This window comes from Mesocricetus auratus, unplaced genomic scaffold (assembly GCF_017639785.1).
Source record: "Mesocricetus auratus isolate SY011 unplaced genomic scaffold, BCM_Maur_2.0 Super-Scaffold_6730, whole genome shotgun sequence".
NCBI lineage: Eukaryota > Metazoa > Chordata > Mammalia > Rodentia > Cricetidae > Mesocricetus > Mesocricetus auratus.
In genome coordinates this window covers 5,281,487-5,425,665 of record NW_024429184.1, presented here as the reverse complement: position 1 = coordinate 5,425,665, position 144,179 = coordinate 5,281,487, and the positions used below count along the sequence as shown (strand labels likewise).

The 144,179-nt window shown below is 44.0% G+C and overlaps 2 long non-coding RNA genes across 2 annotated transcripts; one reads left to right on the top strand and one right to left on the bottom strand.

The window, feature by feature from the left end:
• Positions 1 to 31,323: 31,323 nt before the first annotated feature.
• Positions 31,324 to 130,152, bottom strand: LOC110342109. The gene is made up of 4 exons (XR_002384108.2): positions 129,946 to 130,152; positions 128,051 to 128,131; positions 97,180 to 97,368; positions 31,324 to 32,230 (listed from the first exon to the last, which is right to left on the bottom strand). It is a non-coding gene; the product is annotated as an uncharacterized LOC110342109 (long non-coding RNA).
• A 708-nt stretch (positions 130,153 to 130,860) lies between these two features.
• Positions 130,861 to 141,023, top strand: LOC110342081. The gene is made up of 3 exons (XR_002384073.2): positions 130,861 to 130,901; positions 139,187 to 139,290; positions 140,183 to 141,023. It is a non-coding gene; the product is annotated as an uncharacterized LOC110342081 (long non-coding RNA).
• Positions 141,024 to 144,179: the final 3,156 nt, after the last annotated feature.

Sequence of the window (144,179 nt, the reverse complement as noted above, 5' to 3'; positions counted from 1 at the left end):
AAGGGGAGCCTGGGCCATTATTACTCCACAGTAGCTGGGAGTTAAAAATCAAAGAAAGAAACTGTCTACAGTTGCTTCAACACAGCTTAGACACAGAGCAGCTTTCCGGAAACAGCGCTCCCAGGATGCACGCTTCCCCTGTTCTCGTGGTGGCAGGTAAACAATCGGATAAACGAAAACCGGTAGAACACATAGGAACAAATGAAGTTGAAACCACTGCTCTCCTCTCTTATTATACAAGTGTACTGAGCACACTGCCAAGAAAATGCCTGCAGATGTGAATGCAGGGCACTGCTTTCAGCCTAATTCACTTGTCGCTGGTATGTGTGGGGATTATATGTCAATAGACAGGAAAATGAAACTGATATGGTGTTCACAATGGGCCTTACGGCTTGGCCCTAGGACACCCAAAAATAAAAAAATAAAAATAAAAGATCACATTCCATCAAGTCTGATTTCTGTATTATCTGTGGCCCTCTTTCTTTCCCTTATGAGGTTTTATATGAATATTATGTCACTTCAGTGTATAATCCTTTTGCAGTTATCAGACCGTGATGCTCCATAGACCTTCCGAGGAAAACGGTGAAGACATAGTTATCTAGCAACTAAACGAACACTGATAGGGCATACAGCCACCGCAGAGAGAGGAAATAACCGCCAAAAATAAGCACTGGAAACCGAGAAAGGGATCGAGGTGTGCGGCGGGACACGGCCATGACCCTAGGGGCTGGAGCGGAGGCAGGAGGGCTGGTCCGAGGCTAGTCTTGCCGCTGCACCCTGCACGGCATACTGAGTTCCAGCCAGCCTGAGCTACCGGGAAAGGAGGGAGGGCAAGGAAGAGGAAGGAGGAAAGGGGAGGAGAGGTAAGGGAAAGAGGTAAGGGAGGGGGAAGGAGAGGGCAGGAACTAAGAGAGGATGGAAACAGGGAGCCTGTGTGCAAACAAAATCAATGAAAAGTTTCCTGGCTTGCTGTCCTGTGCCGACCACACTAAGCTCTGCGCCGAGGAGTGCGCATCTTGGGGCTTTCAGTGGAGCTCAGGTGCTCCGCCGACCACCCAGCTCTGGTCAGTGAGATGTCTCAGCTGGGATGCTTCCTGTGTAAGCCTGATGACCTAGGGTTTCAAGCCCTGAATCCCAGACTAGAAGAATAGAACCAGCCCCGGAAATTGTCCTCCGACCTTGACAACCAGGCATGTGTGGCATGTTTGAGCAACACGCATGTACACCTACACCTATGCGCTTAATAAATAAACATGCTTAAAATGAAACCCCAACTTGTCACGTGTAAACTTGACCAAGGTATCTAAACTCTCTGTGCCTCAGCTCCCACTCTGAAAAATGGGGTGCTTCCTTCCGTATATAAGGCGTAAAGCACACAGGACCATAACTGGTACGAACAAGCCTTTGGTGAATGTTGGCGAGAAGGAAGATTGCCAGCTGTGTGGGCCATGAAAACTCACACTTCCTCCGTCTATAAAACTGGTATCACCATCACTTTAGAGTATGGCAGGGAAGATCAAGCTGGATGGCGGACCTAAGCGAAAGCCTAAAGCATAAACATTAGGAGGTCATTTTCTTTGTGTCCCTCCGTGGAAGGCATTTCCTGTTTCATCTCAGGACCCTGCATTCACTTTCAAGAAACCGTGCATTCCCATGTACGAAGGAGGAAGTGCGAGTCCTAAGTCCTGAGGGGAGCAAGCTTCTGTTCTCCTGGTGAATGGTTCCGTGTGCCATCCAGTGATGAAAGCAAGAACCAAGGCGCTGGCGACTACCCTGTCTCACTGCCTTTGGTCTACCCGCAACATGGATACCTAACACCCCCCCCCTCCGTCTTCACAGCTATCCTACTAACTCAAAACCGTATCATTTCCTGCCGGAAATAGCCTCTCACGCACCCCCATCCACCCTTGTCCAGCGCAGTGCAGCTCCTCCAGAACACAGATCCAGAAACCGCTTGACATGTAATAACGCTTGTGTCCCTTCCCACTCTGAATCCTCCAACACGGTCTCTCAGGGCAGCCCCAGGTCGCTCCCCGGGAGGTGCATTTCTGTGTGTCTCAGAGCTCTGGTCTATTCCCGGTTAGGAACGTCATCCCGGTCACTCAGGGCTCTCAGTCTCTCCTCTCCCCCACTCACCCCTTCGGCCCCACATCCCCTTGTTTGTATCCAACACGTCCCTGCCTGTGCAGAGGAAAGCGAAGGATCCCACTAAACTCGCTTCTTTATTCTCCTTCCAGAAAAATGGGCCAATTCACAGCTGCAATCACTGGGAGGATTTCCTGTCTGGGAGCCTGGAAACTGCCAAGAGCAGAAAGCAGCAGCCAGCCTTCAGCTTCTGTTGTCATTGGCCCAAACAACAATAAAAACAACCAGTCACACAACAAAACACTCCACGTGCGCACAGGCACCCACGAACACGCCCACAGAACCCAAACAAGCTTCAAGGAGACCACTGGGCCGCTTCTGGCCCTGCCAGGCATAACCCTTGGCGTCTGGCCAAGGCAGCTCCCTTCCCACCCCCACCGCTGCCACCATCTGTCACCACGCTCTGGCTCCTGTAAGTGTGGTGACACGGTCCACGGAGGCTAACAAGTAGTAAATGGAGGGGAAGGAAGGGAAAAAAACAAAGCCACAGCAGTCAGTAGGAGGAGACAGCTATGGCTTTGATACCAACTGACAGAGAGCCGGGGAATTCGAACTGAAGGCTTGCCCTAAAGACCCTCAGCTGTGAGGTTTGAGCTGCCTGCCGGGCAGGGTGTGTGGCGAGTCAGGATGGCAGGGCAGACCTAGAAAGACCTGATGAGGTAGAGCTCAGCGGGCTGGCTTTTTACAAACTCCATCTAAGTGAGGTCCTAACGTCCGTCCAGGCTGACCTTCATGGTTGCCTGACAGGTTTTCCAACTTGGGAAATGGGGAAGGAAAAGAAGAACTTTCTCCACCAAATTTTCTGAAGGAGGCATTTAATCAGAACATTGCATGTAATGTAAGACAAGTAGCTGAATTCTCTGTCAAACTGTTGTCCCCAAAGAGGACAGGGTGGGCTCTGCTGCCCTAAAAAAGAGTTGTTAGGCTAGTTAATGCTGTCCCTTAAGTCTTTGGAGACCCAGACTGAGGTATTTATCATTTTTCACCTAGTATTTTTGCTAATTTATTTGTCTACCAAAAAGTACTTCAAGAAAAGAAGGGTGGTGGTCCATGCCTTTAATCCTAGCACTCACGAGGCAGAGGCAGGCGGATCTCTATGAGTTTGAAGCCAGCCTGGTCTAAAAAGCAAGTTGCAGGACAGCCAGGGCTACACAGAGATTCCCTGTCTTGGAAAAAAAAAAGAAAAAGGAAGAAAGAAAAGAAGGTAATGGACAGGACCGATGCCAGCTGCTGAGTCTGGAACTCTTGCTTTGGTCATGGGCACTGTGGATCGATGATCATCTTGGGGTTTTTACAGCCACTAAATGTAGGATTGCTTCCTTTAAAACCTTAAAAACATGGGCCTGAAATGGACAGCACTAGAAGAAACCATCCTGAGTGAGGCAACCCAGTCACAGCAAGAGAAACATGGTAGGTACTCATTTATGGATTTTACTCATGAATCAGGGGAGTGTCAGCCTACAATCCCACTGCCAGAGAGTCTGGGAAACAGAACCTTCATCCAGTGACTGATGGAAGCAGAGGCAGACACCCACAGCTAAAGACTGAACTGGAATCCAGAGAAGGAGGAGTGATGGACAAAGGGGTCAAGACCCGGCAGGTGAAACCCACAGAAACAGTTGAACAAGGGGGAGCTCTTGGACCCCAGACTGATGGCTGGGAGGCCAGCATGTGACTGATCCAGACCCCCTGAATGTGGGTGTCAGTGAGGAGGCCTAGGCAATCTATGGGACCTTGGGTAGTAGATCAGCATTTATCCCTGGCATACAAATGGACTTTGGGTACCCATCCTACAATGAGGGATGCTCTTTCAGCCTGGACTCTACGGGGAGAGCCTAGGCCCTGCCTTGGATGAAATGACAGACACTAGGGATCCCCCATGGAGGACCTCACCCTCCCTGGGGAATCAGAGTGGGGATTGGGTGGGGCACTAAGGGCCTGGCAGGGTGGGGCGAGGAAGGAAGGGAGGGAGAGGGAGCTGGGATTGACATGTGAAGCAAACTTGTTTCTAACTTAAATTTTTAAAAAATGAAAAAAAATATGGGCCTGTGTTTCCAAACACTTGATAACCACCACACATGCTCTGCCTTACCCTCTCCATGTGATAGATAAACTGAGCTTAGAGACCCAAAGTGATGACATACACCTGCCAGGCAGCCCCATGTGCAATGAGGGCCCTAATGCACGCCTCAGGAATGCCCCCCAGCACACAGAATCACACACCGGCTTGAACGTCACGACTGGTGTGTGCGCGCATGCATATTCACTTTTCACTCAGCTGCACGGCGGCTTTCCTGCATGAATTTTGTAGATGTCAACATCATGTCACGAATGTCAACTGTTGACCTCACCTGCTCAGGTGTAATCGAAGCATTTAAGAGACTGAAACAGGAGGATTACAGGGTCAGAGCTGTCTGGACTCTACAAAGGTAAGGTGCTCACTGTGTTAGCATTAGGTCCTGAACCTACAGAAAGCCAAAGCAATTCTGCCGAGCTCCTGCGGTAAAATGAGAATTGAAGACCTTGCCTCAAACAATATAGAAGGCAAGACCATCACCCAAAGTTGTCGTCGGACTGCCACACTCCAGTGCAATGGCGCGGGCACACACACACACACACACACACACACACACCACTGGAAAGTGGATGCATATACACAGAGGCATCAGACACACAACATTTTGGGGGTTTTTTATTAATTCTTTTTTGATAATTTCATGCAATGCATTTTGAGGACATTAACCCCCACACTCCTCCTATAGCCTTCCAGTTATGCCCCCTACCTCACATCCCCCTAACTTCCATGTGCCGCCTCTATACTCCGGGATGTGGGATCGTCCGCTGGAACACAGCTGACTTGTCAGGGTACACATCGTCGTAGAGACTGAGTCACCCTGTTCCAGAAGGTGTCAACCGTCAACAGCTGCTCAGCTAGAGGGGAAGGACATGAACCCCTTCCCACTCCACCTTAGAGTGGGCTGGCTTGTTCTTGGCACACATATTTTTAACAAGAGAGCGGGAGAGAGGGGTAATAGGAAGTGGAGGCAGGCGCATGCAAAACGAGAGGATGCTGAGTTAGGGGAGTGGAAAATGGCCAGTCCTTGAGGTCCTGCGGCTGGGACCAAGAAGCTGCTGTTGCCTCGTATTGCCTTTTACCTCTTACCACAGAACCACAATCCTCCCAAAGTTATTAATGAAGCAGGAAAAATCACAGGACATTTTAATCAAGATAGGCCAGTAACAAAGCAGCTTTCATTCCGTTCGTTTGCCAATTAAGCATTGTTACTGGATCATTCTTTTTAATAACAGTTTGATTGCCAAAAAAACTAAAATAAAATAAACTCTGGAAAAGAAGTTACAATCCCCAAGCAACTCTGACTGACAGCCTAATAGCTGAGCTCATTATCCCTAATCGCTAGAGTAAACACGTATTTACAAATAAAAACACACACCAGATGTATTTCCATCCACAAGGTGATGCTGTCAACTAAAATAGAGTGTTTACTGATGTACAGCACCCATTATTTTAAAGACAAATCCACCATCGTCCCCCATTGGTGATTCACAGATGAAAGCCTGTGTGTTCAGAGGGTCATGCTACTGCCACATGTTCGAGCAAGGTGTGAGGTGCTTGGGACAACATGGGCTCCGGTGTCACAAAAATTAGCTCGGACTGCAGGCTCTGCCTGACAGCCCGGCACCTCAGTGTCCTCATCTGCAGACTCAGGGCAATAGCAGCCTCTGTAGAAGTGTTCGATATTAAATGAAATAGTGACCATGAAAGTGTTTTCTACGTAGTAAGAGAGGAATGTGGCTTTTTTTTCCATGCCCAGCCCTTTGTTCAAAGCCCAGTCCATTTCTCCCAGAATGATCAATGTATCAATGTTTAAAGAGACACGGAATTCCTCTCTTCCCATCCCTTTAGGAGGTAAAAGTCAGTCTGATGGAATTCATAATATTTTGGAGACAAGTCTGGCCCTTTGCGTGAAAGTCTCCCTTGGGATTTCTCCTGTAATGAGAAGAATGCACACAGACAGCTTGGATTACCCGTTCCTGTGGAATCAGACAGCATCTTCAAAAACCCCTCCCCACCCGGCTCTGCTATGAGTGGGCTTCAAAACCATGACCTGGCCCTCATCTGTGTCTAAGAGCAAGCAATGTAAACTAATGCCTCATAGCCATGCCTGTAACATTCATTGATCTGCCAAATTCAGCCAGTGTCCTGACTTCACCAACACATGGGTGACAGCAGGGAGCAGACAGATTTGGCCCAGGCAAGAGGGAAGGGTGTGGCAGCAGATTTGCCTACAAAGTAAAGAAATGCTTGGTTTTGAAAATTGCTTTTCAGTTTTTAGGATGTTTCTGAAGCTTTAGAACTGACTCTCATGAAGGAAAAACGAGATAAAAGGTCCGGGGATTGCCTTCTCTTCCGGTCTCCACTCAGACAGTCTCAGCAGATCTCATTCAAGGCCTGCAACCAAACGGTCTCTGCATGAAGCAGTTGGCATTTTAGCCTGGCCTATACGTACTGGAAGCAGTCTGGATGGGTCCCGCTCTGAGAGCGGCCCACATCGTCAGATGCTATCAGGAAGTTCAGTGAGGCCCAGAAAATAGACAGGCCCAGTTCTAAGGGCCTCTCGAAAGCTTGCCTACTCGCTGGTGTGTGAGGACGCCATTCATCTCTGTCCGCAGCTTGAGCTCTCCCGCTTTCTCTGAATTATTCATACTTCGCGCTCTGCTTTGCTGTGGACCCTTCCCGTTCCCAACCTCAGTACTTACTCTTTGTTCCCCTGCTTGACGATGGAGACTGTGGTCGCAGCAGGACCTCTTTCCATGAGATTCCCTTCGCACAGATGTTACTGCCGCAGGCCCTGACGGCGGAAAACAGCCTTGGCCCCTACCCACCCGAGCCCTGCCAGGAGGGGTGGCACACTTAGCAGTTCCATCTGACGTCTTTGAACAGTTCCGGAGTGTGATCATCAGTTCATGAAACAAGAGCGCCTAGAATCAGAGGCCTGAGATCTTAGCAGGACTTCTCATAGATACAGATGAGTCGTATGGATAGACACAGGCGCAGATGAGGAGCAGTAAGGTCCCATCTGCTTGACACGAGCTGACAACTTGAAATCTGGCTCCTGGTGGGGCGGGGGAGTTGAACGGTCTCAATGCCATAATGTCTCCAGGCATCCTGCGGACATGAGAGTAAGAGCTGTTAGAAGCCATTCAGGTGTCTGCATCTTTACCTCCAGGACCCTTAGCACAGGCCTTCCGGTTAATGAGTCCAATACACTACCTCAGTGGCCAGCCTTACTCTAAGCCTGGCCAGCACTGATCCCATTTAACCAGACCACCTGCAGAGTTTAAGAACTTTGGGGCCAGGGTTTGTACATGCAGCCGGGATCTCGCACTAGAAGGGCTGTCCATGCAGGAGCAAGCAGGTGAGTTGGTGAGGACAGGGTAAGGGGACAAGAGAAGAAGGAAGGAGTCACAGATAAATTAAGAGAAGGCTACAAGTGCAGTTTTGTTGGTAGAGCCTGGCACACATGAGGCTTTAGGCTCCATCCCCTGGACTGCATAATCTGTGTGGAGAGGGCACACCTGTAGTCCCAGCGCTTCGAGGTGACGCGGAAGGATCAACGGAGCAAGTCATCCTGCGCTGCAAATCAGGTCAGAGACCAGCCTGGGATACATGAGATCCTTTGTTAGATGGATGGATGGATGGATGGATGGATGGATGGATGGATGGATGATAGGAGATAGATAATAGATAATAGATGGATGGATGGATAGATGGATAATGCAAGTATGTGAATGCAAGTATGTAAATGAGTCTAGCACTTCCTAGAGACACATTAAGAACCAGAGAACAAATGCGTCAATAAACGCCTTCTGACTTGTCTCAGACTTAAGATGAAGGATGCGAGGTGGAAGCCACAGACCAGCTTTTCAAACTGAACCACTGGATTGCAGCCAAGCAGCAGCAATGGCTGAATCCCGGACGCTACGACAAGGACCTCAGCTGCCGCGTGCCTTAAACATCGAGTCGGGTTGGTCCCCAGAGTGAGGCGCTATAAGGAGGCAGAGTGGCCTGGATGCTGCTTTTTGAGGGCAGTGCTTCCAAGAGTCAGCCCATTTGGGACTGAAGTACCTGTCTCTAGGCAAGTGTCTGTCTCTAGGCAAGTGTCGGTTCCCACAGCCCTATCTTCTGAAACGGTCATACTTGCTTTGTCATCTTCCAGGTTCAAAGCTGGGATGGGGCTGTTTTTGTTGGTTGGTTGGTTGGTTTTGTTTTGTTTTGTTTTGTTTTTTGGCTTCAACTTTGTTAGATCCTCTGTGGGGTTCTCCTCATGCATCCTGATCCCACTCATCTCCCTGTCCCCTAGCATCCGTCCTCTGTCCTTGCAACCCCCCACCCCAAAACAAAACTAAAATTAAAAGGAACAAAACCAAGAGAGAGAGAGAGAGAGAGAGAGAGAGAGAGAGAGAGAGAGAGAGAGAGAGAGAGAGAGAGAGAGAGAGGAATCTCATCCTGGGAGCTGTAGTGTTGAGACATAGTTTGCACTTAAATCCATTCATTTTTCCTTACAAGCGGTCACTGTCCTTGCAAGCGTTCATTGCTATGAGTCATTGGTTTGGTTCCAGGCCTCTGACTTCTGCTACACTGTTGATAATGGGCTCTCGCAGGGGCTCCTCTAAGATATTCCATTGCTGTCCTGTGTCATGGGGATCCTGCTGTTTTGGATCTATGGGCTCATTCCCCTCACCTGCTCCAGCAGTTCATAGATTCGGTGGATGTTGGGTTGGGCAACTCATAGCCCTGGATCTGAGCCTGGGTGGTAGCTGAGTTGGTCAGCCAGCCAGCATTCCCCCATTGCCACTACCTGGGTGAGCTCTCCAGCACCGGCTGGGCTAGCTCACCCAACACTCCTATAGCATGAGTGGGTCCAGCTCGCCTGCTCTCAGTTCCCCAGATCCAATCCACTCACACTCACACCACCAGGGCCAGTTTCATTGTTTTGCCCAGGTGAGGTGCAAGGCCCCCTCTCCTGGCTACTACAGGGAGGTATGGGGGTGGCATCAGTTCTTATGCTCTCATGCCCTTGGGGCTGGCTCCCCTGTGCCCCCCACAACAGGGTCAGCTCTATTGTGCCGTCCAGGTATGGTGCAGGGCCGGCTCTGCTGTGTGGAGCAGCTAGTGAGAGACAAGGCTAGCCCTCTCCCCCCCCCCCCCCGCCCCGACCTGTGGCCAACTCTCTAGCCTGGCCTTCTGCAGATAGCAAGGGGCGGTGGGGGGGCGTCTTTCCCTCATTCACACTGCCACGCAGCAGACTGGGAGGGCCCTGATGCCTCCAATGCCACTTCAGCTGTGTCACTGACAACAGGGTCAGCTGTGGTGTGCTTCCCAGACAGGGTGAGACTGTGTGCAGCAGCCAGTGAGGGGAAGAGCTAGTTAGCTGCCCCACCTTTGTGACCCTGTGGGGTGGAGTTCTTAAAGGAACGGAGGTATTTGGGGGTAGTGAAGCTCTCATTTGAAAATGCCCACCTGAGTACCATTTTCTTCCTTCCTCCCTAATTTCTGTTGCTTGAAGGGGCTTGGAAATATGAAGCCCTTATCTACAGATGAGAGAACAAAGATCATAGGAAAAGAAGTATTTATCGATGGCTGTATGGATGAACTAAAAACAGAAAAGCCAGGATCAGAGTCTAAGACCTTAGAATTTGGGGGAAATGATTGTTCAATCCAAGAACAATCCAAGAAATGTTCAATCCAAGAAATGATTATCCCAACCCAAGAAGATGCTGTTTACAGTCCCAAGAAGCAGCCATCAGAGGAAACTGACATCATGAAGAGTCATGGTCTTTTGAGGGGTGTGACACACTGTGTACTCCACAGATATATTCAATTATTGTACATTAATTTAAAACACTATTAAATTTTTAAAAAGCAGTTGGGAACATTTATCTTCGGGTGATATTATATTTTGGCTTTGAGACAAGGTCTCACAAAGGCCAAGCTGGCTTCAAACTTGCTATATAGCCAAGGAGAAACTTGAATTTGTGACCCTCCTTCCTCCACTTCTGTGAGGACTGATTTAAGCAGCACATGGGGGTCAAATCCAGGCTTACATCACAATGGGAAGCATTCTACCAACGGACCCACGTCCCCAACCCTGGCGCTGTCATTTATATCAATTATCGTAATTGTCATAGCAAGCTGGTCCACTTATGTCTTCATTCGACAAGTACTCGTGAATGTCTACTATGGGCTAGCACCAATTTAGGGACTTAGGGGTGACTAGTGGTGGTGTACGAGGTTTCTCTTTCCTTGTGCTCTCAGCTCAGCGAAGGATTTGGACAATGGTTTTTAAAGGTCAGTTCACCTTATGTTTCCCAAAGCCCTACGCCTCTAACAACTCTTCCCAGCTCCCTGCCATGACACTATATTTGAAAAGAGAGGACACACACGTTTGATCCAAATTTCATCCTTACCCAAATCTTTCCTGGTAAAATGGCCCTGCTATGTCAGAAAACAAAGCCAGAGGAAGTTAGCAAGCCCTAACTGTCAGGAACATGCGGAAACTGTTCCAAGCAGGAAAGAGATGTGGCCAAGGCCTATTTGGTTTTTACCAGGTGGGGGAAATATTTCCACTCCCCTATAATATAACTTAGGGAAATTGAGGCTCAGTCTCACAGACCCACTCTCCCCGACACCCTTCCCAACTCTGTTGCATAGAAGGAGTTGGGGGAGGTAGTTGGAAAGGCTAGCAGCCTGTCTGAGCTAGCCTTGGTGTTTAAACGCTCATTTCCCATGACTCCGAGGTAGGAAGGAGGGCAGGCTCCACCATCCATGTTGTTTTTCAGGTTCACTTGAGTTAGACTTTGAAAATCAGAGTCTGTGAGGTCAAAAGTGGAGATAAGGGACATGGACCCCGAAAATGAAGTAAGCCCCCATCTGCATTTTCCCTTCCATAGATTCAGCACAGCCCCGGCAGCCTCGTGGTCAGCCAGAGGCCCTAAGCCCCACTGACTGCAAAGAGGCCACATCCCAAGGAAACAACAGTTGCTCTGCTAACATGTGAACGGGCTCATGACTGGTGAAACCATAGTGCTTGGTCAGACAGCCTTGCCAGACTACGCCTTCACTCTCTCTGGGCTTTGGTTTCTCCTTCCAGTCCCTCAGCAGTATAGAGCCATAATGCAATTTTGCAGAAACTGAGCAAAAAAGGAATACATTAGTGTAGTCACTCAGAACTGCTGCCAAAGGGATAGCGTCTTCCACTGATTGCCAGCCAAGTCCCTCATGAGACTGCACAGACTCTGACAATATTGCTCAGGGAAGAAAACAAAGAGGAAGAGAAAGAAGAGGGTCGTGCCTGTAATTTACAGTACATGGTTATGGGAAACTCTTTGTGTTACCAGAAAGCTGCTGTCTGGGGTTTTCCTCTGCCCCAGAGGGGACGAGCATGGGGTGGGAAAGCGGGGAGTTCACTTACCAATGTTTTGCAGCCGAAATTATCAAGGCTAAATTCTTTCCTAGAAATGTCAGTGGTAAAATTCAGACAATGACCGACTACCAGGCCAGCAACTCCCAGCCCTAGGTCATCAGCACCCTCTCTGCCACTCAACAATAATGCCGTCCCACCCGTCTCCAGGGATCACTTAAATCTCAGGACCTGTTGCCTTAAAGGCACCATAAGGAGAAGGTTCTAGAAAGGAATCCTAGGGCTCTACATTTGCCTGTAGGAGCTGAGCCCATGACCGGCTTCTGGCCGGTTTCACTCTCCTTCTTCTTCATCTTACATCCAGGTATTGCACTTGGATTTCTCTAACCCAACTGGCTTCTATGAAGAAGAAAGCATGTCATGGTCTGGTGATGTGTGGTATGACATGAGATAGTACAGGGTAGTATGGTTTATTATGGTGTGGTCTGCATAGTGCAGCTTGGTGTGCTCTGATATGGTATGGTGTATTATGGTAAAGTGTGGTATGGTATGGTATGGTGTAGTGTATGGTGTATTATGGTATAGTGTGGTATAGGTTGGGATGGTGTAGTGTATGGTATGGTGTATTATGGTACAGTGTGGTGTAGCATGGTATGGTGTGGTATAGTATGGCATATTATGGTATGCTGTACTGTGGTTTGGCATGCTATAGTATATAGTGCAATATGGTTTGGTGTATATGATATGGCTTCATATGGTGTTGTATGGTAATCAATTTTCTCCAGTTCTGACAACTTCGGCCATTCTTCCTTAATCATACTCTCCCCTTAGATCTGACCCCATAGTTAAACAAAATGTGACATCAGGTGTCACCCTTTCTGATCATGGCCATTTCTCTCCTTTTTCTGCATCAGGGTTCCATGACACGGAAGCCTGGAATAGGCAAATGGTTGTGTCTGAATGGGTTAAGGCCAGGAACCCTTTCTTGTTCTTCTTGGAGCTCAAGTTCCACAACCTAGCCCAGGATAACAAAGACAGTGTTGAGTCCCTGACACCATGAAACACAGCGAAAAGGAAGCAAACCACTTCTCTTTGGTTATTAGCTTGGAACTCACAAACTAGATAACTACATGTTTGATGGGGGAGTCCTGTGTATGTGTCAATAAAGCACTGTTGGCCAATAGGGAAGCAAGATAGGTGAGACTAGGAATCCAGGAGGACTCTGGGTAGGAGAAACACAGGAAGTCAAGATGTAACTGCCATGGGGTAGGAAGCCCGGAAATTTCTCCGGTAAGAGAAATGCTTAGATTAGCAATTATGGGATAAATACTTAAGTCAGAGCTAGCCAGTAAGAAACAAGCAAGGCCAACAGCTTTATAATTAATATAGACTCCTGTGTGTTCATTTGGGACCAATGCGGCTCTGGAACCAGGCTGGCGGGAAGGCTTCCCTTTACACATGTTGGCTAGACCACACCCTGGCATGTAAACATAGAGGTTGCTTATAGCAATCTCTTTTTTTAAAAATGATACTTGTGTTGCAAGTTGGTTTAGAAAAAAGAAGGGAAAAGTGCCCTCTTGTTCTGGTTTAAATGCCCCCTCCAAAACTCATGTTGAAATGTGGCTGCTATGGTGATGGTGTTGCGGGGCAGGTTCTTTTAGAAGTGAATAGGTCATGGGGCCACTGACCTCATAAATAACTTAAGGGCTCTCTCTCCATGTGACGTCCTCTTCTGTGCTGTGAGGAGCAGCTGGAGGGAAGTTCCTCGATTTCGGAGCTCTAACACCCCAGGTGTGCTGCTCGCCAGATCTGCTTCTCTGGTTTACAAGTCACTCAGTCTGTGATATTCCGCCACAGTGGCAGATAATGGACTCAGATCACGGCAGTACGAGCCATAAATGTGCTAGGGTGAAGACGCACTGTGGATGAGTCTATGCTGTGGGCCTCCAACTAGCCTGGCCAGCTCACCTACACTCTACAAGGTCAGTCCTCACTGAGTGGTTCTCTTGACACTCAGAATTGACCTCCTCCCCGAGAACAAGTCATGGTTCCCACCCACCAGCCTTCCCAGGAGAAAGCATGTGGCCTAGCAGTGACAGAGCAATGTTGCTATCAAGACACCCTTGAAGCCATCCTACTGTGCTCGTTTGTGAATTCCTAGGTGTTCTTTCTCGTTAGCAGCTAGGTGTGCGTACATATTCTCATTCCCTCACTCACATCCTCCTCAACTCCTTTCGGCACACGTCTGCTGAGACGTGGGGCCTCCATCAGGGACGTGTCTGGCTTCCGAACGCACTGCTTTCCACCTTCCTTCTACCCAGCTTCAGAGCCCTGGGCCCACTTTCTAGTTCTGGCGCAGTCCCTGCTCCGTAGAATACTTAATAGACTATTGTCCTTTCCCTCACTCAAACCATCAGCATGTCACAGGAATCTCAGCTTAGACTCACTCTCTGTTGAGTCTCCTTCCTTCCTATTTTTTTAAAAATTGCAATCTTCCTTCCCCACCGACATGACCTCACCCCCAGATCAATACCCTTGTGCTAGCCAGTGGCAGGGGAGGGGGGCTTAGGGGGTGCCTAAAGAAACTTGGGTGACCTAGAGGAAGTAGGACCTGGAGACCACAGCTGTCATTCTATGGCAGTGCCTGTTTTCATCACAGGCGTAAAGGAACTGGAAAGGTCGCCCACGTTTGGAGCTCTGATTGCATCAAAATATTAGCCATTAAGGAAGGATTAGCATTCCACCGCATCCTTGGGATCCCTGGAGTCGATCTCACAGTCTCCTCTCCTAATGCATTCCAGCAGCTCATCGCCCTCGGAGACTTTCTTCATGCCGAACCTAAATCCTGCTGGAAGCAATTTAAGCCGTTCCCCCTTTGGCCTGACTTTGTGTGGAAAAGAGGAAAGCTCTTTGTCACTGACCCTGCAAGGTCCTTTGACAGATTCCTTGGCCCCAACAGGCACTTCATTTACTGATTAAAGTGAGAGCCAAAGAGGGGTTGGGGGAGCAGGAGATGGGAGAGAGAGAGAGAGAGAGAGAGAGAGAGAGAGAGAGAGAGAGAGAGAGAGAGAGAGAGATCTGCCTCCAGGTTTAACCTGGCTCTCAGTAGTCCCCTACACAGCCCTGTGACAGCTTTCATGTCAAGTGACTTCTTCCCCTTGAAGCACACATCTGGAGTGAAGCTGGACCCAGGGTGATATAGCTGAGGGACACAGTTCTTCCAACCTTTCTCTCATCTCCGGGTGATATGAAGGAAGGGACAAGGGCAGTCAGGTTTACTGCTGGTCAGAACTGCTTTTCCTTCCTGGCAAAAGAACACTTAAGAGGCGAAATATATTCTTCTACCAAAGACAGTAAGTAAAAGAATGTTGTGGGTGTGTGGGACATTTGGAACATTTCTTTTTTACAACCATGCCTTCTGAGCTAAAAGCCACCAAAAAGACCAGTTTGGGGAAGTTGGAAGGGTTTGTGGTATTATTTGGGGTCTTCTTAGCCCAGCCCAGTTTTCTGTCTCCGGTTTTTCCATTCTTTTTCAAGTTCTAGATGAAGGCCCCAAGATCCTGGAACACCTGACCACAGGCAGCTGCCAACCCTTTCCCACAATGAGCAATAGGATGTATACTCGTCAGGCACATCAATTTTTAAGGTGTTTTTAAGGCTTCTTTATCTGTTTTCCCACTTTCTCTGCTTCCTGGACCAAGTGACCGATGGACTTCCATGGGTTACAGGAAGCAAGGGTGTGCAATAAATACCATGCCCTCTTCCCTGGGAGACTTTATATCTCATCATTTTATTTTCAAAATTCTTTTTCTCCTCATTTTTCCCTTTCTCTCTCTCTTTTCCCCTCCTCTGATGTCTCTGTTTACACAGTTTCAGGACTGGGAACATTTTGGTCGTTTTCCAGCTGCTTATGCACAAGTGTAATTGAGTCATTTATTTTTAGTGATGTCAAGACTTTGAGAACAGAAATAAAAGGAACATTGCACACTGACTAACTAAAATGTAAGAGAGTCCTCATTTGGAAGATGAAGATACAGTGGATGTGATTATTTTCAAATTGGAGGCTCTTCACTCCTCATTTCAAAACCAGATTTGCAACTGAATTTGTTTTCTTTTCAGCTGCTAGGGTCTCTGGTCTCAAGGAAAAGAATCCTGAGCCCTTCCAAGGTTGATTGCTGCCTGGCAGTTTCTCTTTTTTTAAAGAAAAGTGGGAACCTTGCTTGGATTATTTCCTGAATGGAAAGGATAAAGCTTAAATCAAAGACCTGCGGGATGTCCCAAGAGCCATGTAGGAAAAGTTCAGGGAGTATCACCTGTCACATGAAACAAAACAATTAAAGAGGCACAACAGCCTATGTTTTTCTGGACCCAAACATCACAGCACATCGAGTTATTTCTTTGCCTATGCACCCACATTTACCTTGAGGGCAAAGCATTCTCAGAAAAGGGTGGCATCCTTCATCCTTACCAAGATGTTGCGGTGTGCCAATGGGATTGTCACGGGGAACTGCTATGACATTTTTAAGATTTGAGGGCTTGTGTGTGCACAGGGACATGTGCCATGGTGTGTGTGCATACTGAGGTCACTTCTCCTCTTGTGTCTTGTTTGTGCGGTGGGGTCTCTCTTGATCCTGCCGCTGTTCTATGCAAGCAAGGCTTCTCTGTCTCAGACCTTGCCATAGGAGTTCTCAGGCTACAGATGATGCATTAGGCTTTTTACAGAGGTTCTCGGGGTGGAACTAAGGTCATCAGACTTGGACAGCAAATGCTGTCATCTGCTGAACCCTCTCTCAGGGTTTGTTTGCTTGTTTTTTTATTCTCCCGTCATAAGACTTCCCAAAAAGACATGACAACTGTTAAATCTTGTTATCATAAAAATTTAAAAATACAATTCTAACTAATAAGCCAGTGAATAGCAATTGAGTCATATGGTACTCTACCTACAATGTCAAACATATCAAGCAATTAGCCTATCATGGCATATTAGAGAAAAGATACATACCCATGATGCTTCATTCAAAGGGGCTCTAGTATCCTTGTTTATAATTCCCATCTTGGAACTAGAAAGATGGGTCAGAGATTAAGAGTGATGGTTGTTCTTGCAGAAGACCTGGGTTTAATTCCCAATAACCACATGGCAGTTCGTACTCATCCATAAGTCCAGCTACAGGGAGTCTGTATAATACAGACCTCCATGGTACACAGACATGCATGCAAGCAAAACATAAAACATAAAATAATCTCAGCAGGGCAGAGGTTGTACATGCCTTTATCCCAGCATCAGGAGGCAGAGACAGATGGGTCTGTAAGTTTGATACCAGTCTGGTCTACAGAGTAAGTACCAGGATAGCCAGGGATACACAGAGAAACCCTGTCTCAAAAAAAACTAAATAATAATAATTTACTAATCTAAAATAAAATAGTGAATAGTGTGTGGGGGAAGGAACAGAGTAATGAGGCCTGAATATGATCAAAACATATTACATAAGTGTACTTAAATGTCACAATAAAACCCATCACATTGTATAATTAATATACACTGGTTTTTGAAAGATGGAACTAATTGAGGTCTACAACAGAGAAAACAATTAACAGATTAGTGAATTATGCTGTGCTTATATTTTAATTCCCAAATGCATAATCAATTCTATTAAAATTTCTTTTTTATCAAATAAAAGTAAGCAAAAAAGTAAAAAAAATCTCTCTTGTAGAAAATTAATAGCATAAAAATGTTCACAACTTACCATTAAATGAAATATTTGCTTGTTTGATACATGTACAGTTTTAGTTCAGCATTTGTAAAAGTGCATCTGTGTATTTAAAGAATACTAGAAAATTGGAAAAAAAGGAAAGATGACTCAGGGTGATGAGACTTAGCAATTCTTACTTTCTTCTTCAATGGAAATGTATTAGTTTATAATAGATAATTGATAAAAGCTAATATTGGAATAAATACGGTGAAATACAGTTAGGTCCCAATCATTATAACTCATAAAACTCTTTGAAATTACGTTTGAGCTCTGACTTTCACAATGAGGGTTCTGATGGAGAATGCAAACAGCAAATACATTGAATCATTTTTAATAGGAAGAGAATGTAAGTTAATCTCTCTCACTTTTTAAGACAGGGTCTCACTGATGTAGCTCTGGCTGTCCTGGAACTCCATTATTAGCACAGGTTAGCCTTGAACTCACAGAGATCCTCCTGCTGCTGCCTCCCAAGTGCTGCGATTAAAGGTGTGTCTCACTATTCCTGGATTTTTGTTTTGTTTTGTTTTTAAAAAGAGGGTCCCATGAAGCCCACATTGGCTTTAAATTCATTTTGTGGCTAAGGCCATCTTTGAACTCCTAATTCTCCTGCCTCTATTTCCCAAGGGCTGGGATTGTAAGTGTGACATCACACCTAGCACAAGTTAATCTTTTAGAAACTTGTTTCTGAAACTGAACTATAAGTTGGCATTTTGACTGTGTAGGAGGGATATTAATGCTGAATGATATACTGGACATACATTCTCTTGGCTTCTTCAGAAAACACAGGCATGTTCAAATGTACAAGCTTGTAGCAGACACATAAGCAGTGACTCCTGGGCCAAAAGCAATCCAGAAAAGGCATTTTTCAGGAAAGCACAATGTAAGGGCAGTGAGCAACTTTTCCCCTGAAATACACATCCCCTTAAAAGTCCACAAATGGGGTGCACGGAGCCAAGAGAAACACTGTCAATACTGAAGATGCAGTGAACAACCTGTTAGGTACACAAACATTCTAAGATGAAGGGCACAAAAAATGATAAGACTTTGTATTTTTCGTAAGTCTTGAATTAAAAAGTCTTCCTCCATAACATAGAGTTGGCCCCAGAGTCAAGAAACACAGTTGTAACTTAAAAGGATTTGAGTCAATTATTTTCCCCATGACCACATTTGCTTCCCAAGTCTCACTTCAAAGCTAGAAGGACCCATGAGTGACAACATCTTCAGGTTTAGAAGGCCTTTAGGTTTCTGTTGACTGGAGGTGACAAAGCCATGGAGCCTATCCCCAGAAATATACAAACGCAAGTCAAACTTTGTGTAAGATTGAAGGCATTCAAGACTGCCTTCACATATGTCCTGAACTCATGAGGTCACCTGAATTAGTCTAACCATGTTTTCCCGAAAGCAGTTGAGAGCAGGCATGCCATTCTGCCTACCTGAGCAATATGTCTTACTTTTGAAAAATAGGTCCTTCACAGGTAGAGCAATTTACGTAAGATTATCAGGCAAATTAAATGGCAACTCTGAGGTAGAAATCAGATCTGCTGTCACCCAGAACATCCCTCTTTCTCCTAAAGTTTTTATACTGTAAAGTCTTCCACAGCCTTCCATCCATCTAAAGTCCCTGGAGGAATCAGGTTCTCTTGGGAACATGGCATTGAGGAAGCATTGTGGTAGACTTAGGCCCAGAGATAGACCAGGTTGCCCGAGCTTTTAGTTGCCCAGAGTTCATCTGAGCATTGTGTCTAGTTTGGGCATTGCTCCTTTAGTGAACCCCAGGCTATCTTCTGAACATAGTGAAAACATCTGATGATCAAGGGCATGGTCATGCTTGTTTGGGAAAGCAGCTGTGAATCTAAGCTGTGGAGATACATTAGAAATAAGAATGATAACGTGCCTGAAAAAAGGAACGTGAGGCAGAAACATTAACAATAAGGAAGCCTGGAGACTTATCTTCATGACACTAGGCAATCATTATTTGCTTTATTTGCCAGGAGGAATCTGTGACTCGTGAGCAAAGAGAACTGCAGGATGCGTTGGTGTCTACGAACAGAGATTTCAGCTCTGTTATTTAGCCACCGACGGAAGAGAAGACACCGACCCATCAACTGCTCGGTATGTCTCCACACAGACTGACTAGAGAGTTCCTTTTCAGTATGTTGTGGGCTAGCATCCAGCTCATCCTCCAAGGTCCACTCACATCTTATCCTCCCACTGAGAACTCACTCGTTGTCCCAGCCTGACTCAGTCTGTTCCTTAGAGTCCCCAGAGAACTCTACATAAAATTCAGCAGCACTTCCACGGTGCTCCATAGACCTTACTAACTGCACAGTGAGTCTTGTTTCTTAATGGCTTGCTCACTGACAGGCAGCAATGAAAAATGACCATCACTGCGGTTGAATCCAGTGGAATTCTCAGAGACAGTACTGCTTTCCTTTCTGAAAAACTTGTTCATACTTCAAGATATGACTCAAAATGTCACCTACTTTGCCACAGGCACAGTGACTGAAGGGTTCTCAGAACTCCTGGGACAAACCAAATGAGGTAACATGAGAAGAGATTTGTAAAACCCTGGAAATATTGGTCACATTGTCCTCTGACCTTAAGAGGACTTTTTTAAAATCAAGATGTGCATTTTGGACGGCATTGAACATTGTCCTTGCCATCTAGTCTTGAGACAATGAAATCAGTTGAAATTCCCAGCACAATAAGTTGAGAAGAATCTTCATCATCATTTTAATCAAATAATGGTCTACCTTTATAATAGAATACTATGTGGCTATTCAAAACATATGGAATGATGTCTAAAATACATTTCTACATGGGAAAGAAAGTTTCCCATAAGTAATACTGATGCGTAACTCATTTGTATAACTGCATGAATTTGGATAAACATATAATCATATGTGTTTTGTATGCACACAGAAAAGATGGGGAAACATTCAAACCAAAAGAGAACCACCCATGGTGTCCTCTCTGGGAGAATGATTTGGAGCCTGGGAGGAGAGTTATAGTTTGGATAGTTGACTTCAAGCTTTGTAGATCTTGCAGTAAGCATCATCCTCATTACTTATGTCCCTTTAAAACTCACAATTTTGCATGTTCTAGAAAGTCACCAGCCCAAGTCTTTGCTTCTCCCTCACTGCCCCGCCATGCCTCTAGCGTCTCCCCCTTGTACTTTGGCCAGTGCTCTCTTCTCAGCCGGGAATGTCCATCCCTCTCGTTTATTAACGAAATTGGACTTTCCTTCCAGCAACCGTTTAAAGTCATCCCTGCTCTCTGGTGCTGCTAGAATGGGTTAGTTTCTTACAATGTTGATCTCCTCTAAGCGGTGTCCATGTATATCTACTACAGACACGTGTATGTTCATAAGACTACAGACAAAGAAGCCACCCCCATCTGCCTATTAGAAAGGTGCTTCTTCAAGGCAGACTCCATCTGTATTCTGCTCCCCACTGCCTTCAGCACCTGGCATAATGCCTGCGATACAATTCGTACTTACATAAGAGTGTACCAAATGCAAAAAGCAAAGTTCTGCCTCTGAGATGCCTTCCCTGCAGCCCACGCACTCCTAATACTGGGACAGCTCAAGGAACAATCTTGTGGCTGGCAATAAACAGCTATCTTTGCTTCTTGCTCAAAAGGCAGATGCCCACCTGCATCTTGTATAAACGGTCCAGATGATTGATGTCATGACTTCTTCCAGGCCAACCAGTGGCAACCCTTTTGATTGAATTAAGGAATTAAAGGCAAAATAGAAGTTTTGTGCGAAAGAAAGAGCTTACACAGAGGATCCCAGGCAGCTGTTCAGGGTTCTTGGATCAAGTTGACAGAAAATTAAGGTGTGGTTTCTGTTAAGTCTGTATGTAGAAATTGTCTTCCCAGGCCAGTATTCAGTAACTGGCCCAACACGAAGGACTTCTCTGTTCAGTTATACTTCAACTCTGAGAGACTCATGTCCAGCGGTTTTCAGAAAATACCTCCCAGGATTGTTCCCCACCCTGCAGCATAAGCTAGGCTGAAAGAAAACAAATTACCATGCAATAGAAAGTCTGTTTAATTCTCTGAGCTCTCTGAGAGAGAGAGAATTATTAAGCCTGACCTATGAAGGAGAGTACTGAACACTAGAGAAGTTCTGTGACTAATTTGCTTGAAGGAACACAGCTACTAAGTGGCAGAACCCATGTTAGAAACCGTCAGCCATATGGTCTCAACCTCAAACACTCACACATGTCCAATTTCAAATCAATAACCTTTCACAGTCATGGGGCATTTAATTTTGGTGCAGCAGCCACAGATCTTTCTCCATCTTCTATCAACTATTGAACCAAATGTTTATTCATTAAACATTTGATAAACACCCAAAAATTTATCAGACATCAGAGTAAGCACTTGGACTGAATTTCAAGAGATTAAATAGCATGTCTTCTGAGATACAAAGCCAAGCCCGTGATACCTCTTGACAAGAATCCATCGAAAAATAAGGCTATTTTATGTCAGAGCAAGTTTCTCTGAAGAGAATAACTGCTGTGTGTGGTGATATTTTGTTTGTGCTCTAACAAATAAAACTTACCTGAAGATCAAAGTGCAAAGCTAAGCCACTAGTTAGCCATAGAGGCCAGGCAGTGGCACACACCTTTAATCTCAGCGCTCAGGACACAGAAGCTGACAGATCTCTATGTATTCAGGCCACTATGGGCTACACAAGATTGATCCAGTCTAAGGGAGAAACAGAGCAGGGTGGTGATGACTCACACCTTTAATCCCAGCACTGAGAAGATGGAGACAGGAAGGGATATGACTGGGCAGAGAGGGGAATATAAGGTTGGGAGGAGACAGGCACTCAGTGCATTCAGGGTGAGGATTCCTGGAACAGGATTTCCCACTCAGTAGAAGTAAGAACTAGTGGTTGGTTGCTCTATTTCTCTGACCTTCAAGGAAGGCTTTATTTATTAGATCACAAACAAAATATCAACACAACTATGGCTACATGAGCATTAGTAGCAACCCACACTAACAGTGACTGCTTCTAGACCCCATTAGAAGGATTTCTCATATACTAATCCACTTAACTCACCACTGATACTACTTCACAAGTGAAGAAACTGGGGTGCAGAGAAATGTGTACCCAAGGCCAGACAGCTAAGAAATGGCGCAAATCAAGATCACAACCCAGGCAGCATGAATGGAGCTTCCCTGAGCATCCTTAGGCAAGGTTTTCTCTCAATAAACAATTTTCCTTTAGGGCAGAACTGCTCCACAAGGCAATGAGTGCACCAGCTCCCAATACCTCCTGCACAAGTGGCCATGCAAACCTGCTCTCCTTTCTCTCCTTTTATAACTTGGGGAAACATTCCTGCCATATCATTCAGTCATCTCTTTTTTATTTAAATTAGAAACAAGCTTGCTTCACATGTCAATCTCAGCTCCCTCCCCTCCCCTCCACGCCCATCAGGCCCACCATTGTCTCCGGTAAGAGAAATACTTAGATTAACAATTATGGAGTAAATACTTAATTCAGAGCTATCCAGTAAGAAACAAGCAAGGCCAACAGCTTCATAATTAATATAGCGTCTTGTGTGTTATTTGGGGACTACAACGCGGCAGAGTTGGTGGGGATAAACCAAAGCGGCTGGCAAGGAAAAGGCTTCATTCAACAGCTACACAAGTTGGCACTCCCACCAGCAATGGACAAGTGTTCTCCTTTCTCCACATCCTCTACAGCATAAACTGTCATTGGTGTTCTTGATTTTAGCCATTCTGACAGGGATAAGACGGTATATCAGAATTGCTTTGATTTCCATTTCCCGAATGGCTAGGGATTTTGAGCACTTTCTTAAGTGTCTCTCAGCCATTTTAGACTCCTCTATTGAGAATTCTCTATTTAGTTCTGTACCCCACTTTATAATTGGATCCTTTGATGTTTTGGAGACTTTCTTCTTGAGTTCTTTGTAAATTTTGGAGATCAGACCCCTGCCAGATATGGGATTAGTGAATATCTTTTCCCAATCTGCGGGTTGCCTTTTTGTCTTGTTGACAGTGTATTTTGTCTTACAGAAGCTTCTCAGTTTCAGGAGGTCCAATTTATTAATTGTCCATCTCACTGTCTGTGCTACTGGTGTTATGTTCAGGAAACAGTCTCCTGTACCAATTCGTTCAATGGTACCTCCCACTTTCTCTTCTAAGAGGTTCAGTGTGGCTGGATTTATGTTGAGGTCTTTGATCCATTTGGATTTAAGTTTTGTGTATGGCGATAGACATGGATCTATCTTCAGTCTTCTTTGTCAGCCTCAAGTTATGCCAGCACCATTTGTTGAAGATGCTGTCTTTTTTTACATTGTATAATTTTAGCTTCTTTGTCAAAGATCAGGAGTTCATACATGTATGGGTTAGTATTGGGGTGTTCAATTCGATTCCATCGGTGTGCCTGTCTATTTCTGTGGGAATACCAAGCTTTTTTCAGGACTATAGCTCTATTATAGAGCTTGAAATCAGGGATTGTGATACCTCCGGATGTTGCCTTGTTGAACAGGGTTGTTTGGGCTATTCTGGATCTTTTGTTTTTCCATACAAAATTGATTATTGTTCTTTCAGGGTCTGTGAAGAATTATGCTGGGATTTTAATGGGGATTGCATTGAATCTGTAGATTGCTTTTGATAAAATTGCCATTTTTACTATGTTAATCCTACTTATTCAAGGGCATGGGAGATCTTTCCATTTTCTGGTGACTTCTTTAATTTCTTTCTTTAATGACTCAAAGTTCTTGTGATACAGGTCTTTCACTTGTTTGGTAAGCATTACCCCAAGGTATTTTATGTTGTTTGTGGCAATTGTAAAGGGTGATGTTTTTCTGATTTCTTTCTCAGCCCTTTTATCGTCTCTACATAGTAGGGCTACTGATTTTCTTGAGTTGATCTTGTATCCTGCCACTTTGCTGAAGGTATTCATCAGCTGTAGGAGTTCGCTGGTAGAGTTCTTTGGGTCACTTATGTAAACTATCATATCATTTGCAAATAGTGAAAATCTGACCTCTTCTTTCCAATTTGTATTCCCTTGATATCCTTTTGTTGTCCGATTGCTCAAGCTAGAACTTCAAGTACAATATTGAAGAGGTATGGGGATTGGACAGCCATATCTTCTTCCTGATTTTAGAGGAATTGCATTGAGTTTCTGTCGATTTAGTTTGATGTTGGCTGTTGGTTTGCTGTATATGGCTTTTAGTATGTTTTCAGCATCTAGTGAGATGATCATGTGATTTTTCTATCTTGTTTATATAGTTGATTGCATTGATGAATTTCCATATGTTGAATCATCCCTGCATCCCTGGGATGAAATCTACTTGATGAGTTTTCTGATGTGTTCTTGGATTTGATTTGCCAGTATTTTATTGAGTATTTTTGCATCAATGTTCATGAGGAATACTGGTCTGAAGATCTCTTTCTTAATTGTGTCTTTGTGTGGCTTGGGTAGGAAGTTTATTGAAGCCTCATAAAAAGGGTTTGGCAAAGACCCTTCTGTTTCTATTGCATGAAAACCTTTAAGGAGAATTCATAAAAGCTGTTCTTTGAATTTCTGGTATAATTCTGCACTGAAGCCATTAGAACCTGAGCATTTTTGGTTGGGAGAATTTTGATGGCTGCTTCTATTTCCTTAGGGTTATAGGTCTATTTAAATTGCTTATGTGTTCTTGCTTTAATTTGGTAAGTAGTATCTACACAGAAAATTGTCCATTTCCTTTCAATTTTCAAATTTTATGGAGTACAGATTTTCAAAGTATGACCTGGTGATTCTCTGGATTACTTCAGTGTCTATTGTTATGTCCCCCTTTTCATTTCTGATTTTTTAATTGGCATATTCTCTCTCTGCCATTTGGTAAGTTTGGATAAAGGTTTGTCTATCTTGTTGATTTTCTCAAAGAACCAACTCTTTGTTACATTGATTCTTTGTATTGTTTTCCTAGTTTCTACTTTATTGATTTCAGCCCTAAGTTTGATTATTTCCTGACATCTACTCCTCCAGAGTGAGTTTGCTTCATTGTGTTCTAGACCTTTCAGCTGTGCTGTTAATTCTCTAGTGTGGGTATTTTCCAGTGTCTTCATGTGGGCACTTAGTGCCATGAACTTTCCTCTTAGCACTGCTTTCAAAGTTTCCCATAAGTTTGGGTATATTGTGTCTTCATTTTCATTAAATTACAGGAAGTCTTTAATTTCTTTTTTATTTCTTCATCGACTCAGGAGTGGTGCAATTGTGCATTATTCAATTTCCATGAGTTTGTAGGGTTTCTGCAACTTGTGTTGTTGTTGACTTCTTAATTTAAAGCATGGTGCTCCTCTTAATATTCTTTCTCTATTCTATATGTTTGGGGTCTTGAATATTATGTTGTGAGGGGATTTTTGTGTGTGGTCCATTCTATTTGGTGTTTTGTAAGCTTCTTTCACCTTCATTGGCATGTCTTTCTTTAGGTTGGGAAAGTTTTCTTCTATGATTTTGTTGAATATGTTTTCTGCCCCTTTGAGGCAGTTTTCTTTACCTTCTTCTATACCTATTACTCTTAGGTTTGGTCTTGTCACAGTGTCCCATATTTCCTGGATATTTTGTGTTAGGGATTTGTTGGATGTAAGATTTTCTTTGGTTGAGGAATTTATTTTTCCTTGTGTATCTTCAACACCTGAGATTCTCTCTTCCGCCTCTTGTATTCTGTTGATTATACTTGCATCTGTAGTACCTGATTGCATACCCATCTTTTCTATTTCCAGCTTTCTTTCAGACGTTGTACTGTTTGAATTGTTTCTTGAAATTTTCGATTTGTCTTTTCCTCCATTTCTTGCATTTTTTGTAATTTTTGGTTTGTTTTTTCTTCCATTTCTTTAAGGGATTTTCTCATATCCTCTTTGAGGGCCTCTATCATTTTCCTGAATTGTTTTTAAGGTCATGGTCTTCTGCTTCATCTGCCTTGGGGCATTCAGGTCTTGCTGGTGTAGAGTCTCTAGACTCTGGCAGTATCATATTAGTTTTTCTGTTGCTGGGTGTGTTTTTATTTTGTGTCCTTCCCATCACTTCTTCCAGTGGGTGCAGAAGGAGACTCTCCCTCTCCTGGTGGGTGTAAGCAGTTCCAATACTCTGGAGGCTCTCCTCTTTCATGGATAGAGGTGGTTCTAGTACCAGAGCCTTGACAGACTTTGGGTAGGCTTGACCTACCTGCTAGAATGGGATCTGCAGTGCCCAGTTCCCAGGTCTCTGGTGGTTCTGCTCAGAGCACCAGAAGGCAGGCCGGAAACAGGCCCATGCTTTCCTCACCTGTGGTGGAAAATGGGACTTGGACTCTGGCAGTCTCTGGGCAGGCTGACTCCAGTGTGGAGTCGCAATGTCACAGCTGGTTGCCCTCAGGGCACTGGAAGGCAGGCCTGAGACAAGCTGAGGCCTACCTAGTCCCTTGGATGGAGAAAGGGAATATGGTGCTGGCAGTCTCTGGGCAGACTGAATCCCATCTGGATGGGATGCTCAGAGTGCACTCAGTCATCTCTTAAAGCAGCGTATAAACTATCTATAGCACTCCCACTATTATGAACCCTTATATGTAATGCATTATATGTAACAGCTAGATCCTGGAAGCAACCTAGATGCCCCAAAACTGAAGAGTGGATAGAGAAAATGTGGTACATTTACACAATGCAGTACTACTCAGTGGAAAAATAAATAATGGAATCTTGAAATTTGCAGGCAAATGGATGGCACTAGAAGAAACCATCCTAAGTGAGGTAACCCAGTCACAAAAAGACAAACATGATATGTACTCACTCATATATGGATTTTAGATATGGATCAGGGGAGTGTCAGCCTACAATCCCATGGCCAGTGAGTCGGGGGAAATAGGGAGGTTCCCAAGAGAGACGCATGATACCCCAGAGAAGTGTAATGAGCCAAGATCTCCTGAGCAGATTGGGAGCATAGGGGGAGGGGAGAGGGAACAAGGAAAATAGTGGGGGGGGAAGTGGAGGGGAGAAGAAGGCATGGGGGAGCAGGAAGGTTGAGTTGGGGTAAGAATAGAGGAGAGCAGGATGAGAGATACCATAATAGAGGGAGACTATAGGTCTGAGGAGAGAGCTGACACTAGTGAGATCTCCAGAGATCCACAAGGATAACACCAACTGGCAAACTAAGCAATAGTGGAGAGACTACATTAATAGCCCCTCCTTGATGATAGGGTTAATGACTACCTTATATGCCATCCTAGAACCTTCATCCAGTGACTGATGGAAGCAGAGACAGATACCCACAGCTAAACACTGAACTGAACTCCTGAAACCCAGTGACAGAGATGGAGGAGTAATGATCAAAGGGGTCAAGACCATTCTGGTAAAACCCACAGAGACAGCTGACTGGACAAGTGGGAGCTCTTGAATCCCAGACTGATGGCTGAGAGGCCAATATGGGACTGATCCAGATGCCACAAATATAGCGTCAGTGAGGAGGCCTCAGAAATCTCTGGGGCCTGGGGTAGTACATTAGTATTTACCATGGTTTATGAATGCACTTTGGGAGCCCATTCCACATGGAGAGATGCTCTCTCAGCCTGGACACATGGGGGAGAACCTAGGGCCTGCCCTGGATGAAATGAGACTCTTGAGATCCCCCCAAGGAGGGCCTCACCCTCACTGGGGAATGATGTGGGGATTGGGTGGGAGGCTGGGGGGGTTCCGGTAGAGGGACAAGGGAGGAGGGGTGGGAGAGAGAGCTGGGATTGACATGTGAAGCATTCATGTTTCTAATTTAAATAACAACATATATTGAGGGGGAAAAATAGATAACTATATTTCAAAGAACTTTCAAAAATAAGCCCATATGGGCAGTTTTCCTCTACAATGCATCATATCAGCGAATAGTGGGGGGAAATTCAGAGCAGTGCTTTCCAGTGTTAATGGACTATGGATGTAGCTCAGTAGGAGGGCAGTTATCCAGTGTGCACCAGGACCTTAGTTTGATGCCCATCATAAATATATGTCCAGCCATGGTGTGCACAGCTTTAATCCCAGAATCCCGAAGGCAGAGGCAAGCAGATCTCTGTGAGCTCAAGACTAAGCTGGTCTACACAGGGGAGTTCCAAGCCAGCCACGGGTACATATTAAGACCCTATCTCCAAAAATAATTATGTATGCTTATACAAAAACACATTTATACGCCCTCTCTCCCTTAGCCTTCTCTGCCCCCTCTCTCCCCCTTCTTTGCTTCTTTCTCTCTCCCCCTTCCCCCTCTTCTTCTTCCCTTTCCTCTCAATAAACTCCACAAGGGTTTGTTGAGTCTCGAGGTTCCTGTTTCCATCTACCCGTGACTGAAGCACGGTTTCCTGTTCCATCTACTCTACTCATAACTGAAACAAAAGAACAACATTTTGGTGAATGTGACTCGGCAGGTTTACCTGACATTTGCTCCTGCCCATGGCAGTCTGAGACATGCCAGGACCCTGTAACCTTCAACTCGGTCACATTTCCAACTAAGGATCCCTGGTTTCCTCCATCTACCACCCACAAGTCTGCTTTTTATAACAGAGAAACAGGCCAACTGCTGGCCCCACCCCCATTTCCTCCAAGAAGACTGCTGGACACTGAAGAAACTCCACCCACAGAAGCTAGGCACTGAACCATCCTGCCTTTCACCTCAACCGCTGCAAAGGACTCTTCTAACCATGGACAAGAGGACAGTGGAATCGACTTTCTCCATGTTACTTGGGCCAATGGTAGACAAGTCTTCCTAGGGCTCCTAATCTATGACCTCACTGTATCAGCAGAAGGTAGGTGTCCCTAAAGTTTCTGCCCTCATCAACTATAAAGGACCTTTGAGGTGGATGTCCATGTGGCCAGATAGCAAGTCTCTGTTACTCTCTAGTCATTAATTCAGGTAAAATTTTGTCCTCAAGAACTCTAGTGCAGTTTGACAGCTGGTAGGTTTCAGTAGAACTTCTTACCATTCCTTTGTTTAAAAAGATGTTTTAAGGTTTAAAGTTTATGTAAGAACATAAAAGCTTAAGATGTATAAATCTAAAAAATGTTTTAAGGTATAACAAAGTAACTTAAGTGTACAAATGCAAATTATCAAATTTCTCTCTCATTATGCTATTGTTCATAGTCTTAACATTAATCAATAAATTTGTGATAAGCTACTAATCCAACTCTGACAGGATACCAAACAACATACTATACCACCATAGTATAACTACAAGGCCAAAATTAAGGAGCTTTCCATTGTCCTAAATATATCTGTCAGTTTTAAAAAATGTTAATTCTTTCAACCAAATAATTTCTGACATGAGTATCCTGCTAATGTGTCTAATATTTACGTTTTCACAAACTCAAAGGATTCTTGTAAGTTCCAGGAAGTCAAATTGAATCTGCTCAAACAGGTCAGATTCACTCCAAATTTCATTCAGTCTTTCCCTGGTCCTGGGACTCCCTTCCCTCATCTTGGGACCCCTCAGGAAAACCTCCCTCATCCTATGATCCTCCTCCCCTCAAGTACCAGGACCCAAGAAAAAGTTTTTTCCTAAACTTAACTTTGTGCTCTACTCTTTCAGAATCTTCCCAGTTCTAAGAGGTACCAGAGAGTTCCACTAGCCTGGACTTTGATAAAACAACCAGCTACCCAAGGAAGAGGCAGCATACCAGCTTTCTTGGGTCCCCCAAAGATGGTCAACGCCCCCCAGGTCAGCAGGAAGCATTCTTGAGAATTCGATGCCCTTATTCCCTAACCTGCCACGCCTAACTCCCCAGCCTTAAAATAATAATAAGAGGCGGAATTGTTGGAACCAGGCATTATGCTGACCCCACCCCCTGACAGTGGGTGGGACACCCATATCGGCATTCAGGCAGATACTTAGGCAGCTCAAAGGGCCCTGTGTTGCGAGGCCACGTCATGGCTACATCACATGTTATGGTGCTGCATAAGGACTCAGTACCCATGGGCAAGCTTCCCGTTTTAAGCAAACACCCCCACGTTCACTCTCTCTCACCCTCTTTGCCCCTTCTCCGCCCCTCATCCCACATCTCCACTTCTTTCTCTCTCTCCCTTCCCCCCTTTCCTCATCCCCTTCCCTTCAATAAAGTCCACATGGGTTTCTTGAAAAAAATGCACATATGCATCTATAACTTTTGTAAGTGCGTATATTTATAATGACCTAGTAGGCTGCAAATTATTTTCACCTTTCCCCTTTATTTTCATTCTAATTCACAGTATCATGTACGACTTTAAGTCTATATATATTTTTTTTCTAAAGGAAAAGATCAGCAGGTTACCTAATCAAAATATTGCCTTCTAGCCTAAAAGGTTGTGCGATGGAAATAATTAGTCGTGAACCCAGCAGCCCAGAGGAGAAAGTAAAATATCTTAGTCTGAAGAAGCAAACAGTTGTAGGTAAAAGTCAGCCTACATAGACCTGTTCCTTTCCTCACACCTTTTCTTCAGTGTTTGCACATGGGGTTAGCTCGAAAGTTGCCCTAACCTTTTTATTCTCCATGTTTCTGTTGGGATTTAGGGCTCATAGCCTAGATGACAAGCCCTGTCTTATTTCTCTGAGGCAAGAGCTCAGTAGATTCTCAGTGTGGAAAAAGCAGTAGACACCTCATGAAAAATGCATGGCCATAGCAAAAGCATGAGCCAGCGTTAATACCAATAAAGGGAAGTTCAAGACTGAATGGATTTTTTGCACAACATTAGCCTAGTTACACACTGCATTGGAATGCAGCACCCCACTGAAGGTACAAGGAGTCTCTTCACCTTGAAGAAATATCTGGAAGCAGTACTCAGTAAGATTCCTCCTTATCTTCCAGCTGAAATGCAAGCTATGAGAAGTAATGTAATTTTTCCTCAGCTAGTTGTATCAGAAGAAGGAGACGGAGAAGCAGAAGGAGAAGGAGAAGGAGGAGGAGGAGGAGGAGGAGGAGGAGGAGGAGGAGGAGGAGAAGAAGAAGAAGAAGAAGAAGAAGAAGAAGAAGAAGAAGAAGAAGAAGAAGAAGACCACATCATATTTGTCAAATGAAAATGAAAAAAGAAGGAAAGTCCCACTTCCAGAAAGTGTCAGAGGTCTACAGGAGATATATAATATCTCTGTGCACCTTTCTGGCTGTCTGTGGCACTAGGATGGAACCTAGGGCTTTGTTCATGACAGGTAAACATTTCATCAGTAATTAGACCCCTAATATCTCTTTTATTCTTCACCAAAACTCTCCAAAGGAGGTATCAGGAATCTCTACCCAGAAAGAGAGCTGTAGTACAGTCGCTTGTCCCAGTTCACTTGCCTTAGAGGAAACAAAACTGGGCTGTGGAGTGGGGTCTAGGAAGCTCAATTTCACATGCTAGATGCAGGCAAGCTGAGTTTTAATCTGGGATGATCCTAGAATCAAAGCAATGGAAAGCTTATGTTTCGGGCTACACAGCAATATCCTTTAGGGATGACTCAAATGAAACAACATCTAATTAGTAGGTCATGAAGATGTTCAACTTGGTTGCCTGTCTTCATGAAAGTGTGAATTGTGAGCGATGAAGCCTTTTGTCTCTCACAGCCCAATTAGGCAGGTGTGTGTGTGTGCGTGTGTGTGTGTGCGTGTGTGTTTCAAGGATTTAGTTTATTAATTTGTTATGTGTATGTGTATATATGTGTGTGTACATTAATGAGCATCAGTGTGCAGATGCCCACATAGGCTGGAAGAGTACTTCAGACACCCTGGAACTGGAGTTACAGGCAATTGTGAGCTATTCAACGTGGGTGCTTGGAACGGAACTCAGGTCCTCTACAAGAACTACAAGCATTCTTCATCAGTGAGTGAGCCATCTCTCCATCCCCCATGGTAGATGCTTTCTGAGACTGCTGTAGAATATGACTTACAGGACCATGTGCAGAATTCCTACAGACAAACAAAAAGAAAAAGTGAATTCAGACATAAAACCAGGTACACCTGGTGCTTCCAGTAGACATGCCAACATGGTTACAGGAGGAGGCAGGAGGCCTACACAAAGAACTACAGGTGACCAAGGAATGCTGAGAATGGGGGAGATGGTTTTCCCCTGGGAAGAGCACACCAATTGGTTATCCAATACCAAATAGTAAATTTCTTTTAATAAGATATTATTCCTTTAGTACATGGGATTCACTGGTTCAGAACAGGAATTCATTTGGTATTATTAAGAAAAATCTGTTTAATGAATGAATGAGTGAATGGAAAATGTCCATTATAGCTTTAATCCATTATGCTACTTCAAAAGGATAACAAGTATTTAAAACAGCTAAAAGAAGTTAATGCAAATGAAGAGTATTAATGTAGGAAGGTTCCTGGGCTACCTTCTTAAAAACATGAGCTAAGTTAAGTATTTGCTTGTGAACACATCTCCGGAGAGTGTCTTTTATTAACTAGGGTAAGGAATCCATCACACCATGCTATTTAAGAATAATCCCCACACAAAGCAATCTCACTGACTAAAAATGCCCCCCAAATATTTTCAAGTTAACTGGTGTCAAGTTCACTCTTAGCTAGGATAACTCCAAACCATATGGACTCAGGGAAGAAAGGCGTACACTTTGGCTTCTGCTGATGCTAGCTGTGGAAAAGCTCAGGTGGAGCTAGATGCGTCTCCCTAAGCATCAACTTTGAGTCACTGGTGTGTGGAGCTCTATGGAGTGTGTAGCTGTATGGAGTGAGTCGCTCTGTTCTTCCAGACAAGAGTTTCAGTCTCTCCCTACCGCCTCTCCCATGACAAAACTCTCAACATATGTGTCTATTTTTATGATTTTGGGTGTGCATGTGTGTATATGTGTGTATTGTTCCTGTGTGAGGGTGCATGTGTATGTGGGAATCAAAGGGCAACTTCATCTTTGTGTATCAAACTCATCATGCACTGCTCATTCTTCCTTCCTTCCTTCCTTCCTTCCTTCCTTGCAGTTCTGGAACCAGGCTGGTGGGAAGACTTCACGCATGCCGGTAGGATTTGCTCCACAGGCAGAGGCAGGCAGATTTCCAGAGAAACCCTATCTCAGAGAAATAAAAAAATAAATAAAAGTAAAAGAAATAGAGTAATATAAGCCATGTAAGATGAAAATACACAGAGAGTCTGGATACTGTATGCTATTGTGTTTTTCAGTTTTTTGATTGCTAAAGGAACAACTTGATGGGGAAGTCCTGTGTATACGTCAATAAAGCACTGTTGGCCAATAAGGAAGCAAGATAGGTGGGACTAGGAGTCGAGGAGGATTCTGGGAAAGAGTGACACAGTCAGTCATGATGTAGCCGCCATAGGAGTAAGATGTCTGGACCCTTTTCTCCGGTAAGAGAAATACTTAGATTAACAATTATGAGTTAAATACTTAAGTCAGAGCTAGCCAGTAAGAAACCAAACAAATGGCGAGCAGCTTCATAATTAATACAGTGTCCTGGGTGTTCATTTGGGACTGATGCGGCTCTGCAACCAGGCTGGCAGGAAGGCTGCACTCTATACTTCCTTTCTTCATTTCTTCCTAGAAAGGCTTAAACTCACTAAGTAGGCTAAGTTGACTTGGTGACTGGCCAGCCAATCCACCTGTCTCCTCTTCATCATCACTTGGTTTGTAAAAGATCGCCACCATAGCAGCCTGTTGGGTCCTGAGGATTGCATCCAGGTCCCGTGCTTGTAAGGCAAAGGTCATCCCTTTCTTAACTGAACTATCTCCCCTGGTGTCCTTTTGGTAATTTTTCAGTGCATGTCTTTTGATGCATCTGCTCCATGGTGCTTCTCTTCTGGCCTTTCTTCTGCTTGGTCCTTATGCCTTCTGTTGAGATAACCCAAAACGAGCATGCTACTTGGGGCATGATAAGAGTAATTCTATAGATTATCACTGTTGTCATCAACTTTCCATCACTGAGACAAAACACCCAAGGAAAACAACAAAGAGAAATGGTTTATCTTGCTCCGGTGTTTCAGGTTTCAGTCCACATTCACTTGGCTGAGCGCTGGACCAAACCAATGGTGAGGTGGAAAATCCATCACACCTGGTCACATATATGGCAGAGGAAAGAGAGCCATACCATGGTGGATAGAGGACAGATGTGGAGTGGGGGGAGAGTCCAGAGGACAGATGTGGAGTGGGGGGGGGAGAGTCCAGAGGACAGATGTGGAGGGGGAGAGAGTCCAGGTGAGATATATCCTTCAAAGGCATGTTGCTGGTGACCTACTTCCTTCAAGAGGGTCTCATCTACTAAAATCCAGTTCAGCTATGAATTTAACAATGAACTAATGGACTCATGATACAGTTTCGTCTTAATGGTGCCACCAGCTGGGCAGGAATCCTTCAATCTATCAGTCTCTTGGGATCATTTCCTATCAAGTCATAAGAACTCTCTTGCTTGCTTGGGATACAAGATTATTTTTAATATTTTGGTACTCTAATGACTTATACCAAGTTTTAAAAGTCCCTCCCAAAATCCTCCACTTCTTTTTTGAGGAGAAATGGATGTCTGGTTGTTGTTGTTTTTTTTATTTAGCATTCTGCAAAGAAATAGAAGCAATGGTTGTATGTGCATCTGTGTATGTCTTTGTGTGTATGCCTGTGTCTGTGATTGTGTGAATACAGAGTCAGTGACATACACTGGCTGAAAGAATAGGTTTCCATGAGTGTGGAGGCTGGAAAACTCAGACCAAAAAAAGGCAAATACGTACAGACATCTGAGGCTGAAGTCCTGAATGAAGAGTCATTGATGTAAATCTGAATCACAGTACCGGGGGAGCCGTCAGTGAAAGTCCATATGAGTCTAAGACTGAGCATAATGACCTCCCACCTCAAAGGGCAAAAAAACAACCTTTCTTACTTGGCCTTTCATTCATCCAGCAGTGGATAGGATAGGCTCAGTCACACTGGGAAGGGAAACGTACATTACTCGGTCTACTGAATCAGATGTTAACCTCACTTAGAAACCTTCAGCACTGGTGTTTAATCAGTCATCTGTGCACCCCTGGCCCAGTCACCTTGACCTCTGGATTAATTATTGGGAACTACTGTGTGCTACTGTAGACATATGAGTCCCACCTCCCACCTTGGATATCCCCCTGCTCACCATTATTCCATGTGTATGCACTTTAAGTATTTCCCTGTTACATTTATTTCCAATATTGCTTACAGTTTCAGACTTGAGAGGTCTCAGATACTGATTCCCCTAGTTCTGTATTAAGCAACCTTCCCAAATCGCCATGCACAGCATTGCTCTAATGCATTTTCTAGCACAAAATACTAACCCACCATGAGGAGCAGCATGGGCAATGCTTGGTTCCATCCAGCCCTTAACCCATCCTCTCTAATTGTGGCTCTTCATTAACTCTTGTCCATTTGACAGTATCATCAGTAACCACTGTCTCCACAGCCTGCTCTGGAATTAGATCCTGCCAAAATGCCTTGCATGACTCCTTCATCTTCTCATTAGAAAAAAAATGGAGCTCAAACACAGTGGGCATGTCTATCAACCTTGTTGAAAAGAAGTTAATCCAGCTTGATCAGTTTACTCTGTAGAACCATCATTGCCTCTGAAGCCTTAAAATCCATCTCTTTAATGATCTTCTTGAGATCTTTGCCCAAGGACAAACTTTCAAGCTATTGATTAATCAAATCTACTTTCTTTTTTATAAATATGTGTGCTGCCAAATCGAATCCAAAGTGGATGAATTGATTATTATTTCTCCTTCCAGAGTAAAATCAGACAGTAGATTTGGAACACCGATTCTTGGCCAAGGGTTAGTGCTGCTCTATGGGTTTTGGAAAGCTGGTTTTTCTGATCATTGTCTAGAATGATACTTCTTAGCTGTTAACTCAATCATCTGTAAATATTTTTATCTCTCCCTCACTGAAGTCAGCACTCTCCTCTTTTAGTCAATCAGCAAAGGACTGAGCTAAGTAATCTTGGTATCACCCTTTGCAGGCCTGTTGTTGGGGAGTCTTCCATTAGGGTAGATGCAAAGCACGTTTCTGAGAAATCTTTTAAGATGAGTCTTCCTGCCCAGCAACCTATGATAAGCTTCACCCTCACTAACATTCCCCAGCATAAATCTGAGTTGTCCAGACAATAAGATTTGAAAGACAGACCGAACCAATAGATTTAAAAATAGAGTTCTGGAAACACAATTTTTTCCACCAAGAGGGTTCTGAAGCTATTGAAAACAAAATGCAGAAAAAGAAGGGGCTTCAAGATATTACTGTAACTCAAACAAAATTTGCTTTTTGATGTCCTTTGACTTGAGTTCTTGGTTGCAATTCTCTTCCTGCTTCAGAACTGATCTTAGTACACCCCTTGTTTGAAAGGTTGTCGGTATCCTGGCCCAATTCTTTTATCAACTTGTTGATTTTCCAACCCATAACGTGTGCTTCCTTTAGTTGGATTCTGGTTATTTTGACTGCTCTCAAAATTCTGACAGATACCTTCTACTGTGGAGGCAAAGCGTTTTCTCCTGACTCGGGAGACTCAGTACCTCCGGCTCCCAGCCAATAGCCAGTGAGCTTCAGCACCTGACCTACTGCCCTCTGCTGATGGTGTCCATATTTAGAAATCCATCTTCTGCCTACGCCTCTACAAATGAGTTGACAAAAGTCAAGTCAATTCAAGTAATAATGAAAATCACAGTAAATTCAACTGCAATCTAAGCTCATCCATCTGATCCATCTAGCTTCACAACAGTAGGACTGACTGGGTGATGATTCAGTATGACCATGTTGACTAAATGCCAGGTCCCTGGAATGAATCCTGGTTTTATTCCCATATCCTTCGCAAATTGTTTCTTCTCTCTGAAACTCGGTTTTATCATTTATATGAAGAGATAGCTTGATCAGAAAGCTTCCAAGTTTCCCATCATCTCTCAAATTCTCTCAATCTGTGAATCTATTATAAAGTTATCCATGATTATTTCATAACCTGCCCAGCTATTAGCAATAGGAAGCTGAAATCACAAGTTGAGAGGCAATCAAACAATGGTAGCTGGTGTAGTCGATGAAGGAATCAAACCAGTTTTCTTTGGTTCTCTCTATTTTTCTTGAATGGTCTTTTAGTTCCCCAAATCTTAATGTGTTATGGCACACTACCCTGACCTGAATGGAATAAGGAGTACTGGAAATAATCATGACAAAGTCAGTCCTCAGTTGATCCAACTCAAACGTTCTAATGCAAGAGCCTCAGCTAGTCATCTTGACTTCTGGTGTTTGTCCAAACCAACCCTCCGAGTTATTTTCCTTAGCTCCTTCTTTTGAACACAAAAGAGACTTCCTTTTTCTTTCTGCCTCTAAAGATCTTGAAACTTTGGGGTAAAACCAACCCATGAATGCAAATACGATCTCACATCTAATGCACATATGTATGTAATGCTTATCCATGTGCTAGTGACTATTGAAACCTCAACACGAGAGTGCGTTCCATCTAAAACACCAGGAGGAGGTCGGTGTCTATAATGTAAGACATCTATTAGAAGGAATCTATAATGACAAGGTTTCTGGGAGCTCTGATCTAATGAAGGCTTTGACTACAGTGGCCCATTACATCATGGTTTTTGCCCTGATTTGATCAGAGTTGTCTTTATTTTCGTGTTGTGTTTGAATAGTGGAGAGAGTTTGGCAGAGCAAAGGATATGGAGTTTAATTGCCACATATATTTAAATGCTAAGGGCTTTGGCTCTTTTTTTCCAAGCTACACAGGATTATTTATGAGACTGTGAAGAAGTAGAGGTCTGCGGTATGAAAACCAGAAGTTGAAGCAAGAGAACTAAAGCCTTGTTGAGACAAAAAAAAAAAGATTTTAGAATTCTCAATTGCATTATGCTCTGAAAACACCAGTTAGAGTTCCAGAACATGACGTCACTGAAACGTTTAAACAATATGCCGATTCCGTTCCTATTTGTAGACTCTTTCTGAAGTATATTATGTGCAAGGCTGATGTGTAATAGAAAGTGTAAAGATATATAAGGCATAACTTTATCCTTTACAATCTAATTGTCTAATGAGGATGTTTAATAACTATGTGTATAGCTACCATCCATCACTTTGCATTGATTATTAAAATGATGTATTAAGAGAGAGGCATCCAAAGTGCGTATTAGGATGTAAGGGGATAGAATCCTAGGAAGACAGAAGAGCAAAAATGTGCAAGGAAGAAATACGAGGGTTTGCTGGGAAGAAGGTGGGAGTTCAGTGAGAGAGGCACGAGGGGAAATGGGGACAGATTACTAAACACTAAATGCATTATATGTGTGTATGGAATTGTCAAAGAATAATAATTTTATAATATTCAAGTAAGAACATACCAAACTATTTTAGGGAATGACTTAATCATTGTGGTTAAGCAGCAGAGAGTGAGTGTTTCATGGCCAAGCCAACTTACGAATGACTTTAAATCTCATGCTGACAATTCTAGACTTTATGTGATAGAAACAGGAAGTCCACGGTGACTTTGAGTAGAATAACGACATGAACAGAATGTAGCTTTCTAAAGACTGAACTCAAGGCAAAATAAAGAACTGACTGGAGGGAGAGAGCCTAGCACAAAGGCCACCAAAGACAGGCTCTGTCTCTCTGGTGAGTCAGTGCGTGGAGACCGTGGTCTCAGCCTGCTGGAAGGAGATGGAAAGGAAACAAAATTAACAGCTATTAGAACTGGTGAAGAGGAATGAGACACTATGCGTGTGAAATGAGAAAACAGAAGTAGAAGATTCTGCAATTTGGCAGAATAAACACGGAGCCTCCTGAGGGACAGAGAGCATGTGTGGGATGATAACAAATTCACTTCTAAACATCCTTGGTGCTAGAAAAACTCTTCTGCCTCCCTAGGAGATATCTCCATTCTCAAACTTAGGTTTGAATCATGAAGTAATGAAATCCAGTACTACTTGCTAGAGCTTCTCTATAAACCCGCTAGAGCTTCTCTATAAACCCATCCTGAATTCCAAGCAAGAAGGCGCTTGGTGTCTGCCTTGTCTAATCACCAGTGGAAGTAATTACTCAGCATCCTCCTATCCACTTCTATTACCTTATCCACATTGCTGGCAATCATAAAAACAGACCACAAAATGAGTTCAGGAAGCCTATACCACCGGTGCTTCTACAAGGCTACAAGTGACAGCTTGTGAATAACCAACGATTGGAGAAAATGCACTGAGTCTGCACGGAGAAGCCATTAACATCATGCCCAGAAAGGGACTTTCTATTATCAGCAATGATGGGAATAAATGGCTCCCCAAGGACATGGTGTGTTCCCTTAATAGCTCACGAATTATCCAGGTTAGTTTGATCAGGTGGAGCAGAGTAGAGACACAAATTACCGAAATGGTGACAAAGTAAAGTTTTTGTGGAAAAGTTGTGGTGAAAGGGAATTAAACATTAGCTTTTTTAACAGCAAGGAGTGGACTTTCAGCTTGAGATATATTTATCTATGCTTTTTATCTTTTGTAATATCAATTTCCTGAAGAGTAGACATGGGAGGAGAAATTGGTTTCTATAAAAGCAAGCCCAGGAGTTGGGGAGATGGAATAGTACGTAAAGGGTTGCTGGAAAGCATGGGGACCTGAGTTTGAAGCCAAAGCACCCATGTAAAAAGTTTAGTGTGGCCTCGCGCTGGGAAGGCAGCTCCATGAGAAAACTGGCCATTAGTCTTGCCCAGTCATTGACCACCAGGTTCTGTGAAAGATTCTGTTTCAAAAAAGCAAAGTATAAGTATTGCAAGAAAACATGTGACAGCAACATCTAGCCTCCACACACATACCTATAGTACCACTGAGTCACATTGCAACCCCCTACACACACACACACACACACACACAGCTACCTAGTTTGCCCCCAATGCCCACCTTCAGGGCAGAGTTCTTAATGCATACAAATGTAAAACAAGAATGTTAGGACAAACCCAGTCAGCAACCTGTAGGTTCATTGAAAGATGCTGTCTCAAAAGCAAGGTGTGAGTAATGGAGGAAAAATAAGGACAATGAGAGCTCCTCCTACCGCTTCTGGCCGTCTTTTGCAGACATGGTCCCGGAAGGGTCTTAAGCACACATTCCCTCTGTTGTTTGGAGTTGGTGACAGAGACCAATCTGCATACATAATCCAACTGCACCTCAAGCACACACTTCTTGTTTGGTCCCCAAGAACGCAACTCTCCAGTCCTCTCTGAAGAAAGCACGTGATGGGGGTGGGGGTGGGGGTGGGGGTGGGGGTGGGGGTGGGGGTGGGGCACTCCACTCCCACACGCTGTTCCCAGGAGTGAATCCACAGAATAACCACACGGTCCTGGAAAATGAATGGAATCCATCCTTCCTCGGACCTTCCAGTGACATCTGAGGAGGGTTTTCCTCTAGCTTCAATAGCAGGCAGGGCTGAGCAATACCTGGGGCCACTTCAAATCAATGAAAGTTTTAAGTACGAGCATCACCACGAAAAACATGGCAGTCCTTTACATCCATTCAGCATAAACAAGGACACGTGTGACTACTCACACATTGTGATCCCAAGTTAGGATGGACAGAGCTTTCCCACAGACATTGCCAGCCATGCCCTCCAACGCCTGAGTTCTCTATTGACATCGTCTTCATTTACACAGGTAGAAACTGAGGCCCAGAGAAATTTAATGTTTAACCCGAAGCCTCATTGCTCCTATGAGGTAGAACTGGACCTTTAATCCAAATCTTCTGAGTTTGAATATACTTGGGAATTTTTTTTTCTCACTACCTCACCTCATCATGAATCACTTAATGCCGCTTGGTATATGCGTCAAGCTTAAAATCCCATTATCACTCACATGCAACAAATACACACGCACCTCCAGGCCAGGGGACAAACCCAGACGCACACCCTTCAAGACCTCCGGCGATCTATTACCATCTACAGAGGTGTCCCCTCGTTTTTCAGCTGTGTGCATCTTGATGACCCCCACTGACTCAGGTTCCTTAGGACCCACTTGTCTGAGTGACTTAGAAAAGCAGAACTCAGATCCCACGGGCCAGCCTATGAGTTGCACCCACAGGCAACTGATTTACGGATAGCAAACTCCTGGAAGATGTTTGAGGACAGTGGCCCGCCATAGGAAATGGAAATGGGTTAATCAAAAAAACAAAACAAAACACTCTAGTGCTTGTGTCCAGGCTGGCTGACTTTGAAGGTGTACAAGTGATGGGGGAAGTCCTGTGTATATGTCGATAAAGCACTGTTGGCCAATAGGGAAGCAATATAGGTGGGACTAGGAGTCCAGGAGGACTCTGGGTAGGAGAAACACAGGGAGTCAAGATGTAACTGCCATAGTGTTAAGAGAAGCTTTTTCCTTGAGAGAATGCCTTCCCGCCAGCCTCGTTCTAGAGCCGCATCAGTCCCAAATAAACACACAGGAGGCTATATTCATTATGAAGCTGTTGGCCTTGCTTGTCTCTTACTGGCTAGCTCTGCTTTAAGTAATTACCCCATAATTGTTAATCTAAGTATGTCTCTTACCGGAGAATAGTTCCGGGGTCCTACCTCATGGCGTTACATCTCGACTCTCTTGTGTTTCTCCTACCCAGAATCCTCCTGGATTCCTAGCCCCTCCTATCTAGGTTTTCTATTGGCCAGACAGTACTTTATTGACAAATGCACAGGCAAATAACAGGACTTCCCCAACACCATAGGAATAAGAAGCCCAGAAACTTCTCCGGTAAGAGAAATACTTAGATTAACAATTATGGGATAAATACTTAAGTCAGAGCTAGCCAGTAAGAAACAAGCAAAGCCAACAGCTTCATAATTAATACAGCATCTTGTGTGTTATTTGGGGACTACAATGCAGCAGAGCCCAGGTGACTGGTGGTGAGAAACCAAAGCGGCTAGCAAGGAAAAGGCTTCTCTCTACATACAGGGACCTCCTTTCCACTTACCTACAATGCGGTCCTGCTGCAAGCAGGGAGTCCATGGGAGGAAGGGCAAATGTTGTCTCTTGATATGGCACTGGGACCAAAGGCACAGCTAGGACACTCAGATGTCCCTGGGGGGATCTCCTTAACTGAGAACAAGTGGGAATTTAGACTGTCCTCTGACTGTGGAGAACCACGCAGCTTGGAATGGGGAGATCTGGGTTTAGTTGTAGCTCTGTCATTGAAAAAAAAACTTAGATAAGACACAGAAGCTACCAAGGCCTTACACTGCCCCTGTAAAATGGTAATATTGACAGTACTCCAACAATACAGTGTTGATGTACAATAGTCGAAGGTATTCTTAGAGAACTTCCTCCATGGTACATCAGAATTGACCCCCACTCTCCCAGTCTCATGTGGTCTGAGAGCATGGTAAGGGCCAGCTAAGCAGCACAAAATTATGTCTCAGTCTCTTGTGTAGACAATGGGAGTCCAAAGGTGGCAGAATGATGTTCCTGAAGCAATCCTACACAGCATCCCATACCCTATTTTCCTTGCATTTCCTTTCACCTCCTCCAAAGTATGCCCGGGGAGCATGGTAGATTTACTGGGGAATGTCAGGCAGAGTGCCCTTGGAAGGGATCAACATGTACCCCTGTTTACAACTTGGCTGGTCAGAGAAATGTTTTGAGCCCATTGGATGCAAGAACACAATGTACCAAATATGGATACAATCAGGCATCTAGCTCCCATTCCCTTTGGCTTAAAGGTGGTCCTTGAAGTTTGTTAAAGAAGGGGAAATTTCACCCAATAAGACAGCAAAATGTTGGTCCCAACTGAGAATCAGCAAAGAAAGAACAGAATGAGTCATTGCGAGTCTCTATCAATAGCCCCTGTGTAAGAAGGCTTAAAGGGCCTGACTTCAAGCTTGAGCTGCCGGTGAAACAGTTTCTAATTCTAGAAATATTACATAACTGATAATGACAAGACCTTGTTAAAGAATCATGTTGGGGGGGTGGCAAGACACTGCTAAAAATAGCACACACTCTTCCAGCTGAAGATACGAGGTAACATATGGATTCACAGCCATAATATGGACTCTCAGTGATGACACCACATTGCTACCACATGTGGCAAGGCCAAGGCTCCATATGTTCTGGAAGACATCCAGCAAGGGGGTTCGCAGCACCCTTAAGACATCGTAGAATATGGAGTACTAAGAAATCAAAGGGAAGTAGGAGATAACCCTTGTTCCCAGAAGACTGAAATGCAAGTAATCTTCCTGACGAGATTCCTGGGCATCCCAGGTTTTGAGCCATGAGACCCATGTGTGGAGAAGCAGCTCACACATTGCCGGGGAATGTCTGAAATCCTTGCATCTTGTTTCCTATGAAGCAAGAACCTGAAACGAGAAGCTAGATGAAGTCTGCAAGATGCACTCTGAAGAGAAGAATGGAAGATACAACCCTCCCTCCAGAAGGTGGACAGAGCCCCAACCAGCTCCCTCATCCCTCCCAGTACCTCGGATGAGCACCTCTAAGGCTTGGCTTCCTCAAGGATCATTAAATGCATTTAGCAAAGCTGTCTCAGAGGAGCAACCGGCTTTGAAAGCCAAATTGAAAAAGGTCCATCTGATCGTGTAATTGGAGAGAAAGTCGGATCTGTGCCACGACCACGCATTAGAGGCTTTTGGAGATGAAAGGAAGGAAGGAAGGGGCCGTCCCATAATTAGCAGAGGGCTGGGAGTGCAGAGAAGTGATTCCTTCAGGAAGCAACACTGGGACACTGGATTTAGTTATCCCACCCCGTTTCACCAATCACCTTGTGTGTACATACAGAGAGAGGAGGAGGAGGGATGGAGGGAGTTAGAAGGGGGTGGGGGCTGCTGAGTTGTTGAGCACACCTTGCTCTCAAATGTTTTTTTTTCTCCATTCAACAGAGTCTAGAGACAGTCTTGGTCTTCATTATTGGAAAGGGTTTTTTTGTTTGTTTGTTTTTTGTTTTTTGTTTTTTTTTTTACTGGTGTCTAATAGATGAAGGCCAGGGAAGCTGCTGAAGTTGCTGTGGAGAAAGACAGGTCCTCAAAACAAAGAACTGTTGTGCAAAAATGGAAGGAGGAGGGGGAGGAGGGGGGAGGAAGAGAAATATGGAAATCTGCTGTAAAACTGGGTATGGTAGCTCATGCCTGTAATCTCAACACTTGTTTGTAAGGAGGCTAAAGCAGGAGGATTATCACACGTTTGAGGCCAGCTGAGGCTATATAGTGTGTTCAATGAAGAAGGAAGGAAGGAAGGAAGGAAGGAAGGAAGGAAGGGAGGGAGGGAGGGAGGGAGGGAGGGAGGGAGGGAGGGAGGGAGGGAGGGAGGGAGGGAGGGAGGGAGGGAGGAAGGAGGATTGATGATGGATGGAGGATGGAAGAAAGGAGCAACGGGGAAAGAGGGAAAGGAAAAGAAATCCTTGCTTTAAAACAGTGATTTTTTTAACCTTTTATTCTTGATAAACTTTTTTTATTTTCATACCTTGACAGAAAACACTTTCTCCCTTCAAATAGGAAAGGAATTGGTTTCCATGACCATACAGTAAGGACAGTGAAAATGTTCCAGCAATGAACGTGTTCCTATGACGTGCGTTCGTTTCCACTGGAGGTTTCTAGACAGAGAGCTTGATGAGGAAGAAGAGATCTTAACAACTGTGTGAGAGCCAAGAAGCCTGGGGTTTCCTCGGAGTCCTGCCTCTGAGCCCCTCGAAGCCCAAGCCATGCTTCCCGGGACCATGCAGCTGGAAACACCAGAGAAGCCACGCTGGAGCGTGCACAACTCCCTTTTTGCCAGGCAGAGGTGGGACCACACTGCAGCCGTTAAGGGTGGATCCTGGCCTTCGGGGGCTCCTCGGGCCACAGAACATCATGCTCCCCGGCGCTGGGCCCGTCTTCCACTGGTTTTGCTGCCACAGTGCCTTCTGCATCTTCCAACCCCGTCCTTTCACAAGCCAGGCTCTCCTCTGCCTGTGAAGCCCCTCACTCTACATTCCTCTAACTCCCAGCTGCCTCCTAAGACATCTCAAACATCCGCTAATGTAAAGAAAAATGATATTCTTTCCTCAAAGCTGTCCCGGCCCAACACCCTCACCCAACACCCGTGATCCCAACACCCGCGATCCTCTGCATGCTCTGTAGGACACGGGTCTTTCACCAACTGCTAAGGTATAGAGCAAGGGGTAAAGGGAGTAGTGAGAGGAGCTAAAGAAAGGAAAGGAATTGGGAGAGAAGGAAGCAAAAGGTGGAACAGAATAGATTCCATGGGAAGAAGGGAAATAAGGCATAAGAAGAGTCTGGACAGAAGGGAGGAGAGGAGGACAATGAGGAAGGAGAACTCTGTGGTTGCTGCCTCTTGTCCAGGTCTTTCCACTTCCCAGACTTAAATCAAACCCTGTCCTAATTACTCCAGAACCGAAGGTCTCTCCTTTTGACAGCTTTCATGACACCAGGTTCGTAGTGGATCAGGAGCCCGGAGGTGCTAGGCGCCCCCAGGGAGGCGGCAGTTGCAGTGGCCGAGGAATGTGGGGAGCCCATGCGCCGGCAGGGCATTCCCTCTCCTGTTCCCACTTCTGACACAAGATATTGTGTGGGAATCAAGATTCACTAGACTCGGTACAGATTAAGTGAAACTTATTAGCGGAGATTGCACTTACATAAGAGGTGGGTGATCTCCACAGGTTCCAGCTCCAAGCATCCTCCCAGGCTGTTCCCTATGGCCCAACCAGCCCAAAAGAGGGAGCCTGTCCTGGACCCCAGACTAAGTCCCCCACGCTCATGTTTGCACCTGTGACCACGCCCAAAGTCAGAACCACAAGTGTGTAGTTAGGTTACTCGCTACAGATCATTATTTACTGTGAGTCAGAGTCCCCAAACCAAAACCCAAAATGTTCACATGATGTCACAAGTGCAAGATTCCACACCAAGAAACTAGTTCCACATACAAAATTATTAAAGATGTTGTCCGCAATTGACTTCAAGCTATGCGTGTAAGGTGTGCACCAATCAAATAAATTCTTGAAGGAGTGTCTCCTGTACTGGCCAGAACTAGCTTTAAACTCCATATGAAGCTGAGGATGACCTTGAATTCTGATCCTCTTGCCTTTCTCTCCCAAGTGCTCTGATCACAGGTATGTGTCAACTCAGCTGGTTTATGCAGTGCTGGGAACAAAATCAAGACGCCAAGCTTCATGGGCCAAGCTCTCTACCAACTGAGATCCAACCTCAGTCCTACAAAAATAACTTCTTGGTTACAGTTGGGTTCCATCAGCAAGATATCTCATTATATATGCAAATATTCCAGAATTTAAAAAGGAAATTTAAAAATCTTAAATATTTTTATCTCTAGAATTTTGGTGGTTTTTCTTAACTTCTATTTTTGAGGTTTCAATACATGAATACTATATTTACATCATTTCCACCCCCCCAGTCTTCATCCTCCAATCCTCCATGTCTCCTCTTCCTCTCAAAAGTCACAATTTCTTCTTCTTTAATTATTATTGTTGCACACACACACACATATATATGCCTATGCATATGTAAACACAACTTGAATTTAGTGTTGTTCTTATGTGCTGTGTTTAGAACTGACCATAGGACTGAACGGCCATAGGACTCAGGGGACTTGTCCCTGGAGAAGAACCTTTTTCCCTCTCTTAGCCAGTAGCATAAGGGTGGGGCCTTATGAGATTTCCCCACCCACATTCTTTTTTTTTCCTTTTTTTAAATTTAAGTTAGAAACAAGTTTGTTTCACACGTCAATCCCAGCTCCCTCCCCTCCTCCCCATCCCTCCCCACCAGGCCCCCCAATCTGCCACCCAATCTCCACTCCGTTCCCCAGGGAGGATGAGGCCCTCCATGGTGGATCTCCAGAGTCTGTCATTTCATCCAGGACAGGGCCTAGGCCCTCCTACAAGAGTCCACGTTGAGAGAGCATCCCTCACTGTGGCATGGGCACTCAAAATCTATTTGTACGCCAGGGATAAGTACTACCCAAGGCCCCATAGATTACCTAGGCCTCCTCACTGACACCCACATTCAGTGGGTCTAGTTAAGTCCCATGCTTTCCTCACAGCCGTCAATCTGGGGTCCAAGAGCTCCCCCTTGTCAACTGTTTCTTAAGCTTTTTTTATTTCAATAGAGAGACACTCAGCCTGTTGTAAACACAAGGTCAGCCTCTGTCTGTGTTCCCCCTCACTGTCTTAGCTCCTGTCTGCGGTGCCTGCCCGAGTTACATGTTAAAGGTCTAGGTCAATGGGCAGAACCACTGGTGAAGAGTGGCAGTGGCTGTTTCTGTTACTAAGCCCTCTGGTTCTTCCGAGAGGCAGCCCAAGAGCTTGGGTTTGGTCTTCCCACTTCCATCTAAGCGTGTCCTGCTGCTGTGCAGAGCTGCCACAAGGCATCTGAGACAGTGCCATCTACATTCTCACTTGAAAAATCAATCCCAGGAGCAATTTATTCCAGGGAAGTTTCCCGGACTCCGAGAAGTACCTTGAAGTCAGCAGATGATTAATTTGATATAACCGAGGAGCTGCAAACATCTGCTCCCCGTTGACATCTGCCTCTCATTAAGCGCCTGTCCTCTGTGTCCCTCTGCACTTTGGGGAGGGTGTTGATCTGGTAACACTAATTATATGGTGAGCCCTGTGCTCGGGGACCTTGTGCCAGTCACCTGGTGGGGGTTCACTGAAACTTGCTCTCTTACATTGTACTCCAGGGGCACTCTGGGAACCCTGTAAGTCCTCCTTCACTCCTAAATAGTGGAAATCAGCGACAGCGAAGAGGCTGGCAAACATACTATCATCCTGTAGCTCTGTCTATGGCTGACTCTGGATAAAATCAAAGCCTTGGTCAATCGGTATAAACAAGTCAACTATGGTAAGAAAAAAAAATTACTGACTCTGTTTTTAAATAGCCTTTAGCTGGCATTTCCTATTCAATCATTCTTTGCCCCCAGTAACTCTGTTATCAAGATCATTATCATTAAACATATCTCCAATGCCACTATGTATTCTTTTTTGTTGTTGTTGTTAGTGGTGGTTTGTTTTCAAGGCAGGGTTTCTCTGTGTGACAGCCCTGGCTGTACCAGAACTCACTTTGTAGACCAGGTTGGACTTGAACTCACAGAGATCTGCCTGGCTTTGCCTCCCAAGTGCTGGGGTTAAAGGTATGCACCACCACTGCCTGGCCCACTCTGTATTCTTAGTAGTGGCTTTCTTACTGCTGTGATTAAGTACCTGGCAAAAGCCACTTGAGGAAGGACGAGTTCATTTGGCCTCACCGTTTAAGCACACAATTCGTCACAGCACGGACAACAAAGCGGCAGGAGATTGAGGCAGCTGGGTCACACTGCAGCCACGGTCAGGAAGCAGAGAATTCTGGATGTTGCCTTTGCCCTTTGAAAGCAATACAGCAATCAGCCTGCGAGATGGTGTTGGCCACGTTTCGGGTGAGTCTTCCAACCTCAGTCCACCTAATCAAGATAACCCCTCCCAGATACGGCGGGGGTTGGGGTAGGGGGCGGGGCTTGTCTCTTCAGTGATTCTAAACACTGTCAGGTTGACACTGATAATCACATGGGCCACTCACTCCTGAACTTTAGGAGCTCTCACTCGGGCCAAGAACTGAAGGTGCTTTCCACACTGCCGGGAACAAACCTACCCTCAGAACAGTTCTTTTCTTCTTCAGGTCTGCTTTCAGCGCTGGAGGCGACTAACTACTCAGTGTCACCCGAGTTGTCCACCTCCGTGACTCAGCCTGTGTAGCTGGCCTGGAGCTCAGGAGCCAGATTTCTCCCTCTTGATCCAAAATTCCATCCCAGAGCATCGGCTCAAACCAAACGCTGCTGTCTCCCAAGACCGGAGAGACCCTGAGAATCCACTCCGCCGTCATCCAGCCCAGATTCCAAAACCCACAGACTTTTCGAGTTCCTTAGGAAGTATTACATAGTTCTACCATATGAATTGTGCACATTCTTTCAAACGTTTTGTACTATTGGTAATTATCACACAACAAAAATATCTGTGTGTATGGCGTGTGTCTGTGTGGGGTACAATGTGATGTTTCTATGTGGGTATACTACATGCAATGATCAGGTCAGAATTTTAGGCTGTGCAGATGGCTCAGTGGGTCAGGTGTTTGCTTGAGGACCCGAGTTCAGATCCCAGAAGCCACATAAAGCCAGACATGGTAACGAGCGCCAGTAATCCCAGAGTTTGCACGGTGAGATGGAAGGCAGAGGTGGGAAAATCCCCTGGAGCTAGCGGGCCAGCTGGCCTGCCATATACTGTTGTAAATAAGAGACCCTGTCTCAGGTGGAAGGTGAGGCCCCACATCTGACACGGTCCTCATGTAAACAAGGATTTTTTTTAAATCAGAGTTTTAAATCTATTAATTCTCTCTAATGTTTATCGCTTCTTTGACATAAGAATATTCAAAATATGCTGTCCTAGTTATTTTGGGACATGCTCTATTACATCATTAACTATAGTTGCAAGGAACATCGGGAATCGTTTTATTATTATTAGTCCAGGTGGTTTTGAACCTGGAACTCTTCCATGCCTCCATTCCATACCCTCACCATCCTCTAGCGATCATTATTCTACTTCCTACATCTATGAGAATTTTTAAACATTCTTTCTAGGTTTCTTAGATGAGTGAGGTCATACGATATTTATTTCTGCATGACTGGATTACTTCACTTTATTTCATCCATGTTTACGGAAATTGCTGAAAATTACAAGATTTCGTCCTTTTCATGGCCACATGGTGTACTGTCATGTCTATGCAGTATATATTGTTTCTCAACCATTTTCTTGTTCCGTGTGTGTAGATAGACAGTAGGTAGATAACTAAATTGAATATAATGTAAGCAACATAACTGATGGCCCCTCTTGAAATAAATTTATCTGCATGGAATTCTCACAACGTTTTCAAAGTTCAAAGACAGCAGAGGGAAAACAGAGCATTGGAAAGGAGCTGACTGGGGCTGTTTCTTTCCCTGTGAACACAAAGCCAAGCTTGGAGATTTGTCTAAGGAAATAACACTCTCAGGCGAAGATAATGGGCTGTGTGTGTGTGTCCTTCTTCTGTGACGTGAAAGGCTGCAAGGCCTTTCATTTCTCTGTTAGAATAGTCTGTTATTCTAGGCTCACGTGGCTCCTTTGGTTAATGGCAACAGGAAACATGACTCCAGAGCCACATAACCACAAATACTGGTGACCTGGAAGATGGAAGAGACTGGTAGGATTGGCAAACTCTGCCTAGGCTGCTCTTTGTCAAGGTGGAGGGAAAATGGAGTAATGACACACTATCACTCCGATGTGTTGTGCAGTCAATCTCCAAGGTGCCTGGACCATTTTCCAGGAACTATAGCCTATCCCAACCCACAGAAATGAGTCATGGATGGTAACTTCCATAGTAAAAAGGAATCTTCACACCAAAATTCATCAGTTCTTTTGAAATCCAATCTTTCCCCTCCTGTGGAATTGGGACTTGAATGAGCGAGGATGTATTTTCTTTGGCAGAGCTTCTGAGGCAGAAGTTAGAGGTAGGAACATCCCAGAGAAGCAGATCTATCAGTGCCTGGGCATGCCCACAGCTCGAGCCCCAGGATGGGTGAGGAACCCAATCCCTTTGACAGAGATTGGTTCAGAGGGTAAGTGTGGGTATAAATAAGCCAGTGATGTTGGAAAGACAATTTTGCCTGAAGATCGTGGGAAAGGTTTTCTTGTACAATGCGAAGGAGAGAGGTTGGGGGAAATACACTGGTGTCCTCCTTCTAGACTGGGTCACAACTTGCTGTGTTATCTACAATGGCACCACTGTGCCACCTAGAGAATTCAGCATGAAGAGGGAGACAAGAATGGATGAGGATGATCTGAGGGTGGCACTAAGTCCGTAGGCACAGCACGTGACCCTGAGTTCAGTAACACGGCCATAATACTGCTGGGGTACAAACCCTGAAGCCTCTTCCCCCTGGATTACTTATAGCATGGACTAAGCTTTCTTTTGTGTGTAAGCCATTTACAACTCATTCTCTTCTGATCCTTGAGGCCAAAACAAGTTTGGGTTTAATTTGCTGAGACTTTGAAAAGCTTTTGTTTCTAAGTTTAACTCTCGAATATGGTGCATCACAACAAGCAGATTTGAGACTCTCTCTTGCATCATGGCCCTACAGCCTGATGTGTAGACAGAGTCACTGTCGCAACAAGCAGGTTTGAGACTCTCTCTTGCATCATGGCCCCACAGCCTGCCGTGTAGACAGAGTCACTGTCCTTTATCCTCAGCTGAGTGACTCGCTGATTCCATGGTTAGGGCTACTCAAGGCACGACTCTCTTTAGAGCCTTAGTTCCTTGCCTTAATCACTTCCCCGCCTTCCTTAGACTTACACTCAGCTGATAAACCTGACACCGGTCAGGGAAGCAGATTTAGACACTAGACACGCAGACCAAAATCATGTGATATCTCCTAGATCCTTGCATCCACGTATCAAGCTCCCGCTGCAAGCACTTGCACTTGCTTAGGCTCCCAGTGAAGGAAAAGCAGATGAAGTGAATTGGAATCCATGGGACCTGGGACCTGTCCGTGGGTACAACCATCGGAAACAGCACTGTTGGGCGGATATCGGTGTTTGTCACATACTCACACAAGTACTAGATGAAGGAGAATCCAGGCAAGAGCAAATATCCCAAGCACAAATAAATGTATAAATAGATAGATAAATGAATAAAATGAGTAAATAAATAATAAAAAAAACTCAACACAGCAGCACAGCAGCAGACCTGGGAAGACAGCAGTTAAATAGTTCTAAGAAGAGGAGAGGGAGGAAGGAAAAGGAAACACATCCGGACTTCATGAGGCACTGGTCTGTGAAGGAATGGATTGGGGCGTGTGTTTACTTGGTGACACGGCACATCCAAAGTGGGGCCTGCAAGTGAGACATTAGGATATATAAATGTGATATATGAGAAGAAAACTTTTGCTGGAGGAATGAATGAGGATTTCACAGCACACAGCTGGGGGGTGCAGACATGAGGAATGATAGGGAATAACACGCCTAGAGGAGCCCAGATGGAGTGTCTCCAGCTAAGGGGCTTGGGGCAAGGGCAGCAGTGGTGGCACTAGGAGCATGAACACAATCCCATCTCTGAAAGTGACATCAGACCAGCACAACAGGCTGCTGAGCAAGATGCTTAATCAGGCTGCACTGAAAATATACCTTCATAATAATCATAATGGAATCATATTAAATGTGTTCTGTGGTGTGTTTTACATGACTAAAATCTGGGAAGAAATTAATAAGCTCCTAAGTTCAGTAATAACTTTTGAATGACTATGTGTTCTCTTGAAGACAACATTCAAACAAGGAATTTCGAAAAAACAATATTTAAGTGGGGCATAGTGGTGCATGGCTATAATCCCAACACTTGGAAGGTGGAGGCAAGCACAGCTCTGTGAGTTCAAGGTCAGCCTGGTTTACATAGTGAGCTCCAACCCAGGCTACATAGTGAGACCCAGTCTCAAAACAAATTAAAAGGTATACAAGTTTCATAAATATTTATAAATGGATTCCAGGAAATTTTTCTTGTCTTCATTTCAACAGAATCTTTAGAGCATGTTTATAATCCAGGTGCTTACATATTGGTACTATGTTTTGGCAGGACCAAAATGGAAAAGGGAAGCAGGAGGGAACAGAGGCATCAGCAGCACTACTTGAGTAATGATTCAACTCAGAAATGAACCCTTAATTTTGCACACAGGATTCAAATATTGCAATATAAAGAAAACAATGAAAACTATTTTAGCTTCATTCTCTCTTAGAGTGGCATCTAGGTCTACAGAGTGACACAAAAACTCGGTATCATAGTTCACACTCTTTGTAGTTGAGCCTGCACATGCACAAGTTTAATAGCAACATGAATTGTTTAAAGTTGCAAACATTCCCCCAGTTTCTATATACTACTATTGTTAAATCATAGCAATACCCTAGTGTTTCTAAGAGCATGGATCCAAAGGTAAAGGGGGTGCCTGAGGAGACAGACAGTAAAGTGCTTGTCACCCAAGCACGAGGGTATGGGTGCAGGTCTTCCACAAGTCCAGAAAAAAAAACTCAGGCATAATACCAGCTCTGGGTAGGTGGAGAAATGCAGAACTCTGGGGCTCATTGGTCAACCATTCTAGCCAAACTGAGCTTTGGGTTCAGTGAGAGAAACTGTCTCAAAATATAAAGTGGAGAGCCATTGAGGAAAACACATATTGTCAGCCTCTGGCCTCCACATATGACACATGTGCACACATACCCATACGTACACATGCTCACACCTACACAAATATGTACACACACTAAAGACTAGCACAACATCCCAAACAAAATTTGCGAGGGGGAGCTGGAAAATGGGTGATGGTGTCTTAGATGAACATCATGAAGCAAAATGTGTTTGCATTCATTGCAGCTGAAAGGGTGCAGTCCCAGCGATTAATTAGGTTTTCCCCTCTTATAAGTTCTTCTGTCAACAAAACACTCCTGTACCTCAAAGCGGTACTCACTCTTGGATTGGGCAACAGCATAGCCCACACACCTTTCTGAGAATTTGACTAAGGCCTCTTTTGTTTGGAAGATGGGAGGCAGCAGCAGTGGGTTGTCCTGAACAATTAGAGCAAGAGTAGAAGGTTATGAGAGTCACTTGCCAAGACAGAGCTCCACTTTGCTCACAGGGGCTCTTCAGTAAATGTTCTAGGAGGGTGTGATACATACAGTCTCCAAAAGACATTGCTCCAGGCAGGGGGGCTTAGTGTTGAGTCAAAACCCTCATCTGATGAGCATCAACAGTTAAATGCAGTTAGAAGAACAAAACCTGCTCAAGGCATTGGTATAAAATAGTCAGAAAAATAAAAGGAAAATCAAGCATATCACAAAATCAAAGGACATAGGTTGCCCAAGAAGTTACTAAGAAAGGCACATGTTTCAGAGAGTTGGGGGAGGGTAGAAGGTCCAAAGTCTGGTGTAATGACATACACCCGTAACCCCAGAACTCAAGAGTCAGAGGCAGGAAGGTTATGAGGTTATGAGCCTGGTCCAAATAGCAGCATGCTGTCTCCAAGAGGAGAAAAGCAAACAGTGAATAGTCAAAGTAAAACCACCCATGCAATTCTTCAGCAATGGGAGTGAATGAAGAGAAAAAAAGAATCACAAAAGATAACATGTAAACTACAGCTTTTATCTTGGGACTGTCCTATGCCTACATCTGTCCGTGGCAGCAAAACGCATAGAGGCAGAATATATGTACTAGTTGAATTTATTATTAATGAGGGATGAGTGTGTACTGAGGCACTTGTGTGTGTGTCAGAGGACAGCTGTGTGGAGTGTGTTCTTTCTTTTCACCCTTACATGGGTTCCAGGGATGAAACTCAAGTCACTAGGATTATGTAGCAAACACCCCCCAAAATATAATTTCAAGGTTTTCAGATTCTGACAGAGCTAGGAGGAAGGTGAATCATTTTTAATGCATGCGAGGGGTTTGAAATCACAAAAATTTCTCAAATCTAGATTGTATCATGGCCATACAACTCTTTAGTTGCACTTAGACTTTTGAATTGGGCATCTAGTCCAACTGCACTTAACTATATATAAACTATATCTTAATAATGAATGTTGTTTTTCAGAGACAACTTTGGACTGTGTAACCCAATCTGGCCTTAAACTCATGATCTTCTTGCCTCAGTTTCCCAAATGTAGGAAATCATTTCCCTACAAAAGGAAAAAAATCTAACTAGAAATATCCACTACATTTCTACAAGCCAATTTTCTACTGTTGTGACAAAACACCTGTGTCAACTAACTTAAATGGCAGAAAGGTCTCTCCTATCTCACTGTTTCAGAGGTTTTAGTCTAAGGCTAAATAGTTCCAGTGCTTCAGGTCTGAGGTAAGGCAGAATATTGCCATGGCAGGAGTATGAGGCAGATACTCACCTCATGGTGCCAGGAAGTGAAGAAAGAGGAATGTCTAAAGACAAGATATATTCATCAGGAACCCACTTCCTCCAAGCAGTCTCTTCCTTCTAATGGTCCTATCAGCTACAAACTCATTTAAAGATTCATTAATTGATGATCTTACCCTCAAATTACTTCTCAAGTTCACTACCAACAAGAGACCTGACCATACATGAGCCTATGGAGGAGATCTCATACTCAAACCATAGCAACATCTGAGACTGCATCACCAAACACCACCCATGTAACTGCAGAAAAATGAAATCTTGATAGGTGTCAGGTGTTTAGGTCTAAACATTATACCATGGTGGTTCCATTTCCCCAGACAAAAATAAATTAAAACATTCATTTCTCATTCTTTGAAAAACAAGAGAGGGCGCTAGAAAGACTATTTCATAATAAAGGTCTTTCACACTAAAGTAAACTTGAAAGAGAGAATAGTTATGCAAAAAAGAAAAATCCATTTACTATGTCAGTAATTCTCAGTGTTTCCCTGCTGGTATTGTAGATAATTGAGTAAATGCTTTCCTTCCCTACATCAAGCATCAGTTGCCAACCTATCCTTTAGAAATTCAGTTTTGAGATTTCATTCCAAGACCATGACTGGAGAGTTTATGGGAAATGCGTGTGTTTAAGGAAATAGAACCATTTCCTTTCCCTGAGACAAATACTCAGAACAATCAGAAAGATATAGAAGAGACAAAAGAAGCAAAGGGAAACTTCATACTAAATTTATCACTTGTGTCACAGCTAACCTTCTTGCAAGATTCCAAAGTGACTCGGCAATGAGATGGTGAATCCAGACCTTGCCACACGCCCAACCATTCAACATTTTCATGGTTCAAGGTTTTAAACACTGATGAATTTCTGTTGTTCCTGTCTTTAACACCCACATTCGTTCTGGAATCCATACACCACCTAACACCTTAATAGTTTTTTTCTGATGTTATAGATTCTTTTAAAATAATAGTTTTATCAATTCCTTCAGACTTCCATACATGCAAAAATGTGTTTGGCCATATTCACCCCTCACTGGCCCCTCTACTCCTCCCAGCTTGACCTCTGAATCCCCTCCTGACTTCATATCTTCTGTTTATTTTCAACCCGCCAAGTATAATTTTGCTACATATATACTCACAGATGGGACCATCCACTAAAGCAGGATCTACCTACCAGGTACTCCATCCTTAAAGACAACTGTCTATTCCTCCTCCCAGCAACCATGGTACAGCTGCTAGTAGTTAATTCTTAACTTCTAACTATGATGTGCACTAACAAGAAATGCCTAGTGGTGATCTTAGTGAGTAACAGACAGGACCATAGTTCTCCAGCAATGATGTTTCCAGAACACAACTTTGTTATCACTTGCATCCTCACAGTCTACCTAACGGGATACTTCATGTCACTTATGAGATTGCCAGCAGGCATTACTACATTGTCATGAATACATTTGTAAATTAACATCAACTGGACTATAAGGTGAAGGGAGTAGACTCCAGTCTGTAACCCTCACTCATGTCTAATGGCCTAACACCTGGCTTTACCTCTTAGTTTCCTGGAATCAAGGACCAAACCCAGTGTTCAGCATTGTGTTCAATGACCATGTTTTGGACTGAAAAGGTCAAACAACCACAGCCATGCACTGTTAGACTACATCATGTAGTGTTCTAAAGTTCTAGCTGTGTTTTACACATCATTAATCATCTTAACAATAACAGCAATGATAAGATGTCAAATGAAATAAGCAGGAGCTTTTATAACCAAAACCACCCGTGTGGAGCAACATCTTAGCATGTATCTCGGCGGCCACATGGCTAGCTTAGCGGTCACATAACTCATAGATCAGTTCTGCAGTCAGATCACCCTTTGCTCACAGACAGAACTCTGTGGTCACCGTAGCTCAGAATCTGTGTGTCTCGGTCGCTGATATGGTAGCCATGACCCAGAGATTATGGAACTCCCAAGTTCTCCACCTTGCACTGAACCCCCCTGAAGCTTGTTTTCTCACTTGCAAGATGGAGACAAAGCTGAAAGCAGTGGCTACATGAAATCAAACGTAAGCCGCGCTGTACAAGGTCTGGCACATGAACCACTTGCTATGCACCATCATCGCCCATTACTTTCCTATTCCGCATGTCCACCTCTTCTCAATGTTCCCACACAGAAAAGAATGGGCGGGAGTTGATGGGCAGAACCAAAGAGGGGATCGTGCAAAATGAGGACGAAAATGTGCAAACCGTCCAAGAACACCTAACAGCAGTTCCTGGGAGCTGTGGCAGAGGACTTCGCGTCACTTCGTCCAGCCAACAGGCGAGAAGCGCTTTTTTATTTCTATAGTGACATACTAATTATCAGAAGTTTAGTAGTCGAAAACACATATTACTTCTCAGTTTCTATGAGCCAGGGGCCCAGTTATAGTTTATCTGGGTCCTTGCCTTGAGGTCTTATGAAGGTGCTAACTTATTGTGGTGTGAAGGAGAATGATCCCCCCCGGAGGTTCATATGTTTGAATACATGGTACCCCATTGATAAAATTGATTGGGAAGGATTAGGGGGATTGTTGGAGGAGGTGTGTCACTAGAAGCAGACTTGGAGAGTTCCCTGTTCGCTCTCTGCACCTTGTCCTTGTGGATCAAGATGTAAGCCCTCAGCTCTGCTCCAGTGACATTGCCTGCCTGTCTGCCTGTCTGCCTGTCTGCCATGGTCACATCCATGATGGTTACAGACTCTAAGCCTCTGCAACTTTCTTCTACTTTACCTCATCATGGTGTCTTAGCACAGCAACAGAAAATTGACCAAGACACCCTCTAACCTGGAGCTTGACCGGGGAAAATCTACTTCTGAGGTCGTTCAAGTTTGGGGCACAACCCATTAGTAGCAACTAAATGGGTTCTGATGTTCTTGTTAGCCATCAGCTAAGGAACGGACTCAACACTTAGGGGTTCTCCTGGAGTCCTTACTCCCTTGAGCTTCTCACAGCACGGCAGCTTCCTTTCCTAAACAACCAGGAAAATCTCACTTCCTTTAAGGTTTTAAGTAAGGGTTTCTATTTTAAAAAAGAATTCACCTTAGCCACATGATGCAATTTAACCACAAAAGCAGAGTTCATCATGTTAACAGATCTCACTGCAAGGGAGATTTTATAGACATGTACAACAGGGTACAGGGAAAAACTCATCAGGATCTTCTTAGAAGTCTGCTTTCCATACTTAGCTATCACCTTCCAAGCAAGTACTTGGTAGAAATGGTACCCAAAAAAAATGAGAGGAACTATTTACAAATTCAATGACAGGGAAAAAAATAGGGGAGGAAAAAGGGTTTACTTTAGCTTACAGTTCCAAGTTTTGGTTCATCACTGAGCAGAGGCCAAGGCAGGTACTCAGGTAGATAATCACATCAAACCCGCAGTCAAGAGCAGAGAGAAATAAATGCATCCTTGCTTGTCCATCTGCTCAGCCAGTCCATTGTACGCTTGTACAATCCAGGGCTCAGGCCATGAAATGGCACTGACCATGCAAGGCAGGGCTTCCTGACTCAAGTAAGAGTATAGACAATCCCCCAAAGACATGCCACAGGCCAACCTGATCTTGGAAATACCTGTTTAGACGCAGTTTCTCAGGTGATTCTAGTTTGTGTCAAGTTGACAGCCAAAACTATCCAGCACACAGGCCCAGGATCATACACAGGACTTACAGGTAAAGGATGGACCAGTCACCTGTATACCACAGTGCCTGACACATGACATAGAGTTCATCATTATTGTCTAATAATTAGAGCACAGTCTTTAAGGGGCACATGACAGCTCCGAAAGTGTGTTAAGAGAAGAATTCTCAATTGTTTGACTATTAGAAAAGGCTTCAAAAAATAGAAACATTTGACCCAGTTCTTCTTTTAATGTTATCAAATTTAACTCATCTTTTTTTAAAAACGGGACTGGAGGGACAGCTCAGTTGATAGGATGTTTTCCCAACATATATGAAGCAAGCTTTAGTTTGCAAGTACAAGGTCATCCTCAGATAAATAGCAAGTTCAAGGCCAGCCTGAACTATGTGAGATCCTGCCTCAGATAGATAGATAGATAGATAGATAGATAGATAGATAGATGGATGGATGGATGGATAGATAGATAGATAGATAGATAATTGCAGACAGCCCAGAGAGCCAGGGTAGAACCAAACAAAACTGCCAAAAAAAAACAATGAAATGATTCCTAATGACATTCTGCTATACTCATAGATTGGTGCCTAGTCCACCTGTCATCAGAGAGGCTTCATTCAACAGTTGATTGGAGCAGTTGCAGTGACCAACAGACAAACACTAGTTGAGCCAGGAGGATCCCACATAGAAGAGGGGGAGGAAGGACTGCAGGAGCCAAAGGGATCAAGGACACCATGAGAACAAGATCAACAGGAATAACTAAGCCGTGCTCACAGGGCCTGAAAAGACAAACACAGACCCTGTGTGGGTGGGAGCTGAGTCCTCTGCATATATGTTATGGTTGTATAGCTTGGTGCTCTTGTCGGACTCCAAACAGTGGCAGCAGGGGCTGTCTCTGACTCTTTTGCCAGCATTTGAGACCCTTTTCCTCTAACAGTGTGGCCTTGCCAAGCCTGCCTAATCTTGCTGTAACTTGTTCTGCTGTGCTTGGTGGATATCCCCGCTCTTTTTTTTTTTTTTTTTGTGAAATGGAGGAGGTGTAAATCTGGAGAAGGGAAGAGGTGGGGAAGGGACCAGGTGGAGAGGAGGAGGGGAAAGTGTGACTGAGTTGTAACGTGTGAGAGAAGAGTAAAAGGGAAAAAGAAAAGAACATACTAAGACAGTAAAGATTTCCTCGTTTTTTATTTATTTTACATACCAACCACAGTTCCCCCTCCCTCCCCTGATCCTGCTCTCCCTCCCCACCCACCGTCCCCCCACCTAAACCCCCATCCACTGTGAGGAGCCGCCCTCGCTATCGCTATTGCCGTTAGAAGATGGCGCTGACATCCACTGTCAGTTGGAGTTAACTGTCGCTGTCAGTTGGAGTTAACTGTCGCTGTCAGTTGGAGTTAACTGTCGCTGTCAGTTGGAGTTAACTGTCGCTGTCAGTTAGAGTTAACTGTCGCTGTCAGTTGGAGTTAACTGTTTAAACTGTGCCTCTCCCGTGACGTCATCTGGGGTGATGTGCAAACCACCAATCCCGGCTCTACACATCTCACTCGGAGCTCCTAGGCTTATATAAGGGGCTGGGTTTCTTAGCTTGGGGTCTCCCTCTAAGAAGCTGATCATCTATCTCTCAAGATGCATTAAAGCTTTACTGCAGAAGGATCCGAGTGTTCTGCGTCGTTCTTGCTGGCGAGACGGTAGCGCGGGACATCTGGTGCCGAAACCCGGGAACTCTTCAACATCGCCGGCGCCGCGGGAGACCCCTCGGAAAACGGGGCGGATTCAGAACTGCAGGGACGTAGGTTCAGAGAGGTATGCTTTATCCTGAACAACCCTTTTCTCGACTTTGGCCTTAGTTTGTCATCACCGTGGGACGGGTCAGTGGAGGCTTTGGTGCTAGTCCTGTTTGTCCTTCTCCTTCATCGTGGCTGGTGCTGACAGAACGGCGCTGTCCGTCTGGCGCTGTCCGTCTGGCGCTGTCCATCTGGCGCTGTCCATCTGGCGCTGTCCATCTGGCGCTGTCCATCTGGTGCTGTCAGTCTGGTGCTGTCAGTCTGGTGCTGTCAGTCTGGTAACGGAGTTGAGCGCGTTTTTTAGATAAGCTGTCAGCGCGATGGGGTCGTCACAGTCAGTGGTTACAGCCTTACAGACTGTGCTAAAACAAAGAGATCTTAAAATTGCACCACGAACACTTCAAAATTTTGTGAAGGAGGTAGATAGAGTGGCACCATGGTATGCTTGTTCCGGGTCCCTCACTGTGGCCTCATGGAACAAGCTAGGTAAAGAACTAGACAGGAAGCATGCAGAAGGAGATCTCTGCTTAGGTACCAAAGCCATTTGGAAGCTAGTTAAAAACTGCTTGGAGGATGAGGCCTGTCACCCTGCTATAATAGAAAGTCAGGGAACCTTAGAGGAAGTTCAGGATAGCATGTCAGAAACTGAACGGAGTGAGAGAATGGGAGCTCGCAAAAGAAAAGACATGTCTAAGAAAAAAGGCCCTCCCCAGGAAGTTAAGAAAGGGGAGAGAAAGAAGGGAGTTATCATTCACCCCTTAACAAATCTAAGAAAAAGAAAAAGCCAGAATCTAGTCTATACCCTGCAGTAGAGCTAGAAGCCTTGGAGCTAGATAATTCTGATTCTGACACTCTGGATTCTAGCGAAGAAGGTGGTCTAGAGGAGGAGGTGGCACGGTATGAGGAAAAAAGATATCACCCTGATAGACACCGGCCACTGAAAACAAAAATGAATGTGAGGCCACCGCCTATAAATCCGGCGGGCTCACGCCCCTCAGCGCCTCCGCCATATGAGCTTCGGCTGAATACTGGTACTGACTCCTTTTTACCTTTAGAGGAACGGAGAAAAATACAAGTAGCTTTTCCAGTATTCGAGAATGTGGAAGGCGGAAGAGTACATACCCCGTAGATTACAATCAAATTAAAGAATTGGCCGAATCCGTTCGTAATTATGGGGTCAATGCTAACTTTACCACATTACAGGTGGAAAGGCTTGCTAATTTTGCCATGACTCCCACTGACTGGCAAACGACAGTGAAAGCAGTGCTTCCCAACATGGGACAATACATGGAATGGAAGGCTCTCTGGTATGATGCAGCCCAGGCACAAGCTAGAGTTAATGCCACGGCTGAAGATGAGAATCAGAGGCAGTGGACATTTGAAATGCTGACAGGTCAGGGTCAACATGCCCTTAATCAAACCAACTACATCTGGGGCGTCTATGGTCAGGTGTCGGCCGCCGCTATTAAAGCATGGAAGGCCCTCACAAAAGGGAGAGTCCAGTGGACACCTTACAAAGATTGTCCAAGGACCCCAAGAGCCATTTTCAGACTTTGTGGCCAGAATGACAGAGGCCGCCAGTCGCATCTTTGGTGATTCAGAACAAGCTATGCCCCTGATTGAGCAACTTGTCTATGAACAAGCAACCCAGGAATGTCGAGCGGCTATCGCCCTCGCAAAAGCAAAGGTTTACAAGATTGGCTCAGAGTGTGCAGGGAGCTGGGGGACCCCTAACCAATGCAGGACTAGCTGCCGCCATTTTACAAACGCACAGGTATAGAGATTTATCTAATCGAAAAGCTTGTTTTAATTGTGGGAGAATGGGGCACCTTAAGAAAGATTGTCAAGCCCCTGAAAGAACAAGAGAATCGAAGCTTTGCTATCGTTGTGGTAAAGGTTATCATAGGGCTAGCGAATGCAGGTCAGTCCGGGATGTAAAAGGGAGGCTTCTGCCCCCTATTGAAGAATCCAAGGTACCCCAATCAAAAAACGGGTCACGGGGCCCATGGTCCCAGGGCCCTCAGAAATATGGGAACCAATTTCAGAAAAGCAATCAAGAGGAAGTAGAGGTTTCCGAGGAACCTCCGGAATGGACTTGCGTGCCGCCTCCGACTTCTTACTCATGCCCCAAATGAATGTTCAACCGGTCCCAGTCCATTCCCCTGGACCTTTGCCCCCTGCCACCATTGGGCTTATTCTGGGCCGTGGCTCCTTAACTTTACAGGGACTCATTATATATCCTGGGATTGTTGACCCGTATCATAAAGAGGAGATTCAAGTTCTCTGTTCTAGCCCTCGGGGTGTATTTTCTATAAAGCAGGGAGATAGAATTGCACAACTGGTGTTGCTGCCCTCCCTCGGGGATGGAGAAACCTACACTTTACAAAAAAGGGCTATGGGATCTTCTGGAAGTGATTCAGCCTATCTGGCTATACCCCTAAATGAGAGACCTACAATAAAATTGTTAATTAATGGAAAAGAATTTGAAGGGATAATGGATTCGGGAGCAGACAAAAGCATTATTTCACTCCATTGGTGGCCGAAGTCTTGGCCCACTGTTGTTTCATCTCATTCTCTACAAGGTCTTGGATACCAGTCCTCTCCTGCCATCAGTGCCTCAGCCTTAACCTGGCGGGATGCTGAAGGCAAACAGGGATGTTTTACCCCCTATGTGTTGCCACTCCCTGTAAATTTATGGGGACGAGATGTGTTACAAGCCATGGGCATGACCCTAACTAATGAATACTCCCCCCAGGCATCAGCCATTATGGCAAAGATGGGGTATACAAATGGTAGAGGCTTGGGTAGGCAAGAACAAGGCAGAATAAAACCCATTACACAACACGGAAATCGGGGTAGAAAAGGACTGGGTTTTATTTAGGGGCCGTTGAGGCTTCACGACCCATACCATGGAAAACAGAGGAGCCGTTATGGGTCTCTCAATGGCCTCTATCCTCTGAAAAATTAGAGGCTGTCACAAGATTAGTGCAAGAACAGGAACGGCTGGGGCATCTAGAGCCTTCTACCTCCCCATGGAATACACCAATTTTTGTTATTAAGAAGAAATCTGGGAAGTGGAGATTACTCCACGACCTGCGGGCCATTAACAATCAGATGCATCTTTTTGGCCCTGTTCAAAGAGGCCTTCCTTTGCTTTCTGCACTTCCTCAAGATTGGAAGCTTATTATTATAGATATTAAGGATTGTTTCTTCTCTATTCCACTTTACCCACGGGATAGACCAAGGTTTGCCTTCACTATCCCTTCTCTTAATCATATGGAACCAGACAAGAGATTTCAGTGGAAGGTACTGCCGCAAGGCATGGCCAATAGCCCAACAATATGTCAGCTATATGTGCAGGAGGCTTTGGAGCCAATTAGGAAGCAATTTACATCTTTAATCGTTATCCATTATATGGACGATATTCTTATTTGTCACAAAGAGTTAGATGTTTTACAAAAGGCTTTTCCCATGCTGGTGGCTGAATTAAAACAGTGGGGATTAGAGATTGCCTCAGAAAAGGTTCAAATTGCAGATACAGGGCTCTTTTTGGGCTCAAAGATTACTCCCAAAAATATAGTTCCTCAGAAAATAGAAATTCGCAAAGACCACTTACAAACATTAAATGATTTTCAGAAACTTCTGGGAGATATAAATTGGTTGAGGCCCTTTTTAAAAATTCCATCTGCTGATCTAAAACCCCTCTTCGATCTCCTGGAGGGTGAGCCTCATATCTCCTCACCCAGAAAATTTACCCCTGCCGCCCACCGAGCCTTACAGATGGTGGAAGAGGCCTTACAGGAAGCACAATTACAACGAATTGAGGAGTCACTACCTTTTAATCTGTGTGTTTTTAAGACAGCTCAATTGCCAACTGCAGTCCTGTGGCAACATGGACCATTACTTTGGATTCATCCAAATGCTTCCCCTGCTAAGATTATTGACTGGTACCCTGATGCTGTTGCACAGCTCGCGCTTCGCGGAATAAAAGCAGCTGTTACACATTTTGGCAGGGATCCTGATTCCTTGATTGTGCCTTATACTGCTGCACAAGTTCAGACCTTGGCAGCCACATCTAGTGATTGGGCAGTTTTAGTTACTTCCTTTTCAGGACAAATTGATAATCATTTTCCAAAGCATCCAATTTTACAGTTTGCCCTAAACCAGGCTATAGTGTTTCCACAAGTGACAGCTAAAGACCCACTCCCAGATGGGACTGTGGTGTACACTGATGGATCAAAAACTGGTATGGGAGCTTATGTGGTCAAGGATAGGGTTATATCTAAACAATATAATGAAACTTCACCTCAAGTTGTAGAATGTCTGATAGTACTGGAGGTTCTTGAGGCTTTTCCAGGACCCCTCAATATTGTATCAGATTCCTCTTATGTGGTTAATGCAGTTAATCTCCTTGAGATAGCTGGAATAATAAGATCCTCCAGCAGAGTTGCTAACATCTTTCAGAAGATACAAGCTGCCTTGTTAAATAGGAGATTTCCTGTTTTCATTACCCATGTCCGAGCACATTCTGGACTCCCAGGTCCCATGTCCTTAGGGAATGACTTAGCGGACAAGGCTACAAAGCTGGTGGCCGCTGCCTTGTCTACCCATGCACAAGCAGCAAAAGAATTCCATAAGCGCTTTCATGTGACGGCTGAGACCTTGCGCCGTCGTTTTGCTCTATCCAGGAAAGAGGCTAGGGAAATTGTTACTCAATGCCAGAATTGCTGCGAATTCTTACCTACTCCCCACATGGGAATAAACCCACGTGGCATTAGACCATTGCAGATGTGGCAGATGGATGTTACTCATATTCCCTCTTTTGGAAGGCTTCAATATGTTCATGTTTCTGTTGACACCTGTTCTGGCGTAATGTTTGCCACACCCCTAACAGGGGAAAAGGCCTCATATGTGATTCAACATTGCCTTGAGGCCTGGAGTGCTTGGGGAAAACCCAGAATTTTAAAAACAGACAATGGACCAGCATATACCTCTCAAAAATTCCGACAGTTTTGTCAGCAAATGGATGTTACCCATCTAACTGGCCTACCTTATAACCCTCAAGGACAGGGCATTGTGGAACGTGCCCATCGTACACTCAAATCATATCTGATTAAACAAAAGGGGAGTATTGAGGATGTTCTACCCTCGGTACCAAGAGTTGCTGTATCCATGGCACTTTTTACCCTTAATTTCTTGAACTGTGATGCCCAAGGCCACACTGCGGCTGATCGCCACAGTTTAGAGCCTGATAGGCCAAAAGAAATGGTAAAATGGAAAGATGTCTTGACTGATCTCTGGAAAGGCCCGGATCCTATTCTTATAAGATCCAGGGGAGCTGTGTGTGTTTTTCCACAGGAGGAAGAAAACCCCCTGTGGATCCCTGAAAGACTCACTCGAAGAGCTCCTTCACAACTCCAGAATAAGAAGGATGGAGGCCAAGTGGGTGATGAAGACTCTCCTACTCGGGATGATGGTTCCTAGTATGATGGGAGAGTTACGGTGGGCCATCATGTCTACCTTCCCCTACCGATGCCAGTGATGCAGAATGCCCAGGTGTTCCCTAGATTTTTCACAAATAATAGAGAGTTGGGGCTTGCCTTTTTGCCTTTAGATCCTCAGATACAGAGTTTTCAGGATGAGAGAACCTTGTCATTAGTAGGAAGCTTGTGCTTTACTGTGATTTCTTCATTAAAGGATAATTTTATTCATATGGATCCAGAAAGATCTAATGCTAATCCTTTTGAATTAATGGAAGCTGTACTGATCTTTCTCCTATGATAGTGAGAAGGGACAGATTACTTTTGATTGGAAAGGGGCATTAGGCAACAGTCTGAGTGAGGGACAGAGCTCTGGATCATCTGATTGGTCCTCCTCCAATGTTAAGTATACCCCTTTTAAGAGAACTAATTATTCAGCTGCCCTTTATTTGGGTTGTGAGTAATGATACCTTAGGTAAGAATCAGAAAGAAATAAATTGTTCTGCTTAGAATTGTTTTTATGCATTATGCTGGGATGCTATTAAGCACCCTTTTGCTTTGGTAATGCGCATGCCTCGATTTATTCCAGCTCCTGTTGAGGCGCCAAGTAATTTGAGTTTGTTTAGGGAAAAGCGAGATTTTTGGGATCTCTGCTATTATTGTGGGCCTGATAGCCACCGCCGCGGTTACTGCTTCGGTTACCGCCTCGGCCCTTGCACTTTCTGCCACTGTGCAGACAACTCAAACCATTAATGAACTATAGGCCACTGTGACCATGGTCCTAGATAAACAGGCCACTGCCAATTCTCAGATACAAGGAGGCCTGATGTTGGTAAACCAACAGATTAATTTGGTTCAGGAACAATTGGATATATTGTGGCAGATGGCCAAATTGGGATGTGAACAAAGTTGCCTGGCCTTTGTGTCACTTAGTACAATATGAGAATTTTACAAGAGCAGCTAACCTGTCAAAAGCTCTGTCTCAACATTTATTACAGAATTGGACTTTTGAGTTTGAGCAGACACTCCGTGAGTTGAGAATGGCGATCCTGCAAGTGAATTCGACGCATCTGGATCTTTCTCTGATGGAAGACCTCTCCCCCTGGATTTCATCTGCATTTTCTTATTTTAAGGAATGGGTGGGGGTAGGATCATTTAGCCTAGTTCTCTGCTGTGGAATAGTGTTGATGCTTTGGATGGTGTGTACGCTCAGAGCCCAAACAAAAGGAGAAAGTGGTGGTGGCACAAGCACTTGCTGCCTTAGAACACGGAGCATCCCCTGACATTTGGTTAACCATGTTAAAGCAATAGGTCGCTGGCCTCCCAGCTCTTGCACCCCACGAGGCTAGTCTCATTGCACGGGATAGAGTGGGTAGGCTTCAGCAGCCCAAGGAGTTGCAAGGCTAAGCACTGCACAGGAGAGGTCTGCGGTATAACGACTTTCTCCTGGGAGATAAGTCATCTTGCATGAAGGTTCTATGTCATGATCTCCTTCCCCCAGAAAAAAGACATCGGACTGGTCAGGACTTCCTCTGGGGATAAGACCCTGGAGAGGAGCTTTGTACATGTTCCGAATTTGCACATGGGGATTTGACCTCTATCTCCACTCCAAAGTTGTGGGTGTCCTATTGCTTCAAAAATAAATGAATAGGGGAGATGTGAGGAGCCGCCCTCGCTATCGCTATTGCCGTTAGAAGATGGCGCTGACATCCACTGTCAGTTGGAGTTAACTGTCGCTGTCAGTTGGAGTTAACTGTCGCTGTCAGTTGGAGTTAACTGTCGCTGTCAGTTGGAGTTAACTGTCGCTGTCAGTTAGAGTTAACTGTCGCTGTCAGTTGGAGTTAACTGTTTAAACTGTGCCTCTCCCGTGACGTCATCTGGGGTGATGTGCAAACCACCAATCCCGGTTCTACACATCTCACTCGGAGCTCCTAGGCTTATATAAGGGGCTGGGTTTCTTAGCTTGGGGTCTCCCTCTAAGAAGCTGATCATCTATCTCTCAAGATGCATTAAAGCTTTACTGCAGAAGGATCCGAGTGTTCTGCGTCGTTCTTGCTGGCGAGACGGTAGCGCGGGACAATCCACTCCTCAGTAAGGGTAAGGCTTCCCATGGGAGTCAGCAAAACATGGCAGGACCAAGACCCTCCCTTCTGTGTGAAGGCTGAGCAAGACACCCCACCACAGGGAACGGGCTCCAAAAAGCCAGTTCATACACCTGGGATAAATCCTGGTCCCACTGCTAGTGGCCCCACAGACTGCCCAAGCCACATAACTGTCACCCACATTCAGCTCTTATGAGTGAGTACATACTGTGTTTGTCTTTCTGGGTCTGGATTACCTCATTCAGGATGGTTTTTTTTCTAATTCCATCCATTTGCCTGCAAATTTCAAGATGTCACTTTTTTAACCACTGAGTAATCCTCCGTTGTTTAAATGTACACCAAAAGCAATCTACAGATTCAATGCAATCCCCATCAAACTCTCATAACAATTCTTCACAGACCTGAAAAGAGCAATGCTCAACTTCATGTGGAAAAACAAGAAACCCAGGTTAGCCAAAACAATCCTGTACAATAAAGGAACTTCTGGAGGCATCACCATCCCTGACTTCAAGCTCTACTACAGAGCTGTAGTAATAAAAACAGCTTGGTATTGGCAAAAAGACAGTAAGGACCTTTAATCACACCAAATATTCATTAGCATATAAATAACTTTATGCATTATTTATGGTTCTTATAACTTAGAAAGTCGGTGTATTTTTCCTAAATTCTAACCATCTGATGTAACTATGTCCTAAGTAATTAAGTAAAGCTTGCACCTGCCTTTGTGCAAATAATAATAAGTAAATTGGAAATCCAGACTCAATAAAAGAACTTACTCAAGGTAAGACATGGAGGTAAATTTTACATCCGGGACTTCTGGTAGGAGTGCCTGTGCACATATTATATTTCCGTTTAGCCACAGACTGGAGTTACGATGGGCCAACCAGTGAAATTCAGGCTCATGCAGACAGTTCAGATTTATGTCACTGAGGGTCGAGGTGGAGGTTAAAATTAATAACAGAAAACAAGATGAAAAGCGGTGTCCTTTGGTAGGATAATTTACTGTCTAATCAAGAAGCCGTTTTAGGAGGATTATACTGGACACGGTATATTCAAAGTGCATTATAAAGAGCACAGTGCTCAGGCAGGGATGGCCAGGGGAGCACTAGGGCCTTGGAAGTGAGAAGTTGAGGCTTACAGAAGAGGCTGGAGGCCAAAATGAGCAGTCAGCAGGAGTGAGGAAAAGGGGTGGGGCTGGGAGCTTTAAACCTCCCAAGTGCTTGCCCTATGCGGGCTCCTCTGGCCTCATCTTCCTGCGTGCACTGTGCTCCAACGCCCCCTGCCCCAGACCCCACCCCACCCCTGCCCCATTCCTCACCCCCCCGCCCGGACCAGCAGGTCCATGGGCAGCATGCTTCCCCCTCTCCCTTTTCTGTTTTCTTCCTTGGGAATCGCCTCCCTCAAATTCCCTTCTGGTAAAATCCTCATCTTCCTCTCCAACGCCCATATTAAATGCCGTTCTTTCAAGGAACCACCTAGGCCCCCTAGACTCTTCCCAAACTCAAGTGAGTCAAGCACCACCTGTAGTCACTTAGCACTTAAAGATCTCCACTGGACCACTCAGCCCTTGGATCTGCTTCCTCATGGTGGTCTCTAATTGATTTCTACTCAGTGTGAGGAAGTCCTTCGGACCATTAGAGCTCTCTTGCTGCCTGGGAAGGTAGGGACTGGGTGTCCATAGAAGTTTTCATGCAATCTCAGTAATTATTGGGGAACTGGAATGAATCTCCCAAGCCCGCTGTAAAGACTTCAACATCTAACGGGAACGCAGAGATGGGAAATCTCTGGGGTCTTGTATTACTCAGAGTCTAAATTAAATACAGCGGTGTGGCACTCGCGGAATAAACATCTGAACACCTGCTTTGGGTGTCACCCGAAAACAGGAATCCAGATACCTTCAGGTCACTTGTGAGGGAGACAAGTCACCTAAGAAAGGGGGCTGACTTACGGATCACTGGAAAAATTTGGGGGCGGCTGCACACTGGAGCAGACATGCTCTCCCTCCACAGTGAGTACTCACTCCTCCGCTGCCATCCACACTTGGCGAGGAGGAATGAGGCCCAGTGTGCTGTGCCGGGCTGAAGTTGCAGAGAAAACTGGAAAACGGGTTTGGTATAAAATATCTAGGTACTTTACATTTCAAAAAGTAATCATCTTAACAAAATAAGGTGATGCTGGGCAGACCTAATTAAATGTATCTAAGAACTATAAAGTCTGCCCTTGGGCATCTCTTTCAGCCTGGATGCTAAATGTCTGTGTAGATATTTAGGATAATAAATACAAACCCGAGCTTCAGAAATGCCTCACTTTTGCTCGGCCCTAGAGCAGAAACCTCTACCATTGCCTCTAAACCCCAGGGAGGATCCAGGAAGAAGGGTCAAAAAGAGTGTAAGGCCCAGGGGATGGGGATGGGGGCATGAAGTACTGTCTCCCTGACCTGACACGGCTACTGCACTCAGGAATTCACGGCACCGGTGGCTACCTGTGCAAGACTGGGTCCACCAGCACTCCTCTATGGAGAGAGGGGGATTCACACCCCTCCATGAGGAGCTATGGCGCGTTAATGCTCGCTGAGAGAAAGGAACTCTTACTCCTCAGTGGTGCAGCCACTGTGAGGTTGTCCTTGCTCACATAAATCCCCTCCCCCTCACCCACCCACAGGCAAGCAATGTAAGGAAATACAGTGGACACACACGCGCATGCACACACACACACACACGCACGCACGCACGCACGCACACACACACACACACAAAGACATAAAAGCAAGAAAAGGATTATCAAAGAATATTGACTGTGTGTGCATGTGTGATATAATTAAATTGTGAAAGGATGTATTTTTAATCCCACATTATTATGGAGATACAAAAAGAAACTGGCATTTTAGTACATAATTTCACTAGCATGTACATTTAGCATTGTATGATTTTCGTTTTAATATGTTTTGCTTATTTTTGACAATTTCATACAGGTAATTGTGTGAAATTTGATTATATCTTGATTATATCCAGACCCCATCCATACCATCCCCTCTAACTACCAACAAATTTTACTCCCACCTTCGTGTCTCCATTTTTTATAACCCACTGAATCCAATTACTACTGCCCTTATGTGCATGGGTATGAGACTATCCACCAGGACCTGGACATCTTACCAGTATCCACATCCCTGGAAATAAAATGCTTCCCCCAACCCAGGGCTCAGCAGCCATCAACAGCCAGTACCTTCTCAGCTAGGAGCGAAGCCACCCTCCCTGGGATGTTGACTGGCTTAGCCTTGTGCAGGTCTTGTGCAGGCAACCATGGCTGCTGTGAATTCCTGGGTGCGGCTGCACCTCATGTTCAGAAGACAACATTTCATAGTGCTTCTCCCCATCGTACATTCCTTCATCTCTTTTTCCACAACACTCCCTGAGATCGTCTTGGGAAGATGGGTTATACTATTTCCATTATGTTGCTGTTTTTAACAATAAATAAAAGGCATCAGTGACAAAAAGAAGAGAGGTCAAATTAACATTAAAATGTGATCTTAGTTAGTATTTATCCCTAGTGCATGAATGGACTCTGGGAGCCCATTCCACATAGAGGGATCCCCCATGGAAGGCCTCACCCTCCCTGGGAAGCAGAAAGGGGGTGGGATAGGGGGACAAGGTAGGAGGGGAGGTAGGGGGAACTGGGATTGACATGTAAAACAATCTTGTTTCTAATTTAAATTGAATAAACCACAAAAATGTGATCTTAACATATGCAAAGGATATAGAAAGGAAGAAAAGAAGTGCTAGGTATTCTGGCTCAGAAAATTACAAAAATGCATCACAGGTAAGAAGCCAAAAGATACTGATAGGAGTAGAAGAGGAACTTCGTGACATTCTAACGGAAGTGAGCTCAGGAGGAGTCTCCTCCTGAAGACAACTTGATAAAGGGTATTGTTTTCCTTGAGAAGAAATGAGACTCACTCCATTTGGACCAGTCAACAGTCAAGGAGGCTTTAAAATATCCAGAAAACACGGTGTAACCCTGGCCGAGTTCACCATGGACTCAGAAAGAGGCAGGAAATGAGAGTAGGAGTCGCGAGTCGGAAGACTACTCACAGGATTGCTCTGGTTAAAGTCGCAAAGGGGATGAGTTCACCAAATGCCAGAGTACAAAGTGAGAACAGCAAAGAAAAGGGCTTTGATTCTAGGAGGCAAATATTTAGGGGCAAACTGAGGGAAAGAATTCCTGCTAGAGAGTGAGCCACGAGGACATGGGGACAGACGCGGGCCCTAAGGTTGAGGCGTTTGCTGAGAGCTGCTCTCCCTCTACTCTCTTTTTCCTTTCTTTCTTTTTCGATTTGTTGTTGTTGGTTTGGTTTGGTTTGGTTTGGTTTGGTTTTGGTTGGTTGGTTGGTTTGGTTTTGGTTTTGGTTGATTAGTTGGTTGGCTGGTTGGTTGGTTTGGTTTTGGTTTTGGTTTTGGTTTTGGTTTTTCAAGACATGGTTTCTCTTTGTAACAGCTCTAGCTGTCCTAGAACTCACTCTGTAGACCAGGGCAGCCTGGATCTCACAGAGATCTGTCTGCCTCTGCCTCTCAAGTGCTGGGGTTAAAGGCGTGCACCGCCGTCACCCTCCCTCCACGTCTCTTGATCTGACTCATCCCCAGGTACAGAGGCTGGGAAAGGCACTGCCACCCAGTCAGAGCTAACAATGCTTTGTTACTTTATATTAGAGACAGAGTGACAGAGAGGGGGGAAGGGAGGGGGAGGGAAAGGGGGGGGGAGAGAGTCTGTGTGTCTGTGTGTCTGTGTGTGTATAAGAGTCAGCTGAGGCTAGAAGAAGGAATCAGATAACCCTGAAGCTGGCATTACAGGCAGTTGTGAGCTGCCCCACATGAGTGCACAGAAACAAACTCAGGTCCTCTACAAGAGCATCAAGTGCACTTAACCACTAAGGTACCTCTCTGGTCCTGGAAGGCAATGTTGGTGGGTCGTGAACTGAGTCACTCATTTTGATGCCTGAAAGAGAAAAGTCTTTGCCTTTGAGAAGAAATGGGATTTTTGCCTTGATTCTGCATGGGCAAAGCAGGCCATGGAGAAAGGACTCGTTGTCCTTAACTGCCATCACCCCACAATTCAGCTACTAACGTACTTCTGCACCTCCCAAAACCTCCAGTTGGTCACCCATGCATGCTCTTAAGTCACAACCACTCATCACTGTCAGCTCCATTCTTCCTTTTTCAAATTAGGTGTTTATTTTTATTTTATGTGCATTGGTGTTCTGCCTGCATGTATATCTGTGAGGGTGCCAGGTCCCCTGGAAATGTAATTCCGACAGTTGTGAGCTGCCATGTGGATGCTGGTAACCCGGGACCTTTGGAAGAGAAGCCGGTGCTCTTAACCACTATGCCACCTCTCCTGCTCAATTTTTCCTAAGGAAAACAAATTGATATCTATTGGAAAAAGGAACAAAATGAAGCCATCTCAGTGAGGAATTTAGTGGACCTGAGACGTGAATTTTTAGAAACTCGCTCCTTCCCAATCGCCCCCTCCCCCTTTTATCCATTATGTGGGATTAGTTCTTTGTAAATTTGGATTTGTACTGATGAATTAAAATCTTGGCAAGCACGGTTGCCACTGGCTGGGTCCTTCTTTGTGCTCTTTGTAAGACCTGCAACTCGTTGCACCTGTTGCTTCTGAATAGGTCCTCTGCAAGTCAGGGTGTGAGCGTGAGAGAGGAGGGGGAGAGAGAGAGAGAGAGAGAGAGAGAGAGAGAGAGAGAGAGAGAGAGAGAGAGAGAGAGAGAGAGAGTACATATGTGTGTCTGAGTGTGTGTGTACACACAGGCTTTTTAAAATATTCCACGGTGTTCACTGTAGAGAAAGAACTCTAGAATGAGGGGGGGTTGTAAAACTGCAGATTGGATTCTAGGAGCAAATTGTAAAATCTCTTTTCTTTGAAGATCTTTTCAGGAAAAAAACTGCCAGGAGACGCTCTAAGAAGGAGAGCATGTGTCCCTGCTCACTTGGGGATAAAAAGGAGGTTCTGAGGACCCCTGCAGCTTTTGGTGGCAACTCTGTACTTTCCTCAAAATCAAGAAAAGAATTCAGTGGTCCTCCACTCAAGACAGCGGTCACCTCAGGAGGCCGGTCTAGTCTGCATGGTGGGACAGTACTTGTCCCAGGAGCACAGTGGGCTAGTGGAAGGCAGGACACTAGCGGCTCAGCTCAGGACAAATGGCTCTGTGCTAGCTTTTCGGCCATTCTTCTTGCAGACAAACAGTAGCTTGCAAGCGCTGTTTGGGAGACTCCATACTTCATCAAGTTTCAGGTTTCTGAAAAATTACGGCAGAAGCTATGTTAGAAGAATGTTTTCTTTTTTTTCAGTGAAATGGGTTTTTTAAATAGGAAAAGTAGAAAGTGGCCTCAGATATGATCTTCGTAGCTAAATAAACAGCTCTACAGAACAGACATTTTTGGCTTTATAAGTTATATATTATTTATAAGGCAATCGTTCAATGTATTAAAGACCGGGCCATTAGTTTCAATAACACAATACATTCCCTCCTTTTCTTTGCCATCCAGAGCTCTTTCTGAGATGGAAGTTGGCCAAATGGAACAAGAATCCTTCTTGGGACTTCTGTTAGTTTGCCTTCTCTCTGATCTTCCCCTCTTCCTCCCTGTTCCCACCTCCAGCACCACCACGAATGAGCCTTCCCCAGACATCTTTGAACTTATCTCCATGATAATTCGTTTGTTGTACGGGCCTCCAAATCAGACCTAGAGACAGAAGTACCCCCCTCATATGTAGAAAACGTGTAGTCATTTACGGGGCATGAAGACACTGCTGTGAAAATGTTAGGTCGTCAGGACCCTCAGAGAGCACTTGTTCCTAAGATGCCCAGGAAGGGCCTTCATCTGAGAGTCTTGGGCATCGATGACTCATGGTCCCAGTGAGGCTGCCCTGCCTGGATGTTGCCACAGTCTTGGTTTGTTTTCAGTGTCTCCTCCATGGTTTTATTTGCTCTGAACTTGATCTCGGAGTCATGGAATTAGGAGACGGTGGAATCCTTCAAAGGGGCAGACTTTTTAGGAACCCATAAGTTAACTGTTGGTGCTACCCTCGGAATAAGTTAAGGTAGTTTTGGGGCTGTCCTTTGGTAAGGCTCACGGATGAGTTGCTATTGAGAACCTGGGCATGGGAAGTTCAAGATGAAGGCACCACCAGAGCTGGTATCTACTGAGGACTTCCTCTGGCTTCAAATAGGGTAGCTCTTGTCTGGCTCCTCACAAGTTGGAAAAGAACAAGAGCCTCTATTCACGCTGTAAGTGTGTGTGTGTGTGTGTGTTGCACACACAAGTATGCACACACAACTTGCACACATGCAAAGGCCAGAGTAGGATATGGCATGTCTTCCCCCACCGCTCTCTACACTGTTGCCTCGACATGGGGGTCTCTCAGTAAACCAGAGGCTCACTGTTTACTAGCCAGGTCTCAGGTTCTGCCCATCTCCACTGCACTCGCCCTCAGGACGGAGGTTACAGACTCACACAGTCACACTGGGCTTTTATGTGGGTGCTGAAGGTTCCATCTCAGGTCTCCGTGCTTGAAAACAGGCACTCTCACACTGAGCGATTCCCCTATCCCTTAGTCATTTTGGACAAAGACACTAATCCTGTCATCTCTGTAATTAGACATAAATATACCCTCACCCTCAGAGGGCAAGTACACTTTATAAACGAAGGCCACTGGAGGGACCTCTGCTAGTGAGTGGCAGAGCTGGAGTTAGAACCCAGGCCATCTTGCTTTGGAGCCTCTGGTGGCTTACAGTGTGTGCTGTGTCCACACTCTACTTAGTGGTGAGCTGCAGGTTACATGATGACTAGGACATTATTCATTTGTTGCTATTTTATTTCACTGGAGACAGAGCTTTAAGTATCGCTGGCTGGCCTCAAGTTCACTGTGTAGCTGGAAATGACTATGAACCTGTGGCCCTCCTGCGTCTGCCTCCTGAGTGCCAGGGTTCCAGGCAGGTGCCAGCTCACTCAGTTTATGCAATGCTAAGTAAGGAGCAAACCCAGGACTGGACAGGTGCTCTCCTAACCTGAGCAGCATCCTCAGCCACGCCACCTTTCTTAAGGAATTCACCGTTAATGCGGAAGAAAAACGCGTAATTACAACAGGGTGGAACGGAGCTGGCTTCTCTGCATCTTGATCACTGAGATTATCTATCTTGCAGGATACTAAGGCAGTACTATAAAAGCAATAAGCAGCTGTATTGGCTATGAGATTTTCACCAGCACGGGCCATGGCAAAGGAGCTGCGGGATTGACTGTCACACCAGGGAGGAAAGACTAGAATGTCAGTGTGCACTTCCATCCTGTATGGCTTTATCCCTCGACGGGGTTTTCATCTAGCTTGTAAAACTCTAATAAAACAGCTGAGACAGTTTCACCTTGTAAAAGGAAGGAAGGAAGGAAGGGAGAGAGAGAGGGAGAGAGGGAGGGAGAGAGAGAAAGAGGCTTATCCAGATTGAAGTTCTGGAGGCTGAAAGTCCAAAGCACTACAAGAAAATGCAGAGCTGCAGACTGGAGGAGAGAGAAATGTAGACCCGGTGACTACTATGGACACTCAGCCCACCTCAGAAGGATCCCATGAAGCAAACACAAATTTCTCTACTGCTTCTTGTGTGTCAGTGTGGACTACGTGTAGAACCAGAGGACAGTTCTAGATGTCATTCTTCAGACACCATCCATCTTGTTTTTTAAGATGGCCTAAGCAACCTAGGCTAGTTGGCCAGCAAGCACCTACGATGTGCCTACTTCTCCCTCCCCGGATGGGAAGCCACCAACTTACACAGCTTTTAATTTTTTTAACATGAATTCTGAGCAATAAAACTCAGATCCTCGTGTTTTTGAGATGAGTGTATTACCAACTGAGCAATTCTATCATCCCCCACCCCCCCACCCCCACCCTCAGGCTCGCACAGTGCTTTCTTTTTTTTTTTTTTTTTTTTTTTTTTTGGTTTTACGAGACAGGGTTTCTCTGTATTGTTTTGGAGGTTGTCGGTCCAGCCTGGCCTCGAACTCACAGAGATCCGCCTGCCTCTGCCTCCCGAGTGCTGGGATTAAAGGCGTGCGCCGCTGCACACAGTGCTTTCTTAAGTGACCTTTAAGTATCCATTGACTCCCCACTGGAGATAAAGTGCCACCCTGAAATCTCGAATGTTCTCACCAATGTCTCTATGAAGGCCCGCAGTCTCGTGGCTCCAGCAGGCTTCCACCATCCATTCCGGCCACACAGAGGGAAGCAGCAGCAGCAGCATCAGATTTCCCAGCCTTACCTTTTGCCTGCTTTGTGTGTTTTCCAGAATATCCTGGCAAAGGTAGCGTACAGAACACAGCTTATTCTGAATCCTTGGGAAAGTGACAAAGATAGGACAGAAGTCCAGGAGCTCTAAGCCAGGACGCAGCAGCGCAGTAAAAGCCAAAAGTGAAACTGTTTTCGGTCCTCCTGGTGGGGGGGGGGCGCTTTCCTTCATTCACAGATGATTTGGGTTTCCCGTGACTCAGGCTCAGCCTCCTCATCCACACAAGGAGGGCGGAGGGCGCTGTGCTCCAGATCTCAGCCTTTCAGGAAGACGCAGGCGTGGCAAACTGAAGAGCACCATAGGCTTCCTGACCATAAGGAAGTGAAGCTCAGCCCACAGTGGAGCTACACAGTGCCAAAGTGGAAAAGCAGCCCTGAGTGTGCGGACGCAAACAACGTCTAACCCAAACCTCTTTAGCGCAAACGTCCACCTTCAGCAACACAGCCATACACGCCCTTTTAGCGCAATAAAGTAGCCCAGAGCGAGGGTCCTCCAAGTCTATGTCTGTACTTCTTCCTGGCAAATACAGAATTTTAGCATACGATAGGACAGCCGCTTCAAAGGCAACACTGTGAGATCAGCTGAGAGTCACAGTAAAGTCTTTGAAGTTACTGGTTCAAACTCCCCAACTCGCCTTCTCAAGACTCAAGCTCTTCAAATTTTCCTCCAAACTGTTGTCTTACAAAAGCTTAGGAAACAAGATGCCACACCAGGCAAGATGCAGCCATTGGTGCAAGAGTAGCAGAAAGCTACTGTTGTTGTTGTTGTTGCTTAATGGACATGACTGGTCTGCCAAATTACCTCAGAAATATTTGTGTGTATGCTCACAAATACATTTGGATGTCAGCTTTGGTCAAGGAAGGCTTTTCTTTCTTTTTCGTTCTTTTTTTTTTTTTTTTTTTTTTTTTTTTGCAGTGGAAGGAATGTACTGCAGGGACTCAGAATTGAACAAAGTTCTGAGAATAAGTGACTCTTGGATGCTCAGTTTTAATGGGACATCTATACAATACACCAAGGCGTGGGGGACACCACAGAAGATGGAGTAGAAAGTGTACATCAGGGAGTTTTATGATCTCACAAATAAAGCTTGCCTGAAGATCAGAGTGTAGAGTTAGCCACACTCCTTAGCCAGAGAGGCCAGGAAGTGGTGGCGCACACCTTTAATACCAGCCCTGAGGAGGCAGAGGCAGACAGATCTCTGTGAGTTCAAGACCACCCTGGGCTACATGGGATTGATCCAGTCTAAAAGAGAAACAGAGCCAGGCGGTGGTGGCTCACACCTTTAATCCCAGTACTTGGGAGTCACCCGCCGTTTTTTTTTTTTTTTTTTTTTTTTTTGGTTTTGCAAGACAGTGTTTCTCTGTGTGACAGCCTTGGCTGTACTGGAACTCAGTCTGTAGACCAGGCTGGCCTTGAACTCACAGAGATCTGCCTGCCTCTGCCTCCTGAGTCGCCACCCCCTGCCTTTAATCCCAGCACTAGGGATGTAGAGACAGGAGTGATATGGCTGGTCAGAGAGAGGAATATAGGCAGGAGGAGACAGGAGTTCATGACATTCAGTCTGAGGATTTGTAGGGACAGGAATGCCCCTTTAGTCTGAGGATTCAGTAGAGATAAGAGGTGTCTCTTATAACTGTCTCCTTTACCTCTCAGACACTTCAGCTTTCACCCTCTGATACATGACTCTGGGTTTTTATTATTAAGACCAAAGAGAATTCAGGCAACAGGACATGGCTGTGGAGCTTTGGAATACCCATCACCTGTGATTACCAATGCAAGACCTGCACAAGATTGAGCCTGTCAACACGGAATGGGAGAAGCTTATTAAGCCAACACCTACCTCCCCGAGGGTCTGTGGACCACTGGTGTTTGCTCAGAGACATTTTCTCCAGTTGTGTAGCCACTGAGAAGTTGTCCATACTCCTATAAATATCCCACATACATTAAGTCATCAGAGTGTGGCTTGAAGGTCATCAGAAAGGATTGACTACTTGGGTGGAATTAAAAGGGAGTCTATCCCAAGACATTGCCTTCAAACACAGTGCTTGTGGAGAGATCTCCATAAAAAGTAGGTAGGAAAGGTATAACAAGAATCCAGCGTTCTCAAGCAGACACACAAGGCATAATCTTAGCTGCCCAGCAAAGATCGGTAGCTCAGTATGTGAGTATTCTTTTCTTATTTATTAGTTAATATCCACTCTTGTGTATATGTCTCATGGTGGTTTTACTTTTGACAGTATATTGTTTGGTTAGGTTTTAAGGTTGATGTGTGTTTCTCCACCCAGTCTACTACAAGGCATTCTTTACTAAACTTTTCCCCCATATCTCATGGATTTCTCCCTCTTACTCCTATGTCATTTCCCCTTTTTATATCTTAGTTATAATCTTCCATAGCTTTTACAGTCTCTAGAATCAATGGAGCTACCTAGCACCCCAGCATTCTCCTCCCAGCTGTTTTAAAAGTCAGTCTAATACTAATCCGCATATCCACAAACCTGATTTACTATGCTTGTTTTGTTGATGTTGGTGTCCTCCAACAGCTTTTGGAATGCTGATGTTCTGATAGTTATAGTTATTCTGGAACATGACATTCTACTCAGGGAGTAATATAAATTCCACACCATGTACCTTGAGTCCCTGGACTAAGAAACTATTTTCTGACACATCAGAGTCCCACTTCACCATTACAAACACTACAACTGAAATAATATAGCTGATAAAAAGGTTTTCAAGCAATGAAATAACCTCAGGTATGTAAATCTTAGCAAAGTAACATAAAAAACATACAAAAAATAAGGCAGCATAACTCCTTCAAAAACTAAAGATCTGAGAGAAATGGCACTTGGTAACAGCAAATTAGATGAAATCCCAGACATAGAGTTCAAAAGAATGTTTATTAGAATGCTCAGAGAAAGATTCAATAAAGAAAGAGAGTTACAGACCAATTTCACTCATGAACATTGGTGCAAAAATACTCCATAAAATACTAACAAACCGAGACCAAGAGCACATCAAAAAGATCATCCGCCATGATTAGGTAGGTAGGCTTCATCCCAGAGATGTAGAGCTGGTTCAATGTTTGAAAATCTGTCAGTGTAATCTACCATATAAACAAATGAAAGAAAAAATACCACATGATCATCTCATTAGATGCTGAAAAAGCCTTTGACAAAATCCAATAGCCCTTCATGATAAAGGTCTTGGAGAGATCAGGGACACAAGGAACATACCTAAGCATAATAAAAGCAATATACAGCAAGTTGACAGGAAACACCAAATTAAATGAAAATAAACTTAAAGTAATTTCACTAAAGTCAGGAACAAAACAAGGCTGCCCAACCTCTCCATACCTATTCATTGTAGGACTGGAAATACTAGTTGGAACAATAAGAAAATAAAAGGATTTCAAGGGGATACAAGTTAGAAAGGAAGAAGTAAAAACTATTGCTATTTAGAGATTATATGATAGTATACATAAGTGATGCCAAAAATTCTACCAGAGAACGCCTATAGTTAATAAACACCTTCAGTGATGTCACTGGATACAAGATTAAATAAAAAAAATCAGTAGCCCTCCTACAAACAAATGATAAATGGTCTGAGAAAGAAATCATAGAAACAACACCCTTCACAATAGCCACAAATAATATAAAATACCATGGGGGTAATTTTAACCAAGCAAGTGAAGGACCTGTATGACAAGAACTTTAAGTCTTTAAGGAAAGAAATTGGGTAAAATATCAGAAGATGGAAAGATCTTCCATGCTCATGGAACTATAATAGAATTACTAGAGCAAAAATGGTCATCTTGCCAAAAACAACTGACAGATCCAATACAATACCCATCAAATTGCCAACACAATTCTTCACAGACCTCAAAGAGCAATACTCAACTTCATATAGAAAAACAAAAACCCAGGATAGTAAAAACAATCCTGTACAATAAAGCAACTTTCGGAGGTATCAGTATCCCTGATTTCAAGCTCTACTACAGAGTTACAGTAATAAAATGGCATGATATTGACATTAACCAGACAGATGGATCAATGGGATCAAATCAAAGACCCTGACATAAATCCACCCACCAATGAACACCTAATTTTTGAAAAAGAAGCCAAAATTCACAGTGTAAAAAAGTGAGCATCTTCAACAAATGGTATTGGCATAACTGTATATCAATATGCAGAAGATGCAAATAGATCCATATCTACCACCCTATATAAAACCCAAGTTCAACTTCCTGTGGACACAGGAGACCTGAGGACTACGCACAGCAGATCCAGGATCACAGCACGATGGAATTCAGCCCGCCTAACGAGTGCCAGCTTCCAATTCCCATTCTCCACCCATGGGGCAGGGGAGGTAAGGCAAGCCTAACTTCTGGTGACCTGAGCAAGAACACCGGAGGCCTGAAGACTGCCCACAGAAAATCCAGATCCCAGCCCAAAAGGATTCAGTCCTCCCAGAGACTGCCAGCTTCCAAACCCAGTCTCCACCCACAGGACAGGAGAGATGAGGCAAGCCTACCCAGAGTTGCCCAATAATAGGAGGGCCTCCATCCATGCAAGAGGAAAGACACAAGGGTATTGGACCTGCTCCCACCCACTAGAAAGGAACCATGGACACATACCCACCATGGGAGGAAAAGACTCCTTCTGCACCCACAGGAAGAAATGATGGGAAGGAGACAATACAAAAACACACCCACCAACAGAAAAACCAATATGACACCACCGGAAACTAGAGAATCTACACCTGCAAGACCTGAACAGTCCATTGCAGAAGAAACAGATGAGAAAGACCTTAAAAACAACTTCATGAAAACAATAGAGGCCCTCAAAGAAGATATGAGAAAACCTCTTCAAGACATGGAAGAAAAAAACAAACCAAAAAATATGAGAAATTGAGGAAAAAACAATCCAAAAATTTAAGAATTGCAGGAAATGGAGGAAAAACCAATCCAAAAAAAGAAAAGACCAAACCTAAGAATAAAAGATATAGAAGAAGGTGAAGAAATCCACCTCAAAGGGACAGAAAACATATTCAACAAAATCATAGAAGAAAACTTTCCCAACTTAAAGAAAGACATGCCAATGAAAATACAAGAAGCATACAGAGGACCAAATAGAGTGGACCACAAAAGGAAATCCCCTCGCCACATAATAGTAAAAACTCGGAACATACAGAATAAAGAAAGAATATTAAGAGCAGCAAAGGAAAAATGCCAAATAACATACAAAGGCAGAACTATCAGAAATACACCTGACTTATCCATGGAAACTCTGAAAGCCAAAAGGTCCTGGATAGATATTTTACCAACACTAAGAGACCATGGATGCCAGCCCAGACTGCTATACCCAGCAAAGCTTTCAATCACTATAAATGGAGAAAACAAGATATTCCATAACAAAACCAGATTTACACAATATGTATCCAATAACCCATCCCTACATAAAGTTCTAGAAGGAAAACCCCAACCCACGGGAGTTAACTACAACCAGAAAAACATAGGCAAAGATAATCCCATTTTACCAACAGCCAAAAGAAAAGAGGTGGAAACCCACATATAATTCCACCACCATCAACTATTCCAAAACAAACAAGGATGAGCTATCAATGGTCATTAATATCCCTCAATATTAATGGTCTTAACTTGCCCAAAATGAGACACAGGCTAACAGAATTGATTCAAAGACAGAACCCATCCTTCTGCTTCATACAAGAAACACACCTCAGCCTCAAAGACAGACATTACCTCAGAGTTAAGGGTTGGGAAAGGATTTTCCAATCAAATGGACCCAAGAAACAAGCAAGGGGAGCAATTCTAATATATAACAAATTCAATTTTAAAATAAAATCAATCAAAAGAGATGAAGGAGGGCACTTCATACTCATCACAGGAGAAATCTACCAAGATAAAGTTTCAATTTTGAACATCTATGCCCCAAATACAAAGGCACCACATTCATAAAAGAAACATTACTAAAACATAAATAATATATAAAGCCCCAGACACTTACAGTGGGAGACTTCAACACCCCACTCTCACCTCTAGACAGGACTACCAGACAGAAACTTAACAAAGAAGCAAAGGAGCTAATAGAAATTATAACCCAATTTGGATTAACAGACATCTATACAACATTCCACCAAATAAAAAGAATATAACTTCATCTCAGCACCACATGGAACCTTCTCAAAAATCGATCACATACTTGGCAACATATCAAATATCAACAGGTACAAAAAAATTGGAATAACTCCATGCACCTTATCAGACCACCATGCGTTAAAATTAGAATTCAACAACAACACAAACTGCAGAAGCCCTACAAACTCATGGAAGTTGAATAATGCACAATTACACCATTCCTACATCAACAAGGAAATAAGAAAAGAAATTAAAGACTTCCTAGAATTCAATGAGAATGAGGACACAGCATACCCAAACTTATGGGACACTTCGAAAGCAGTGCTACGAGGGAAGTTCATCGCACTAAGTGCCCACATGAAGAAACTGGAGAATAGTCACACTAAAGAATTAACAGCACAACTGAAAGCTCTAGAACACAAAGAAGCAAATTCACTCAGGAGGAGTAGACGCCAGGAAATAATCAAACTGAGGGCTGAAATCAATGAAGTAGAAACTATGAAAACAATACAAAACAATCAATGTAATGAAGAGTTGGTTCTTTGAGAAAATCAACAAGATAGACAAACCTTTATCCAAACTTAACAAACGACAGAGTGTGAACATGAAAATTAACAAAATCAGAAATAAAAAGGGGGGCATAACAACGGACACTAAAGAAATCCAGAGAATCATCAGGTCATACTTTGAAAACCTGTACTCCACACAATTTGAAAATCTAAAAGAAATGGACAATTTTCTAGATAGATATCACTTGTCAAAATTAAATCAAGAACACATAAGCAATTTAAATATACCTATAACCCCTAAGTAAATAGAAGCAGTCATCAAATGTCTCCCAACCAAAAGAAAAGCCCAGGGTCAGATGGCCTCAGTGCAGAATTCTACCAGAAATTCAAAGAACAGCTTCTTCTCAAAGTATTCCACACAATAGAAGCAAAAGGGTCTTTGCCAAGCTCTTTCTACAGGCTTCAATAACCTTGATACCCAAGCCACACAAAGACACAACTAAGAAAGAGAACTTCAAACCAATATCCCTCCTGAACACTGATGCAAAAATACCCAATAAAATACTGGCAAATATGATCCAATAACACATCAGAAAACTCATGCACCATTATGAAGCAGGTTTCATTCCAGCGATGCAAGGATGTTTCAACATACAAAAATCCATCAATGTAATCCACCATATAAACATGCTAAGAAACAAAAATGACATGATAATCTCACTGGATGCTGAAAAAGCCTTTGACAAAATCCAACACCCCTTCATGATAAAGGTCTTGGAAAGAACTGGGATAACAGGAACTTACCTCAACATAATAAAATCTATATACAGCAAACCAACAGCCAACATCAAACTGAATGGAGGGAAACTCAAGGCAATTCCTCTAAGATCAGGAACAAGACAAGGCTGTCCACGCTCTCCATACCTCTTCAATATTGTACTTGAAGTTCTAGCTAGAGCATTACAACAACAAAAAGAGATCAAGGGGATACAAATTGGAAAGGAAGAGGTCAAGCTTTCACTATTTGTAGATGATATGGTAGTTTACAAAAGTGACCCGACAAACTCTGCAAGGGAACTCCTAGAGCTGATAAATACTTTCAGCAAAATGGCAGTATACAAGAACAACTCAAGAAAATCAGTAGCACTAATATATATAGACGATAAAAGGGCTGAGAAAGAAATCAGAGAGACATCACCCTTTACAATAGCCACAAACAACATAAAATACCTGGAGGTAATGCTAACCAAACAAGTAAAAGACCTGTGTGGCAATAACTTTGAGTCCTTAAAGAAAGAAATTAAATAAGACACCAGAAGGTGGAAAGATCTCCCATGCTCTTGGATAGGTAAGATCAACATAGTAAAAATGACAATCTTACTGAAAGCAATATACAGATTTAACGCAATCCCCACTAAAGTCCCAGCACAATACTTCATAGACCTTGAAAGAACAATAATCAACTTTATATGGAAAAACAAAAGACCCAGGATAGACAAAACAACCCTGTTCAACAAAGCCACATCTGGAGGCATTGCCATCGCTGACTTCAAGCTCTGTTATAGAGCTGTGGTCCTGAAAACAGCTTGGTATTGGCACAAAAATAGACAGGTAGATCAATGAACAAATTGAACACCCTGCTATTAACCCATACATGTATGAACATCTGACTTTCGACAAAGAAGCTAAAAATATACAATGGAAAAAAGAAAGCCTCTTCAACAAATGGTGCTGGCATGTAGAAGAATGTGGATAGATCCATGTATATCACCTTGCACAAAACTTAAGTCCAAATGGATCAAAGACCTCAACATAACCCCAGCCACACTGAACATGTTAGAAGAGAAAGTAGGAGGCACCCTTGAACGAATTGGTACAGGAGACTGCTTCCTGGACATAACTCAAGTAGCACAGACACTAAGATCGACAATTAATAAATGGGACCTCCTGAAACTGAGAAGCTTCTGTAAAGCTAAGGACACAGTCAGCAAGACAAAAAGGCAACCCACAGATTGGGAAAAGATATTCACTAACCCCACATCTGACAGAGGGCTGATCTCCAAAATTTACAAAGTACTCAAGAAGCAAGTCTCCAAAACACCAAAGGATACAATAAAAAAATGGGGTATAGAAATAGAGAATTCTCAGTAGAGGAGACTAAAATGGCTGAGAGACACTTGAGAAAATGCTCAACATCCCTAGCATTCATGGAAATGCAAATCAAAACAACTCCGAGATGCCATCTTACTCCTGTCAGAATGGCTAAAATCAAAAACACCAATGACAGATTATGCTGGAGAGGATGTGGAGAAAGGGAACACTCCTACACTGCTGGTGGGAGTGTAAACTTGTACAGCCACTTTGGAAATCAGTATGGAGATTCCTCATGAAAATGCGAATCAGTCTACCACAAGACCCAGCAATTCCACTCTTACGCATATACCCAAAAGATGCCTATTCATATAACAAGGATGTCTGTTCCACTATGTTCATAGCAGCATTATTTGTGATAGCCAGAACCTGGAAGCAACCTAGATACCCCTCAACTGAAGAGTGGATAGAGAAAATGTGGTACATTTATACAATGGAGTGGTATTCAGTGGGGAAAAAAATGGAATCTTGAAATTTGCAGACAAATGGATGGCACTAGAAGAAACCATATTGAATGAGGTAACCCAGTCACAAAAAGAGAAATATGGTATGTACTCACTCAATTATGGATTTTAGACATGAATCAGGGGACTTCCAGTATACAATCCCACTGCCAGAGAGTCTAGGAAACAGAACCTTCATCCAGTGACTGATAAAAGCAGAGGCAGATACCCACAGACAAACACTGAACTGAACTCCTGGAATCCAGTATCAGAAGGAGAGAACTGATGGGCAAAGGAGTTAAGACTGCGCTGGTTTAACCCACAGAAACAGCTGACCCGAACAAGGGAGAGCTCTTGGACCCGAGATTGATGGCTGTGAGGAAAGCACCGGACTGACCCAGACCCCCTGAATGTGGGTGTCAGTGAGGAGGCCTAGGTAATCTATGGGGCCTTGGGTAGTATTTATCCCTGGCGTACAAATAAACTTTGAGTGCCTATGCCACAATATGGGAGGCTCTCTAAGCCGGGACTCTTGGGGGGAGCGCCTAGGCCCTGCCCTGGATGAAATGACAGTTACTGGAGATCCACCATGGAGAACCTCACCCTCCCTGGGTATGGGAGTGGTGATTGGGTGGGGGACTCAGGAACCTGGTGGGGAGAGTGGAGGAGGAGGGGAGGGCTAGGGAGCTGGGATGGACCTGTGAAACAAAATTGTTTCTAACCTAAATAAAATAATAATAATAATAATAAACCCAAGTTCAATTAAATCAATGACCTCAACAAAAATCCAGTTACACCGAACCTGATAGAAAAACAGTGAGAAGCAGACTCAATCATATTAACACAGGAGACCACTTCCTGAACTTAACACCAGCAGCACAGATACTGAGAATAACAATTAGTAAATGGAACCTCATGAAACTGAGAAGCTTCTGTAAGGCAAAGGACACTGTCAATAAGACAAAACTGCAGCCCACAGAATGGGAAAATATTTTCACCAACTCCTCATCTTACAGAGATCTCCAAAATGCGTAAAGAACTCAAGAAAATAGACATCAAAATACCAAATAAAATTTTAAAATAGGGTACAGATCTAAACAGAGAATTCTCAGTAGAAGAATCTCAAACATCTGAAAAGACACTTACAGAATTGTTCAACATCCTCAGCCATCAGGGAAATGCAACTCAAAATGACTCTGAGATTCCATCTTATACCTGTCAGAATGACTAATATCAAAAACACTAACGAAAACTTGTGCTGGAGAGAATATGGAATAAAAGGAACACTCATCCACTACTGGTAGGAGTACAAACTTGTACTGGCACTTTGGGAATCAATATGGCGGTTTTGCAGAAAACTGGAAATCCATCTACCTCAAGACTCAGCTATACCAGTCAGTCTTGGGCATACACCCAAAGGATGCTCAATTATACCACAAGGGCAGTTGCTCAACTATGTTCATAGCAACTTTATTCATAACATCCAGAACCTGCAAACAATCTAGATGACCCTCAACAGAAGTCTGAATAAAGAAAATGTGGTACATTTACACAGTGGAGTACTACTTGACTGTTAAAAGCAATGACATCAGGATATTTGAAAGCAAATGGGTGGAACTCAGAAAAAACAAATCATCCTGAGTGAGGTAACCCAGACTCAGAAAGACAAACATGTTATGTGCTCACTCATAAGTGGATATTAACTATATAGTAAAGGATAGCCATACTATAACCCACAGTCCTACAGAGACTAGGCTATAAGGAGGGCCCAAAGCGTGGATTTCCCTGGACACAGGAAGTAGAAGACATTTCCTGGGTAAACTTGAAGTGGGTGAGAATGGGAACATGAGGGATTGGGTTGGAGGTGGAACCAAGGGGGAAAGTAATGAAAGACAAGTCTTGATGGGGTCAAGTAGAGACTTGGTACAAAGGAAACTCCCAGGAATCTACAGAGATGACCATTGCTAAGACTGTTAGCAACAGTGGAAAGGGTGCCTACACTATCTATCTCCTGCAATCAGATTGATGACTACCCTAACTGTCACCAGAGAGCCTTCGTTCACTAAGCAGATGCAGAGATCCACAGCCAAGCGCCAGGCCATTCTCCAGGGATCCTGTTGAAAAGAGGGAGGAAGCATTGTATAAGCCCAGGACAGGAGGTGTCAATGTCAACACAACAGAACCCACAGAGACAACTAACCCGGGCTCATAGGAGCTCACAGACTCTGGATTGAGAGCAAGGGAGCCTCATGGGACTGACCAAGGCCCACTACATATTTGTGGAAGTCATATATCCTGGCCTACTGTGGGACTCCTAGCAATGGGAGACTTTTTGAGAACCTACTCTTGATACTGATTTGCCTTACCAAGCCTTAGTATGAGGGAAGGAGCTTAGTCCTACCTCAATTTGATATATACTATGCTTTGTTGATACCCATAGGAGGTCTGTTGATACCCATAGGAGTTTCTGGACATAAACAGAGAAGTAGGTGGAGGTGGGGGGTACTGGGGGTGAGAATGAATAGAAAGGAGGGAGGGGAAACTGTGGTCAGGATGTAAAATCAATGAATAAATTTAATTAATAAAAAACAAACCAGCTGTTGACTGAGAACACGGATAAGGAAGGAAAGACAAGATACAAAAAGAGATCAGAAGAAGAAGGAGGAGGAGGAGGAGGAGGAGGAGGAGGAGGAGGAGACGGAGAAGGAGACAGAGAAGGAGGAGGAGGAGAAGGAGGAGGAGGAGGAGGAGGAGGAGGAGGAGAAGAAGAAGAAGAAGAAGAAGAAGAAGAAGAAGAAGAAGAAGAAGAAGAAGAAGAAGAAGAAGAAGAAGAAGAAGAAGAAGAAGAAGAAGAAGAAGACTGAAGAAAAGCCATCTATAATGCTGGCAATTAGCACTGAAATAAATCGAATAAAAAACTCTATGGGAAGTCTCACCAATAAAATGTATCAAGGAGAAATCAATATATCTGAGCTTGAAGACAGGATGGAGAAATTGTAACAGCCAGATAAGGATAAGGTAAAAAAGAAGGTAATTCCAAACTATACATGGCACTGCACTCTGGGTTTGTTTGTTTGTTTGTTTGTTTTTTGTTTTTCGAGACAGGGTTTCTCTGCATTGCTTTGGAGGTTGTCCTGGAACTGGCTCTGTCAACCAGGCTGGTCTTGAACTCACAGAGATCCACCTGCCTCTTCCTTTGGAGTGCTGGGATTAAAGGAATGAGCCACCTGGTGGCACTGCACTCTGAAAAGACCAAATTTATAGGTCATAAACATAGAAGGATGAGAACATTATTCTAAATGCATAAAAATATTTTCAAGTGAATCTTGGCTGAAAGAGAGAGACAGAGACAGAGAAAAGTTTGGGGAAAAAAAGATGCAAATCCAGGTACAGGGAGTAGTATTTAGGACAGCAAAAAGACAAAACTAGAAAAGAAGCACCCTTAGTCATTTTATAATTAAATCACTAAATATACAGAACAAAGAAAATATTAAAAGTCACAGCAAGAAACATTGGTCAGGCCCTTTAAGATTAGCAGCAAATTTTTCAATGAAATGTAAAAGCCGGAAGGATTTGGATTTCTGTATTTCAAGTTCTGAAAGATAATAACTGTCAACCCAGATTACTATACCCAGCAAAGATACCTGTCCATGGAAATGCAACAACTTTCTATGATAAAAAAACAGACCAAAGAAATTTATCATCACTAGGGCAGCTGTACACAAGATGTTTGAAAGAATTCTTCAGACTGAAGAGAAAAAAGTAACTCCATCTATAAGGCCACAGGAAAGTCTAACCATGCCATAATAATAACTAAACAGGAGAGACAGAAGAAAATCCAATAATATAAAATCAACAAAATGGCAGGAATTAATTCACAACTTTCAGTAATAACTGAATGTTAATGGCCTCTATTTCCCAATCAAAAGATGCAGGCTAGTTGAACTGGTCAAAAATCAGGGACCATCTATTTATTTACTGCAACAATATGTCTCCACAAAAGACAGATACTATGGTAAAAAAATAGGGTAAAGTATTCCAAAAAAAATTGACGTAGGAGACAAGTAGGTGTCCATTTATAATAGCTGACAAAAATGGATTCCAAGCCAATATCAGTGAGAAACATAAAAATCATCTCATACTGATTAAAGATACAATCTATCAAAAAAAGGCTTTATGGTTCTAAGCACATATGTTCCAAACACACATGTACCCAATCTCTTAAAACAAATGCTTTTAGGTATAAGATCACAGATTAACTCTAACATAATAGTGGTGGGTAACTTCAGTGTCCCACTCTTACCAATTGACAGATCTTCCCAACAAAAACTAAACAGAAATACATAAAAGGCATCTACAGAACATCCTACTCAACACTGCACACTTTTTTGACCATCCTACAGAATTTTCTTTAAAATATATGAAATATTATTAATTAAAGGGAATCTCAACAAACACAGGAAATTGATGTTACACGTATTTTATCTGATCAAAATGTAATAAGTTTACAAATCAACAGTCAGGAAAAAAATCTTAGAACACACACAAAGTCATGGAGATTATGCAGCACACTATTAAATAAATGGTACTGGGGGGGAATCAAGAAGGGAAATTAAAAATTACCTAGAATCAAAAGAAGATGAAGGGAAAACATGCCAAAATTTGTGGTATACATTTAGAGAAGTAGTAATACAAAAGTTTGTATCTCTAAGTGCATACACTAAGAAATAAGAGAGAGCTCAAGTCAATAACCTGATACATATTAGTGATCTGGAAAAGTAAGAACAGGACAAACCCTAAATCAGTAGGGAATGGAAAGGTGACTTAGTGAACAGACTTGGCTTACTATCAAGTCTGGGTGTGATACTTGGAAATCATAGAGGAGAAATAAAGATCAGACTTCTGCAAATTGTTCTCTAACCCTCCTGATACATGTACCCACATACAAGCACATGCAAATAAATAAATATAAATGCAAAAACCAGTATATTGAAATAAATCATTCAGATCAATGCAGAAATCCATGAAATAAAAAGTATAAGTGTTCAATGAAATAAAGAGTTGGTTCTTTAAAAAAATAAGTCAAGATTGACAAACCCTTAGCCAAACTAAGCAAATGAAGAAGAGCAAATTAATAAAATTGAGGAGAAAATATAACTATTTACAACAGATATCAATGAAATTCAGAAAATCATTAGCTTTTACCTTAAAACTTGTATTCTACTAATTTGGAAAATCTGAAAGAAATGAATTATTTATAGGTACATATGAATTAATGAAATTAAGTCAAAATTAGATAATTTAAAGAGATCATTAATAACCAGTGAGATTGAAGAAAAATTTAAAATCTCCTATGTAAAAAGGTTCATATCACATGGGTTCACTAATGAATTTCACCAGAATTTCAAAGAACTAAGATCAATCTTTCCCAATTCCACAAAATAGAAAAGGAAGGAACCTTAGCGAAATCTTTTATGAAGTTAGTATTATCATCCTAGTATTTAAAATGATTTTTAAAAAACTATTACACAATTCCCATCAAAATCCCAGCACAATTCTTCACAGAGCTGGAAAGAACAATGCTCATCTTCATGTAGAAAAACAAAAGAAACTTCTAGAGGCATCACCATTCCTTATTTCAAGCTCTACTAGAAAGCTATACTAATGAAAACAGCTTAGTATTGGCATGGAAACAGACAGGTGGATCAATGGAAGGGAATTGAAGACCTTGACATTAATCCACACACCTATTAATACCTGGGATTTTTTTTATTAACGAAGAAGTCAAAGTTGTACAATAGAAAAAAGAAAGCATCTTCAACAAATGGTGATGGCATAACTGGATACCAACATGTAGAAGAATGCAAATAGATCCATATCTATTGCCATGAACAAAATTCAAGTCCAAGTGGATCAAAGACCTCAACATAAATCCAGTTATACTGAACTTGATAGAAGAGAAAGTGGGAATTAACCTTGGACACATTGGCACAGGAGACCAGTTCCCAAATATAACACCAATAGCACAGACACTAAGATCAACAATTAATAAATGGGACCTCTTGAAATTGAGAAGCTTTTGTCAGGGAAAGAAGATGGTAAATAAAATAAAACAGAAACCTACAAAATTGGAAAAGATTTTCACCAGATCCACATCTTACAGAAGACTAATGTTCAAAATGTATAAAGAACTCAGGATACTAGATATCAAAATACCAAATAATCCAGTTGAAAAATGGGATACAGGTCTAAACAGAGAGTTCTCAACAGAAGAATCTCAAATGACTCAAAGGCATTTAAGGACTTGCTCAACATCCTTAGTCATCAGGGAAATGCAACTCAAAATGACTCTGTGGTACCATCTTACATCTGTCAGAATGGCTAAGATCAAAAACAGTGATGACAGCTTATGTTGGAGAGGATGTGGAGTAAGGGGAACACTGCTCCCCTGATGGTAGGAGAGCAAGCTTGTACAGCCACTTTGAAAATCAGCATGGTGGTTTCTCAAAAAACTGAACATCAATCTACCTCAAGACCTAGCAATACCATTCTTGGGTGCATGCACAAAGGCTACACTATCATACCACAAGAACACTTACTCAACTATGTTCATAGCAACATTATGCATAATAGCCAGAACCTGGAAATAACCTAGATGCCCCTCAACCAAAGAATGAATAAAGAAAATGTGGTACGATTATATGATAGAGTATTACTCAGCAGCAAAAAAAAAAAAAATGACATCTTGAAAGTTGCAGGCAAATGTATAGAACTAGAAAAAGAAATCATCCTGAGGGAGGTAACTCAGACCCAGGAAGACAAACATGGGTATTAAAAGTACATCAAACCAGGCTGTAATCCACAGTCCCAGAGAAGCTGGGTAACAAGGAGGACCCTAAGAGAGACACACATGGATCACGCTAGGAAGAGGAAATAGATACATTCTCCTGGGTAAGCTGGGTGTGGGAGGGGGAGAAGAAAGGAGGGGTGAGAACATGAGGGTTTGAGATGGCTGAGTTGGGGGAGGGAAGGAAAGGGAGAGCAATGAAAGAGATATCTTGATAGAGGGAGCCATCATGGGTGCCAGGTAAATTCCCGGGAATCCACAAGGATGATCCCAGCTAAGACTCCTAGCAATAGTGGAGACGGTGCCTGAACCAGCCTTCTCCTGTAATCAGATTGATGTCTACCCTAACTGTCATCATAGAACCCTCATCCAGTAACTGATGGAAGCAGATGCAGAGGCAGAGATTCACAGCCAAGCACTGGGGCCAAGCTCCTGGAGTTCGGTTGAAGGGAGGGAGGAGGGATTATATGAGCAAGAGTGGGGGGCGGTCAATATCATGATGGGGAAACACACAAAGATAGCAGACCCGAGCTAGTGGGAGCTCATGGACTCAGGACTGACAGCTGGCGAGCCTGCATGGAACTAATCTAGGTCCTCTGAATGTGGGTGACAGTTGGGTGGCTTAGTCTGTTTGTGGGACCCCTGGCAGTGGGACTAGGATTTATCCTTGGTGCATGAGTTGGCTTTTTTGGGGCCCATTCCCTATGGTGGGATGCCTTGCTCAGCCCTGATGCAGGAGAGAGGGGGTTTTGTCCTGCCTCAACTTAATATGCCAGACTTAGTTGACTCCCTATGGGAGGCCTTACCCTATCTGGAATGGATGAGGGTTAGAGGAAGAAGAGGAGGGGAGGACGGGAAAAGGGGAGGGAGAGGGAACTCTGATTGATATGTAAAATGAATAAAAATTTTAAAATAAAAAATTAATTAAAAAATACTATACAAATGAAAATTACAAGTTAATTTTCATGATGAACACAGACACAAAAATTCTCAAAAAACAATTCCTGATAATCAAATTTCAGAATTGTTAAGAGAAGCTTTTTCTTTGCTAGCCGCTTTGGTTTATCCCCCGCCAGCCGCCTGGGCTCTGCCACATTGTAGTCCCCAAATAAACACACAGGATGCTGTATTAATTATGAAGCTGTTGGCCTTCCTTGTTTCTTACTGGCTAGCTCTGACTTAAGTAATTACCCCATAATTGTTAATCTAAGTATGTCTCTTACCGGAGAGGTTTCCGGGCTTCCTACCCCAATGGCGTTACATCTCGACTCTATTGTGTTTCTCCTTCCCAGAGTTCTCCTGGACTCCTAATCCCTCCTATCTTGGTTCCCTATAGGCTCAACAGTACTTTATCGACATAAGACTTCCCCAACACAGAATACATCAAAAAGATTATTCACTATGATGTTGATCATTCACCATCAAGTTAAGTATGTTCTAAGGTTGCAGGGATAATTCAAAGTAGATAAATCAGTGTTACAAGGACTCAAGTATCAAAATCACATGGTTATTCTAGTGGATACAGAAAAGGCTTAGATAAAATTCAACATTTTAAAATTTAACTTTCAAGTTAAAAGTCCTAAAGACATGAGTCTTTAATCCCAGCTCTTAGAGGCAGAGGAAGGCAGATCTCTAAGGATCTCTGAGTTCAAGGCTAACCTGGTTTACAAAGCAAGTTCCAGAACAGCCAGGGCTATGGAGAGAAACCCTGTCTCAAAGAACAAAAAAAATCTAGAGAAATTCAGGATAGAGGGAGCATGCCTCAACATGCTATATGTGACAACTGACACCCAATATTCTATCATGAGAAAAAAAACTTTAGGCATTTTCCCTAAAATTAGGACCAAGATAAGGGTTCCTGCTTTCTCTGCTCTTATCCATGAGATTTGGGAAGACCAATGAGACAAAAAAAGCAGATAAAGAAATAGAAAAAGAAAAGCAATCTTAAGTATCCATCTGTGGGCAGATGTCAACTTATAGGTTTAGGGCAGTCCAGTCAAAAGTCCAGTGACATTCTTCATTTAAATGGGAAGAAAAACCAACCTTAAAATCCATACGGAAGCACAAAAGATCTCAGATAGCCAAGGTAATTCTGGGTTAAAAAAAAAACAGCTCTAGAAACATCTTCATACCTGATTTTAAGTTATACTACAAACAAACGCCTTGTAATAAAAACATCACGATACTGGCACAAAAGAAGGCACATAGACCTATGAAACAGAATGGAGGACCCAGATACAAGGCTACACCACTGTTTGTCGGGGAAAAGGCAGCATCTCCCACCAGCGCTGCTGGGAAAACTGGATATCTACTTGTAGAACAATAAAATTAGACCCTTACCTCTCACCCTCCATCAAACTCAACTTCAAATGGGCTAAGGACTTGATCGTGAGTCCTGAGACTGCCAGATGAAAAACTGAAGAGCACACTTTAGGCATACAAAGGAATTTTCTGAGCAAGACTTCATCATTCAGGGGGGGAAATCGTTGAGTGAGAACTCATGAAATCAAAGTCTTTTGTTCTGCAAGGAAAACTGTCGAGTGAAGAAACAATCATAGGAAAGGAACAGATCTTTGCGATTCATATATCTGACGAATAATTTTCATCTGGGATGTACAACAGCTCAACAATTAAACATCAAGATAACAAACAATCCAATAAATAAATGAATGAGTTGTAGGAGCAAATCTATTTCTCAGAAGGAGAAATGTAAGTGCCAATAAAATTTTTTGACATGTTCAGCATCAGAAAATGCAGATTAAAACTGCTTTGTGGTGAGGAAGTTGAAGAAAACCACATTGTGATTCCCCTCCACCTTCCACTTCTCAAGTGTCCTTAGAGGTCGGGAGAAGGCCTTGGATCCTATGTGGGTACCCGGGTCCTCTATGAGAGCAAGAAGTGCTCTTACCCCGTTTCTCAAGCCCTGAAAGATTCTTTTGTTAAAAGAAATTACTCTTGATAAGAGAGCAGTATGTTCATCCCCAACTGGTTAGAGCACATTACATCACAGCAACACACCAGCACACAACAGACATTTCCAAACATTTTCTTCTAGATGACCTCCATGGTAGAGCCTTTAGAAGTCATCTTGCTCTCACGAGAGATACAAGGCCAACTTAAGACACCGTTCAACGTCAATTCCACAGCTCCATTCCTTTCAATTTTTATTTGGTGATGTATTTAAAAACCACAGGCATTTTCTCTATTCATGCTCATTTTTCTGTCCTACATAGACTGCAATTAAATTCTGACTTTCCCAAATATACCCTGCAGGCCTAGTGAACATCTATCTAGCCATTTTCTTGATGGAGAAACCCATAAGCAATAAATACGTATGCTAATTCACTAATTTATGCATTCATAGACTCATAAAGCATTCCTGAACACCTATTCTGTGTCAGGCTGTATGTTAGGACTTGAGAGTGGATGAGACAGAGCCCCTGCTGTGTAATGTCCAAGTTCAGCTCCCTTGAGGAGACAAGCGAATACATAACTCACCTCAATTCCATAGGAGAGCTGTAGCATGAGTCTATGTAGCACAGACAGAGAGGACGGGTGATGCATGTTTCCTGGGGGGACGGCGGATATGGTGGCCAGCTTCAGAGAGAAGGTGGTGCTTCAACTGTACTGGAAGAATGATCAAAGCCCCGGCTTTGAGTGTAGACAGGTCTTCTAGGCAAAGGGACCCTGTAGAAAGGTTAGGAACATGGTGATGCTTCAGATCATGCCTTCCAGTGTGCCAAGAGTCTATCACCCATGCGTGGGCAGAGCTGTTAGATATTAGCCTGGCAAGGGACGCTGGACTCAGAACACAAAAGACCTTAAACATTCTTCTACAAAGTATTCTTTTGTCCAGTAAGCCACGGAACTATGGGAATTTTTCGTTGCAAATTGACCTAGCTGCAGGAATGAAAGGATCTGAGAAGAGTGGCCATTGCTAAAGATAGGAAACCCAGTTAGACATGTCCAAAGACTCAGAGCAGAGCCCCAGAGATGGACATGGATGCCAAAGACGTTTGGGAGGTAAGAACAGACAGTATTTGTTAGCAGACTGGGAATGTACCTCCTTCCTTGTGTTCTCACACATATTTTAGACGCATACATGATCAATAAGCTTCCCAACACGTTGAGTGAAGACACACAATGAAGTGAAATTAGTAACGATGACTCCTAATCAGCAACAGTGAGGTGCTTGGCGGGGGGAGACATCCTCTCCGGACTCTGACGTTCAGGGTTCGCTTGGGATGGTACTCTGCCTCTGCTGCTGGATAGACCCTACACAAACCCCTTACCCTTGTTCCTTCTCCAGCTCCCAAGTGACATGTTGACTAGGATGATTCGTTTCTGAGGCTCCTCCAGCCCTCGACATTCTGTGAGTCAGACTCTTGGGATCAGTGGCCACCAACCCTGCCCTTCCCCAGCTGAGTCACCTCTGAGGCAGGGAGGGGATTCTTTGGGGCTGAACAGGAAACACACTCAGAGTCATTGAAGTCACACACACCCCCAAGTTCCATTCTCATGAGGCAAGAATGAGTAGGGAATGCCAGAAGTCAGGACAGATGTCAGAGGCAGCTCCACTGCAGTGATCAATCTGGCTGGTCCTGGACACCTGTGCTCACTTCCACAAGGCAAGGGCCCTGGACCAGGCCTCCTTCTTTGAAGGAAATGCCCTTCCCCAACACACACAACCAGGCATGTGGGTCTCTGGAATCCCTCTGCTTTTCCTGTTTGTATCAGTTCCCATGGCCAATGAGCCTACCGATGCTATCTATCCTAAGACTTTACTACTAGAAGGCAAAGACATCCTTACTGGCTGCCTTCCTGAGTGTGGTTGAGAATGACGACCCACAGGCAGTGGCAAGGTGTCTCCTCAGGGTCTTAGCCTGTCAAGGGCTCCTCCGCTGTCTCTTCCACTGCACGGAACTTAGTGGGAACTTAGTGAAGCCTACCATGGACAACTAAATACATCTGAGAGTTCTGGGCTTCCCACAGCAACCTCACATCGCTTGCCCACTTTAATGGTGCAGAGAATGAGGTTTGGTGATTCATCAAAGGCTGAACTAGGATGTGGTCCAGCCAGGACTCCAGCTGAGGTCTGTCTGTCTTCCAGTCCACTGTGCTCTCCCCCCAGTAGCCAGAGCTAAGCCCTAAATAATCTTCAGCATGAGTATGAACCATCTGAAAAGCCACTAAGTAGATTCGTGTCTTTTTTTTCACCCAAGAAAAGCATGGTCTAGTTTAACTTTAGGCCTAAAAAGCAAAAAGCAAGTGGGTCATGGTTCACCACCTAAGCACATTGAAGTAGACCTCTGGGTTCCTCCTGATTCTACCCAATCAAGTTAACTTATGGGATTCACAGTGAAGAAACTCCGGAAGCCAGTCTGCCTGGCTTTTCAACCTGGTATCACAATGTGGCCCCAGCCACACTGTGTCTACATGGAGATGAGAGTCACACGCACCTTGTCCTGTTGTTATGAGGGGTAAACAAGATCCTGCATGTAGAAAGCACTTACCATGGAGTCTGGCATATGGCAGGAGCTCGATAAATCCCAGCCATTATTATTACCATAATATTTCTGCACATAAATCTATCTGCAACTCTGATTGTTTTCTTAGGACAGATGCCAGCAGGTAAAATCGCTGTACCAAAGGGTGGCTCTTCATACGTAATGCTGAATTATCCCCCAGAAATTGTCAAGCAGTGTATACATCCAACCCAGAATCAGCAAGGTGAGGCGATGATGTGTCTCAACGGCCAAGGCAAGCAGCAAGCAGGCGACCGTAGAAACATTATTATTATTATTTATTTGGAGTGCGTGTGTGCATTGCGCACGCGTGGAGGGCAGGGGACGATGTGTGGCAGTTGGCTCTCTGGTTCTCTTCTTCAACCATGTGGCTCTCATGGGTGACACTAACGTCGTCAGTCCTGGCACCAAACCTTTAACCCAACAAGTGCGATGACACCAGCACTTTCTTTTCTTCCTTTTTTTATTTTAAACATTAGTCAGGGTTTCACACAGTAGCGCGCGCGTGGTCTGGAAATCCTTATACAGCGAGGAGTAGCCTTGAACTCCTGATCCTAAGCTAGGTCGAGAATTCAGAATGGGAAGTCTCTGTGTGGTGATTTGGGGTCTGATTGGAGACTCGAGGAAGAAAGCCTGCTGCAGTCTTCTACCTCCTGAATTCCGTTGGGTGGACGGATTTAAGCCCCCTACGCCTATGCTATCCTTCCACCTGTCACATGGAGACGACAGGTGAGACAGACAAACCACAGACTTCGAGCCTGTCTGACCCAGCCAACGGCCAGCAGTCTAGAGGAAAATGGTCAGTTTTCCTAAACTTGTTTCTGTTTCCTGAATGAAACGTGGGTGAAGTCTCAAAGCCCTTTAGGAGTGATTAAGTATAGTGTGGGGTGTGTGTGTGTGTGTGTGTGTGTGTGTGTGTGTGTGTGTGTGTGTGCGCGCGCGCGCGCGCGCGCGACCAGGGAGGAAGGAGAACTCCAAATGGGAAGCTGCTGCTCTCATTTGTCGCCGGGGCATGTGATCGCCACTGAGTCATTCCCCAGACATCGACTTCAGGCTTAGGCCAAGGTTTTTTAGAAGTTCTTTTGAGCCAGAACCGTGGAGTAGTCGCTCAGGAATGGGGGGGGACAGGTGGTACACTTAGTAGTCAGAGAAATGCTATGACCCACAATTGCGACTTCGGTTCTGGCTGAAAATATCACAGGGCTCCAGGAGAAAGGAATCGCTTCAGCAGGTGTGTTTGGAATCTGGCAGAGAGCTCTGGTCCTGAGCCAGGAGCCCCGAGGAGGCCTGAATGGCTTCTGTGTTGACTCCCTGGGACTGAGACCCGGGAGGGAGAGCGAGGGGAGAGCCCTGGGGTAAACAGACACCAGGCAGACAGTGGCTGATTCTTCCTTGGGCTCTCCATGGCTCTTGCACAAGTGTGACCAGCATCTGAGGCCTTCACCAACCCTTGTCCAGATCATGGATCCAAGAGGAGTTCCCAAAATAGCTCAGCCTCTGGGCCCGCCTGGGAAGGACATAAAGATTCATTTACAGGGGAAGGTGACCGCTCCAAATTTCTTCAGCAGACTAGTCTATGCTAATGCTCTACTCCCTCAAATCTGGGATTTCTATAACCCACTCCTGTCCTTGTCATTGCCAGCAGAAATGTCTGCATTATCTTAATTCCAGAATGGAAATTATTCCAATTTTGAGGCCATCGTTTTAAAGCTGTCAAGGTCAATATTTTTAACAGCCTAGAAAAAATTTTTTTACAACTGGAAAATGTCTAAGCACGTTGTGCTTGATACCTTGAGACAACTGGGGGAAATCTGGGAAGAAGTAAGTGGAGGAATGCCCTATACTACCTCCATGGCTAAGGGAGGACATTCATTTGTCCCCTCTCCAATTTGTCTGGGTAGGGTCCCAAGTCAGCACACTTGCCGTGACCATCTTTCAGTTGTCTGTCGTCTTCTATTTATAGATTAGTCACTCGTCTTTTGATCCTGACCTTATTGTTGTTAATAAAGCAATTAATTCCTAAAAAGGAAATGGCCAACGAAAAGAGAAAACAAAACAAACAAAAATAACAAAAACAAGTCATGCCTTAATAGCCTGTACGTTTTCCAAGTGCTACCCCACTTCTTCAAAGTGTTACCCCACTTCTGTTTGCAGTCATGTCATCCATTACTCTTTGAGGCCCAGATACGTCACTGGCTGCCCTAGAGATGCTGGGGTCAGCTCTCGCAAGTGGAGGGAGGAAGCTCTCAGGGAACTCCTTGCACTTGGTCAGGAAGAAGGAATGACTCCCTTTCGAGATTTACCTGTCAGCTTCCATCCAAGTGAACTCAATCATTTCTACCTGAGTAACGCTCCAGGACAGAAACCCGAGACTGAAGGAAGTACATCCATCCGCAGGAGAACAGCTCTCCTGCGGAACCACAATCAAGCTTTGTCTTTGGGGTAACAGGCCATTGCTAGCACCTGTGGAGCTTGCCAAGCAGGGAGAAGACACAACCAGGCAAGTGGACACCTCTGGACACCCCTGCCCCAGACGCCAGCCTGCGAGGTCCTCGGGGAAGAGGCTGAAAAAAATCTCTATTATGGGCCCATCTCCTAGTCGGGAGATGGCAAACACTGCATCCCTGTAACTCCGAAGCAGGATTAATTGATTGGTCTCATATGAACCTAAAAGCCGTTAAGAGCAGGGAGGATGAAAAGCAATTCAAATTGCTTTATTACGATTTCATAGTAAAGTACCAGTTTAGTCCTCAGCCCTACTGTGACGCAGCGGGTTTCCAGATATTGACTGCACTGGCATGTGCTGCTCGCGGAGAGGAAATGCCGGGGTCTGCCGAGCAGAAACATCTGCTCCGCTCTCCAGCAGGCCTGTTGCTGGAGCTGGGGAGGGGGCTCCCCTCCAGGTGGTGTCACTGCAGGCAGGAGACAGAGGAAGCACTCCCGAGGGGGGGGCTGCTGACGGTGGGTGGAGACTCCCTCCTTGTGGTTTTCGAAGACTTCATTCATGGCATGTGAGAAGGAATTATAAATGGTTTTCTAAAACGGTCTGAGGCTTCCCATGCAAAGCAGCAACACAATTATTATAGCTGGAATGATCACGACAGTGACGACCCACTTCTCAAGCTGTGGGTGGGAGGCATGGAGCGTTTTCTGTATCTTAATTCACTTCATCCTCAAATGGCATGCCTTGCAAGACAGCTCCATAATCACCCTTTTAAAATGGAGAAACTGAGGCACACAGGAGAAGCAGTTTGTCCAATGCGGAAGCCGGGCTTTGAGTCCAGCCAAGAGCTATAGCACTCCTGGCATTAGTCCCTTGGCTGTGAGAATAGGTGCCCGCACCCAAGCTTCTGTCTGTACAGAGATGGCAAGAGTTGGACATTGAGAGGCCCAGTTGTCAAATGGGCAAAATGCAACCTTGAGGTAGAAAGTGATTTGTTCGAGTTCGCTTGGATAATAATTTGCTCAAGGTCACAAGGATGGTAGATGTCAGAGCCGGGTTTAACTCTGAGTCAAGGTTTTATAACAGTTAGGCTCCCATTCCCTGACCTTCCAGTCTGGTCTTGAGCTGAGCTAAATGGAAATCTAGAACAATAAGAAACCAGTAGGAAATATTAGTAATAACTTAAAAATAGAAATAGCTACCATTTATTGAGCAGCTGTGACATGTAAAGGTGTCTCCTAAGCATGAGTAGTTTAATCCCCACAAATCCCTACAAGACTTTATTCTCCCAGTCACCGAAAGGGGAAACACAAAAATCAGTTCCATGTTGACTCACGAAATCATGAACAAACCAGAGGTGAAATTAAGAAGACAATCCCATCTACAGCAGCATCAAATGGACAAAGAGTTTAAGAATAGCTGTGGCCAAAAGTGCAGGCAGCAACCAAAAACTGTGTAGATTACACCTTACCAAAATCAACAACTTCTGTGCATCAAAGGACACCATCAAGGGAGTGGAGAAAATCACAGAATTAGAAGAAAATATCTGTAGGTGGCCAGGAATTTTAGTTCCAAACACACAAAGAGCTCCTACAACTCAACCACAACAAAACCCAATTCAAGTGAACCCAATAACCTCTTTTTCCAAAGGACACATACAAATTTCTAATACTCACGTAAACAGATGCCCAACACCACCAATAGTTTGGGAAGTACAAACAAATACCTATTACATTGACAAAAGTGAAGAGCATTGAAAATACTGAGAGATTAGAACCACCGTCCCTGCGCTGCCAGCGTGAATGGAACAGCTCTACTGCAAAGCTCTAAACCTAGAATTACTCTGTAAGATCTACCGTTTGTACTTCTGATACACGCCCTCAGAGAAGTGAAGTGTCAGATCGGCTTTTGTACACCATGGATATAACATCGTTGTTCAGAGTGTAAACAATGTGGAATCAACCCAACCACCCATGAATGATGAATAGGTAACAAAAGCAGTAGATTCATCCAAAGGGTATTTCTTACCCTTAAGATGACGTGAGAGCCTGGACCATGCTACCATGTGGGGGGTGAACTTTGAAAACACTACGCTGAGAGAAGAGAAACAATGAAAAGGCAAACATGAAGGTCCACCTACGTGAAGTACCTAGAATAGCCAGACTGGTAGAGACAGGAAGTAGACCCATGAGAGATGGCGGGAAAGCCGGGAGGCTGTTGGTTAACAGACGCAGGGTGTCGTGACTTGAATGAGAATAGTCCCCACAGACTCAGAGGGAGTGGCAATGTTTAGAAGGGTCAGGATCTGTGGCCTTGTTGGAGGAGTGTGTCACTGAAGGCGGGCTTGGGTTTCAGATGCTCAAGAAGGCCCCGTGCTGCCTGGGGATCCGGATGTGGCGCTCTCAGCTCCCTCTCCAGCACCGTGTCTGCCTGTGTGCTGCCATGCTCCCCACCTTGATGATGATAAACTAAACCCCGGAAACATAAGCTGGCCCAGTTAAATGTTTTCTTTTATGAAAGTTGTGCTGTGGTCTCTTCACAGCAACAGAGCTTCGACTAACACACGGAATCTCAATTCAAGATGACGGAACATTAGGCATGAAGGGTGACAATAGCACATAATAATGTGAGTGAGACTCAAAGCTACTCAGTGAGGTGCTTTTCTATAAAAAAAAGAATACCTTTTTACACTTACAAATGTGCGCACACACACACACACATATACATACATATATAAATGTATACATAACGTGTGTGTATACACATGTGCACTGGTTCATATGAGGTTTAGAGAACAACCCTTGCGAGTCAGTTCTCTGCTTCTGTCATGTGGGTTCTGAGGATTGGTCTTGGGCTTAGTGTTGAGGCCACTGAGACACCTCACCAGTCCCAAGAATGAATGATATGCAAAAGGACTGAAATGGTTTCATATTATATACCCTTGCCATCCTCCCGTCAAAAAGTAATCAAAATGAGGATTTCGCCTAAGGTCACACACTGAGCATGTTTCCGGCCCAACCTGCACTAGAATTACCAGATTCCTGTAGGCTAGTCTAGTGTAAATGCCAGGCCTTCTGTGGAGTAATAAGGGTGTATACAGAGTGCTGTACACACTTAAATACCAATAGCTTGAACAAGATGAATCGAACTCATCACTTGCCATTGCTCTCATGAATGAAACCAGAAATTCAGATTTAAAACGTGTAATAAGTAGGTGATATCAACAGTAATGACAGCTACCCTCCGGGCCCTGAGACCTGGGCAAGAGCACATTTCACTAAGGGTATCAAACCCTCTACTCTAGCTATGAGAATACCCCAAACCTGGCAATTCATCACACAAATTTTCTATAAGTTTTTCACAAAACTAAGTTGAAACTAAGTGTAATCTCCAGGACCCAGTGATCTTGCAACTCAGTACAGCAAAATCAACGTCACCAACAGCAGTCAGCTTGTTTCCATAGCCTGTATTCTCCTCAATATTGCTTTCAGGAGGAAACCTTGCTGCTTTCCTTATTGCTATTCAGACTTATCAGAAATCTTAGCTACAAAATGCTTGCAATAAATTAAAGTATTAAATTTCCAATTATACTTCTCTTTTGGCGTGAAGGGGGAAAAATCAGGATGCAGTCTCATATATAAAGTGGATTTTAATTACTCCATTTTTCCCCCAGAACAACCTGGATATGGTTATTGATCTTCCATAAACCAGGTTTAAGTGTTTGGAACAATGGAAATGGTTACTCCTCTCCCTTTCCACTTAGTGTCTTCATGCCTGGTGTTCATTAAGGGTGCATGCTAACTCTAAAGGGCATTTATGCTATCAAAAGCCAAGATGGCTCAGTGTGTAAAGACACTTGTCAAACACTTCAACCTGAATTCGACTTCCGGCCCTCTGACCTCCACAAGCCCACTAAAGCAGGTGCACACCCCAGATCATCTCCTGCTATGCACACAAAGTAAAATGAACATAAAGGTAAATAAATAAGAGCTTTTTTAGATTACAAAGCTTTTGTTGGAATTGAAAAGAAAAGGTGTAGAGTGAAGTCTTCCTGCCAGCCTGGTTGCAGAGCCACATCAGTCCCAAATGAACACACAGGAGGCCATATTAATTATGAAGCTGTTGGCCTTGCTTGTTTCTTACTGGCTATCTCTGACTTAAGTATTTAACCCATAATTGCTAATCTAAGTATTTCTCTTACGGACAAAAGGGTCCGGAACTCTTATTCCTATGGCGGCTACATCATGGCTGACTCTGTCTCTCTTTCCCAGAATCCTCCTTGACTCCTAGTCCCACCCATCTTGCTTCCCTATTGGCCAACAGTGCTTTATTGACATATGCACAGGACTTCCCCATCAAAAAGGAAATGTTTATATGTCCTACAAGTCCAACCAGCTTTTTAACCAACTCTACTCTGAAGGTGGGCAGTTTTCTGTCCTTTTACAACATGTCCAAAGACTTGAAATCACTCTGAGTCTAACGGCATCTCAGCCCCCAAAGCTGTTCATAGCCAGGAGAAACGGAGAACACTCAAAGGACTTGCCAGTCCAGATCTGTGTACTATTGCTACTGAGCAACTAGATGGTCTTGGATGGTTATTTCTGATGGATTTGTTTTTCACAAACACAGTCCATTTCTGTCGTGAATAAGAAAGGTTGAGGACAGCAGTCTCTCTTAGAGGTATGTAACTGTTGCTCTGTAGGTGCCACCGTCTGCAAAAAGAAGAGTGTGCAGTAGGTACCTCGAGACTGTCCTACTGCCATGCCCATGCCCTTCTCCATGACCTAGCCTCCATCCACCCACTCTTAGGTACCTTGAGACTGTCCTACTGCCACACCCACACCCTTCTCCATGACCTAGCCTCCATCCACCCACTCTTAGGAAAATATCTCTCCCCCACCCAACTTATAATAATGTGTGAGTTGGTTTAAAAATTAGCAATGTTTAGCTGGGTGTTGGTGGCACACGCCTTTAATCCCAGCACACGGGAGGCAGAGGCAGGCAGATCTCTGTGAGTTCGAGACCAGTCTGGCCTACAAGAGCTAGTTCCAGGACAGCCTCCAAAACCACAGAGAAACCCTGTCCCAAGGGAAAAAAATAGCAATGTTTGACAAGTATGTTGTGGTTAATACAAATAGAGCAGTATTTTGCATATTTCTCCTAAAATTCTGTTAGTTTTTTTTCAAAGCAAAAAAGGGCTTTTGAGTCCTTTATAATAGCATAACCCATATAATCTCTCTTGCCATTGTTTAAAGATAACTAATGCATTTACGATCTATAGTTACGGAGCACAGATCAGAATTCTGGGAACCAAGAATTAGGGAATTGACTGCTTGGAGCCATAAAGATCACTGGAGCAATAAAAATTCTCTGTATACTGATAATGGTGGCTACGTGGCTATATTCTCTGTATTGATATTGGTGGTTATAGAGCTGTGTGTGTGCATTTCTATGTGCATATAAAATGCACACACAGCTTTTTATATACATGTGTATAGATTATACTTCAATACACCATTGCATTAATATTATACTTCAACAATTTTTTTAAAATTTAAAACATTAAGGGGTGATACATTCACTGTGAATTTTGAAGCAGGTTCCTAGCTAACTGCACTAGATTTGTTTCACCTTTCTCCTTCCCGTGACATCCCTAGGATGAGAGGAGAGCGTGGAGGAAAGACAAATACGGGAAGACCAGGGAGGATTTCACAAGAGGATTTAACAGATTTCTGAACCTAGCAGAGCAGAGGAGACTACCAAACCTGGTGCCAGCCGATGGAAGCAGCAAAAGCAGGAGAGGTTATGCCCCCACCCCCCAGAGGCCTGGGGTAGGGTAGAAGAGGAATGCTTAGCGCTGGGAGGTAGGATGAAGGACAGAAGTGAATGATGGAGTAGCTGAGAGTTTCTCTGGCAAGGACTGGGACTCCAGTCCTCTTTCATGTGGGTGGCCAGGGAGTCACCCCTTCTTCATCCTTCATCTGATGCAGCCAAGCTCATGTCAGAGGCATCCAAGACTCAGAGGCACGAGAGACAGTGGAGAACTGGTGGAGACACTGGACCGCGGGTCCCATGTACCTCCTGAGCTACCAACTTCAGCCCACTCCACACCGCAGCCTTCTAGAGGAAAATGCACACATGTAAGTTCTACCACTTCCAAAGGTCAGGCTCCCTTGGGTCTCTGGGCTGAACTTCACTGGACTTTAAGCAGCTCACACACATACACACACACACACACACACACACACACACACACGGGGGAAGTCAGCTTCTGTATGCGGCACCATTTTAAGCACGGACTGTAAAGGATCATTGAGAGTCATGAGAAATCATAATCATGACTTCTTTTTTTTAAAGAATTGAAGCAAATATCTTTTTAATCATGGAAAACTAAAATAAGGCTGCGGAAACACAAGGAAATTGACCAGATTTTAGATGTTATAGCATCCAGAGGCTAGAAGACAGATGACTTGAGGGGGAGATGGTCCTCTTCTCCTGTCTCTTGGGTAACAGAAATCAAACTCTGTTACCCAACAGGCCAACAGGCTTGGTGGAAAACACCTTTGCAAAACGTGCCGTCTTCCTGGCCTAAAAGGTTTATTTTTAAGAGAACCCTGATGCTGGGTGTGATGGCATATATCTTTAATCCCAGCACTCAAGAGGTGGATTTCAGTGAGATCAAGGCCAGCCTCATCTATATAGCAAGTTCCAGGACAGAGAGAACTTGTCTCAAAATAAATACATTAACTAAAAACAAAAACAAAAACAAGAAAGAACCCCACTTATAGCTATAAAAGGGCAAAAACACTGCACCCATAAAATGAGAAGCAAAGCTATGAAAACCAAACAGAGAAGGGGTTTTCTCTGTATTTAGCATATGTTAATATTTAGTGTGAGTATTGGAGTAGAGAAAATAATCAGAAGTGTTCAAGTAGAAGAAGTACATAGCCAAGCATGGTGGTGCACTCTGAAGGCAGAGACAAGCAGAACTCCATGAGTTCCTGGTCAGTCGGCTCCACCTACCAAGCTCCAGGCCAGGCACGGTTGTACAGTGACACCCTATCTCCAAAAAAGAAATTAAATTAAAAAACTAACAATGATAAAATGAAATCCTCACACAAAGAAAGAAAAACAAACAAACAAACAAACAAAAAACAAAAAGCAAATCAACCAGGCAGAACGTTCTAGAAAAGAAAACCAAAGGCCAAACAAGGAATAGGACAAAGAGAACAAATCTTGGAAAGGAAAGAGCCCAGGTTCAAATGGGACAGAAGCGAAAGTGCTGATTACCCTGAAATTCCCAGACCCTGGAGGCAGACATAAAGTACAAAACCTCTAGAAATAGACTACAGGTCACGGGGCAGGGAGACACGTAGAAAGGATTAGGTCTCTCGGCATCGGCATTGATTTTTCAGTCAGGGGAGCACCATCTTTGACATCTGTGAGAAAATTCATAATGTAAGAATTTTATATCAAGTGCGGTGCCACACGCCTGGAATCCCAGAAGTCTGGCAGTGAAAATGGGAAGATCGGGAGTTCAAGGTCATCCTCTGTGTGGCAACTTCAAGGCCAGCTTGGACAACATGAGAACCTGCCTGGAAACACACACACACACACACACATACACACACCCCAAAACAAAACATATCAATCTACGTTATCGTTCAGGTTAGAAGGAAAATAGACAAATTTTTGTGCATGCCAAACCTCAAAACATTTACCTCTTAGACATCTTTCCCCAGGAGCTACCAAAGGAGGTGCCTTAGCAAAAGAAAGCCTGTGTTGAAAAAAAAAAGTGAAAGTCAAATGTTTAGGGGCAAAGACAACAAACTCTGGGTAGTGACAAAGAGAATTCTTTATGTACGCCCAGCCAGGACAAGCGACTGCTGCTAACCTGAGACTATCACACTCTAAATAAGAATTCTGCAGAAAGAAAAAATAGAGTAGGGTCTGATTTTAGCTTATCTTCTTAAGCACTTATACTATGTACTACCGGGGATTTGACATGTCTGTTACTATGTTTAGAAAAGTATTCTTGCGATAAGCAAACAAGAAATTAATGAAAATCTGAAGCCAGCGTTAACCACAAGTAAAACAAAACTGTCATATGAAAAAAAGACCTGTACTATCTTACTGGACTGTGAACTGCTTATATACTTGTGATGGTATCACTTTGTCTTTAGATTTGACACCAGGTTGTTATATAATTGTATTGGGAGCCTGAGAGATTGGGGGGGGAGAAATAGTAGTTTTATAGATGATACCAAAAATAACACTGTATGCATTTTGTGTAGACTGTATAGAAACATCATGAAAAACAGCTAAGATTTCACAGCAGCTTCCTGTAAAGAGTGGAGCAATGCAGGAAGAATTCGGATAAAGAACTGTATGTTTCCGTAAGCCTGTAGACTACATGTGCACTTTCGTGCATGAGTGAGTGCATGTGTACACACGGGTGAGGGTGCCTTTGGAGGCTATCAGAGGGTGTTGGATCCCCAAGAACTGGAGTTAAAGGCATTTGGGGGCCACATGAGGTAGGTGCTCTCAAGAGCAGCAAGTGCTCTTAGCCAATGAACCATGTCTCCAGCCCCAGTGTGCCGGTTCTAAATACTGCTCTTTCCTCCATCCAAAGGGTAAAGAGCATGATTACAATATTTGTCTCTTCACAACTCTGCCTGAACAGAAGAGGACATAGAAAGATGAATAATATATCACTGCATGATAAATTGAATTAAGAGAAGATCTTTGAGAAACACACAAGAAAATAATAAGTCAGGGGCCAGCTCTTAACTCTGAAGAGCTCTGGCTGCTACTGTAGAGGACCCGAGTTGGGTTTTCAGCACCCAGGTAGATACATTTCCGCTCCAGAGAATCCAGTACCTGCTCTGTGGGTGCCTGAAAGCACATATGCGCGCACACACCCACACCCACACACACACACAGCTTTGAAAGAGAGAGAAATAGAGAACAAAGAGATGACTCAGACATTAAGAGTACTTGATGCTCTCCCAGAGGACCTGAGTTCAATTCCCAGCATCCACATGGCAGCTCACAGCCACCTGTAACTCCAGCTCCAAAGGATCCAACACCCTCAGAACCAGGCATGAATGTGATACACAGAGATACATGCAGGAAAAACACACATAGTAAGGAAAATATTTTTAATTCCAAGAGAGAATTAAGAGTAGTTGATTCAATTAGCAAATACTGCGTAGCAGATTCTCTGGATTGAGTATTATTAAATCCAAAGTTAGCTCTGCACGTCCTAGAAGTCAGTGTTAAAAAGAAAATAATAATTGCCATTGAAGCTTCACTATGTCCACAAACTAAGATCAAAATACACATTTCTTTCAAAGGAGCCTTATTAGGTCAGGCATGGTGGCTTAATCCTTACTCCCGGAACTGAGGAGGCAGAGGCAGCAGAACACTGTGCCTCAAGACCAACCTGGTCTACTAGTAAGTTCCAAAGTTCCAGGGCTTTACAGTAAGAACCTGTCTCAAAAAGAAGAGAAGGCTGGGCATTGGTGGCGAACACCTTTAATCTCGGCACTTGGGAGGCAGATCTCTGTGAGTTCAAAGCCAGCCTGGTCTACAAAGAGCTAGTACCAGGACAGCCTCCAAAGCTACACAGGGAAACCCTGTCTTGAAAATACAAAAGAAAGAAGAAGAAGAAGAAGAAGAAGAAGAAGAAGAAGAAGAAGAAGAAGAAGAAGAAGAAGAAGAAGAAGAGGAAGAGGAAGAGGAAGAGGAAGAGGAAGAGGAAGAGGAAGAGGGGGAAGAAGAAGAAGTAGAGGAAGAGGAAGAAGAAGAAGAGGAAGAAGAAGGAGGAGGAGGACGAGGAGGAGGAGGAGGAGGAGGAACAAGGCCAGAGAACAAAGGAAAAGAAATTATGTCAGCTAATGATAACATTATTAACAACTCCATAACATAGGCATAAGGAAAGCATTAAAACACAGGCAATGCTCCTGTTAGTCGTGTGTGCATATACACACAGGAACACATGCGCACAGAGATGTAACAGCTATCGTTAAGCTTAAAAAAAGTTCAGACACACTTGCCAAGAGACTAGCCACAAAATGCAGCACCTCGCCAGGTCTGTACCATGTGTTGTGTAGGATTATCTATAAAAAGTGAATTTGAAGCTGATTGCTATATCCAAAATAGTAACACCGGTTTTATTTTTTAAGTTCATTTTTTGTTCATTTTTGGGAAGAGGAGTGCATGGATCACATATGGATGCCAAAGGACAACTTGTAAGCGTCTGTCCCCTCCTTCCACCACGTGGGTCTCAGGGATGGAACTCAAATCATCAGGCTGTGTGGCCAGCACCTTTATCTTACGAGCCACCTCCCCACTGATTTTAGGATTGTCCCTGTTGAAGAGTTGTGACGTGAGTCCTTCTTGACTCCCAGTAGCAAAAGCACATCACCAGTTCACTGCTGACCTTGGATGCAGGAAGTTGACATCACTGCCTTCAGTTCTACTCAAGGGGGAGGGATGCTAAAGTCAATGACATTTCATGTGCCACAGTACCAAGGAGTCATGCTGAAGGACGTGTGAGTGGCATGATCTGCTGGATTTGGAGGCCCACTGTATTCACTGGGGAGAGGGGGTCAGCATAGCCTCTCAAGAACTCTTCTGCCCTCTGTATGGACAATGAGCATTCTGAAACACTGGAAACTAAAGGCATAGCCTAAAATTGTCATCCTTTGAGCCACCTAAAGATCCCCTCTACTACTAAATGAAGAATGACACAGAAACCACAGCTAGGTGCACTGGTACACATCTGTAATGCCAGGACTCAGGGGAGGCCAAGGCATGAGGATCGAGGGTGAAAGCCCTGGGCTACACAAAATAAGACAGAGTCAAAAAGCAAAGGATGAGGTGTAGCTTAGTCAGCAGAGTGTTTGCCTAGCTTTTGATAGGCCCTGGATTCAAACCTCAGCACAGCAAAGTACAAGACACAAGGCGAATTGAGACACAAACACAAATGGTAGATAGAACACTACACATGACATGTGCAACACTCAGGTCATGCTAACAAGGATACGGACAGCCATTTGCACAGAGGTTGCGATGACCAACCCTGGCGGCCATGTCTTAAATGGCCAAATGACCTTCATTCATATACTTGACAGTAGAAATTTAATATCATTTCTGCATTTGAAACTCTACAGTCAAAGAAGACCAAGTCACACAGAGAACAAGGAACACCAGAGTCTCAAAAGGAAGCAAAGATTCTCATGGTATTCATGTGCTCAGGCTGTCATACGAACTTACCACAAGGTAGATGGCTGAAAACAATAAACATGTTCTCCATGGTGCTGGAGCATCAAAAGTCCAAAATGAAGACCTTAACAGGTTCTCTATCCTCTCTCTCTCTCTCTCTCTCTCTCTCTCTCTCTCTCTCTCTCTCTCTCTCTGTGTGTGTGCGCGCGCGTGTGTGTTCTCTCTCTGGTGTGTGTGTGTGTGTGTGTGTGTGTGTGTGTGTGTGTGTGTGTGGTAGCTACCTGCAATTTCTGGCACTCCTTACAACGATAACCCTGGAGTCTCTGCCTACTCCTCCATGTAGCATTTTTGTCCTGTGTGTCTCCACGTCTTCTCTGTGTCCTTACCTGGCCTTCTTATAAGAACTCCAGTCATTAGATGGAGTCCATGCTGACCTAATAGGATCCTTTCTTGACTAATAATGTTAGCAGAGTCCTGCTTTCAAATATCGCACTGAGTTCCCTGATGGACATGAATTGTGAGGTTAGAGGTTTGTGTACCATTCAAGCCAGTACAAAGACATTAAATAAATTCAACAAATGCCGTATGGGGACAGACCAGTGGGGGTGATACAAGCACATGAGCTAAGACCTAATTCAAATTAGAGTCAATTGAGTCTGGTTCAGAATCCAGGAAGATGGAGATTTAGTGAGTGCGTAAGGGAAGTCACTTGGAAGAGAACAACTTCCCGCTGTCTCCCCAGCGGCGTGCATCAGCAGCTCCTGAGCTCTTCATAATCTAGTTCCTCGTGTGCAGCTCGTGTCCCTAAACTACCCATCTACAGAGCCTTTCTCAGACTCTTTGTCCAGATCAGTTACTGCTTTCACTCATTTACAACTTCACCGACCCTCACCTCGCCCTCTCCGTTACGTCCTGCAAAGTGGATCCCCACTCCAGAGACAGAAAAACTGCAACCCAGAAGTGACTCTACCAAGAAGATGCAGAGCATGTGCCCATCACACAACAGCCTTCACAGCCTCATGATGGTCCTGCACTTCAGCCTCCTCTGGTCTCAGCGAGGCCGTGGAAGACAGGGATTCCAGTTACTCCTATGGCGTAAGCGCTGCTGGAGCGTGGAGGACCGTTCTGTCTCAATGCATGCCCGCAAGGCTTCCAAAGGTCCTTTGAGCTCGCTCATAATTCAGCCTTTTCAATGTGCCTTCCTCCAACCTTCCTTCCTTCCCAGGAGAAAACCAAACCAGCTGGGAGGGTTCGCACCAATAAAACTCCATCCCCGAGCCAGCATCCTTGCAGTCCCTAAGGATTCCTCCGCAGGGCTTTCCACTGCACCCCACACGGGGCAGGCAATGTGCTAAACCAGCTGTTTAACAGGAGAGGCTCCCTGTCCCCAGAGACCTCCATTACCCAAGCAGTCAGTTGCTCCTGTGCTTCCGAGCCCTAGAGTCCAGTGTTCATTAGCTGTCAGTCCGCAGGAGTCTCCAAGCACCAGCTTTTAGAAACACAGGAGGGAAGTGCTTCTCTCAAGTCTGCCTTCCCGAGGACCACGTGTCACAGAAGCTTGTCCCCCTTCATAATGAGGGAGACTTAGCTGCCCTGTCTCCTGAGATTCCCATGCAGAGTCAGCCAAGAGGTGTGAGCAGGCAGGAGCGGGCTTGGCTTAGAGAAGGTAATTGACAAGAGAAAGGGCAGACATCCAAATCGCAATGTCCAAGGGTGCAAGAGTCAGGAGTCACAGCACATGTGATAAGAGCTGTCCTAGGGGCCTGGAGAGACGGCTCAGTGGTTATGAACACTAACTGATTTTCTAGAGGTCCTGAGTTCAATTCCCAGCAACCACATGGTGGCTCACAACCATGTGTAATGAGATCCGGTGCCCTCTTCTGGCCTGCAGGAATACATACAGATACTGTATACATAATAAAATTAAATAAATATTTAATTAAAAAAAAGAGTTGTATCTAGAAAGAACTTGTTTTGAGTCCTGTGATTGCCACTTAATCAATATCTGTCCTTGAACAACTTTCAGAACCTCTTACTCCTAAGAGGTTGTAAAACCCTCCAAACCATCGAAGGATAGAATGCATAACATGATGACACTCTCAGAACAGGGTCTGGCCCATGGTAAAACTGTAGCTAATGCTCTCTGTGGGTTGGTTTCTGTCTCTAAGAGAGGACAGAGGCTGGGCTGGTGGACAATGCTCTCCTGATCAAAGCTGTCCTCACTCACAGAAAACCCCATCTCCCAGGCTCTGAGTTCTTTCCAGTGCGATTACCACCATACTGGCTAGTGATGGGCCAAGGCCTGCATCATCCAGCAGGGTGGCTATATATGTTGCTACCAAGCTGACCCATATTGAGATACAGAGTATAAAATCCACTTTAGGTTTCCAAGAGTTAGTGTGAAAAAAAAGCAAATTATCCTAATTGTCTCTTTCATATTACTTACATGTTGAAACAACACAGTTAGCTCTTTGTGTTCATGGGTTCTGCATCCACAGATTCCACCAACCATGGAAGAGTCCGTCTGGCACAATCACCTCCAATTGACTGCACAGACTTCACATAGCGCTGAGCCCTGTTGCCCTTCTGCCTTCTAGTCTATGAAGCCACAGTTTTTGCCCTTTCCAGACAATGAAGTATTCAAGATCCCACCTGGCAGTGAGCAGCCCTCACTAAACACTCGTTCTCCTGGTTTTTAGGCTTCCAATGAAGTTACCCAGTCTCAAGTATTTTGTTATAGTAACACAAAGACCAAGGCACGACTCACTTGAGTTAGGAGACGGATGCAGCCAGGAAACCCAGACAGCCTCACATGGATCCCATGAACACGGATGACAATGACAGCAAGAGATCACATGCTCGTGTCCTGGTGTGGAAGGACCCTTAGCGAAGGGGCCAAGTCTGTTCAAGGCTGGCTCTGCCACTGGATGTCACCGAGCCTGAAAGCTTGAGGACCTGCAGTGAATTGACCTGAGTCCTTAAAAACAGCAGTATCTCCATGTGTGGGCCTGAGAGTCATCCTGGTACAGGGTAAGCACCCCAGAACATCGTGTGGCCCTGTCTCAAGTGCTCTCGACCAAGGATCCAGATACTCTCCCAAAGGAATTTCCATCTAGCTCCAGTCCAGGGCTGCATTCGAAAGCTGGAGGAATCAGCCGGAAGACCAGAGCCATACCAGAACACTTCCAAAATGCTGAGTCTTCAGGCTGAACCAGCCTCAGCCAGTTTCTACCATGGACTCAGAACAGTTGTCAGAGAGCTCTGTCCCAATGTCACTTGAAAACATGACCATGGCTAGAACCATATGTGGGCCCACCCTGTCCAAAGGGATTCCTGGAAGCCCCCTTCAGTCTTAGTCCAAAGAGCCTCTGAAATAGGATTAAGTGAAACACAAAACAGACCACAAAACCTGTTGACCAGAAGTGAACATTCTCTAAGACTATGTGCCATGTCCTTCAATGAGTTGGAATGAGCAAGCCTTTGGGAGGTAATTTCTCCAGTTTGGAAGCTGAAAGCTTAACATCTGGTCTTACCTCCACGAAGCACAAATCAATGCACTTGAGTGTCCTGCTACCACTCCATTTTAGGTGATGATGGGGATCAAACCCAGGACTCTGACTGGCTAGGCCATCCCTTCAGCTCCAGGAGAAAGAGGAGGGGAGGAGGAGGAGGAGGAGGAAGGAAGAAGAAGAAGAAGAAGAAGAAGAAGAAGAAGAAGAAGAAGAAGAAGAAGAAGAAGAAGAAGAGGAGGAGGAGGAGGAGGAGGAGGAGGAGGAAGAAGAAGAAGAAGAAGAAGAGGAAGAGGAAGAGGAGGAGGAGGAGGGGGGAGGAGGAGGAGGAGGAAGAAGAAGAAGAGGAGGAGGAGGGGGAGGAGGAGGAAGAAGAAGAGGAAGAAGAACTTGAATAAAGGAGGTACATGCAAAATAAAGACAAGGCTTCTAAGATTCTGAGAACTTGGACTTCAGCCCTACCCTCGGCTTGTACTGTTTTCAGACTGTGGGATGAAAATCGGGTTTGCACAGTGCCTTTACACACGGTCTTTCCGAACACGTGTTCTGTCACCAGCTGTGTAAAAACTAACAGGATCCATTGAGACAACCCATTCCCTGAATATAAATTATTGTGTCATTTTGCTAGGGCTTTTGTTGCTGTGTTTTTTGTTGTTGTTGTTGTTTTAGGTAAGATCTCCGGTAGCTCAGGTACCCTTCTGCCACCATGGGCTATGGCTGATTATTTGGGCCACCACGCACCAGGTATAATGTGTATTTTCAAGGGTTAGATGGCCATCACAAATTCATACACTTCAGCTACTTCAAGACAATATAGTTACATTATAGAACCCCTAGGGACTTCATAAGCCAGGACTGAATGCTTCCTGAAACTTTTCATGATCTCTGAGTCTCAGGTCCAGATCATATTCCTAGTCATCCAGCACTCATCTGGGAGATTTACCATGTCCTGGGTGCTTTCATCGCTGTGGCCAAACCCCTGACAAGAAGGAACTTAAAAGAGGAAGGTTGTTCTGGGTTTTAGTTTTGGGGGTTCTGTCTCAAAGTTCAGGGGTACAGTCTATCATGTCAGGGAACACGTGGCTGCAGGATCCTGAGGTGGCTGGTCACATGGCATCTGTAGTCAAGAAGGGGAGAGTTAACAGGAAATGGGGCCAGGCTCTATGACCTCAAGGCCTGCCCCAGGGACCCACTTTCTCCAGCAGAGTTCTTCATCCTAAAGATTCCACAGTGTTCCAAACAGCACCTCCAGTTGGGGCCCAAGTATCCACACACACGAGTCTATGGGGTAGCATTTCACATCCCGACCACAGCATACTGCTCCTACTCTGTTTTTTACTTTGCGAAGACGCGGGACAGGGGAGCACAAAGGATTCTATCATGGAGAGGGGGGATTTCTTTCTGCATCGTAGTATATTACCCACACGACGGGAGTGATAACACCTCTCTAACAAGGTTATTGTGGGCATAAATTAACAGCCACAGAGTCAAAGGACCGGCACGGTGCCACACCAGCCAAGAAAGCATGGGTCCCGGCTGTGAAGTTTCGTGTCACTTTGAACGGACTAAGCAGTAAAGCATAGCATCTTGCTTGCAAGATGGAGGCATGCGTGGAAGTATATTTACTACCAAGAGTCGAAAGCAAACTGTGTCTAGGAGATTTCTAAAGAACGTCACTGTGGTGGAAACTTTTACTATGGGTTTGCTGGCTTTCGGTTTTGTGGTATAAAGGCAGGACATTTTATCGTCTCCCCCTTTTTTAATCTTCTTTTTCGGTCATCAGTTGTTTATTCTTGGTGGTTATCAATGTCATCGTCACTTTAAAGTGACGGAGGTGGAGTTGCTTCATGTGTAGGTGTCAGGCCAGGCTCAGATGCCCAGCTCCCTCACCGATGCTGGGTGAGTATGACTGCATGCTTGATGGAGGTGGAGTTGCTTGATGTGTAGGTGTCAGGCCAGGCTCAGATGCCTAGCTCCCTCACCGATGCTGGGTGAGTATGACTGCATGCTTGATGGAGGTGGAGTTGCTTGATGTGTAGGTGTCAGGCCAGGCTCAGATGCCCAGCTCCCTCACTGATGCTGGGTGAGTATGACTACATGCTTGACGGAGGTGGAGTTGCTTCATGTGTAGGTGTCAGGCCAGGCTCAGATGCCCAGCTCCCTCACCGATGCTGGGTGAGTATGACTGCATGCTTGACGGAGGTGGAGTTGCTTGATGTGTAGGTGTCAGGCCAGGCTCAGATGCCCAGCTCCCTCACCGATGCTGGGTGAGTATGACTGCATGCTTGATGGAGGTGGAGTTGCTTGATGTGTAGGTGTCAGGCCAGGCTCAGATGCCCATACTCACCGGATACTGGGTGAGTATGACTGCATGCTTGTAACAGGTGTCGTCACATTTCTTATTTTATTTAACATCGTACATGGGGCCCCGTGTAGCCCAGGCTGGTCTCGAGTTTAGTACATGGCAGAGAATGACTCTGACGTTCTGATCCTCCAGCCTTCACTTCGTAAATCCGGTGGTAACGGTGTGTACCACCAGGCCCCATTGCCCCATTTAGTGCAGTGCTGGGAATCAAACCTGGGCTCATGCATGTGAGACAGACAACTAGATCCCCAGGCCCTGAATCCCTTCTGTTGCTCCAAGCCTCGGTCTGAACAATGAATTCTGGCCTGGGCCTGTCTGTAAGACTCTACAGGTTAAGGGATGGAGAGATGGCTCAGAGGTTAAGAGCACTGACTGCTCTTCCAGAGGTCATGAGTTCAATTCCCAGCAACCACATGGTGGCTCACAACCATCTGTAATGAGATTTGGTGCCCTCTTCTGATGTGTACTTGGAGGCAGGGTGTTGTATTAGTAATAGATAAATAAATTTTAAAAAAAGACTCTACAGGTTAAGCAAGCACACAAGTGTTCTGCATTATCCGTTTTCATTCAGGATCAGGGCGCCAAGATGCCTCACAGTAAAAAGGCTGCCTGGTGTGCTCACCTGCTGTCCTCCTGCATGGTCTCCTTCTCTTCCCCCTGGCCGCCTTAGCTGCAGCTGTACCTTCCTGACTGCAGAGCACGCTTACACTTATTTCCCCTGGAACCCTCTCTTACAGGTCTCTGTTAAAATATCTCTGAGCCATACCCAGTCCATCATATACAAAACTACAGTTCCTGACTCTCCAACGTTTGTGAGCCATAGCACACATAGTCCGTTCTGAGTCTGTAAGAGGAAGACTTTGTCCATTTTTCTGATTGTTGCATCCCTGGAACTCAGGGCAGTCTCTGAACTACTCTAGGAACTTGAGACGTAAGTATTAAAAGAGTTATAGAACATCATCACCACCACCATTGTCATTAATATGATGGTAAGAAAACGTTTCCAAGAGCAGTCAGATGATGTGTACATCTCTCAAGCAGACACTAAACTTGAACCTGTCTGGTTTTCCTAGGCAATACTGCTCAGGCCTTGCTCTGGCTTCGTTTTCCCACTAACTTCTACGTCATCTGCTTTTCATGTAGGGTTCAGTGGTGTGGCATATGTGACATGTGTGTACAGTAAGTAGGAAGGACACTACCATGAGGAATACTGACTCTGTGATATTAGCAAGAAAGGCGTTTGCTGAAGCCTCTGTATGCATCAAGCACTTATCTATCCAAAGACCGGTTGTTATTATTGGCATGATATAAATGTGTTGGGTGGTAGAGTTTCTCTTAATGTATACAGAAGAAAAGACAAGAACCACCACTTAACAGTGCTCTGGATGAGGGCTATAGGCCTTTCATGCCCTCTGTCACCTTACAAGTCCTGCTTGCTCATCAGGGATGCTAATGTCTTTCTTCACTCATTCACATTTTCATACTAACAACTAGCTCCCCATCCAAGCATCAAGTGGAGCGTTTGTTTCCAGTTGTATGGAAACCCTTGTTGGGAGCCCACCAGTGCTGATTCTGGTGTATGTTAGACAGGGAAGAGATGATGGTTTTCCTTTACATAGGTTACAGACAAAAAAAAATGGTTTTGTGTTCTTGAACGTAACATATCTCTGTGTTAGATCTCTCTCTCTCTCTCTGTCTCTGTCTCTCTCTCTCTCTGCCTCTCTCTCTCTCTCTCTCTGTGTGTGTGGGGGGGTCTTCTGTGACTCTGTGACTCCCAGCCTTGTTCCTTCTCTGTGAACCAAGAGCTTGTAATTTTTGTTTAGACTGACAAACAATAAGCAATCCTGTCTCCACTCACCACCACTCAGTGCTGAGGTTACAGATGTATGCTGGAGCCACACCCTGTTGTTATGTGAATTCTAAGATCTGAACGCTGGTCCTTACGCTTATGCAGCAAGATTACTTAACCGCTGAGCCATCTCTCCAATCCCTGAGTCTTCCACTCTGAGGGAAGAGAAGTGTTCCTATTAAAATGAGAAAATGAATAAAATGCATCTCAAATGCCTTCACTTTCTTTTCTTCACAAACATAAGGCATCGCCCTGAACCTGAGTACACCCTCTGCTTGAATGACTGCTCTGGATTCTCCTGAAGAGCTCTTATCGGGATCCTTCACAGAACTCATGCTCTGGGATGTCTTCATTCAGTCCTCCTTAACCAGACAGAGAACTTCCAGGAAGGCTGTGATGACCTCATAGTGTGATAAGAATTCTCAAAGATTCTATCTTACTCAAACTGAGAGTATGAAATTAAACAAACAACTTACCAAAGCAGAATTTCTCTTCAAACCATTAGTCATTATTGAGAGTTTCACATCTTATGAATAAAATTAATATCCAGGCAACTGAAGACATGCCCCTTCTGCTTTAAGTCTGAAATTTGGGGGAGGTATTAACATATGTATTTAAAGATTATTCTCTTTGTAAGATCACCACAAACCAACTCCTGTAAGGGTCTACTTAACTGAGATAATGTGGTCATTTGTAACGACCATGGAAAAATATTAACATTGTCAACAAGGCTATGTGGGTAAGGATTTCAGAAATCAAATATATAGCCTGGCGTGGTAGAGTACACCTATAACTTCATCACCAGGGTGGTAGGAGATGGATTGGGCGTGGCACTATCCCAGAGTGGTTTCTCAAAAACTCAGAGAGAGATGAATGAATGGTCAGCCCCAAATGGGCTATGCCTATTAAAACCTTTGCTCCCAAGGCTCAGGGACAATCGCTGCAGGAAAGAGGGTGGGGAAAAAAGGTGTGAGACCCAGGGCTGGTGGATACCTGCCAGGACAGACCAAGGCAGCTGCACATAGGAACTCATGGGAGCTGTACAAGACCTGTGCACCCTCGAGACAGACAGACTCGCAGCCTGGAGAGGACAGGCATGCGCTAAGTCCCACCCCTAGGTAAGGAGTGATTGGAGCAGCTGCTGAGAAGGGAGAGTGGGTTTTCTCCAGTGTGATCCTTGGTAGGCTCACCAGGCTTTAGTGCCATGGTTCTCAACATGTGGGTGGCGACAGGGGTCACACATAGGATATTCTGCATATCAGGTGTTTGCATTGTGACTCCTAACAGTAGCAGAATTGCAGTTATGAAACAGCAGTGAAATAAATGTATAGTTGGGGTCACCACAGTACGAGGAACCGCGTTAAAGGATCTCGGTGCTAGGAAGGTTGAGAACCACTGCTTTAGTAGAAGGTCATGCATCCAAGAGCATGTGGGCAGTACAAGCTGCACTTGATGTGTTCAAGAAAGCGGGGGACAAAATTGCATGGGTTGGGAATAGAAAGGGTGGATTTGGGAGGACTTGGAGGCTGGAGGAGGGGAGTAAATATGATCAAAACACATCACATCATGAAAAATTCTCCAAAGAATCAATTTGTAAACCAGGAGGAGGCCGCTATGGGTGGGGAAAGAAGCCAAAGGATGCAGCTTTCATGAGAAGTGTTTCTACGAAGCTCTAAACCTGGCTCAGTAGATCAAGAAAAGCATCAATTCTAGAATCTCCGTAATTAACTTCATGGATGGCAAACCCCACCGAGCTGCAGAGACCCTCCATCTAGTAACGTGGAATGGAAGTTCTCCAAAGGGAGGATCATGAGATATTACTGGGAGAGCACACACATCTAAACCCATTAGCCTGGAATCCAGAGACTAGCTACCAGTGTTCATCACATGTCATGAGAGGAGTTTTTGACTATTCAAATGTAGAGTCAAGACTAGGCACATATCCAGAGAATATAAGGTAAAGCTGCTTCCAGTAAACAATAAGGGTTAGATTTCTACATGCTTTGATACAGCATTTTAAACAAACAATGTCCTCACAATAGCTTTGCGAGATGAATATTGTAATCACCATTTTATAAACAGTGCAACCAGGAATCGGAAGCATTGGGCCACCCTCTGAAAGTTTAACTGGTTGAGACAGGAATCAAAGGCAGGTTTCCCCTACACTGCCCTCCTGGAAGCTTTCCCCTGAGCACTGAACGGATCACTGGTTCACTGCTGTTTGCATGACACTTCTGTGTGGTAGCTTCCTCCTCTGCCTTAGTCAGCCTCCCTCCCCACCCCTTGTTTGAAAGAAAATAAAACTGGGGGTGGGGGAGGGTGTCAAGAAAGGTTCCACAGGAGATGCCAACAGCATTCTCCCAAGACTTATCCACAAGACTATATCTGTACAGGGAGAACGAGACCCAAATAGAACTGAGTTGCAGTAGACCCTTAATCAGATACATTCCATTTGCTGTTTTTTGAAGTCTGTTGCCATGGTTGTTAAGACCAGCATGCATTCCTTGAGATTACAACCCTCTCACAGCTGATGATGCCAGAGACTGTGCTCAGAGGTGTCATTGCAGGAAATGTAAAGGTGTGTGTGCAGGAGAGGAGCAATTCACAACAATAGTCTCCAGTGCTCAGGGCAACCTTTCTACTCGGGGTGGTATTTAATATTTTTGCTGATCTTGACTGCCATTATTACAACAGAATTTGCCTGGTCTTCACAGACAGTTGTGAAAACATATGAAGAAGTCGGGAAGGGGGATACATAATTTCACTATTCTAAGGCAACTACAACATTTTGATGTTTATTTTTCTTTTGAAGAGTGAATGGCAATACACTGTCTCAAAAAATAAACAAGAGACTGGAGAGATTGGCCAGCAGTAAAGAGTGTGTAGAACTCTTCCAAGAGGACTCTAGTTTGCTAGTTCTCCAAGAACCCACATGGAGAAGCTCACAGCTGCCTGGAACTCCAGCTCCAGGTGATCCAATGTCCCCTTAAGGGCTCTGTAGGCACAAACACACACACACACACACACACACACACAATTTAAAAATAATTAAAAATAAAATCTTAAAAATGCAGTTCTATGTTTTGTATAGTTTTACAAAGTTGTCACAATACTATGTACATTGTTCTTAAGCATGAAAACATGCCATAATTAACACTGTGTCATTTAAGGCTACTAGTCTACTGGATGTTGGTATCATGATTCTTATTTTTCTCAGGGCAATAACCCTTTCACATTCTCCAATTGATCGCCAAAAGAGCATTACAATGGATCTTCACACATAAGAGTTCTTTTCGTAAGTCAGTTTCTTTGGATAGACACTGAAAGGACCCAGAAACTGAACGAATGATCATTTTCAGATGCTTGACATTGTCAAATGACTATGTTTAGGTATTTCATACTTGTGCTATCACTGATATTGTTTGAATACACCCATCTTAGCACATTGACAGAACCCTCCACAAACTTCCTAAGTCTGTGTCAGGTATTCGGAAGTAACCATATTAGAAGTTCACGCTCACGATATAAATGGTCTTTAAGTTCACAAGGTAAAACTTGCTAAGAGTGGCAGCACACACCCATCATCCTAGTGCTAGGGAGACTGCAGCAGCAGACTGGACTACATACCAAACAAACAAACACCGGATGGGGAGAAGACTCTGCTTCCTCCTCTCCCAGAGGGGCCAGGTTCATTTCCCAGCACCCACATCAGGAAGTTCATAACCATCTGTAAGTTCAGGGTACCTAATGTCCTCTTCTGGCCTCCGAAGGCACCTAGATCTGTGTGGCATGCATTCTCATAGGTATACACACATACATGCAAATAATAACAAATAAAAAAGGGACTAGGGGCATATCTCAGTTGATAGAGCACTTACCTAGCATGTAAGAAGCATGTTCAATATCCACTACCATATAAACCAGATATATATAATCCTAGAACTCAGGAAATAGAAATAGAAGGATCAGAAATTCAAGCTCTAGTAGGATACATAGTGACTTCAAAGCCATTCTGGGATACTTGAGGCCCTGTTTCAAAAAAAAATGAAATGTCTTGAAACCACCATTGCCCTTTTAGCCACAACAGTCACTTCTCTTTAATCACTGTCAAGAATGTCACTGTAACCACAAAGTCACAAGCAACATCCATGTATAGTATGCATAGAGCATTGGACTCTAGATGTCCTCCTTGGAGTTAGGGTCTTTGCAAGGCTTTGCCTACCCAAGTTGCTCAAGAGACGATCACTTGTGAAAGTCCATCTGAGGATACAGGTCTTCTGTGTAAAATTCCTTCCTCATAAAATACCCATGTGTCAGAACAATAAGTCTTAAAAGAGATGAGGCTGAGGCTGGAGAACTGACTCAGTAGTTAAGAGCACTGACTGCTCTTGAAAAGAATCTAGGTTTGAGTCCCAGCACCTACATGGTGGTTCAGAACCATTTATAACTCTAGTCCTAAGATGTCCCCTTCTTGTTTCTGTGGGTACCAAGCAAAACATGTATACACATAAAATAAAATTTAAATTTAAAATGCATTTTTTAAAGATGAAACTAAGAACCCACAAGAAAAGTTGAGCCTTTACAAAAGAGTGCTAACATGGACATAGTCAGAGAGATAGAAAACTAATGTTCACTAGAATCCTTGTCTGGGTTGAAGAGTAGGAGGAATGTTCCCAGAATAGGAAAATGGGAGTATTGTCTAGACTGAAGGAAGGAAGCTGGAGTGGGAAGAGATTAGAAGCTGAGAGAGAATCAGAAATTGAATTGCAAACAGAAAGGGGGTTATGATTTTTTGATAGATGCATGATAAGGTAAGTTGGTTCTGTTAGGTGTCACCTAGAAGGGACAGATCTCTATGTGACTCGTATGTATCTATATTATATAGTTGTTAAGCTAGGATCTCTTGGAGGGGGAGCTGGGCAGTCTATGCGACCTCTGACAGTGGAACCAGTATTTATCCCTAGTACAAAAATGGACTTTGAGAACCCATTGTCTATGGAGGGATACTCTCTCAGCCTAGATACATGGGGGAGGGCCTAGGTCCTGCCCCAAATGATGTGACAGACTTTGATGATCCCCCATTGGAGGTCACACCCTCCTTGAAAAGCGGATGGGGAGATGGTGGGTGGATGGGAGGACTGGAGGGAGAGGGAACTGTAATTGGTATGTAAAATAAAATTGTTTTTAATTTAAATAAAAAATAATTTTAAAAAATGCTAGGACCTCATTCTAAACTTGATAGGTCTTCACCAAGCTTCATATATTTTGTATGTTGCCTCTGTCCTGATGATGTTGATCTGGGGTCCTTTCCTATCCCATATCCAAACCTAGATTCTAATCTTCACTTATAATCATCTGGAATCTCTCTTCTGCTTCCCTGACTACCATCACTATCATCATTATTATTGTTCCTCTTATTTTTACTGTAGCAAACAGCTTCCATCTCTGTGGAAAATGTCTGAGGTAAGCTACTTTAAAGGGAAAAGATGCTATATGAGCTCGTGGTTTCAGTTCAAGATCAATAGGCTCCACCACTAAGGTCCTGTGGTGAAACAGAACATTGTGTCAGGGAGCACATTAGAGATCAAAGTTGCTAACCTCATAGCAGCCAGCAAGCAAAGAGAATGAGATAGGGGCACTGGACACAAGACATGCCCTTTAAGGGCCTGCAAGATAACTCAGTGGGTAAAGGGACTTACCACCAAGCCTGATGAGCTGAGTTCAAATTCCCAAGAACCCCTGTGGTGGAGGTATAGAACTGACCATGCAAGCTGTTTTCTGACCTCTACAAATGCACCATGGCATCCATAAACTCACACACATACACACAAAATAAATGAAAGATGATGATGATGATGATAAATAGACAGATAGATAGATGATAGACAGACAAATAGAAAGATAGATAGATGATAGATAGATAGATAGATAGATAGATAGATAGATAGATAGATAGATAGATAGACAGACAAAGATTACATTAAATAAAGAAGATATGTCCTTCCATGGCATGTCACCAGTAACTTTCTTCCTACAGCTGGATTCTATCTGTCCTTGGCCTCTCGACAACACCATCAAATTAGGAGTCTATCAGTGATGAAGTTAGTTCCCTTATGATCTAACCACTTCTCCAAACCCCATGCCTGACATTACCATGATAGGGATGACACCTTTAACTATACAAGACTTAGAAAGACATTTCAAGTCTAAACCGTAATGTGTATGTTAGCACATCCATTCTACACACACTCCATAGCCTTGACAGCCCTGACTGGTTAGCAGTAATGACTCAATAGGTCTATGTTGACCTAGGCACTTTGAGTCAGGTTATCGATGACAACCTATCAGTCGTGCAACCAAGAACAGTCAGGTCAGTTCACTGAAAGCTTTCTGTTGCCTGCTGTTCACAAATTATAAGCCACGCATAAAATTTTTGAAGACAAAACTTTAGTACCTAACAACATTATGTTACCCATCTCCACCATTTAACATTATAGTCAGTCTTGAAATGTAGTTTCTGGTGTTTCGCTTTGTTCTGTTTGCTTGTTTGGTGTGGGGGGGGGAAGCTATGCATGGAAAAAAACTATTATTGGGCATCCCATAATGCACTTTTTTTAAAAGATTTATTTATTACATATACACCAGATTGAATTGTAGATGGTTGTCAGCCACCATGTGGTTGCTGGGAATTGAACTCAGGACCTCTGGAAGAGCAGTCAATGCTCTTAACCTCTGAGCCATCTCTCCAGCCCCTATAAAACCCTGTTTCCGCCCAGTTACAAACCGGGGACCTCTCGCGTGTTAGGCGAGATTGATAACCACTACACTACGGAAACCCTCCCCATAATGCACTTTTTAAAGTTTTATCTAATACAATTCTTCAATGATGCTAGAAGGCCAACAAGCCCAGTTGTTCCTGTAGTGTCAGTGTTCAGTGACACTAGGGAAAGTCATTAACATATGTCCACTGGCTATGCTGAACAAAATATAGACACTATCTTGACCCCTAGACACAAAATTGAATACCAGGATGTTCTCATTGGAGGAGTCACATGATTACATCCACGCATAGCAACCAAGCGCCATTGCTTTCTCCTCACATTCACTCTGGTTTGTCACTGAGTGATGACGTAAGAGGAACACTTATACATCATCATAAATCTGATATAGCTAGTCCTCACCAAAAACAAAGGTTTTAGACTACCTTGACTCATTTACTCTGAAAATACACACCCTAGTCCTACCCTGTGCCAAATATCATGTTGGATACCAGAACAATTACAGAGAAACAAGACTACTATTGATTATTTGGGCATTCATTGTCTAGTGATGAAGAGACAAATATCCAAACAAATATTAATCAATTTACCAACATAGTAGGCACACAAGCAGAGAGGCTTGCATGGATGAATGAAAAAACATAATATTAGTAATTCATATCAATATTACCTGGATAGGTTATGGTGACAGTCACAGGAGTCTTTCAGAAGATTTACAGTTCTGGATGGGCGAAAGCTGGTAACTGCTACCCTGAAGGTAAAGAACAAAACCATATTATGGTTGCCTTTCAGGCTCCCCAATAGTGCTTTTACTTTTTCTACTTAAATTTTCAAACATTATGCTGTAGAGATCAGTGCATGGCCTCAGAGTTACCTTAAACATCCTGTAAAATTGACAATTCCGCAAGCACTGTAAGCATGTACTTTTTATTGTTTTTTACTTATGCGTGTGTCTGGGTGTGGAATGTGCATGTGAGCACAGGTACACATTGAAACCAGGGGAAAGTGTTGAATCCCCTGGAACTGGCATTATGGATTATTGTGAGCCACCTAACGTGGGCGCTAAGAAATGAACAGGGATCCTCTCAAGAGCCACCTCTCCAACTCCTACCCCAGTCCTCTGAATATTTAATTACCTTCTCTCCAAAATACGGGCAGTGCTCTTACCTTCAATTATTTTTAATTAACTGAGATGATATGTGTGAAGTATTTAACTGAAATTCAGTGAATACACGTGTTACCAGCCATGTATGTAGAGATGGGGGAGGAAAATAGAGATTGGGATTCTAGGCAGAAGGAAACACGTATGGACATGAACAGAATTAAGAAAGCCTATCCTAAAAGCGGGCAGGTCTGCATTTCTGGAGATGGTGTAGTCGCTGGGAGGGGCAGGTACCGAGACTGAAGAGGGAAACTGGGTTTGGATCTTGAAGCATCTTACAAATCATTTGAGCAAGCTTGAACTTTACCTTGCACCCAAGGAGAGGGAACAGTCTTTAAACAGAGAAGTACGTCATGGAGCTCTGTTAGGAAGAAGATGCTAGCCACAGAGGGCAAAACTGAGTTCAAGAGGGGCAACTCCGGAAGCAGAGATTGCAGAAAAACGTCTGCAATAATCTTGGCAAGAAAAGTTAAAGGTAGTGGCAATGACAGAGAAACACGGTGGGAGAGCTGGCGTTGGAGGAGAGCACAGAGAAACACGGTGGGAGAGCTGGCGTTGGAGGAGAGCACAGAGAAACACGGTGGGAGAGATGGCATTGGGGGAGAGCGCCGTAGTGAGGCTAGCAGAACAAGGTGATGGACAGCGTGGGACAAGAGACGAGAAGCGTCAACAGTGGCCCTCGCTGCAACTGAGAAAGACAGGAGGGACAGAGACAGGACCTACTTCATCAGTCAGGTGATCGGGGTTTGTGTGCAAGGTACTCCGGTGAAGCTGTCGAGCAGAGGGTTGGGAACTACTCTGGTGTGCCCCCCGCAATGCTCAAGGTCAGAGATGTGTAGTGAGGAGCCGTCAATTAGTCAGGAGAAGTGAAAGCTCCTGGGAGAGCTCCAGGGACAAAAGCTCACCTGCTGCCTTCCATGAAGTTCTCTCCCATTGTGTTCACTCTTCTGAGACTAAGTGCAACATAATCTATGCCCATGGCCTTTGAAAGCAGTGTTTCCAAGCCATCCTAGAACTATTCAACTTCCACAATGGTTTTAGTACACAAAATACGACCATGGCTAAGCCACTCCGCTTCATTGTCTAACGCAGATAAATTGTCACATGGCATTGAATTCACCGAGAGAAAAACCGTCCTCGGATTTGGAGGGATTTGCTACCTCCTGACAGAAATGTAAGCTTCTCCTTGACTTGACTTAGGTCCGGATGTGGAGGTATAAACTACCCACTCTTTATAACATAAAAATGAAATGCATCTTTAGAACACAGATGTAAACTGGCCACGAAACCTCGTCCTTTCCTCGTGGAAACCAAAGTTCAATAAATAAATGGAATTTTCAAAGAAAATTTTATTTAAAAAAAAGAAAGAAAGAAAAAAACCAAAGTTCATCTATCCTTCTTACCTTTCCGGAATTGTCTTCCTTCCAAGTCAAAAAGTTAAAGATTAGTTTCCACAAATTAGTGAGCCTGAGCCATTTATCCCACGTTAAGTATATAATGATTTCTGTGACTATTCTAGAACAAGGAGTCTAAATCACAAAAAACATTTCTAGAGGGTTCATGATGAGCCTACTCCACCTCAAGCGTCATCCCCTAGGCAATTATTTGAAACAATTAATGACCAGACGTTATCAATTTTATAGTAGGTGTTGGGATAGCTCTCCTTGGTTGTCAGCTTGACTATATCTGAGTTAACTAAAACCCAGGTGGCATGGTACACCTGTGATGGGTTTTCTTGATTAAAGCATTTGAGGGAGGAAAACTCACGTGCAATGTGGATCTGTTGAAGTGGGAAGATTCACCTTTAACGTAGGTCACATCTTCTGGAGCAGCCTACGTAAGGGACGTGAAAGACGGAAGCTCTTGATCTTTGCCAGCTTGCTTTTGCTTTTGTTAGCAAGTCCATTTCTTCAGGATTCCAGCATATACTGAAGACCAGCTGAAACACCCGGCCTCATGTACTGGACGACTACTGGAGTACTGGGCCTTGCGTTGGTAGCCAGCCGTTACTGGACTAGCTGGACCACATCCTGTAAGCCATTCTAATAAACCCCCTTATATGTGTGCCTGTATATTCAATACCAGTTTATCAATGCTACCATTCCTGTTAATTTAGAGAACCCTGACTAACACAGTCACCATCTCTATACCTTGGTAGAGTGTTGTGATGGCTAAGACTGATCATCAAAAAGCAGATTCTAGAATGATGGGGGAAGTCCTGTGTATACGTCAATAAAGCACTGTTGGCCAATAGGAAAGCAAGATAGGTGGGACTAGGAGTCGAGGAGAACTCTGAGAAGGAGAAACACAGGGAGTCGAGATGTAACGCCATGGGGTAGGAAGCCCGGAAACTTCTCCGGTAAGAGAAATACTTAGATTAACAATTATGGGGTAATTACTTAAGTCAGAGCTAGCCAGTAAGAAACAAGCCAGGCCAACAGCTTTGGAATTAATACAGCGTCCTGTGTGTTATTTGGGGACTACAACGTGACAGAGCCCTTGCGACTGGCAGGTGATAAACCAAAGCAGCTAGCAAGGAAAAGCCTCCCGCTACACTAGAACCTCACAGAACAAACACACCTGAGGATATCTAGGAGAGAGGCTGTAATTAAACCACTGAGGAAGGTGCACGCTGGGGTCCTGGGCTGGGGTCCTGACGCCGGCACTCACCTCTCTCTGTTTTCTGATGGCGGATGCCATGTGCCCAGCTGCCTTGCGCCTCTGTTGTGAGCCAAAATAAGCACTACGGGAAGTTACTTTTGGCTCACGGTTTGCCACAGCAGTGAGAGCAGTAACTAACCCAGGTGTGGGGAACTCATGAGGAGGAGCATTGTTAGCTTGCCTCGCTCAAGCTAAGTGTTGGACAAAACAGGGCTTTGGCCTCAAACAGTTCTCTCAAGACGACTGATGGACACCATGAACAATGACAGCTTGGCGCTTCTTTCATTGTCCGATTTACTGTATCTGGTTAACAATAGGAGCTGGTTGTACCAAATGCCAGCTTGATCATGTAATTGCAATTTATAAACCCTGGGTTCAGACTGGGCATGGTTCTCATGACTACAACCCCAACACCTGGGAGGCTGAGGCGGGAGCATTAATGTAAGTCTGAGGAGCCAGCTTAAGCTACAGAGTTGAGACACTGCCTGAAATAGAGAGAGAGGGAGAGAGGGAGGCTGGAGAGATGACTCGGTGGTTAAGAGACCTAGTTGCTCTTCCAAAGGACCCAGGTTTAATTCCCAACACCCACGTGGCAGCTTCCAACTGTCTGTAACTCCAGTTCCAGGGAACTGGAAACCCATAGCAAGACACAAATGTACATAAAATCTTTTAAGACGGAAGAAAGGGAGAGCGGCCAAGAAAGCAAGCAAAGTATCAATTCTAGTGTACACCCCAGCTCAGAACCTGAACAAATAACCACGTCTCCCACAAGTTCATTATCTGTGTTTATAAATGCAAAGCATGGCATTCCTCACAGGTCTGTTTAAGCCTTGATGAGATAACATATGTGAAAATATTCAGTGTGGTGCCAAGTAAAACCTTGTCTCCAAAATCAGTACCAATGCTAAATCTGACATTGAGTTTGGGATCTAAGATTACAGGTCAATTTGTGCCAAGTATTCAACTTTTGCTCAGGTTACACAGTTGAAGACTGCTATTGAGGTCATAAATCCTGAATCATATTACTTGTAGATCATATGTGATCCATTTTCATATTAATCATCAGCAAATAATACCCCTGCTCAGGTGATTACATATACAGGATGAGTAATAATCTTGCAAATTTTTCAAACTTATCTATTCCCTGGGAAACTTAATATATGTTTTTATCAAGGGAACATTCCAAGGATGTTCCACTTAATACGAAGAATTGAAGAGAGCAAACTGGGTAAATAAAGCAGTTTTCAAAAGGTCAAAGGATATTTAAGAGATATAGCCGAGATAAACAATATGGACTGAAAGAGTAAAAGCAAAAACCTAATAATGGATTAATATTTTAGAGCTCAGTCTCATGGTCCAGTGTATATCACTCTCCTTGTATGCTATACTAAATATATTATGCTTATTATAACATATCATCTCATATATTATATTAATAACATTTATTTTATTATTTATATACAATAAAATAAGCACACTGTTAACATGTATGCGTCAAGAGGTAATTGATGTCTGGAGTCACCTGACTTTCACACCACAGCTTGCTACTTATACAAAGAATATTAATGTACCAGGTCACACAGAGCTGAGGAAGGAGGTTTGAGGTTGCATCTTATTCATGACCAAATCCTCTCCAGCCAACCATGAGACTTCTTGTATCCATCTGTGAGAAGCTGTGGACTTTGCCATCCTGGGCCATTTATCCAGGCATGGTTTTTAATTAGTGCACACAAAGCTGACATGAAAAGCTTGGCAGCTCATCCCCTCACCCTGGTTAGGTTCATTGACTCATTAGAAATGTCCTGGATGGCTGGCCACCCAGACAAAACTAACAAGCACATTTTTTTTTTACTATCCGCAGTAGCGGTAAGTAATGTTTTTGTAAAGATTTAAGATTTACAAAGTGCCTTTATGTATACAATGCTCTGTTAGGGGATTGCAGACAGAACAAAAGACCAGATTTGAAAATTTCAGATTGCTATCCAAATTCTGTGACCCTGGGGAAAGAGTGCTCTCCTCTCTCCAAACATCTCGGTTTTCTCTTCCTCCTCTTTGGTGGCATAGAGACAATGGCACCCGCATCACAGGGAAGTGTTTGAGTTAACTAAGATAGCACGTGTGAAAGGAGCTACCACTGTGTGGGTAGCATTTTCGTTATGACCCAGTCTGCTACCTTCCAATTTCTCCATCCATCTAATTATGAGAAAAATAACCTTCTTTACATGCTGGTGGCCCCAGACAGATGCTCAGAGAAGACTGGGTAGAAAGGATCTCGGAAGACCACAACAGAAAATTCATGCAAGGAAGCTAGAACAGATTATGTAAGCTAAATTGACAGGTCTTTAAGTAGGATCTCATTGGCAAGCCACGTAGCCTAGGGATTACTTTCTAGCTAAACATGATTCTTGTTAGCTGCTGAGCCAGTGGACACTGTGCCCATTTGAGAGAGGAAATACTTCAGACTTAACAGAGGAGAATGTTCACAGTGACTCCAGAATGGAAACCTTGCCTCTTGAATCTCTTCTTTTCCCGTGTTTTGTTGTTAAAATTCCTGGATGGAGTCCCTCAAGGTAAAGGGGTTGGGGCTCCACCAGAAACTCTATTCAAGAGTAAGCAGTGAATACCACCCCTATCTTTCACAGTCAAATAAATATTTACTAAGTAGGGACACACAGCATACATTAAGATTAATGCTTCACACAGCTTTGGAAATGTCTGTCATATCTGTCATGTTTCCCCGTCTCCATGACTGGGAAGGGCTCTGCTGTCTCTCAGCAAGAGCTGCCATTTTCCTGATGGTGCTCAGCAGGGGACAGGGCCTGATTACACACTCAGAGCCACAGGACTGGCACATAAGCATGCAAAGCCCAAGGGAGAGGGGGCAGGGTTATGAAGTTAGAGCACGGTGAGCTCTGTGGTCACTGTGCAATGTTTTTAGGGAGCAATTTAATGGTGATTTCAAATGAAGGCGAGGGACATAATAGGGACATCTATGCTTATGAACCATTAACAGTGACAAAAAGAAAAGAAATAAAATGAATCTGGGGGAAATGGACGGTCATCAATCTTGGGTTAAATAGCCTCTACAAAGGTATGTGTTCTGTGTGTCAAGCCGTCATCCTCCCAAGGGTTTAAGGGAGAGTTTCCGCTTAAAAGATACTGATGTGTGTGTTTCCCCAAGTGTCATTCACCCGGTGCCTGTGCAGAGTGGAGCTGTCTGGACTCGGGTAATTTTGTTTTGTTGCTCTTCCCTCCTCTCAGAATGGTGTCAGCTCCTGACACCGCTGAAATGATGGCTTATGATTTCCTTGATGGTCTATTTACCGTCCCTTTAAGACGCCAGTGATCTGCTCTAGGAAAACAGACACAGCATTAAGAAAGCCGCGCTTTTCAGCTGTTGCTCTTTCCGTTGGCATTTCAGGTCCTGCTGTGGCTGGAGTCATCGGGAGATGGGATGAAAAAAAGTTGGCTAACTATTTTGGGACAGTGGGAGAAACAGATCTGGGGAGACTGTAGAGATGACACTAGCTTGAGGAGAGATGGGAGAGGGCAGGGAGGTATGTGTGACACAGTTGACTACCTTTCCCCAAGTATTGGAAAATGAATTAGTGACATTCCTGAATGTGCTGGAATGCCTGGCTCATACCTGCTGTGTTTTCTCTGTGACTCATGCCTTAGGGTCCCATGTCCTCAGCTCCAGCGTGTGGGCATTCTCAGTTGCCATCAGTGTCCACCTCCCAGGGGTTGGGGGTACTGCTCTGCTTTGGCGTTGTTTTGGTTTTTGCTCTTCTGCTGCTGCTGCTTCTCCTTCTCCTCCTCCTCCTCCTCATTATTATTATTATTATTATTATTATTATTATTATTATTATTATCATCTTCTTCTTCTTCAACACAAGCTTCAGTATGTATAAAGTCCTGAATCTGATACCCCAGACACACACACAAACATGTATATATACACACACAAGCATGCACAGCACACAAATAAACATGTATATGCACATGCACAAGCATGCATGCAGGTACACACGCACACACACGCGCGCACACACGCATGCACGCACGCACACACAAACACACACGCACACACATACACAAACACACACACGCGCGCGCGCGCACACACACACACACACACCACAGGGGGAAAAGAAACATATATTTCCTTTGTTCAAAAAAACTCAGCAGCTCTCCCTATCAGTGTTTTTACCCAGTGTGTACAATTTCCCAAAACAAAAAACGAAACTGGGGAGTCATTACAAAATCCCCATCTTGAACACTTTTCTGATATGTTTTCTGCATGTTTGGAACATTTTCATTTTTTTCAATATAAACATCAGGAAAAACAAAACCTTGCCATACAGCTCCAGCTTCGAGCACAAGCACAGGTGTTTAGATAGGGTTCCCCAGAAAGCAGGACCTGCAAAGAGGATTCCTGCGTGAATGAGAAGGGTTCTCTGGCGAAGCTGGGAGGGTTGGGAAAGCAAGCGTGGGAAAGACGGCGAGGCTGCATTCAGCCCCAGCCTGCATCTGCATCTGCGCGGGATGAAGGATACTTTCGTTTGACCCACTTTGGGGCAAAAGAGCTGGGGTTTCATTTGGCTGCGCCTTGTGGACAGCAAACTCACGGCGATTACAAAGTGAAGGAAAGGAACTGCGTCGCACAGAAACACCCGTGTCCATAAACTACCGACTAGAGAATGCTGCCTCGTCTTTCCACCATTAAAGAGCCTGTATGGTAAACCACCGGCTCCAGGCTAGTCCCAAAGGATGCGAGCCACCTAGCTCCTGGAAACTCTGAGGAAAGCTTATCTAAGAGCTCAGAGAGAGGCCTCTCAAGGTTACGGAGCATGGCGATGAGGGATAAAGCATTCCGAACCTGTGGGAGGGTATCCAAGGGCGTCTGTGTGGAGGGACTACAGGCAGCATCCGCTGGGCGTGAAGACTCTCACTGCTCACTGACCACATAGTGCCCATCGTGAGCCAGATGACAGGCTGTGACCCGAGTTTCAAAGATGAACAGGAGATCATTTCCTGAAGAAGTTCCACAAGAAGGTCTGGCGAAGCTGGTCAGCTGGAAGAGTGTTTGCCAGGCACTCGTGAAGGCCTGGGTTCGATCTCCAGCACTACCCAGACCTAGCTTTTCTCCTCTTGATTTTTCCAGCGCAATCTCAGCACTCAGGAGGTGGAAGCAGGGTGACCACACATTCAAGGTCTTTCCCGTCTATACTGTAAGTTTAAGTACAGCCTGGGGTATGCGAGACTATTTTTTTTTAAGTTTAATACCATTTTTTTCGTTTGTTTTTGTTGTTGTTGCTTTGGCTTTGTTTTGGATTTTTGGTTTGTTTGTTTGTTTCAGTTTTTTGTTTGTTTGTTTGTGTTTTTTGAGACAAGTCCTCCCTACAGAGCCCTGGCTGTTCTGAAACTTATTATGTAAAGCAGGCTGGCCTGAAACTCACAGAGATCTGCCTACTTGTGCCTTCTGGGTGCTAGGATAATAAGTGGGTATCATCACACCCAGAAATGTTTTAATTTAATAAAATATTAAAATTTTGCAAGCAGTGATTTTTGTTTTGCTTTTCAAGACAGGGTTTCTTTTTGTAGCCCTGGCTGTCCTGGAACTAGTTCTATAGACCAGGCTGGCCTTGAACTCACAGTGATCTACCTGCCTCTGCCTCCCAAGTCCTGGGATTGAAGGCATGTGTCCCATCAGGCACAAGTAGAGATTTTTAATGAGGTGGAAAAAGGAACAAAGAAGACAAAAATGTCAGCACCTAGAAGAAGGAATAGATATATAAGTACATCATTGAAAGAGAATTTTTGTTCTACATGTTCATTTACAAAAGTATTATGAAACTATACACAATGGAGCCTCTAGTAACCAGGGGTGGATTTAATGTAAAACTCCAAAGAGAATGCAACCTTAAGCATTGCATACTCTTTTCCTTTGAAAATTTGATTTATTTTACTTTGTGTGTGAGAGTGTTTTGCTTGCATGTGTGTCTATGAATTCCTGGTGCCCTCAGAGGCCAAAATATGAGCACTAGAGATCTCCTGGAACTGTAGCTATAGACTGTTGTGAGCTGTCATATGGGAGTTGGGAATCAAACCCAAGTCCCCCCGCAAAATCAAGCGCTCTTAACTGCTGAGCCATCTCCCCCAGCCTGCATCAGTCGCTTCTGGACAAACACTGTGCGAAGACAAAGCTCTGCCCAGTCAGCATGGCTGAGCTCTGCTCCCAGCATGCATTACACACTGTTTTCCTGAGACAGCCATTAAATATTCACCCAGAAATCATTTATTGAGAGCGGCAATGAGCAGCAAGCAAGAAACGAATCCCTAAGCCCTACAGGAATGCTTATCCTCGGCTCATTGTCTCTCAGCACTGACTAAAGAAGTGAGGCTTACAGAGACTTGACATCAGTCTGCTGCCCAAGAGCAGGACAAGAGAGGGAATGAAAAAATATATATTTAAAAAAAAGAGGGAATGAGCATGGTGGTACCTATCTAGACCCTCAGTGCTCAGGGGACAGAGTCATCCTCCTCAGAAACATAAGGAGATGGATGGAAGGATGGACTGACAAATGGACGGATGAACAGATGACGTCTCTGTCATAGGGAACAGTATGCAGGCTAACAGGAAGGTAAGACTTCTTCTTTCTCAGGGGAGCAAAGTAAAACATTAAGTGAGTTCCAGGGAAAGACTTCAAACAATTAATGACTCAGAAGCCCACAGAGGAAGCCAGCAAGCCATGTTCTCTGTCAGCCACTAGCACCCGACTCTTGGAATGAGTGAGTGCAGTCACCAGGGTGAAAACCTTCTTATTGTGTGGCTGGAAAATTAGAGAAATGAATGTGAACCCATTAGAGTGAAGGATGGGGACACATGCTTCCAGGAATGGGCAAAATGCTCGGCAGATGAGAATAACAATGTGCCAGTGTTGGTGGCGAACGCCTTTAATCCCAGCACTCAGGAGGCAGAGGCAGGTGGATCTCTGTGAGTTCGAGGCCAGCCTGGTCTGCAGAGCGAGTTCCAGGACAGCCTCCAAAGCTACACAGAGAAACCCTGTCTTGGAAAAACAAAAACGAAAAAGAATAGTAGCGTAAAGGAAAGACAGGTCCTAGGTGATTCCCACCTCCTGTTTTACTGCCCTTCTGAGAGGCCCTCCCTTAGACAGCCTAAATCTTGCACAAACTTCATCCGAACTCTTTCCTTGACTCTAATCATTCTTGCACCATTAGTTGAGCTAGTTGAGCCCTGCGTGAATCTTCTCATCTGATAGCCCGAAGAGCTCTGGCACCCTCAGTCAGAGTGCAAACTCTTTGCTGGTAGGAATAAAAAAAAAAAAACCACAGGGGGAGGAGGAAGAGAAGGAAAATAACGTCTTTCATTTCGCACTCCCCAGACAAATGAAAGTCAGAGGAGGGGGGTGTTTCTTAAACTAAAAATGAGAGGCAGGGAAACCTAAGAGACACTTCCTTGGATGATCTGCTCCCAGATCGTTGAAGTACAGTCGCTATAGTGGCCAGTCAGTGACTAGGAAGCACTTGGATAATGGGTAGTAGGACTGAAGGCAAACTGAAGTTTTCATTTTTTTCAAACTCCAATTGACTTAAATGAAATGAGCCCGTGTGGTTAGCGGTTTCCCTATCAGACAGTCATGACCTAATTACCACCTTACAGCCATGAAAGAGAATAAAAAAGCAATAAAACAATGGGATGGAAGAAGAGAAGAAAAGGAAATAGGAGAACTAAATGGAGAAAGTAATGACATGTACCCAGTTGGCCAGTGGATGGAGTGAAGACCACTAGGGAACCCTGCTCTGTTGCAGAGAAGATCTGTTGGTAGGAGATGTGTTGGAACCAGAGCTGAACTCCCTGAGCTAGAGAAGTCAGGTTGGCAGGGGTCCTTTGCCAGGGCTTATCAAATAGCTTCTACCGTCTTGAAGACTGTTGAGCTAATGGCTTTTTCCATGTTCCAGTTTAATGCTACAGCTCAAGGCTTGAGAAGAATCAGTTTCCATTAAGATGAAGCCAAGGAATGTCCCTAGGGAACATGCTACTTGACACCACTTCCTAAGGAATGGTAGGTCTTATTCTCTCAAAGATAATTTTGGTTCAGTCTTGAATGACAGAAAAGAACCCTACAGAAACTAACATTCAAGCTGGGTGTGATAGGCCGTGGACGCAATCCCAGCACTGTGGAGACAGAGACAGGAGGATTCAGGCAGGACTTGACAATAGAGTGAGTTTGAAGCCATCCTGTCCCCCTCCACACACAAAAAAGAAAAAGAAAAAGAAAAAGGTTAAGTACATTTTACTGATTCAATGAGTATATGCATGGCATGGCATGTTTGTCCCTCGGGACATAGAAAAACACATGATACCATGTTTTTGCTTGGGTTTTGCTTGGTTCACAGGCAAGCTCTCACTATGGAGTACTGGCTGACCTAGAACTCACTATGTAGAATGGGATGACCTCGAACTCTCAGAGATGCGCTTATCTCTGCATCCTAGGTGCTAGCATTAGAGGTGTGCATCACCAGGCACAGCCACATGACATTGCTTTATGTTGATGAGATGGGAAACCCTCCCAACAGAAGGGAGGGAGGGAGGGAGGGAGAGAGGGAAGGAGGGAGGGGGAAAGGAGGCGAGAGAGAGGAGGGAGGGACTTTGCTCTTCAGTCGAATATTTTTCTAAGCGCTAGAGGCTCCATTGAGACAACTGGAAAAGTCAAGGGTAGAGTGGAATCTATAGAGAATGCTTTCTTTAGGCATAATGTGTCCCATCTAGATCAAATCATTTCATTGTTCGCTTCATGCCTTCCTCTTACATAGTCTTGCCCATTGACGACCATGTTACACTAGGAAAGCTATCCATGAAAGAAAACTAATTAGCATCATCACAGGGCTAAAATACACAGGAAGCTTTTCTATGCTAATGACCTCCTTCATCCCACCATCTCCACTCTTCATCAGAGACAACCAAGACCCACAAGAAATGGTCTGCACAAGGTGACCCAACCTCTGAAGTAGGAGGGACAAGAGTGAGCCAGGTCTTCTTCACCCACACCTCATACAAAAGCAACGAAACTTCACATGGAATTACTTCATTCCTAACACAAGACCAAACTCACAACAAAATCCACGCCTTTCAGACCATTTCCAAAGGACGGCATCTGAGAAGGACTGGCAGACAGTCCTGAAGCATGAAGACCCACACAGTCAGATCCAGCAGCTGGAAAAAATGAAAAATAAAACCACTAAAATTTTGTTTTACATAATTAATTTATTGATTTCTTATTGAGAGTGCCAAAGGCAACCCTTCTAATGATATTTTGGCTACAACTTGCAGACAAGGATAGCTCCTTGGGAAACTAGAGACAAGATGATACATGATGCCCCAATATCTAGGTGTGCCATTGAGACAGAATTAAAGTAGAGCCTTTGAGAGTTTGGAATCTGGTTAACTTTTATGAAACAGCCTCTGCAGAAGAGGAAGCTAGGAAGCTTCATTCTTGCTACTGTGTAATATGAAATATTGTCTATTGGAATGTTTACACCTAAGACCAAGGAAAGAATGACTTTTTAAGTAAAATGAAGAAGGTAGGAGTGGGGGGAAGGTTCAGTTAGTAAAATGCACGCCTAGTAAGCAAAGGACTTGTGTGCACACCGTAGAGCTTACGTAAAAAGTCCAGACATGACGGCATGTGTTTGCAATCTCAGCACAGGGCAGACAGAGACTTGAAGCTCCCTGGGCTTCACTGACCAGTCATCCCAATCTACTTGCCAAGCTCCAGCCACTGAGAGACTTTGTCTCAAAAAAAAAAAAAAAAAAAAGGCCTGAAGACTAGTACCTGAGCTTGTCCTCTGGCTTCCTCCACATGCTGATGCGCGCGCGCGCGCACACACACACACACACACACACACACACACACATGCATGCACGCATGCACGCATGCACTCACACACACACGCATGGAAAAGGATAGTGCAAAACAGATTGCTACATATCCCAAATCTGAGGTGAGCCTTTTAGGTCTGAACAAGTAGTTGGTTGATGAAAACAAGCTTGTCTTTTGCTTACCAAATTATGAAACAATAAAATTGTACAGTTTTTCTTTTTACTTTATTTAAAAGTTGGCTCTGTATAAAAGAGAACAGAAAGATTTTAAAGGCCAGAGGACAAGGATGCCTGCTGAGAGACAGTGCCTTCTAGACTTGACAAGAAAGCTGTACCCATGAAATATTAACAATGGGCTTGCCTAAACAAGACCTGCAGAATGATGCTACCAGTTGACATGCCAACAAGGATGGGAGAAATTTCACAAGACAAATCCCAAGATACGAAGCTTCAGGCAGCCAATGGCTGCTGAGAGGGGAAAAAAAATCAGTCTTCTCCGGGATATTCCCCTGACAAATTATCTAATCCCACGTGATAAGGCCTAAATACATGTATACTCAAGCAACATTAAACAGACTCAGAGGTTACCTGTGTATGTACATTAGTATCTGTATTCATATATGTAACAAAAGTAATTAAAGAAGAGAATTTGAGAGAAACTGAGAAGAGTTGGAGGAAAGGAAATGTGGTGATGGAAATACCGTGTTCATGTATAAAATTCTCAAAAATAAATGAAAAAAATAGACTCTGTAGTTGCTGAGGCTGACTTCCCAATGCTTGTTCTTACTGAGGTGACTGCCCTGTGCCCTTCAGGATAATTCTCTCTTCATTACCAGCCATTACACTGAGAAGAAGCCACTGACCCAATCATCTACAGATCAGATTCCCTTTACTCCCTAAGCAAGAAACACTGGAAGGAGTGTGTGGCCTCACTGTCCCTCGGAAAGTCAGTCCTGATGATGATCGTGCTAAAAGACTAAACATTTCCCCTGAGGATTCCCCATGTGCCTTTGAACTTCTTGCTTAGGCAGATCTTCTCAAAGAACAAAATAGCTGTTACTTATAACCAAACTCATCCTGATACATTCCATGTTGCTTATTTATACACAAGAAAATGGAGGCTTGGAAACATTGTACAATAAGCCACACCTTGTAAATCAGGATCTTTGCAAAGAACTATCTGATTTCAAAGCCCAAGATACTTAACCATAAAATGAAACAGGCCCATTCATTTTGTAACATTTGCACAGATAGTTGGTCATTGGAAGTATCAAAAACAACAAGCAAACAAACAAACAAACAAACACTCTTTACCTTACATTAGGAAAGCACCAGACTCTAAATACTTGACTTTATGCCTTAGCTCTTTAGGTTGATGTCTACTTTTCATTAAAATTTTGGAAAACTCAACCACTGAAGATGATGACGCCCAGTCCTTCTTATGATTATAACCTATGCTTTTCTTTTGACACAGTGTTTCTCTATATAATCCAGGGTAGCCTCAAACTTGTAACACTCTGCCCACTACCACATGAGTGATAAGATCACAGATATGCACTCCTATACCAGATTGTATTTGAAAATACTAAAAAATGCAAACATGCATTTAAAGAGTTTCTGTTTCTACCACCTCTCAGAAAACACTGTGCTGTTGTTAAGGCAAAACTGTGGGCCACTGAAGTTTTGTGTAATAAAGTTGGCCTTTATTTTTTAAAGGCCTGCAGCTGACAATTCATATCCTTCCTTATAGTAGCTAACACTCCACATTGTACAACTTGTGCACCTCAACCTCTCTGGGTGTAAGTTACTGCAATAAATGTATGCAGTCAGTTGTAGCAAAATCAAGTATCACATTTTTGTCAGGTTCTGGTAGACATCAAGAAAAAGGGTTATATTGTGTCTACCAAACTCAACATACCATCAATAAACGCCTCTAGCTAAATACACTTATTTATAAACAATTAATTTCAAGAAATTCTAGAAGGAATCAGCTCAGAAGAAGAGCTAATTCTTCCAGAAGGATGGCCAGAAAAGGCATCATAGGAATGGGAACTTTTAAGTGAGGCCATGAGAAGAAGTTGGAAGGAACAAGGTGGAGAGAACTCAGGAGGGGGTGATACCATGCGGACAGCACAGTGATATTTTTTGTCATGGTCACATGTAAGAGGATCATGTGGAGCTGACCGTTGCTTTAAAAAAGAGCGATAGTCAGCCTATGGTGAACAGTGAGCCTTAAAAGGATGCCCATGAACCCAGGACGGAATAATTATCATTAGACGTATCAGCATCTCAAATTTCATTGTTCTACTTTTTGTGTTGCTAGGGATTGAACAGAGGGCTTTGCACATGCTAGATAAGAACTTTGTCACTGAGTTATATCCACAACACAAAGAAAATTTGCACATATTATTCAAGTTCTCCCTGTTATTGATGCTACACTGATAAGACAATTGACTTTTGAAGTAGTTTAATTGGTGGAGTGTTTGCTTAGCAAGCACAAAGTCCAAGATTTGAACCCTAGTGCCATATAAAACATGTCTATGACCCCAAGCACTTAAGAGATGGAGGTAAGAGGATCAGAAGACGCTTAAGGTCATCTCGGAACACGTAGCAAGTTCAAGCCAGCCCAAGCTACTTGAGACCTCTTTCCAACAAAATAAACCTGAACTTCAGGAAGACTTACTGTCTTGCTGATAATCATGTAGCAAATTTCAGCTAAAATTTTCCCTCAGAATGCCAGCATCTTCCTTTAAGCATCTCATAACCTGAAGGTTGTAGGGAAATTAACAAGCATATTTACTTTGATATCAGCGAGTATAGCACATAACTCAGGAAATCAAAAACAAGGAAAGATTTTATTTCTTCATTTCAGCTCATAACCTCCAGACTTTCTCTTTTCATTATAAAACAAAAATTGGGAACATTTGAAGTGCATCCAAGACGTGGAAGAGGATAGCTCTCTAAGTTTCAAGACTGTTACTTTTTGTAATACTTAAAAGTATTCATTGCTACCGGGCACACGCCTTTAATCCCAGCACTCGGGAGACAGAGGCAGGCAGATCTCTGTGAGTT